Genomic DNA, 142,966 nt, shown 5'->3' with positions numbered 1-142,966 from the left:
CCACAAACTTATGACTGTCTCTTGAATTGTGTTGGTCAAAAGGTTTCTTAACACGAATGCAAGTATTCAGACAATCTTTTGGGCGAATAGGTACCATTTGGTAGGTAATTCACTGCCAGAAAAGCGACGATTTGAACCATTCTAACTGTTACAGAATCCACGGGTCGAACACGTAAGGGAAGATAAATTTCCTGCTCTCTGGAAAATTACAAGCTTGCTGACGAATGCGTAATAGAGCATACGTGTTTTACTTGTGCTTAGACTATTTACTTTCTGTGACGAGATTAATGATTTCTTGCATGACCAGTACAGGTGGTTGTTCTGACAGTAATATTTCATATAGAAAAAATTATTCTTATTTGTTATCAGTTCTTTGCTGACAATTACCCTTAATCATCAACACCACGATTTTGTATCAAGTTATTTTCAATTCCGCTATAAAAGATGGAAACGGACAAGTGATTGTGATAGGGTATAATTTATTAGTATTTTTATTATTAATTTTCCCTTCTATCCCTGACAAATATTGTGTTAATTGCTGATATTTACTCATATTTGGTATTTGGAATCAATTTCAGGAATGAAGCAGAAAACTACCAAAAAGGAGGGACTTTGTGAAAAATATGGAGACTTCTAAGGGCTTCAATCCTTGGACCCTTGAATTGGTGGGGGACCACAAGCTAGTGAAAGGCATTTGGTCATTTGGGCTTCAAAGAAAGCAACGTAGAGAGACTTGGAACAAGAAGTACTTGGGAGGCTTTGTCCACATGTGTGGGGACCGCCTAGATAGCTTTTAGTCATCTTTCTTTTGTTGCTTTAAAAGGGGACAACGTACAGAAGCAAAAGACATCTAGGGCTTTAGTTTTAGTTTTTTAGTTTAGTTCTAGTTTTCTTTCTTTGGACTGGCCTCTAACACACGCCAGGTATTAGACAATATTCCCCAACGGGGAGATTTTCTCATGAGGCGTGGTTAAGCTTTTCTAGTCAAGGGGACAATTGATGATTTGGTTCGACAATTACTGTGAAATCGAATCTGTTTTAATTATTTTCTTCATTTATTAGTATTTATATGTTCCTTGATTTTAATTGCTATGGCCTTGTGTATGATTGATTAGTGCGCAATATTTAATTATTCATATAGGATATTTTTGCTAAATTGAGGTAATTGAATCCGTAATTGGTTGTTATCTCTATCTTAGTAGCAACTGGCGTAATTGGGTTTATGTCAGGGGAGCATATGATCTAGTTTAAACAAACCCTCGTAGCGTGTTTGTTGGTTAGAATTGGGCCTTTCTAATTATTAATGCAATCTAGAAATTAAATCCTACGGTCGTACCTAGGGTTATTTTTGGGTTAGAGAAATAGCTAACGGTCGTACCTTAACTATCGAGAAATTAAGGAAGGGTTGGTTGTGTATCGCGTGCATGACAACTATAACTAATCTATTACTAAATGTGGAATTATCTGTGAATCAATGATCAGTGCCTGAACCATTTCTGAAGTGTACCCTTGGCTAGAGTTTTCCCTTAATTATTTCTTTGAATTAATTATTTTCTGCAGTTAATTTATTTAGTTAGCATTCAATCCAAAACCCCCCATACATTGGATTCTAGAGGAAACGAATTATCCCCAGTCCCTGTGGATTCGACCCTACTCACCGCTATATACAAAATCTGTATTTTTCTTGAGTAAGTATTTATTATTGCACAGGTTCGGCACCTGTCAGATTGAAACAAGAACCTATTATAATAATTATATTCCCCATCAATATATGATTCTGATTTCAGACCTTTCCACCCGGGCATGGGGCACAAACGATTGCATTTTCCAACCGTTTGTGCCGATTTATGTATTTTCCAACAGCGCGTAACATTTTTTGCACATCGTGTAACTTTCTTTACACATGAAATAACTTTAGAACAATTTTTTGTTCTAAAATTTTTCCACCCATCCTCTTCCACAAAAATCCATGGCTAATTGGCTATTGGTTGTTTGGCAGGGAAGTGCAACAAACCTACCATTGTTAGCAAAGTATGGCCTTTCTGCGGCAACAACTGCAGCCACTATAGGATAAAAGGAATTTTCTTCCCTCAATACAGAAGCAGGGGCCAGGGCACGGCATGGACAAAGAAAACCATGTGGAGTTTGTCTGAAGAATGCTCTGAAAAGTTTAATTCTATCATTGCACTTTTGTCAACACTTCAGCTTCCAGTGCAGTTGAAATTAGAAGCCATTTGCATTCTCAATCTCAAATCATTTCCATCAAGAATTTAAGACACAAGTATATTTCCCTTAGTTGTCAAATACAGGATATTTTGTTTGTTTATCAATATAGTGATTAGAAGTGAGTTTTGAGGATAATTATGCACGTGTTATCGTCCGAATTCATGTAAGGGGTTTGGTGTTAACGTTGGGGTTAACATTAATTATCACTTCATGAATTTCCTTTTTTGCCCTTATAAAAACTACTTTTTTTTTAATTACTTATAATTACTCATGACTATTTTTACTTTTAACTGTTTAAGTATATGTTTTTAACATAATTACCCTTAAATATTATAATTACCAATATAAAATTATTTTATAAAAAATATTTAAAAGATTAAAGTTGTTTCAGTAATAAAAATTTTATTTAAAATATCTGACCGTAAATATTGTGTATTTTTTTTGATTGCACACACATTGAGTGTGCATTGAGCACTAGTTCCAATAATTGAGATGGGATAAACATTTGAGAAAATTTAAATGCATGTTTTTTGTGCAATTTCATGCATAAATCAATGGTACACACTCAAAAACAAATTCTGGTGTTGGGGTTTATATAATTCAGCTTGTACCTGATATGTTTCAAGTACAGTTAGAAGAGTCCACCGTCCGAATGAACAAAAGGAAATTTCGTAAAGGATTTCTGTGAAAAAAAAATTAATAAACAAAAGGAAATTTTGTAAAGGATTTCTTTAACATCTGTGCCACTCAAAATTGTTGCTATAGCATTTTGATTGTACTAAGAAAATCAAAATTGATCCCCAAAAAGAGATAAATGTGGTCCTTTTTTATAGGATTAATTTTAATCACAATCCTTCTTTTCCAAACTCAAAAAAATCGACAAAAAATAACTAGTACAATAATATTCCGATTATGCACGATCAGTAGGGTCCTCAACTGCTATTGTATAATAGTTTCCAGTAACGTAAGATATTGGACTACATTTCAACTTAGGCCCTCCTCCCTCTCCCCTTCTCTTTCTACATATACATATATATATATATATATATATATATATATATATATATATATATATTCAAAAACTCATAAGGCTTACAAATTTATTACGCTACTATAATAAGTAATCTTTTGTATCATTAAATAATCTAAGATTTTATGGGTTCCCTCTGAAGAAGTCTTGGGCTACATATCAAATGAGTGTCATGTAATGGTTACTACTGCAGTTTTAAATAAGAAATTTTTTTAGTAATACATTAGGAAGAAGACGAATCAAGGTATCAAAGAAGGATAAGCTAAGCTAATTGCAAACTGACAAATGAAAGATTTTAAACATGCATTAGCAGATTTCATCGTAAACAAAAGCAAAAGAGGTCCAAGAGGTCTTGATTTAGTGGTCCAGCGAGATTTTTTTTTTCTCTCACAAATGATCAAGAACATATACACAGTTAGATTAAACACTCAGAGAGACAGCAAAGAATGATCCAAACCACTACTTCGTAGATCTTAGGTTCAAACACACAGTGGTCGAGATTGAGTCCCCAAAAATTATAGATCTTAGGTTCAAATATCCAGTCTACTTCTTGAATGCAACCCTCGAAGTTGAAACACCTGACAACACTTCTTTTACAGCCCAGGTGTCATTTTAAATTAAGATGGAAGTGGATGAAGTAATCTGCAACGCACTATTGAAAATTACGAAGTTCTCCTTGCAGGACCATAACCAAAAGTGCAAAACATGGAACGATGATAAATATCACCCGTTAAACAGAACAAGCAGTTCTTTTCAAAACTCAATAATAATAATAATAAACATAGAAGGAAAAAAAAAAGTAACTGAAAAGAAGAAATTCAATACCAATTGGTTGGATGGTGTTGGTTTGTGAGCTCCACCTTAGATTGTACTTAGCACCTTGACGTCGATTACCTTCGAGTGTTAATCTAACTTTGTTGGGGGTTTTCAATTATCTCGACAGTTGAAAAAAAAAGAAGAAGAAGAAATTCAATGCAGAGGCTGATTTTCATTGGTTTTTGCATTAATCTACTGACTGATTAAGTATAAAAACTTGCATTATTCTAAATCTAATGTTTAGGAAATTAATCTTGAATATTCTTTTTACAAATTTATCTTTAATTAGAATGGCCTTGATCAATCGGCTTGTAAAAGGTTGAGAACCACATTTGGTTGGCACGTTTTATTTTTGAATACATTCTACGCATATTTATTTCCATCAAGAAAGATACACCCACTTAGGAACTCACTTGACATTTTAGCCATCCAAAAAGAGTAAGAGGAAGAGTTCAGAAAGCTCCTCGAATGTTTCCAACTTTTGCTTAACGCTGAAGTAGATTTAAAGAATGAGTGGTGGGAGTTTTGTATCATTTTAGAGGAAAGCCACAAGAGGACTAGCTCAATTTTTCATCCTCAAATGCCAGCGGAAACCAATCAAACAACATATAAATGGCCGAACAGACAACAGCTTTATCATACCATGTTTGACGACTTTGGATGACAGTTTGTCAACAAAGATGGTCAGGGACATCAACAAATGTGGCAAACGTTGTGATCTCCTGTACAAGTATCTTGCGGAGTCTTGTCTTTCTTGCTTGATGTCTAATTCCGAAAAGCAAATTGTTCGGGAACCCACTAAACTTTTTCAACACTTCACTTTTAAGAGCATCTATTTATTTACTAAATTATCAGAAATATAAATTTTGAGCCAGTATATCTACTTTCACGATTAGGTCTGTTAAATCTAAGGACTTGTATGATTCACGAGACATAACTAAGGGGCAATTTAGAAAGTATAGAATGTATTTACCTACTAAACTATTGCACAAGTATGTATTTATGCACTAAACTATCGTGTCATTAATTATTTACCCACTACACTATCGTGTAAGTCCTTAAATCTGGTGCAGTCAAGGATGAAAACAAATGGAGTGGTTCAAAATTTATAATTTTTGATAGTTTAGTAAATAAATACATACTCTTGACAGTTGAGTGGCCAAACCTCTACTATTCAAAAAGTTTAGTAGGCAGCGGGGTAATTTGCTCAATTTCCGAATCTATGGATCCACGGTGTATTATTGTTCGCTTGATTAATCAAATAAAAAAACAAATTATCAGGGAGAATATTAATTTTTTTGTCTGAATGTATTCATTTTTTGTAACTCACATTTTAGCACGCTATTTCTTTGTCTCACAAATTATGTGCCATTCAAGTTAATAAATTTGCATGTCTAAGACAAGAGAAAAATATAGTTTTGATATCTAAATTTTGACACATGAGCAGTTTTAATCCCCAAACTTTGGATAAAAACAAATCTGGTATCCAAACTTTCAATAATTGAACACATTTAGTAACCCTAGTGATTTTTTTTTTCCAAATTACTACTTGAAAGAGCCGTGTGATAGTCATATTTTTAGCAAATATTGTATAAAAAATACCACAAAAACGTAAAATACCTTTCTGACACTAAGGTGAAGATGAAATGCAGCAAAAGAAGGAGAAAAGGAATAAGATGAGTAGAGTTGGGCAAGTGATTAAAGCTTTTAAAATATCTTTCTTGGTACTTAGTATCAGAAGGATATTTTACATTTTTTCGGCATTTTTTTTATGCAATAGTTGTCGGACATGCGACTATCACATGACTCTTGCCGATAGCATTTTGGAAAAAAATCGTCAAAGGTACTAAATTTGCTCAAATATTGAAAGTTTGGGTATCGGATTTGTTTTTGTCCAAAATTTGGGAATTAAAACTGCTCATGTGTCAAAATTTGGATATCAAAACTATATTTTTCTCTCTAAGACAATTTGATAAAATAGCTAGCTCAGAAATATGTCTTCTGGACAACCATGTAATTTTGCAAGTTGATCACCTGGAATTTAATTCATGAATTGCTCAATCTTACAAAATTTCCTGGTATTTTTTTGAATTATAATAAATTAGCGGACAAGATTCTGTGATCGCTAGATGCCGACGATGGCATCACCAACCGCCTGTGGCCTACGATGCAGAGGATAGGACTTCTTTTTAGTTTTTACCGCTTGAACTTGACTTCTTTTTGCTGCTAGAGACCAATAATTGATGACACCTCAGATAAATGCGAGATAATTAATGTCATTTTCATCACAGAGTGCACATGCCATTCATCCTCAGATTTGCCGGTATTCCATATTTATACTATACTATATAAGCCAAGCCTCATCCCCTCTCCCAGAAGTTCTCACTTTTCAACAACGTGAAATTTATAAATAAAACCATATCCACGACACAAAGATGAAAATATCGGTTTGATTGCAGCACAATTATTTTTCTATTCTTGCGCAACAACCCATTCAGGCCTCCATCTTTTATACTACTGTATAAATTCATATCCTTAGGGAGTAGCAGGACTCGAGGCAAAGGAAAGGAATCTAAACAAGTTTAGGTGGAAGAAATGGACGCTCAAGTCAACAGCGCTCTGAGCAAAGCTCTGCTAGTTGTCAACTGTTTGATTCTCGCCATAGGCAACTGCGGTGGCCCGATAATCATGCGTCTCTACTTCGTCAAAGGAGGCAAAAGAATCTGGCTTTCAAGCTGGTTACAAACCGTAGGATTTCCTATTATTGCCATCCCACTACTCATCTCCTATTTCCACCGCCGCAAAACTGAAGGGCCAAACACCAAGCTAGTGTTGATGAAATATCCTCTATTCATTGCCGCCGCCGCCGTCGGCCTCGTGACCGGCATAGACGACTACTTGTACGCCTACGGAATGGCTCGGCTCCCCGTTTCGACCTCTTCCATCATCATTGCTTCACAGCTTGCTTTCACTGCTGTCTTTGCTTTCCTTCTTGTCAAGCAGAAGTTTACTGCATATTCAGTAAACGCTGTCGTTTTGCTGACCGTGGGAGCCGGGGTTCTGGCTATGCACTCCAGCAGTGACCGGCCCAAGGGTGAGTCCACCAAGATGTATGTTTTGGGGTTCCTCATGACGGTTGCAGCTGCGGTTTTGTACGGCTTCATTTTGCCAGTGGTGGAGCTGATGTATCTCAAGGCAAAGCAGGCGATTACTTACACTTTGGTGCTGGAAATTCAGCTGGTTATGTGTCTTTTTGCCACTGTTTTCTGCACCGTTGGAATGATCGCAAAAAAGGATTTTCAGGTACGCTCTTCTTTCTTTTTTTTTTTTTTTTTGCCACACTATCAGATACTACTATATGATTAAATAAACAAAACTTAAAGTGAATAAACACACACACACACACACACTCACAATTAATAATGCAGAATCGCTGACGGCTGGCTTCTTGAGTTGATAATTGCTTGTCTGCCGGCCTGGCCTTGGACTGGCTGGTGTCATGAATTCAATCAAAACAGTTGGGTAGTAAAAACTAGAGGCGTCGGACCGGGTGACGGGCACAGATTTGAAGGGATCATAATAATTGGATAATGACTAGAATTTGATTTTTGTAGTTAGAAAATAATATCTCTAAAAAAAAATGATAAAAAAATGCCTAGACACGTTTTAGGTATGACTTTTATGGATTCATCGTATAAATTATACAAATATGTCTAGATGCAGTCAAGCAACACGTACGTGTAAGAAGAGGTCGTCAAATCATAGTAACTTGTACCATGTTGCAAGAATATTAGGGACTCACGTAAAGCTTTTTTCAGTGATAATGCATGAATTCATATATAATTGAAAAACATATGTGGCTATTTATTTCCCATCATATTCGACTTCTCTGGTTCAGTTACTTTACATGCAAACAGCTGGCTCTCGTGGAAAGTTAAAATTTTTGAGCATTTTCTTGTGATAAGCATGAAATTAATTAAGGGAGTAATTGAATTTTCTAACCTATATGGAAAGAAAACTCTCAAAAAAGGTAGGCCGCATTCTATCAATGGAAAGATAGAAAACCCTAAAGAAAGTAGGCCGCATTTTGTCATGCCACGTGCAACTTGTAGAATGAGTACTTTTTAAAAGGTTGAACTTTCAAAGGTTGAACGCCACTCATAAAATAAGTGGTCAAGTTGAGGTTGACAACATATTAGTGCCACCCTCTCATTTGGATCACTAATATCTTTCCAAAGCCTCATTATGGATCCTAATATCTTTCTAAAGCCTCGTTGCCAACATGTTGTTAACCAAGAAAGCTGCATCTTCCAATCGGAAATTTCTTTATAATCTTGCCTGTTACTTGGTATAGAATAAAACGAATAAATAAATAAAAGGCCGACAATAATACTTCACCGAAAGTTTTGTAGTAAGTAAAATATGACTCAAGTGATAGAATCCACCTCCTTGATTTTATATGATTTCTATATTTATATCTATTATTTAGTAACGTCGTTATTTCTTTTATAAGTGGACGCATGCTAAGTTAGCCGTGTTTGAAATGTGAGTTTTTTGGGAGTTTGTCTAAAATTTTACTGTAGTTTACTGTAGAAGTTTTTAAAAAAATTTTTGAACTGTGTAGAGTTTTGAATATTTTGAAGTGTACAGTTTATAAACTTTGAAAAAATTTTTGAGGTTGCAGTAGCTAAAATTTTTAAAAAACTTGCAGCAGATAAACTGGACAAAAAACTTGGGTTCCAAACAAGTCCTTCGAGTTTTCAACGGATCAATGGGAACATACATTAAATATTTCGCTGTCACTAGATCAAGCCTACTTCGAGTTTTTTACTTTTCTAGACGTGCCTACCCATGCACGTATTGCCAGTTTGCCACTACCAAACATGGCAAGCTATCAATCAGGGGACAACAAATCATTGACTTATCCGTTGCTCCATATACATTTAAAAAAAAAAAAAAAAAGAGAGTCTGTTTCATACGAATATGATCAGGCTTCTCTAAATGATTATCAAAATACAACTTAGTCCTATCCAATTAATCGCCCATTGGACTACATGCCACCACGTTCATCTATTTTCAAGGGGGAAAGTATGAATCATTGGCTCCATACGCAATCATAGAATTCGACCTTTTCTGTGCAGTTATCATGCCATGTTTGCCTTGCGAAAAGAATTCGTGGGTTTGACCCTGTTTCTATATATATATATATATATATTAGAGATCCTTAGATTAAAAGTTTCGGGTTCTGTGAATTTTCCAAAAATATATAGCTTCTTTTCTTCTTTTTGTTTTCTTGCCAATTGACCAATTGACTTTGACGAATGTCATCACAATTGGTGACTGATGTCGTTGCTACATAAATCATTGTGCAGGCAATGGCAAGGGAGGCAAGGGCATATGCACTAGGAGAAGCTGAGTACTACCTTGTCGTAACTTGGAGTGCCGTAATTTGGCAGTTCTTCTTCTTGGGAGTAATTGGAGTCATCTTCTGTGCTTCATCTTTGCTATCCGCCATTATGATAGCCGTTTTGCTCCCGGTCACCGAAGTTATAGCAGTAATCGTCTTTCAAGAGAAATTTCAAGCAGAAAAGGGAGTTGCTCTTTTCCTCTCTCTTTGGGGATTTGTTTCATACTTTTATGGCGAAATTAAGAATAAAAAGTCCAAGGAGGAGATAGAGGGTCAGAAAAATGATTCTCAATCGACAGAGATGACTCCAATTCAGTGACGGAGATACTAATCCCCCATCAAAATATATGATTTACATATAGAAATACATAGCTTTGCCCCCATAATTACATAATATTGCCCTCACTACTCTTTAATAAGATATTTAGTTTATTTTCCTTAGAACTATCTAGTTAATATTATTTTTTGTTTATCACTCTGTCTGTACCAAATGGATTGATAAAAAATAATAGACAATCCATGTCACTTCTCGTAGTTAAATGGAAACTAACCAATAAAGACTCAACTTTTTCATTCTTTTTCAATTTGCTCTCTCTGCACAAACCCGTTCGAAAAGTTGCCATAATTTTTATTTCTCTGCATATCGAACTCGAACTCGAGTTAAACTTCTAAGAGCTCACCGAGCTTGAGTTCAGACTCATTTACCTTGAGTTGAACTCAGAATAATGTATTACTTGAGTTCAACTCGAATTGAATACCTCTGCCTCCTTCTCTCTAGAGCCATTTATCCAAAATATAGGCATGCAAGTTAAGGTATGGGAGCAATAAATTTCAATGTTGCCATTTTATCATCACACAATTTGCTATGTCAAGAGTCTATAAAGTGGAGCTTAGCCGAATGAAATGGTGGTTCAGACGCTTTTATACGAAACTTGGATAGGTTTAGCTTACTCGCAAATTTAGTTCTCATTAAGGATGGGCCGAGTTTTGGCTACCCAGCAAAATTTAGAAAATATAGTCCCCCTCGAGTATGGCTTTACTTTAATCATTGGTTATACTTCTTCCACAGCTAATTTAGAGTCTATTTGAGAATGCGGTACTTTTTGAAGTACTCCTAATATTTTTGGGTAATAAAAGTACCTTTTTTCTAAAAGTAGTATTTTTGGGTAATAAAATACTTTTGAGATGTTTGATCATCATTTTATAAATTTAGGAGTAAAGTTTATGGTATCAAAAGTACTTTTAACAAAATTTTCAAAATTAGTGCTTTTACAGTAACTTTTATATTTTAAAAATAAAACATATATTTTGACCATTTTATCATAAATTATAAACTAAATAAGGAGATAAATGCATTTGAAGGATTCAAAATCACACATTATCTAATAGAATAAGAATTCGATTGTGGTTGCAGTAGTTTATTGAAAAGTACTTCTCTAGTAGAGAATTTTATAAAAGTACTTATTAAATGCTTAAGTTCTTTTAAATATAGTGTTTGGAAGTATAGTTCAATAAGTGCTTATTGTATTTGATAACGTGTAACTTAAAAATTTTCAAATGTATTTATCTCTTTATTTAGTTTATAATATTGAATAAAATGATTAAATTTAATGTTTTAGTTTTTTAAATCACAAAAGTTACTCTAAAAGCACCAAATTTGAGTTTTTGCTAAAAGTGCTTTTCACGCTGAAATCTCTACTTCTAATTTTATGAAATGATGTTCACCAGATGTATTAAAAGTACTTTAATGTGCTTTTTCATTAAAAGCACTGCAACCCAAATAGGGCCTAAGCACTTATCATAGTAAATTGCATATGAAAAGGAGTCCTGCAGCCTCCTAACAGGAGAAGGTAGGTTTTTACTGTTAAACTAGCCTTGTTTGGAAGCCAAGTTTTTTGTCAAATTTGTCTGCTACAAGTTTTTTAAAAACTTTAGTTACAACAATCTCAAAAAACTTTTCAAAATTTTTAAACTATACACTTCAAAATATTAAAAAAAAACACACTTCAAAAAATTTTTTAAAAACTTTTACAGTAAACTACAGTAAAATTTTAGGCGAACACCCAAAAAACTTATCTTTCAAATGGGGTATTTGGCTTCCGCAACAGTTTACACTTCGTCAAATGAATAGAATTATGCATTTTTTTATGAACTACTGGTCACGAATTAGGACTACATTTTTTTTTTTTTTATCATTTGTCATCCCTACTCCTACTCCTACTCTAATTAGAGGGGGACTGATGGGGATAGAATCACCACCGGACCAGAGTGAATTTTTCTGGATTTGATGCAGAGCCACAAGAGTGGCATTTTGGTGGGAGGCAACGTTTGAACCCTTGCCTCCGTCCCCACCAAAGTCTTAAGGGCTTGGTGGTGGGCACCAGCCCAAGAGCTGGTGGTTACAAATTAGGACTACATGATAAGACCAGATTTGCAGCATCACAAATATAGCTTATAAAACTCAAAGAATTAAAAAACTTACCAAATATTACCACATTCTCTTCTTCCACCCACTACCACCACTATCGCCTCATCCCTTCTCCCTCATTCTCTTCCACCTCCACTGTCACCACTACCACCAGCCCTACTACCATCATCGCTTCTCCCTTCTCTCCCTCTTCTCTTACCTTCCTTCTCTCTTTTCCTTTCCCTCCCCCTCATTTCCCCTCTCTCTCTTCCCTACAACCCCTTCCCTTTTCCTTTCCCTTGAGTCTGGTTGTGAGCCAAATTGCAGCCCGTGGCTAGACTAGATCTATTGTAGACCAAATTGCAACCCGCAACTAAATCAGACTAGATCTGGTAGGAGAGGGGAAGAAAAAAGAGGAAGAGGAGGAGAAAAAGAGAGGGAAAGGGTGAGAAAAGAGGAGGGGGGCGAAGAGGCGGTGACGATGGTGGTAGTGTTTTAATTTTCAAAAAAATACACCAAAACAATTTTTTAATTCTAAAAATATCTTAAAATACAACCTTAACAAATATCCCTAAAACACCTAATAATATATAGTAAAAATTTTTCACATATATTGTTACATAGCAAAATTTTTAAAAATACCCCCAAAAATATCTAATTCATAAAGATATCAAAATAAAATAAAAACATAAGTTTAGGAAAATTACAAAAGTAGCGAGGTTGGGCTGAATCTGACTTCACGCCCAAAGAGCTGCTCTAGACATAAAAAGCCCCGTCAAGAAAAGCCAGACGTAAGTTACCATCCCTTCAGCCCAGGCGACCCACATACATGATAAATCACAGTATTGAGTTTTCTCTTAACCAGAGCCCTTAATCTAATCGGCATGTGTTAATTAGCTTTCTTAGAAATGAATTAAATTGGAAAAATTTATGTCAGTTTAAGAGGGTATAAATTAATTACGGGTGTGTTAATTAGCATTTTTTTCCCCATTAACAAGAATTCCCATGAGGGTTATAGTGGTAGAAGTTTTGTAATGATTAAAGAGGGCAATCAATAATTCTTGAAAGGCTTTTTGTTTGGTAAACACAAAATCATTTTATTAATAACTGGACTGAAAAATCAGCTAGTGATAGATGATTCACATAATCATGTGGATTCTCCTTCATGTTTTGCTACAAAATTTGCTTTCTAAGCAAACTCAAGAGCTATTTTGTACACACTTTTTGTGGAATTTGAAACCTCTGCTTTCTTAATATAGGATTTTTGTCTTTATGTTTTTTGAAGGAACTACGCGATACGATATATACAATATCATTAAATTTCTAAAAAATATTTTCTTAGCTAATTTTGGTTTATCAAATAAATAAAAAAAGGTATAAATAAACAATTGTGTTGTAAGATATTTAGCTTGATCACAATATTCTTTTTTTTTTTTTAAAGTATAAGATTACAAGCAACTCACTATGGTGAAAGTAATACAAAGCAATTACAACTCAACAAAATAATCTACAAATACCCTGAATTTCAATAATGTTACAAATTAAACTTAAATAGTAAAATGTAACCAAAAAAATCTTAGGACTATTGCCTCTAGTCATAATCCACTTATCCTTCTAACTCCCCATTCATTCTTGGTTCCAATTGGATTGTATTTTTTGGGAGTTTTTGTAAAAAAAAAATTATTGTAACAATTTTTTTTTTGAAAAAAATGATGTATATGGGATAAAAAGATATCTCTAAAAATCTTTAAAAAATATTTTCCACAAATACAATACAAACAAGGTTGTACCCAAAAAATTAAAAATTAAAAAATAAAAGAAAAGTTATTAGGCTATAGTTAACTAGTAACACTACTTCTTTCACTCCACCAAAAAATGATAATTCACGTATATTCAATTATATTCGTTACGTATAGGAATTTTAACTATTAGTAAATTAAGTCAAAATTCGGTCAGTAACAAGAATTGGTTTAGACTAGGGATAGTTGCAGAAACCTCCCCTGAGGTTTCTGACATTTGCACTGACCTCCCCTGTAGTTTAAAAAATTACACTGACCTCCCTTGAGGTTACTAATTCTTTGCAAATTTAGTCCAAATGATTAAAATATTATTTTAGGGAGTGAAATTAGATATTTGTACCAGATTTGCTCTTTGTGGTACATATCCAATGAATGACAAGTATTATAAATCAATTAATAATTAATAAATTTTAAGGAGTAAAATTTATGGACAAACACATATTACTCATTTAAAGTACCAACTCTTTACGAGTATTTTACTTTCAAATATTTAATTTATGATAAATATATCAATATTTGCAAGTAAAATTCAAAAATTGTTATAGTAATATTATTGCAAAAAGGAAATCGATAGGTTATTTATTTAATATAAATTAAATATTTTTTTAAAAAATAAATGGCCCATAAAGTATTAATTTTTTATGGCTTTCATCCATTACACGAGTAAAGTATTTGCTCTTTATGTGCATTTTATTTTGAATCATTTAATTTATATTAAATACATAAATATTTGTAACTAAAATTGAAAAAGTGTTATATTAATATTTTTATGGAAGAGAGATTGGTAGGTTTTGTATTTAAAAAAAATTAAATATTTGAAAGTAAATAAAAATCTGTATTTGAGCGTAAATATTTGTATTAAATTAAATGTTTGAAAGTAAAATACCCTTAAAAAACCGGTATTTTAAATAGTTATCGGCTCTTTATAGGTAAACACGCATTACTCATTTAAAATACCGGTCTTTTACGGATATTTTACTTTCAAATATTTAATTTATGATAAATATATCAATGTTTGTTAATAAAATTTAAAAAGTGTTACAGTAATATTCTTGCAAAAAGACAATCGGTAGGTTATTTATTTAATATAAATTGCTTATTTTTTAAAAAAATGACCCATAAAGTATTAATTCTTTATGACTTTCATCCATTACATGAGTAAAGTATTGGCTCTTTATGAATATTTTATTCTGAATCATTTAATTTATGTTAAATACATAAATATTTGTAACTAAAATTGAAAAAGTGTTATATTAATATTTTTATAGAAGAGAGATTGGTAGTTTTTTATATTTAACAAAAATTAAATATTTGAAAGTAAATACAAATATGTGTTTGAGTCTAAATATTTGTATTAAATTAAATGTTTGAAAGTAAAATACCCATAAAGAGCCGTTACTTTAAATAGATAATGCATATTTGTCTATAAACTATACTCCTTAAAGTTTATTAATTGTTAATTGATTTATAGTATTTTGTCATTCATTAGATGTGTAGTACAAAGGACAAATTTAGTAAAAAATTCTAATTTCACTCACTAAAATAATATTTTAATCATTTGGACTGAATTTGCAAAGGCTTAGTAACCTCAGGGGAGGTCATTGTAATTTTTCAAACTACAGAGAAGGTCAGTGCAAATGTTAGAAACCCTAGGGGAGGTTTCTGCAATTATCCCTTTAGAGTTTAGACTATGTAGCATTGTCTTGTTTGCTAGCCTCCACAGTCCACATTTTGGACCCCAAATTCCGTTAACCGCCGCTAAAGAATAAAAGGAAGCGGCAAAGCGGCTGTAACTGCGTCAGAAGTAGATGAGGATAAGCAGACATGCCGCCACTCCTTCACTGCTGTGAGTATTGCTCTTTGGCTAATCCATCTTTACCTCTAAGATGTGCAGTTATTTTTAACTCTGCCACTCAAACCAGAGCTTTCTTCAGATCCTCTAAAACCCCAGATAAATTCAACTCAAAATCTTTCAGGAACCTGTCATTTCGTGCGACAGATTCAATTTTGGGAACAACCCGTGTTTTATTTTGCTCTAAAAATGAAGTCTTTGAGGATTTCAAGAGTGCCCATGTGAGGCCTGAAATTGAGAATTTTGATGAGCTTGAATTGCTTGATAAGCCTTTTCCAAAGCAAATGGATGATGGTTCTGTAACAGAAATTGAAGAGGAAGAATTGAAGAAGGATGATAAAGACGATGTCTTGGAGGAATTTTATAAGTTTTTTAAGCCCAGAGATGAGTTACGGCAAGAAATTGACGTAGAAGAGGGTGGAAAGGGGAGTCAAACTGGAGAAGGTTATCAGAATGAGAAAGTAAGTATTGAGTATTATGAGCCTAAACCAGGTGATTTGGTTGTTGGAGTTGTGGTTTCAGGCAATGAGAATAGGCTTGATGTGAATGTTGGTGCTGATATACTAGGGACAATGTTGACAAAAGAAGTGCTGCCACTGTATGATAAAGAGATTAATTATTTGTTATGTAATTTAGAGAACGATGCAGAGGAGTTCATGGTTAATGGGAAGGCGGGGATTGTGAAAAATGATGAGGCTGTGAGTCGGGAAGCAATGCCAGGTAGGCCAGTAGTAGCGCCTGGAACACTTCTTTATGCTGAGGTTCTGGGAAGAACACTCAGTGGCCGGCCATTATTGTCAACAAGACGACTCTTCAGACGTATTGCTTGGCATCGTGTGAGGCAGGTTCTTTTCTCACCTTCTCAAGCCTTTATTTGGCAGTTCTACAGCACTTCTGCTCATATTTGCAATATGATATGTGTGCCCCTGAATTGGTTCCATATTAGAGAAAAAGGAGATTTTGCAATCCTAAAAGCCAATTTTTAGATTTGGTTAATGTTCCTAGTATGGAAAGGGAGAAAGTAGAGAGGTTTGGAGGGAGAAAGGACAAATATTTGAGCAATTTTTGTCAAGCACTTTTTGGAGTATACTCAACACATAGACTCTGTGGTTAACACAATATAACTATTTTGTGGATGAGAAGCATATACATAAACACGAGTGGATAACTCCTGCTCGGTGCCCTTTTCTTTTTAACTTTTTTTTTTCCCTTTGTTTTGTATTGAAAATGGAGTTATCTAGGAAAGGAATTTAGAGCTAACTAAGATTAGTTGAGATCATCTCTATGGTAATAATGCTTACTTAGACAAGAATTTAAAAGGCATATCATTTGAAAATGCATTTGTAATTTGCAGAAAACTAGAGAAGTCGGGTTGAAGCATAATTCTTCATTCATGGGTATAATGCGCATTAGACTTGGCCAATGTCATTTTCCTTTGTTCTTGTACCTTTTTGTATTCCTTAACCTAGCAAACAGAGTCATAGTATGCCATTCTCTGGCATCAAACTCCTTTTCATGGCAAAACCGACAGTCATATGTCCTCCATTTTTTTATTTTTTATTTTTTTGTGTAAAGTTCTGGTATTGTTTTTGACATGTCCAAGATTTAAAGAGTGCAGGATGTTGGTTTGAATGGACATATAAATACCTGGAGTTGGAGAAAGAAGCACCTTTGATGGTCCATATGAGCAGCCCCCAAAAAAAAAAAAAGAACTAACTACTGTCTACTTCCCAGACAATTATGAATTGTTGACCAAACATCTAGCTAGGCTATCTTTGGCCATTAGAGTCATTGAGATTGAATAACATGTAAATTCCAGATTTAACAAGAGAGCCGTTAAATGTCTGCTAATGCTGCTTGGGATAGCTGTTTACATGTCCCGTTCTGTTTTGTTGCAAGTACCTAAAGCTAAAGGAGAATATAAAACATTTTTTAGCCCTTTTTCTTAAGTTGAAACCTAGAATTGATGTTTATTTTGAATTGTTTAATATTACTAGCTTCAATTGTAACTCCGGTAAAGCTAATTCTTTTAATTTCAATAATGTTTGGAGTTATGCTATACCTCATGCAGATAAAGCAACTCAATGAACCTATTCTCATCACAATAACAGAGTGGAATACTGGTGGTCTTCTTACTAGAATAGAGGTGGTCTCTCTCTCTCTCTCTTTCTCGTAAACAGAAGTGCTATCTGAATTTTGACAACTATATACCTTAGTTATTGATTGTTTAAATGTGATTCTGCAGGGTTTACGTGCCTTTCTTCCAAAGATTGAGTTGATGAATAAGATCAGCAATTACACTGAGCTGAAAGAGAATGTGAGTTGCAAGCCTTCTTAAAATTCTTACAACTGGTTTATATTGGTTTTTCTTTTGGTTTTGGTTTGTACTTAATGGATGCATGTATCCACCTTAAAGATTATTTAGACCTCTTCCTGGACGATCTATAATGTGCCTGACAGATATTCATTTGGAATCTGGACTAAAAAGAGCCAGAAATGAGAAGAAGTTCTAGTCAGTAGTTTTAGCTAAAACCCAAACAAAATGAGTTTTATTGACTGAGGAGCCTTTCTGATTGGGTTTGCTGACACCAACCTTTTAATTGGCATCTATGGTGATGGAAGGACAGAAATGCCTGTGATGGCTTCTTTTCTTTGTTGCTCTTGGTTGATAAAAATGCTTATGACTAATTCATTTATAGTTGGGATTAACTACATATTCTACATTCATTGTGCCTTTTTAGCTATTCGCAGGTTGGTTGCTGGCTCTATGTGCTTATTAAGAGAATAAATGAAGATACAAATGATCTGATACTCAGTGAGAAGGATGCTTGGGTCAGTTTTTTGATTGACATTTTCTTTTCCACTTCATGTTATACCTTATGATCTTTGAGTCTTATATTACTTTTGTCTTTCTCCAGTTTTGTGTTTATTCATTGCTTCTTAGGTGTCTTTCCTCTCACCTTCTGAAGGTTCCTGCTTATTTTGTGTGACAGGAAGTCCTTAATCTTCGAGAGGGGACACTTCTTGAGGGAACGGTCAGGAAAATTTTTCCATACGGTGCTCAGATCAGGATTGGTGAGACTAACAGGAGGTGAGTTTAAGGTTCAATAATATCAGTCAAAATCAAATGCTTCAAGCTTTCTCGCTTTCTTTTTTCCTTTTTCCTCCTCTTTCCTGGAGACTAGATAACTAAGTTACCTACTATATACTGAACAGGTTAAAAGAAATTATAGGTGGACCAAAGCAAAATCCAGCTTGTCTGAGAAACCCAGAAACCAAATAAAGTATTTAAATCTCAGAGCTTATTTTAATTACCATCAAGACTGCTGTCTGTGTTCTTTACCTTATGTTGATAAATGACTCAGCCTTGTATGCGTCAAGCTGGTCCATTTGATATATTGTCTGCACTGAAGTCCCTTTCTTTATTTTTCCTGGGTAAAGTCCTTTCAGTTAGTTTTTTGGCATCAAAATGCTTTTCATTTGAAGTGACTTATAAGTTTTTTGCACTCTGCTCATATTTTCTGGTCTGAATATGACTAGGATATTGTGGACTAATATTGCTACATCTAATGTTGATGTTCCTTGTAATGGAATTAACTTTACAGCTGACATCTATATACCATCCTAGTTTTCAAAGGTTGAGAGAGGAGAGAGGTGAAGCTTTCCTCTGTGTTGTGACTCTCCCAGCTCAGCTCAGCACCTACCAACACCCCCCCCCCCCCCCCCCAAACAAGAGAGAGAGAGAGAGAGAGAGAATAAGAAGAAGAACAAGACGGGAAAAAAAAGAAAAGAAAAGAATGAGAAGAGGAGAAGGAGTCCCATCATGTTGAAGTTCATGTGACGCCAAGGAAGCATTCATTTACTTTGGAGTTTAAGTTTAAAAAATTACTCATATACCAAGTGAAGAGGCAATGAGTTCTCTTGTAGGACAGGAATTTGGAGGAAATACAGATATATTCATGGTAAGGAGAGGAATGTATCTTGAATATGACAGGGTAGAATGGTGGTCAATTCATGGAACCAGAGTTTCTGTTTCTTCCTTGGAAGAGAGTAATGGGAATGAATGGACTTCATCTCTTTCACCCTTTCCTTTCATCTAATCAGCGGAGAAGTTCCCTAAATATAACCTTTATCTCCAACTAGTTACAGACAATGAAACTCTTTCATCGTGTTTAATTTCCTTCCAATGAAATTAGTAGTCATTTCTGTGTCCACCTTGCTTGACCAATCAGATGTCCCTTCTGTTTTACAATGCTGGTTTTTGTGCTTGTTTTATGGGAGACTTAGGTGGAAATTTTAAAATGCACAAGGCAGTGCTGTTTATGGCAAACTCAAAAAGGAAATTTAAAAAAAAACATATTTCTTCCTATTGGGCAAAAATTGGCAGAGACAGGATTGGGTATTGATGACTTCATAGGGCAGCCTGCTATCTGCTGTCTATATTACACAATGCAGTCTTCATATCTGAAAACCTTGTGAAGCTTTCCTCTTGTGACGTTTAGAGGGCTTATTATACTTATGGGAGTTCTATATTGATTCATGTGTAAGACTTTTCTAAATAACTAGTATTTACATATGTAAATGTAATGTAATATTTTTGAACATGTGCCTATATGTATACATGTGTTTGTGCATCTTTTACATACTTCCAGATAGAAACTGAAGGAGCCAGATGTATATAGCCTCACCAGGGTGGTGGTTGTTTGAAGTTAATCCTCAATTAATCCTTTCAAACTGTGGACTGATTTTCATTTTGTTCTGTTTCAGTGGATTATTGCATATCTCAAACATCACTCGGGGACGAATTGCTTCTGTCAGCAATTTGTTGGAAATTGATGAGAAGGTTAAAGTTCTAGTTGTTAAGTCGATGTTTCCTGACAAAATATCTCTGAGGTAGGTCATTTGGTTAACTGGTTCTTTGGTCTCATCATCGTATGTCTATTTGTTCTTGGGACAAATGTCAATATTTTACTTCATAAAGACAGTGCTGATGACTACCCAGATTGCTACATTCATATTAGCTATATAAATTTATTGAGAAGGGAGAAGGGAACTTCTGATCTGGATAGATGAACTATTGAACATCTTTGGCATCTAGCTTAATCGTTCACATAGGAACAAATGTTTTATTTCTGTTGGCCTATACTTGTGAATTCGTGAAATATTAAAACTTGGACAGCTCAGAAGCCTATGCAAGCTGAAGTTTCCTTCTGTAGTTTGCATATTCAATTACATATCAACTAACTTGAAATGAGTCACCTGTTATTGCCAGGCCAAGTACCCCTGTTTTGTTTTTTTTTTTCCTAAGCATTCTAGACCTTTAATGTCTTTTCCCAGCCCATAGCTTTGGACAGAATGTGTGAGGAGGACGTACTAATCAAGAGAAATTCATACTAAATTCTGCCATCTTCAACTTCAAAAGCATACCATTTGTTTATTAGCTGACCACAGATCGTGATTTATGCCTGCTTAGAGCAAGAATAAGTTGCAAGATAGTTTCTATCTTCTGGTGAATTAATTGTATCTTATAGCATGGATAGCCTTTGCTTGGGTTTATTCTGTGCCGAAGTTATATCACTTGAAAAAAAAAAAAATGCTGCCTGTCTGGGTTAGTTTTTGAAGCCTTGATGTTTCACTTCGCGGATTTGCCCGATGCTTAGGTCATGATTCTTTTGGCCACCAGATGCAATTTCCAGACAACTGTTATACTCGAAATAAGGCTATTTCCTCTTGGCTGGTCTATGAATTCTTTCAAAGATACATATTGAAGTTCTTTCGATGGGCTAATTTGCAATACAGCTTGCAAGAAATATATGATTGATCTCATATAATCATATTAAAGTTTTATGCATGCAGTGTGGTGAAGCAAATAGTTAAGTCTTTTTTAAATGTTGGCTAGCGGTCTAGCTCACTTTTTCTTAATCTTATCTCATGCAGTATAGCTGAACTTGAAAGTGAGCCAGGGTTGTTTCTGTCAAACAAGGAGGTACGACTATTTTGAAAGTGCATTTCAATTGTGTACTGTGCGTCCAAATGTATGGCAGACTGCATCTGTATTTAATGTTTCCGCTATTAGGTTGATGTTGGATTTTATTTTGTACCAGAAAGTATTTGCTGAAGCTGAAGAGATGGCAAAGAAGTACAGACAGAAGATGCCAGCCGTTTCAGCAGCCCAAAAATCAGATCCTCTTCCGGCCAACTCAATACCTTTTGAAGATGAAGAAAATATTCTAGCAAATTGGAAATGGTTTATATTTGATAAAGATGGCGTACCAAACCCATAGTTTCACAGTTGGAAAGCAGAAGGAACCCAATCGGGAAAGGCCAACAGAAGCCTCCACAGATTGTACCACTTCCTCCCCTCAACCATGATGCGCTTGAAAGCAAATTTCAACTTGGGCAGCTTCATTTATGGTCATGATCAAGGTAAATCATAAAGTTTATAACGGGGCACTACAAGATCTAAATCACCAGCCATCTGAAATTAGAGGAGCTAAGCAATTTAATTGTCAGGATATCCAGAGGACAGGCCCTAGTAAATTCTGCTTGATTATTTACATAATCAATTAGGTGTTTTGTATTCGTACTACCATCCGTTTCTCTTGCTTATAGCCTCTTCTTCATGGCTATTTATTTGTCCACAGACTGACTTCTTGATGTGCTTTTACCTCAGGCTATCTTCTGTAAAGATTATTCCTGCATCTTAGGATGCCAAAATTTTTGTAGTCTGCACTAAGGCATGTGCTTCCAACTATGAGTCTTGTAGTTGCAAGGCATCATTGACATAGCCCCAGAAGGGTGGAAGTGGAAGAGAAAATAATGCATTAAATTCTTGTACCATACGATTTTACCATCTGGCACAATTTTGCACTGGCCTCGCTGTATGCATCTCCATTCAAATGGCATGTTCAGCAGATAAATAACTTATTATCCCGACTCTTTGAATAAGAGCTAATAAGTCGTATTCTCTTCATACGGAGTGATGACAGTATCAAATGGACACTTAATGATACCTGAAAATAGGCATCCCTTTTTATTTGAACGCTTGAAGAATCTTGTAGTAATTAAGATGGAGTACAAGGAAAGCAGATTATTCGTTGGATACTTCAACTAGCTCAGCAGAAACTTCTTGCTGTCTTCTCTTTGTTTAATCTCTACGCTTACGTCTGACTCAGGAGGATTGAATTCGCATGTTTTTGTTTATCAGTATCCATTGCTTGTATCGAACGAGAGCAATATTGACAATTTTGTTTGCTTCTACAAGTCATCTAACTTCTCTTGGCTCAAAGCAGGATTCCAGAAAGATGCCCCAAAGTCAGAAATGTTTGGCCACATTTTCTTTTAAATAACGCTACTAAGCATGGAAATATTGAGCATTGTTTAGTCTTTCCTGGTCCTCCTCGGAAGCTCTATTTCATTTTTGTCTTCTTCATGCTTGTTTTTGAATGGCTTACTTTTGCATTATTCTTCAGTTAATCAAAGCGAGATAGATTCTCAATGAGCTAATTTGAGTGACTACTGCCTATGCTAAGTATAGGTTTGGGGCTCCATAAAACAGAAACAAAACAAAGTTGATAAAAGAATAGTGAGCAAAGTCAGACCAAATGGAACATCATTAGCTGCACAAGGGGATGCCATGAGGCATAAGCTTTTTTTCTTTGCCCGCCAAAAGGGGTGCCAACTTATCACTTACTTGCATGTATTTTGGCTTAAAAAAATGACTTTTTGCTTAAGAAATCAAAGAAATCAGTCATAAATTGACAGAATAGCAACTGCACATAATATAGATAAAATACTTACATGCACGAGACAAAAATATTATGGTTTCAATTTAATGAAAAACAAAATTTTATTTTCAAAATTTTTGGCTCTCAAGGTTGTAATCTCAAAAAAAAAAAAAAAAAAGAGGACTAAACTGTAGTTCAAAGCCAAAAATTCAAGAACATTCCTAAATTTCATAGAACCTACCGATAATCTTGTGAGTTTACATCCGTTTGAAGCTTGATTTTATCAATTGTGAAGCGAGTTTGTCTCACAAATTTTAGCTAGTAGCTCTACCTTGGTCTACAATGCAATGATTTTACATAGAGCACTAGATGTTTCACACTTCCACTCTGCAAGAGACAGCAAGAGAGTTTTCTGCTTACAACATAGCCGAAAACATGTTTAAATTGGTTCTTAGCGTAGGCATTCGGCTTCATGCTGGCATTTTAGTGGACTCGCTGATGCCACCAGCATTTGAAGAATCTCTTTGCGTGGTCTTTAAAAAGTCATGAAAGTGCAAGTCTTCAATGTACTACATGTCTATGATTAGGCTAAAAGTTGGGGTTTCTGCCAATTCAGATAAGCTGAACCACATGAATAATTGTTGGTCAAACCTCAGAACTGAAAGATTTTTCGATTGAACTTTGGAATATAGTATTAGAGTATGATCGGATAAAATCAGTTGATGCACATTTATAGCCCATTTCGGTGTATCTTGGAACCCTTTAGATCTGGTCTTGTGCCTTTGACAGGGGACTGACTGGACCACACTCGACAACATAATAATGGTTCAGTTGTTCTAATCTTTATTTACTTATTTTTCTCTCCAAAAGAAGATATTCACTTCTTCTTGCTTGCCAGTTAAACCCCAGAGGAGAATAATACTTATGATCTTATGCGAGGCAACACAAGATGAAAGACCAAGAACCCTTAAACGAGAATTGGCAAAAAGTACAAGCAGTCTCAAAAAGTAAAAACCATAATTGCTGCAGTCTTCAATGCCCTACGCAAGAAATGGAAGAGAAAGCAAATTATCGTGGAAAACTAGAATGTAATCCCTCCGTTAAAGCTCTTATGGTAATCCCTCCATTAAAGCTCTTAACAATCCCTTAAAAATTTTCCTTTTCTCTTTAAAGTTTTAAACATGGTTTGGTTTGCTGCATGTTCTTTCAAACATTAATTAATGCATTTTGGCTGTAAGTCTCTAATTCTGCATACATGCACTCAGAATTGTAGAGACTAATAAAGAGCGGCTTAGAACAAGTAAACAGTAAACAGTAATCCCAGAATTGGGTGGTAGTATCCCACTTAGCAGCAGGTCCCCCCTATAGGTACATTTGTCCCACATCGGGGTTGGGGTTGGGTTTGGGTTGGGATATAAGTCCCTGGGATTGCCTCAAGAGTTGCCGGCTTTTGAGGTTAATTCTGGGATTAGGTTTATAAAACAACAAAAGTCTGATTCAGGCTGTTGAAAAAAAAAGAACAAGTAAACAGTGAAATCTTTAAAACCCTAACAACACACTAATCGTAAATTGTGCCCTACTGTAATCTACTACACATGGCCTCTCTCTCTCTCTCATTCTTACTCATGTGACTGTACATTTTTCTTTAGCCCTACTCCCAAAACACACCCACTAATATCTCCTCGGAAATCAAGTCATCACCCTCTTTATAGTATTTCTTAATTTTACCACAACACAGTGATTAAATAACAGTTAAGAAGAAAATTATTTACAGCTGCTTTTCTAACTTTTAACCCCAAAGAAAAAGATGCTCCATTAATTAAATTTCCTCTACATGCACGCCCTGCCTTTATTATCCTAGTCCTGTGGTGTATATACTGTAACCTGTAAAGGAAGAATAGACTTTGTTTATGTGCTTATTATATAGCCCAGCAAAAGGACATTTATTGTAGTTTGTTTAATCCAGTTCTATTTTAATCCTCTTTTAACTTTCACAATACCCCATAAGCTGCCTCTCTGCTGTATCATCAAAACTAATCTCCTCTTCCCTAGGCATTCTGCCAAGTACTCTCCTGTATATGCACATATAGATATATATATATATATGTACGTATATATCTCTCCTCCCAGTGGCAACGGACTCTGAAATCTTTGGTACTAATACCATCTTAGAATCTTTGCACAGTACAACCTAAAATTAACAAGGATAGATGGGTTTAAAATGATTAATTTGCATGCTAAAAGCTCTTGGAACTTGACCCTTCACAGCATATTTATTCTATCCTTACTAAACCAAAAGCAATACTTTGTTAGAGAAAAAGACAACTTGTTTGGATAAGAATTTATTTGAATGATTTATTTAATCCAGTTACTGTAGCACTTTTTGTGATGTGATGTATGTAAGATAAAAAGATGATTGGGAATTATGTGTATATGCAAGCAAAACAAAATCTGAAATTTTTATTCCAAATTCTTGTTGTCCAAACAAACTCGTTTCTTTGAGAACATTTTCGTAAATTGCTAATGCATTGGATGGTTGAAGAAGGGTACTTTTAGGAAACAAAAAGTTATATTTGCATTCTATATTTGGAATTCTTGTTAACTCTAATTTATAAGAAACAAAAACTTAGCTTAAGATTAGCGCTTTGACAAAATAAACTTAGGTCGTTTTCTGCACGCTCAACTCATATTTGTAGAATCTAAAGAACTTTAATTAGTATCAGGGGAAAAAAAAAAACAAAATGGCCCTTTAAAGGAAAAATGTATGATTTGCAAGATGTTGTGCAAAATGAAAAGGAAAAATAGCTTGACAATAGTGTCTCTCTCTCACTTTTTTTTTGGGGGGTTGGAATGACAATAGTCTCCTTACAGAACTTAATTAACTTAGGTACATCCATGCAACTTCGAAAGGGTAATTTTGGCTATCCGATGCATCTCAAGTTTTAATATAAACAACTAATCACTGGCGCCCTAATTAACTATCTTCATTTAAACCCAACGTTTGGTCTTCACTCATCTTGAAAGTTGAAACTCTCAATCAATTGTTACGCCGAGAAAGAAAGAAGAGAAGGATAAGCTTAGAACTCTGGCAGTCGCCTCCTTCCACCACCACTTCCAACCAGCCATCACGCAAAAGCTAGCCTAAATACTGCAGGAAAGCTAGCCTGGATACCGCCGGAAAAAGATAGAAGAAAACCCCAAATGGCCAACTTTAAAGCTACACCAGTACTACAATCTTCAGGAGCTGAGACATAAGTTTTTACTGTGCACCACCACCAGCGCTAGCACCTTCACCGGCTGCACCGCCAGAAACGGCGGACGTGGGAGGAGAGACTTATCTCCGGTAAGCATGCTACCTTCTGCATGAATAATCAAACAGTTGAAATAGTGCTGCTTCTTTATTAAGGACTACTTTTTGTTCACATGCATGGTTTTTGATCAGCACCACCTAGTGTGTGTTTGAAGCATACCTCATCACCCCATTCTACAGCAATAGAGGCTTTCACATGCATGCTGTTCCCTTGAGGAGTGGACTTTCACCACCATTTTTTGTCTGTTAGTCCCATTCTTGATTAATATTCTTGACTACTATCACTGCTAAACCAGTTTTTTCAGGGGCTCAAATGGAGAGAAGAGTTCATTTTTTGACCTCAAAAGCTTCGTTTTTCTTCGCCTTTTGCTTCTGTTATGGTTTCATTGTCAGTCCTAGAACACTAGTGACTTCTCTTTCACCTGATGGCCAGGCTCTAGTTTCTCTTCTCTCAGCTTCTGACCCTTTTACCAAGTCTAGATCATCTGTGCTTTCTTCTTGGAACCCCTCAAGCCCAACTCCATGTTCATGGGAAGGAATAACTTGTTCTCCTCAAGGAAGAGTCATTTCAGTCTCTCTTCCAAACACATTTCTCAACCTTTCTTCTTTGCCTACAGGGCTCTCTTCTTTGTCCTCGTTGCAGCTTTTGAATCTCTCCTCTACTAACATCTCAGGACTAATCCCTGCTTCCTATGGTGCATTTTCCCATCTTCGCCTTTTAGACCTCTCTTCCAACTCTCTTTCTGGGCCTATTCCTCCTGGACTAGGCAGCCTTACTTCACTTCAATTCCTTTTCTTGAACTCAAACAGATTAACAGGCAGAATCCCACCACACCTTGCTAATCTTTCTTCATTGCAAGTCCTCTGTCTCCAAGATAATCTCCTTAATGGGTCCATTCCGGCTCAATTAGGCTCCTTGTCATCCCTCCAACAGTTCAGAGTTGGGGGAAATCTGCATTTAACAGGGGAAATTCCTCCACAGTTAGGCCTACTTACTAATCTCACAACGTTTGGGGCTGCGGCTACTGGACTTTCGGGTGTTATACCGCCTACATTTGGGAACCTGATCAATCTTCAGACTTTAGCCCTTTATGATACTGAAGTGTTTGGTCCAGTGCCCCCTGAGCTCGGGTCATGCTCGGAGCTTAGAAACTTGTATTTACATATGAATAAGCTAACTGGTACAATCCCACCTCAATTGGGAAAGTTGCAGAAGGTTACTAGCTTGCTTCTTTGGGGTAATTCTTTGACAGGAACTATACCGGCCGAGCTTTCAAATTGTTCATCACTCGTTATACTTGATGTTTCTACAAATGAATTGTCTGGTGAAATTCCAGCTGATCTGGGGAAGTTGATGGTTCTTGAACAGCTTCACTTGTCTGATAATGCACTAACCGGTTCAATTCCATGGCAGTTGAGTAACTGCTCTAGTTTAACAGCTCTTCAGCTTGATAAGAACCAATTATCAGGTCCAATTCCCTGGCAAGTTGGTGAATTGAAATATTTGCAGAGCTTTTTCTTGTGGGGTAATTCAGTTTCAGGAACCATACCGGCTTCCTTTGGGAACTGTACTGAGCTATATGCTCTTGACCTCTCGAGGAATAAGCTCACTGGAATAATACCAGAGGAGATTTTTGGGTTGAAGAAGCTGAGCAAAGTTTTGTTGCTAGGAAACTCATTAATCGGAGGAGTGCCTCGAAGTGTTGCAAGATGCCAGTCTCTAGTGCGGTTAAGGCTCGGAGAAAATCAGCTTTCTGGTCAGATTCCTAAAGAGATTGGACAGCTGCAAAATCTTGTGTTTCTTGACTTATATATGAACCATTTCTCTGGTGGTTTACCTCCTGAAATTGCTAACGTTACGGTTCTTGAGCTGTTGGATGTGCATAACAATTACCTCACTGGTGAAATACCATCTCAACTGGGTGAGCTTGTCAATTTGGAGCAGCTTGACCTCAGTAGAAACAGCTTCACTGGGCAGGTTCCTTCAAGTTTTGGTAACCTCAGTTATCTGAACAAACTTATACTGAATAACAATCTGCTTAGTGGACCAATCCCAAAGTCCGTTAGGAATCTGCAGAAATTAACACTTCTTGACTTGAGCTACAACAGCCTCTCTGGTTTAATCCCACCAGAAGTTGGTTATGTAACAAGCTTAACAATTAGTTTGGACTTGAGCTCGAATCATTTTTGTGGTGAACTCCCAGAAACAATGTCTGGTTTGAGACAGCTGCAATCACTTGATCTTTCTCGTAACATGCTTTATGGAAAGATTACAATTTTGGGTTCCCTGACCAGTCTCACTTCATTGAATGTGTCATATAACAATTTCTCAGGTCCTATACCAGTCTCACCATTCTTCAGAACTCTGACTTCAAACTCTTTTCTTGAGAACCCAAACCTTTGTGAATCTGATGATGGCTTCACTTGTTCTTCACGGCTAAGTGGACGAAACAGGTTGAAGTCTGCTAAAACCATAGCTTTAGTTGCGGTAGTTCTGACTACTGTAATGATGGCACTTGTAGTTACTTGGATTCTTGTCATGAGGAATCAAAAATACATGTCGAGAAAGCACTCAGGCATGTTGACTCCATCAAGGGAAGAGGATTTTTCTTATCCATGGAATTTTATCCCATTTCAGAAGCTCAACTTTACCATCGACAGCATCTTGGAGTGTCTGAGAGATGAAAATATTATTGGTAAAGGTTGTTCAGGAGTTGTTTACAAGGCAGAAATGCCAAATGGTGAGTTGATTGCAGTGAAGAAGCTTTGGAAGACGAAGAAGGAAGAAGAACCACTAGATTCATTTGCTGCAGAGATTCAAATCCTGGGACACATTAGGCACAGAAATATAGTGAAGCTTCTTGGTTACTGTTCTAATAAGAGCGTTAAGCTGCTCTTATACAACTATATTTCGAATGGAAATTTACAACAGCTCTTGCAGACAAATAGGAATTTAGATTGGGAGACCAGATACAAAATTGCAGTCGGAGCAGCCCAAGGTCTGGCTTACCTTCATCATGATTGTGTTCCAGCAATTCTTCATAGGGATGTTAAATGCAATAACATTCTCCTGGATTCCAAGTATGATGCATATTTGGCAGACTTTGGACTCGCAAGGCTAATGAGCTCTCCAAATTACCAGCAAGCTATGTCCAGAATAGCAGGATCTTATGGATATATTGCACCAGGCAAGTCTCAGTGAGCTTTAGTTTATTCCTGTACTTAATAGCTTTCTGCTTAATTACCTGTCGCAATTGCTGAATTTAGATGTTTATGAATGTGTTCTATTTTGAGCATTTTATGAAGTTACATCAAAGTTTAGTGTTTTTCATCATTTGGTAAACTGGGTTCTACCAAATAACCATTCATCTTGTGCTATTGAACAAGATAATAGGCTCTGAATTGCTCTTTTAGTATCATCAATAAATATCAACAAAAGTTTGTTCCATTATTGCAGAATATGGGTACACTGCCAACATAACAGAGAAGAGTGACGTGTATAGCTTTGGAGTTGTTCTGCTTGAAATTTTAAGTGGTCGGAGTGCCATTGAGCCTCAAGTTGGAGATGGAATGCACATTGTTGAGTGGGTAAAGAAGAAGATGGGAAGCTTTGAACCAGCTGCAACAATACTCGATTCAAAGCTCCAGGGATTACCGGACCAAATGGTGCAAGAAATGCTTCAGACATTGGGGATTGCAATGTTCTGTGTAAATTCATCGCCAGCTGAAAGGCCAACCATGAAGGAAGTTGTTGCACTTCTAATGGAAGTCAAGAGTACCCCTGAGGAGTGGGGAAAAACGTCACAACCTCTAATAAAGCAGTCCTCAACCCAAAGCTGATGCTTTTTGGCTTTCCTGACTTGCCTCTTCTAGGTGTCCGTGACTGATCTTCTTTGGTTCCCCAGCTTAGCTAGAATGACATCTCCAAGCATTGAATGATATTTGGGGAACTTTTGTACAGATTTAGGCAACATTATATGGTTCAATTGCTTCTACTCTTTGCAATCCTCATTCTGGTTGAACCGTCCATCTCATGAATCAGAGTCATTGTGAGGCCTCAGATTTGTAGTATCTGACAGCTCAGGATGAATGAATTCTCATGTATCTTAGTTGTTGAAACTTGTACTGGCGAAGAAGTGCGGAGCAAGAAAAAGTTAAATTGACCAAGGAAATTAACAATTGGAACAAAGTGTAATATCAGATCCATCATAATTAGAAAAGATTGCTTCACGTTCTCTGAGAAAACATTTGCCTGCTTCGTCGCGCTCAATGGCCTGAGCAAATCTCCATTGGTTCCGGAAAAGGGTAAACAGGAAACGTTTTGGAGAGGTCATTTCTTCGCTACTCACTCCTTTTGTCTCTCAAGATTTTGCCTTCTGTGTTTCTCTCTAACGGAAGTGTTACCTTTTGCAAAGGAAGCCCCTTGCTTCTGCTCGAAGAAAAACCAAAGAATGGATTGGTTTCTTGATTCTTTAATCATTCGCGATGAAGTTGAAAGACATTACGTTTTGAAGTTTCAGGAACCAAATTCAATCTTCCCACATCCCAATCCAGAACCATTCGCAAGCGAAATCTACTGATATAAAACAGCAGCAATTGTGGCCTCAATGATCTTGGATTGTACTTAACTGTCGGACAGTAACACTAGCCACACAAATTTACCCATTTACACCATTTAACTAGGCACCTAGATCTTTAATTGATCCAAGGCACAAGTTAGAGAGTGGAGCGTATATCTTACAATTACTTCGCCCATTTTCTGACACATCCATAACAATGGCTGAATACTGTTCCAAGATGTGCTTGTTCACCGAACCGTGCAGGGAAATGTGATTGACAGAAGACAGATCCATAAAGTCACATGCAACAAGAACACTTCGTCTTCCAGCAGGTGCACGAACTCGAGTTCTCGCCAAAACATTGAAGTGGAAACTCCAAGCGGTAGAAGGCAGGGTGTGGAGACTAGAGGCCCTAGACAGCCGAATAAAGATAGCAACTCTTCAACACACTCGTACATCCGTAGGCCCACTATTTCAGTGAAGCAGGGAACACATGGAAGCAAGCCATCCCTTCTTCCCATTCCTCACTAATGTCCAGCGAAACTTTTTTTTTTTTGGGTTTGACCAAAAATTTATGAAAGTGGAAGTCGAACACAATTATTTAGATCATGAATGATCAATCTACACAAAGACAGTTGTCTGCATTCTCCCATGTCATATATCATATAGTATCTTCTTTGTTACATACCTATCTGACGAAACTGTCTACATGCAACATGTTCTGTTTCCATTGAGAATAAATTCGAAGCATGCTCCTAATAATTGAACAGAAGAATGAGAAACAAATATCAGACAGCAAATTCTAGAGAACTTTATGGTTTAACATTTGGAGCTTCTAAGCACAGTTATTGCCTATTGCGTAAGTTCATAACAGCTTTCAGCATTCCTTCACTTAAGTGGTATCATTGACAGAACAAAATCCTAACCTCAATGTATTTCCTAGATGTTGTCGAGCATATTGTTGTTCTGCAGGTAGGAGATTAGGGTTTTAAGGGAAGTCAAGTCAACAAACTGAATATCGGCTCCAACAGTACAGGAATTCATATTTAAACTATAGAAATTTACCAGGCTCGGGAATGCCTCAAGCCAAGTATTACAAGCTCAATTAACTCAAAATACTACTCAAATAGCTAAACTCAAGCTCGAGTTCAGGGGGAAAAAGGAAAGAGAAAAAAATTAAGTCATTGAGCATGGTTGACACTCCTTGAAGATGTTATGGCCATAATTATATGTGGAATCTGGCACTATAAATTGACTTAGTCCAGAATCTGTTGCATGGGATGATCCAGGAAGGCAGACTTAGTCCGGTAATTCCAGATTGTCAGAAAATGAAATACATCAACTTCACGGATTTCAGCGCCGAATAGCTACTAATACACGGAATTCTAAATACCGTACGTAAAAAGTAGCAATAAACATCCAGCGAAATCTACATTACGATCTCTAGATGATGTAAGCTCAATAGCCGAATAAATTCAGAGTTATGTACTCGTTAGCCATTTTTTTCGTTTCACATTCTTATAGGGCTCTATTGCTTTTCTTCCTATGTTCAACGTTGCAATAGGAGCTGTGTTGTAGACTAATTTACTCTTTTGAGTTAAAACTAAAACTAGGAAGTCAATAAATATTTAGAACCAGACATCTTGGAGACACAGATAAAAGATGCCTTCCAAGGCTCAAACTCGGCAGAAGGAAAGCATGAACAATCTCTTCTCGCCAGTTTTATCATTAATAATAAAGACAGAAAATAATGTTCCATTCTCCACACGAAAGCCATTGTCGCAAGGCCCATGGCACATATTTGTATTAAGCATAAAAAATGTAAAATATAAGTTTTTCTCCTCGGTAGGACATGAATGAGTAACATTTCACCAGGAAAACATTTTTCCAGCTTGGAGGTTGAGCGCAACCACAAATTTCAATTTTAAATCCCCATTTTAATGGAACAAACAACACAAGTTACCACAACATGTAAGAAAAGGGATAACTAAGCTTGTATGTCTCACAGCATGCAGTTCCATTTAGAGCGTTCACAACATATCCAAGATAACCATAAATCCTCAATATCACAACAAGCATTAAAACAGCAACACCAAATTATTGATCACTCTGCTTGATTAAATTGCCATTGCTGGAAAAATTCGTCTAATTATTTCTTTTCAGCCATAACAGACTAGAATTAATTTCATTTCATCCATAACAGAATACAAAATTGAATTAATGATTCAAACAACAATCAGCACAAATTTCCAATTAAATCTACCTCACTACTCATTCAATTGTTCAAGTTCAGCTTTCAACTGCTCAATCTTGAGCCCCATGGACCTCTGAATTGCTGCCTTCTCATTCTCAGGCAACTTTCTCAGCAGCCCTTCATACAAGTCTAAGACTTCCTTAACAGCAGCACGTGCGCACTCAGCTTCGTCATCAAAATACACAGTTTCTTTAGATTCCATAGCAGATTCTATCTCCTCCCTGGCCTCTGCAAACTTGATATTAATTGTATCAACTTCTTTGTCGGTTTCAGCACTGTAAAGTCTTAGACTTTGGAATTTCTTGAGCTGGGTCGATGAGCTTGAGCTCAATGACTGAAGAAAAAAGGGGTTTATCTTAGGGTTTAAGAGCGAAAATGAGTGTAAAGAGCATTGGTTTGCCAGAGACGTGAAGGGATTCTTGGAGAATGTAGACATGGGTTTTGAAGATGGCCGAAAAGGGTGTCTGAAAATCAATTTGCAGAGACGGATTGATGAACGCTGATGCATTTTCCGGGATGTACAAAGAAGAAATCAGTGAGGAGTGCCCGAAATCTGGGAAACCCCTGTGAGGCTACTGATGATCAATCTGGCAAGGGCTCGTCAAATGGCCTGTACGTCCATGTAGTGTTGGACTCCTATGGGCCTTTAGGTAAAGTAAGCCCAACTCCAAAAAAACCACCTTCCTTTTCTGGTCTATTCAATTAATGTCAAGTCTATTCAATTAATCAAGCGAGGTAGAAAGTAAAAACTCTAGAAAGTGCAAATATTTACGTGTATCTTTTTTTTTTTTTTTTTTTTACATGTTGATAATTAGGGTTTCTAACATATTATAATTTCAAAAGTTTGAATGTTTGTGGTGATTCCATTATATCAAATAGGTTTATCATTTAATTTATTTGTTTCGTCTGATTGTAAAATTGAATGTATGAATGAAATAACAACGTGATTATAAGTTCAAAAGTTAATCATATAACCATAACATTTTAACCACTAACTCATTAATTTTTCTTTTTTCCTGTCATTTCTTGCTGTGCTATAGATAACTAGGTAAGTTTAGATGAGTCGACTGCTCTAACTAATACAATTGCCATGTAACTTGCTTTGCCTTAACCTTATGCTTGACACACCAAACCAAAACCACCAAAACCACGAGATTCTGTTGTACCAGTGCCATTATTCAACTGCGAAAGTCAGAAATTTAAACCAAATTGTCCAACAAATCCTCAAAACTTGACCCTCAACTGGCTTGCCTAAAACTATATAAACATATTTATATTTGCAGCAGTAGCACCATCAGATTTCTCATGGCTAGACATACACCCTTACACCATCATCTGAGTAGCAGCACCTCCCAGGTGGGCCTTGCCATTGGGTCTCTATTTTTGTGTGCTTTTGCATTATTCATGTGCGCTTCTCACTCCAGGAAATTGCGGAAATGGCGCAAATGGAGAGGTTGTTATGGTTTTGGTGATCCAGACCCTCTTATACAACTCAACCCTGAAAGGATTCAAGCATACCACTTTGGAGATGTTGATGGAAGCACTTATAGTGGTGAAGCATCACTCTGGAGGAAGAATGTGATGATGGGAGGAAAGTGCCAACTCCCAGATTTCTCTGGAGTCATTATATATGACACAGCAGGAAATTTGGTTTCACCTGCCAAGGCTCCTCCTGCTCTTCCATTGAAATGATGAAATCTAAGGCAAATTTCCAAAAGCAATAGGAGGAAATGGAATGCTGATAGCGTTTATAATTGTTTGATGAACTTCAATGGAATTGGATAATATGTCATTTAATTTTCTTGATGGAACAACATCGCGTTCAAATATCACTAGCCAATGCATAATCATTCATATGCTACACAGACCAGGTAGCCTGCAAAAATCTGTTTAGCAAGCTTTACTCTAATTCAAGTAATTTGTTAGCGCAATAGCTTTCGACCCTGTCCTGAAAATATGGCCTCTATCATCTCAATTAAGATCAAATGGTCATCCCAACAGAACTAATAGCTGTTGGCGGGGAGTGAAATCTCCACTCGCGCATCTCAAGCCCTCTGTCGCAATCTTTCAAAAAACACAAGGACCTAGAGATCACGAAGAAGGAATCGAAACTCACTATGCATATAAACTACAATTGAGGAATGGCTCAATGAACTCTAATATACTGATTACAAATCAACTGAGCTTCAAACCTTCAGGCTGACTTGAAGAGGAACTTCTGCCCCTGAATCCCACTACATTTAGTTTTGATCTAGAACTTGATACATCAGGTTTGCGGCCCTGAAATTCTTTATGGCTAACCTTGGCTTTTGAGCTGTTTGCCCCAGAAAAATTTTTAGAAACTTTAGCAGTTGCCGTCACAGATTTGCTACCAGGACTTGTTCTGAATGTCCTTTTTGTAAGATCTACCTTGCCCCCAGCACCATTTTTGGACAACCCTTTTTTGGGTTTTGCTTTGCTATCAGCACCGGATGATTTAGCTGAAGCAGCTGTAGCAGTCTTCTTATGTTTTGAAGCTTTTAACAACTTTACACTCTTTCCCTTCTGCTCATTTATGCGTGCCCTGGCAATGTCTCTTTGAACACTACCTACAGAAAGAGACTCCAAGCTCTCATTTTTTAATATGGCCTCTTCAATACGAGTGGCCAAAATCTGGTCTTTCTTTGCAACCAAACTTGTTACTTTCCCTGTTAGAGTGAGACCAGTGAACAGGTTTTAGTGCTTATACAGAAAAATTACATTTGGTGTATGCATAACTGCATAAGTAGACATAGGATAATTCTGATTTTTGCTCAAAACTTCTAGTTAGTTGAGTCCCCATGCCATGTACATTGAACAATAAACAGTATTCATAATTGATGCCATCCGGGATCTCAATTCAACTTTTGACAGTGAAAAAAAACTGAAGCCTACATACCTTTTGCACCCATACGAGCAGTTCTTCCAGTGCGATGGAGGTAATCAATCTGAAATTTTAAGGGAAAGGAAGCACCACTTTCAGGTGGAGGGAAGGAAATGCACAAGGGCAAGTGCAAATGACAAACACACCACAAATTCTTACAGAGGTCAGTGGAAAATCAAACATGATAACATGATCAACATCCAAGTCCAGTCCCCTAGCAGCCAAGTCAGTGCAGACCAATGTGGGGCAATCACCATCTTCGCTCTTGAACTTTTCCAGGTTTTCAACCCTATATAGAGAAAATACCAGTAAAGAAAGGAGTATGGAGAGCTATTACAGGCCATATTTTACGAGATTCTTAGATATAAAAATCTTCACAGAGGCTGATCAGAAACATGACCGCCATAACTTCCCAAAATGAAATACAGATTTATAGAAATCTATATTCATCAAAGAAATCTCAATTTTGTACCACTACTTAAAAAAGCTTTTTCTCAGAAATTTGTTTGATAACTAATTATAACCTAGAGAGTTAGTTATCGACATAACAGAACATTTAAGATCTGTCAATGATCTCAACATGCTGAACCACCCTTTCAGTGCATAGGAACAAAAATTCTCCATTTTTACCACTATTTCTTTCAGGAAGAAAATCAGATATGTTTCGAGTGAAAGCAAGGGTTTCAAATTAATTCTGACTCCAACTGTAATTGCTTGAACAGATGCTAACAGTTTGTAGTTCTTTATCTTCTTCCTACTGTTGAAAACAGTGCAGAAATTGACAGATGATAGAACCTTCTTCCATCTCACCTTTCCTCTGCTGGCACCTCTCCATGGTAATTGACAGTAGAGATTCCATTTTCATGCAGAAAGTGATCCACAGCACGGCTAGAGTTCAAAGTATTGCAGAATACCATCACTCGATTTCCCTTAGATAAACTTGGCTCAAGAACCTGTATTAAGCAACATTTTATCAGACTCAAGCTGATTTGGGAGCTTCGAGAGGAAAGTGGTATGGCAACATTTAACATATGCTTCAGTGCAGAAATTATTACTTTTATAAGAAAAACACACCTCATACCTGCAACAAGAGATATTTCTTTATCAGATATACCTTTGTAAACATGATTACTTTATGTCATTTTTATCCATGACAAAGAATGTCATTCTTTATCCGTTACTTAGGCATATTACCAAACGACAGGAACATCTTTCCATTGCATTTCACCTACCCTTGGAATAAAAGTCATTGCATTTTTAAATGCAATAAAAGAAGTGCTTTTTTTAATATTCTGAACATGTTGACTTCAATATATGCAAAGATACCCGTCAGCATTGTTCCTACTTCTGAAAGGTATCCTGTCCCTAATTCTACAGTACCTTTGTTAGCCCCATCTAAAATACATTAGTCCCATTCATCTCAAAATGAAACATCCTTATGCATTCTCTTCTCTTGTTTCTCCTAGCCATAATTGACCAACAGGAGTTCCAATCTTAAGTCAATCTCCTTACGGCAATAGTTCGGGGTTTGTGCTCTCCGTCAAAAACAGCAAAGAAAAATTTAAGAAAAATCAACACCAATAGAACACATAACTAACTCAACCTTATTGCAATTCAATCTGTAAGGGGTAGCTGATGAGAACAACATATGATCAGTCAGTGCCACTACTGTAAGGTTTTTCATTCATATTCATGAAGTTCTACTCAGGTCAATTATCACACAACGGTCAAGTTACAATAAAACATGAAGAAAGTATACCTGTAGCAGTGCCTCCAGCTTATTTTCTGAACCAGAGAGTTTGATGAAATCATGACGAGCAGAAGCAATCTTCTTATGCAGTGTTGAAGTACGCAGATGTACAATCCCCTGAAACTCCTCATCAACCAGTTTTTGCACTGCCTGCAGAACCATACCCATATTATTTCCAAAAAAAAAAAAAAAACCTTGGTAAGAAATGTGATTGAACTGACAAAATCATCATGGAGAACTGTTTGACCAAGGCACTTTCTGCTCAAGACACAATCATTTTTTTAACAGAAACATTTTTCTCTGGGGAAAAAAAAGAAACAAGGGTAACATGACTCTCCATGTTCAATGAACAGCCAATTTCTAGGAAACAAGAAGTTACTAAAATATCTATCACCTCATCTAAAAAATTACCGCTGATAAGTATCTACAGCAAGCATCTTTAACCCAGCACTCCTCAGGATATAAGATATGTTGTTAATGTGTACCAATATCATCCATCTATCAATTAAATTTTCCAAGATGCCTTTTCCCCCCCTTTCAGTCACACTTAATTCAGTAAAGACAGTTTGAACTGTACCTTTGTCATTGTTGCAGAGACCAAAACAGTTTGAAATCCTAGACCATCATGTTTTGATGCACGATTCTTAAGTGGCCCAAGAAACTTGCGTATATCAGGACCAAAGCCTCGATCAAACATAGTATCTGCTTCATCCAACACCTAACAAGAACTAGCTTGTTAACAACTACTTATGATTAGAAAACAAGTACTTATGAAATCATTAAAAGATTTATCACAGAAAAAAATTACCAGGTATCTGATATCACCATAAACCATGTTACCCTCCTCAATATGCTGAAGAACCCTGCCAGGGGTTCCCACTACCAAGTCAATTGGGGTGTTCAAGGAATCTTCTTGGGGTCTTAAACGTCCACCCCCACTTACCATGGTAGACCTGAACCTGGCATGGTGACTAATGGACTTCGCAACCCGATATACCTGCATCACCCATCTTGCTTTAATCAACTAGAAACATGTTCTCTCGTCAAGGTTAGCCAAATAATTAAACTGCATATAAGTCATACAAACCTGCTCGCAAAGCTCCCTAGTGGGGCAAAGCACCACGGCACGGGGACGCCTGGGCCTCATAAGAATACCATTTAATGCCTCATCTCGTCTCAACAACTGGGAGAAAGACAAAAAAAAATTCATAAGTTTCTTATTTTTGTGATGCAAAATACCATTACAGAATCCAAAAGGAACAATGGCCCATTCTGCGTACTAAGGAGTGCAAGCACATCAGCACTCAGATTTTGGTACCAAAATTTCCTGATATTCCAACAAGGAGCTGGAAGCATCTAAGAGCATGATATTAAGCCTTAGGAATGTAATTCAGCCCAATATCTCTCCTTAGCCAAAAACAAACAAAGAAATAAAAGAAAGTACCTTTCTAACATGAAAATGCATTCTTTGACTCTTAACCTGAGGTGAATTGAACCATTCACAGCTAATCCAAAAGAGATTGAAGAAATTAAGGGGGATGGATGGAGGAACACAGATATCTGGCCAGTTCTTTGTACCCTTCTAATTATGCAGTTTTTTCCACAGTCCAGTATAAAATCACCCGTCCCCCCAAACAAGCACCCTTCACCAAAACATCCGCTTGCAAGTTACAAATGGCAATAATTCCCAAGTAACATATATTCAGTTCAGTCTTTTCTGAAATTCCTAACACACAAGTTAATAATATACAATGATTTTTTCGATGTGTTAAAAGTAAAGAACTAAGTTTCAATGTGTTAAGGATTAGGAGAGCTCCTCAGTTTCCACATCAAGCTGAAGCGCATTAGCGAGAAAAAAAAGCCATAGTAACCTTTGATTTTACTTAAATTAGGAAGAAAGTTACTTGATTAATTATATTACCGTACAAGTATCAAATCTTCTGCATTTACACATGTTGGTAGAAAATGATTAGGTAGCCAGAACTGAAAAAGCTTGGACCATCAAATTAAAGACATTTTTTCTTCATTCCTCCTTTTATAATTATGTCATCAAGTGTTGATTTTTTTTTCTTCTTCTTCATTATCTGCTTATAGCTGCGACATTCTATGAGATTCCTAAGTTAAATTTCATCTGTAAAGTCCTGAATGTTGTTTCTTTGGCTTGAACTACGTGTTCGGCATGCTTTCGTCCCCTTCTTTTCTTTCTGTTCCTTCTAAGATTTCGTACTGGAAGACAAATACCGTATAGTGAAATTTTCCATAAACAAAAAACAGAAAAAATACACCATATAAGAGTCGCAATTTATCAATGCATAAACTAGTAAGCAGGCTATGAAGTCATTTCATCAAGTAATCAAAATCAAAGAATGGAACAACATGAATTCTAATTACCAAGACGATAAAAATCAAAACTTCCAACCTGAACAAGAGGCAACATATAAGCAAGAGTCTTCCCAGAGCCAGTATGAGAACCCAAAACCACACTTTTCCCTGCAAGAACGGCAGGTATCCCAATACACTGAATCTCAGTGGGAACTGAAATACTCAACTCTTCCAAGGCCCCCATAACCTCTTCACTCAATCCCAACTCCTCAAAATTAGAAGCCAATGCCTCGTTCTTCCTCTTATTCTTCTTTGATATCCCTTCATTTACACCACTTCCAGTTTTAGCCCCCAAAGACTCTGCCTTTAATTTCTTGGATTGAACTTCTGGGCTGGCTAGTTTTGCAGAATCTTTGAGGTGTCTGACTCTTAACCTTTCTAACAGAATCGAATGCTTAATGGGTTGCAGAGAATCTTCTGATTTAGGCGCTGTAATGGTGGTGGCGGAGCAAAGGGGTCTAAACCCCACAAAAACCCCGTTAGCTGATGATTGTAGAAGGGGGAAAAGGGGCTTATAAAGAGAAAATCGTTTGGTTGAAGAAAGAAGAGAGAAAGAGAAGCGGGTTGTTGAAGGAGAAGCCAGGGAGAGGCTTAAGAGTACTTTTCCAGTTCCACTCATATCTTTGCAGTAGTCTGGTACGGGATTTTGGCTTCTGGAGGTGGCCTTCAGTTCTACTGTCTATGGATTTTGTAAAATATTTGTAGATGATGACCACTTGGTCCATTTCTTTGCTTTGGGCCAGAGTTTTTTCACATATTTGCTCTCGTAGGCCTCTTTTTTTTTTTTTTTTTTTATGTTTCGATTTCCCGTGGACCCGTTATACCTTGACAAAATTTTGAGAATAATTTGAATCTAGTATTTAAACTTAGCTCAAAAAATTAGTATTTAAGTTGTCATTAAACGAAAAAGGAGCAGAATAATTCATTTAATTTGGTTTAATAATTAGTTATGTGTGATTTAATGTTAGTTTTTCAAATCACATCTTGGGAAAAGGAAAATGGTGAATTTTATTAAACTTTTATAAAATCTCATACAATTGCTTGTTTTAATAATAATTTTCGCAACATGCTACGAGTTTGCTTGATCATTTTTCTTCTACCTAAAAACTAATGTTGAGGAATTAATATGATGATGTGCTTGTATATTTTTATCAATGATAAAGCTCAAACAAATCATTCAAGGATACAAAAAAGAGAAAAAGGTTTGGTAAAGGAAAGACTGATTATCTCCTTTATGAGTTTGTATTTGGTATGGAAAAAAAATCATACAACTTCGTAACTTTACTAGTGTAAGGAAATTTTTTTTATTATATCTGTAATTGGTTTAATGAAATTCTTAAATCTAATGAAAAGTTACTACTTGTAATATAAAAATATTTACATAATTTTGAGAATCAAGTGAATATGAAGGTTTTTAATATAAAAATATTTACATAATTTTGAGAATCAAGTGAATATAAAGGTTCTTAAAAGGTTTAGGAGCAAATAACACAATTTGCATTTGCTTTTAGAAATGCTTATGAGATTTGTGGCAATTGTCAACACTTTTTTTTCTTTGTGTTTAGTATATCACAAAAAATATATATAATTTCCATTGTCAATTAGTACACCTTTCTCGTACCTTTTTTTTTTATCCCTATATTTGTATACAGTGATGCAGTAACTTATGTACTCATATACCGTGATGTGAAACTTTGGAGGAGATTTTCAGAATAATGATAAATTTTGGGGGGTGGCTGCAATTTGCAAGTGTACTTAAAGTCTGTAGCCCAACAAGCAAATTACTTGATCCATTTCCAATTTTGAACCGGAAACCTCAGAAGCTTCGATATCTTTGACATATCTGTGACTCCTGCTTCTTGGCGGCACGAAACTAAACCATCTCATGCCCTTAAACCCCACGAACAAAATCCTCGTCTTCTCCAAACTCAAACCTCATAATGTCAGCAATGGACTTGAATTCTCACATTGAGAAAATCTTGTGGACTGACCAAGAAATTTCTCAAAGAGTTTCTGAACTTGCTTCTCAAATAACGCAAGATTTTAGTACCAACTCTGACAGTTCGTCATCTTCCTCTGCTCCCATTATAGTTGGAGTTGCCACCGGCGCGTTTCTTTTCTTAGCCGATCTTGTTCGGAAGATTCAACTGCCAATCAGCGTTGACTTTGTTCGGATTGAATCCTATGGTTCTGGGACTGTCTCCTGTGGTAAACCGAAAATTACATGCGATTTAAAGATTGATGTCCGAGATAAGCACGTAATTGTGGTGAGTGGATTGGATTAACGCTTATTTTTGCTTTTAATTTTTTGTTTATTTTAGTTTGCTCGTTTTTAATGCTAGCACTAAACAGGTTGTAGCGTGCTATGATTGGGGAATTACTACTCCTTTTGGCTGTTTATGATGGATGCTTTTTCTGGGGTTTGTGATTAATGGGATGTCGAGCGAAAGCTTTTCAGATACAGGATTACACGTGGAGAGAAAGCTTATGTTTGCTAATAATATTCTAATATGTTGAAGCTATTTGCAGACTGATAAAGGCTCTTGTTTTTATTTATTACTGATAAAAGGTTCTTGGTATTGATCTGGTACTGATGAAGTTGCCCATCAATAGACCTGCAATCGTTATTATGTTACACATGATTTCATTGGATTCCTTGTAGTTTGTTTATACGAGTTAGTACTTGGGGAGAATTCAGGGCAGCAATGGCCTTAGCGACCTGAAATCTCATTGCTTGATAATCTACAACTCTTTGACTGATGAAATTAGAGTACAAGAACAGGTTAGATGAATTAGATAACTTAGAGTATTCAATGATGTTGGTAGTCAATAGCGCAAGTATGATATCCCTAAACTGTTCACGAGTCCTTCTTATAGAGTTTCTTAAGGTATCAGTTTGCTAAAACTTTAAAAGCTAACAATTAAAGGTGTCTTGTGAACAAAATTCAAGGCAAAGTGGGTTACCATTAAGTTTGACAAGCATTTGGACCAAAGTACCTTTAATTTTGTGCTGCAACAGCTATGCTACACATTTGTGCCTAGTATGCTGATATTTTTGAGGCATCCTACGGATTTACTTAGATGGCTCATACTTTTCTTTGTTATGTTGGATGTCACTGACTTCTTAAACGTATATTTGGTTTCTTGCCATGGTTTTAGGTGGAAGACATTGTAGATACAGGAAGCACTTTGTCGTTTCTCATTGAATACTTGAAATCAAAAGGATCATTGTCCGTATCCGTGTGTACTCTTCTTGACAAACCAGCTAGGCGCAAAGTCAATTTTGAACTTGTGGGAAGCGGAAAGTTTTACTGTGGCTTTGAGGTTCTCTCTCTCCCTCTCTGTCTCTCTCTGTCTCTCTTTCCACGTATGTACGTCTGAATACTGGTTCCTCAGGCCCTCCCCCTCTTTTCCCAGAACAAAGGAAAAAAGGGGCATAAATTATTTTTCAGTTTCATGGCTACCTGCAGATTCAATAGGCTGTTGTTGATCTTATATTAATGTTTGCTGCTTACCCCTATGAAGTTATTATCTTTTTTGTAGTCTCCTGATTTAAATAGTAGCCATGCTACATATGCTTGAGACTTGAGAGGCTTCCATGATTGACTGAGTCAAACTACAACAGGCATTTCATTGACTTAGAAGCAAAAAATGGAATGGACAAGTCATGCCACCCAATCATTATGTACATAGAACTAGTGTTTTTGAAGGAATTGGAACCTGTAAAAATTTTCATCGCTTTGTTACTCCAATCTTGATGATCTTTTGGCAAAATTAGAAGCATACTTCTGCTTAATAGTTTAAAAAGCTTAAGTATACGGTAGTGGGTGGGTTCAAGTTCATACTAGTACTGGGCATCATCTACTATCATGGGGACACTTTAGATCACTTGGTTTTTATTTTCTCTTATGAAAAGGCTCGTCCATTTGGTAAGAAAACTAACTCTCAGAATCAGTTGGCAATTAGCTCCTGAAGAGCACATATGACTGTGAAGGATCAAATAGCATGAGTCACAATTTTATGCTGAATTTGAAGCTAGTAATCTTGTCTACGAACTGTTATTTGTTTATCATTTTCACACTGTCACAGTTTGATGCTTCCATTCTTTTGTTCTGTACCTTGCAAAATGGCTTCTGCCTTTGTTGACCATTCTACAATTTCATTTTGACAGTGCCCAGATTATTTCGTGGTCGGTTATGGACTGGACTTTGCAGAGCTGTACAGGAACTTGCCCTATGTTGGGGTGTTGAAGCCTGAATTGTACCAATGACTACGGTCTCACTGATGCGTAAAACTATCCATTGATTTTTGGCTTAATAGACTAAATAAACGGGGATAATGTTCTCTACCTCAGCAACTGTACAAACTTCAGTAGAGCGGCGTTTTCTTACTTCCCCTAAGTTTCCTGCAGTGAAATTGATATCCGGAGAGCATGCATGCTTTGGACATATATTATTTGGCCATTTCTTAGTCTGCATTTGACTGTTGCTGGCTGGTATGCAATATATTGCTCTTTACATTATTGGATCCTCTTTTCCTTGTTCATTAAAGGCTCAAAGCTTCGAAAGATAGACTCCCAAAATGGAGATCAAAAGAGCAAGCTGTGCTCAAATAGCATGATATTTCCTTTTTGGTTCAAAGGGGAGAGAAAGAAAAGGGAGGAATTAAGAGTCGAACCGGGCATTTCGTGGTTGTCTAGTCAATGTCTACTACTTGAATAGAAGTTTTGTAATAGCATGATGTTCAAAAACTTTTTGTTCTCATTTAATTAAAATCAGCAAATGCTACTATTTGATTAGTAGATTATGCTAGCTTTTTTGCTATTAAAAAATTTGTAATTTAAATACAAAAATAAATAAGAATATCAAAATTATTAATTATTCAAAATGAGAACCTGTAATCAGTTGGAGTACAATTAATGGAACAACCTCTACTTTTGTTTTAACCTCTAGTACAATAGAGGCAAGAAACACCAATCCTACTTTCTCTCTCCTATGAGAGCTCTTTCTCTCTCTACGAGAGCCCCCAATAGTGGGAGCCAAAAACCTTTCAACTCTGCAAACTTTTTCAAACTTTCAAAAACCCAAAAGCAGAGTCTCAGACAAAGAGCAAACAATTAGATACTTTGCAACCAATCAAGGTGAATCTCTCCGCATTTCCAAACAAGAACAATAGTAAGTGCTGATTGCTGTCGGAACAGGAGTTTGCCCAGGTTCCAGGAGTTTCGGACATCTTAAAAACAAGCTGGTCGGAGCTAAGAAGATGGAATGTCACAGTACGGAAATTTGCAGCCATAAATGCATGCTTACTTAAAGCCAGGGTTTCACTTAGGTTTTCTTTCTTAACCTATTTCTCTGCATTAATTACATTTATTGCTCTCCTTTATTTCTTCCTTTTTCTTTGTCTACTTGATTTCTGGTCTCCAAGAAAGGCATTTACCCAGTGGAAGTACGTAGATTTGAGTGCTCATCTGTATAAATTTGGTTAGATCCTGTTCATACCTACAGAGAAGTGGGATTCCACCTAAATATCATATTACTACTATGGCGGGAGAGTTGACTGAAATTATGCAAAAGTTTGCCTTAAACAGCCATGTGACTGACCTAGATGCAGGAGATGTTTGCATAGGCAGGCAGGAATGCCAGACCAGTCTGTTGGGGAGAATCAGGGGAGATAAGATAGCTAATTTTACTGGGATTAAAAATTTTGTGGCAAATGCTTGGGGTTATCCGAAAGATCTCAAGGTGACTGAGCTAGGGCCAAACTTCTTCCAGTTTGGAATTAAGGGGGAGGAAACTAGAGAAAGGATAGTCAATGGAGGGCCTTGGATTTTAGATAACCTGATACTTGTACTGAGTAAGTGGTACGAGGGGATTGAGGATGATCCTAATGCCTTCAGAATAGCACCACTATGGGTTCAAATGTGGAACCTTCATTTACATTGCATCTCTAAGGAGGTGGGGAAGAAAGTAGGTGCAGTGTTTAAGGAAGCCGGGGAATTAGTTATTCCATAAAATAGAGGTAAAGAAGGAAAGCATCTAAAGGCACAGGTTATGGCTGACATTTTCATCCATTGCTTCATGGAACAACAATCAAAATGAATGGACTAATGAGATGGATTAAATTCAAATATGAAAGGTGTCCTGACTTTTGCTACACATGTGGGATTATAGGCCATAATGTAAAGGCTTGTAAGTCAAAGATATCATTAGAAAATGGTCAGCAAGAGAACCAGTGTGGTCTATGGTTGAGAGTAAATTTTAGGAAATCTTCACCCCAAAAGGAGAATAACAACTACATATCTTCTTCCAAAAGGTAATACTGGGGGGTGGAAAATGAGGAATTGGTGAGGAATGACTCAAAGAGGCAGGAAGAGGAACATGAATCCACAACTCTAAGGGGAAAGGAAAATCTAAAAGGAAGCGATAAGGAAATAAATAAACCAAAGGAGAAAGTGGACTATATACCAAGGAAGTTGAATAAGGAACTACAGGTACAGATTCTGGTCAGCAAGGAAGAGAGAGGAGGAAGTCATACAAGTATTGGAAGTGTGGAGGAAATAATACATAAGGAAGTCCAGGTAGGAGCTCAACCATCCAGCAATAGCAAGATGATGGAGCTTTTGCAAGAAATGGAAAGATGCAAAAAACCAGAATTTCTAGGAAGTAATGGAGATGATGAAGTAATGGTAGACAGGAAGCTGCAAGAACCAAAGCAAAAATTTGGTCTAACTATCTAAGAGGACAGCAGTAACATGATCATGCCAAGTGAGATACAAGATAAACCTATGAGTCAAAGCAGCAAAAGTACTCAAGTAGAACATCCTCAGAGATAGAAAAGGAAAATAAGGAAAACAGCAAGTATATCATTGGGAAGGGAGAGGAAGGTTTTGCAACAGATTGATGACAATTGTCTGAGCCCAGTGGGAACGACCAAAAGGAAATTGGCATTGGAGGATGAAATATGACAGACACTGAGACCATTGAACACATTTAGAAAAAAAGCAAAGGGGGAGACCAAGAAATGGAAATAGAACGATCAAGGGAAGGGGTGGGTGCCAGCCTTCACTGGACCCCAAGTGATCAATGAAGGTTATGGTGTGGAACTGCCAAGGTGCAGGGAGCCCCTTGACAGTTCCCCACTTGAAGGAGTACAAGAGACTTCTCTCCCCAGAATTGATGTTTCTATGTGAAACTAAGAATAGGAAACAATATATGGAAAAGATTCAAAGGATCTTAAACTATGAACATAACTATATAGTGGAATCAATGGAAAAAACAGGTGGTATGGTACTATACTGGAGTGCACACACCAAAGTACTGCAGGTGCAACACACGGCCTTCACTTTAGAGGCTCATATAGAGGACCAAAGCAGCAGCAGTGACTGGTAGATGGTTGGGATCTATGCTAGCTGTGATGACTCAATAAGAAGACAACAGTGGTCAGTCATACAAAGGAGGAAGCATCTATGGGGTAATAGATGGATAATAGTAGGGGATTTCAATGACATTTGTTCCAATAAGGAGAAATGGAGAGGAAGGATAAGAGAAGAGTGGACTTTCAATGACTTCAGGAACTTTATCAATGAGAATCAGTTGGTTGGCATTGGTTACGAAGGACAGCCTTGGACCTAGAGCAATAACTGGGAAGGGGATGGTGAGATTAAACAAAGGCTTGATAGGACACTGAGCAATGTACAATGGAATCTGAACTTTGAAAAGGCAAAATGCACTCACATTAAGTCCCACGCGTCTGATCACAGTGCTCTACTATTGAATACTAACCCCTTGGAAAGGAACAGGAAAAAAAGATTCTTTGTTGACAAAAAGATAACTTCAAAGGGAAGGGATATCTGAGGTAATCAACGAAGCTTGGGACAAGAATGTAGAAGGGTCCAGAATGTTTTAGATTAAGACAAAAGTGAGGAATTGCAGAATAGCTCTACTTAAATGGAGCAACAAAAGCAACAAGAACTCTAGAAAAAGGATTGAGAGTAAAAAGGAGAAGTTGGATTAGATCCAAGGAACATCATTGGCAAGTATCAGGAAGGAAAAGGCTTCTCTCAAAATGCAGTTGAAGGAAGCTTACAGGGATGAGGAAATGTTTTAGAGCCAAAAAGCGAGACTCAGATGGCTACAAGAAGGAGACAGGAATACTCAGTTCTTTCATGCACAGGTTAACGGTAGAAGGAAAATGAATAGAATGCAGAAATTACAAAAGGAAGATGGGACATGGACAGAAAATGAGGCTGAACTGGGAGATGAAATTGGTAACTACTACAGGCAACTCTTCACCAAATCAACCGAGAGTAGTAATCATGAGATTCTAGCTGGAATCCCAAAATCCACATCTGAGGCTATGAACCAGGATCTAACTAAAGTTGTAACAGAAGAGAAAATCAAATCTGCAATCTTCTCTATGGATAGCAACAAGGCTCCTGGTATAGATGGGATGTCCCACCCTTTTTTTTCAAAAATTCTGGGAAATAATCAAAGGAGACCTGGTAAATGCCATAAAAAGCTTTTTTCATTCTAGTAATATGCTAAAAGCTATCAACCATACCATCATTTCCTTGATCCCAAAGGTCCCTTGCCCTACTAACATCAAGCAATACAGACCCATTAGCCTTTATAGTGTGATTTACAAAGTTATTGCCAAAATTCTAGTCAATAGGCTCAAACCAATTTTGCATCATTGCATCAGCGTTAATCAGTCTGCTTTCATCCCTGGGAGACACATTCTTGATAACATCTTTATCTCTCATGAGTACTTGCATCATCTTAAAAACAAAATACACAGTAAGGATGGATTTATAGCTGTGAAGTTTGACATGTCTAAAGCCTATGATAGACTAGAATGGCATTTTTGTAAGCTATGATGGAAAAAATGGGGTTCTGTGACAAATGGATAACATGGATTATGAAGTGCATAAGTACAGTCTCCTTCTTCTTTAACATCAATAGAGAGTGTAAGGAATACATTGTACCAGAAAGAGGGATAAGACAAGGTGACCCACTGTCACCTTATCTATTCCTCATATGTTCAGAAAGCTTCTCTAGCTTGCTGAAGAGAGCAACACAAACAAGGAATATGGCTGGCATGAAGGTAAGCAGACATGGTCCCTCAATAACCCATCTTTTTCTCGCTAATGACTCCTTGATCTTTTGCAAAACTAACTCTCAAGAAGCAAAGGAGCTGAAGAGGATTCTAGAGATGTATGAACAAGAATTTGGTCAAATGGTTAACTTAGACAAATCTAGTGTGTTTTTTAGCAAAAATGTGAATTTGGCAACAAAGGAGGAAGTGTGTGCGGAACTAAGAGGTATTCAACCAGTATTGCAAGAGAAATACCTAGGACTACCCATGGTGATATCAAGGTCTAAAGGACAGCTGTTTAACTACATAAAGGATAACATTAAAAGAAGGATGCTAAGCTGGAAAAATAAGCTTCTAAGTTCAGCTGGGAAAGAAATTCTGATCAAATCTATGTCTATGGCAATGCCTACTTACACAATGTCTTGTTTCAAATTACCTTGCAGGTTATGTAAAGAGATAAGCTCAATGCTTTCTAATTTCTGGTAGGAAGAAAAAAACAACAAGAATAAGGCGTACTGGGTAGCTTGGAAGCAGTTGACAAGGGAGAAAAAATGAGATGGCATGAGATTCCAGGAGATTCAAAGCTTCAATAGAGCTTTGTTGGCTAAACAGATTTGAAGAATCATCAAAAATCCAAATCTGTTATCCAGCAAAATTCTGAAAAGCAAGTACTTCCCAAATTGTAGTGTGTTGGATTGCAAAACTCCCTACAATGCCTCATGGTTTTGGCAAAGCATCATGAGTGCAAGAGAAGAGCTTGAATGGGAGATACGGAAAAGGATAGGGAATGGACTTTCAACAAGAATTTGGGAAGATCAATGGATTCCAAACCAACATTTAGGGAGGCCTGTCACAACCAAGCCAAAAGAATGCCAAGTTTAGAAAGTTGCTAACTTGATAGAAGGGTACAGGTGGAATAGAAATCTCATCTTCAAAAATTTCAAATAGAGAGATGCTGAAAACATTTCAAGATCCCCATAAGCATCACAAGAAGAGAGGACAGCATCTTCTGGACAGAAAACCAAAAAGGGCAGTACACGGTGCAATCTGGCTACAAGATAATCTAGCCTAAAAAAGAACAAGAGGGCAGAGGGAGAAGAGAAGGGATTGAGTCTAGCAATATACCAAGAAAGAATGACATGTGGAGAGTGCGTGGAGCCTAAGAATCAGTCACAAAGTTAAGATCTTCACATGGAAAGGCCTGAAAGAAGCAATTCCAGTCAAAGAATTAATCTGGAGAAGAATGTCAAAAGAAGACCCTATATGCTCAGGGTGTGGGAAGGAGCTAGAAACCTTGGAACATCTACTGCTGAAATGCAAGAAAGCAAATGAGATCTGGAAAGCTGCACCAGTACAATGGGATGGGATCCAGGAGCTGACTGGGAATTTCAACAATTGGTGGGCTGCATTATTCGAAGCAATTCAGAGAGATCAGGGGCTGGACCATATATCTCTTACAGCATATATTCTTTGGCAAATTTGGAAAAACAGGAACGAGAAAGAGTTCAACAACAAAACACATGATCCAGCACAAGTGATCAACAAAGCCTGGAATGCATGGATGGAGTTCAATGATGGGATCAAAAAGGCTAAGAGTTGTAGCATTGGAAAAACAACAACGCCACTTCAAATGGAGGAACAAGAAGATAGCCAAATCCCAGACAATAGAACAGCAGGAATGCAGATAAGAATAGCAACCAAGTGGAGCAAGACATCAAAGTCCATTGGGTATGGTATTGTAGCAGCTGACTGTAGAGGGCAGGATGTGATGGGATGGAAAATGAGGGAAAGCGAAAGCTCAAACCAACATCAACATGAAGCTGAAAGTGTAAAGTGGGCTTTGATCAAAGCAGCAGAACAAGGTTGGAGGCTGGTATGTATTGGAGTTCCTGGTACAGACCTTTTGTAGCAAATTCAAGGAAAAAAAAAACAATAGACGTGTGGCTAGCTACCCTGATAGAGGACATCCACGAGCTAAGTAATATGTTTTACAAATGCTCCTTTTGCATAGAAAAATATAAAATGAATAATATAAGCTGTTTGTTTAGCGCTCAAACTTTGAGCAATTATTTTGATATAGAGTGGGTCAACCCCAATCTATTGTGCTAAATGCACATTGTAAAGCATCGAGCAAGTCTCGCCTGTATATAATCCTATTTCAATCAATATAATCTTATCATTTCGACCAAAAAAAAAATACAATAGAGGCAAGAAGGCCCATTACTCAGAGATAGAGCTGTTAATCGAGCCGAGTATTTGGCTGCCGAGCTCGTTAGGAAAACGAGCTTTAAAATGTGTTCGAACTCGGCTCGTTAAATATACATGTGACTCGAGCTCGAGCTCGACTCGTTTATCACAAACGAGCTCGAGCTCGAGTTCGTGCAAATTAACCTTAATAAAAATCTATAATTTTTAATTTTTATAATTTTGATTTCTAAAATGACAAATATGCCCTTCATTAACGAACTCTAACGAACTACTCGAATATCAACTCGGCTCGTTAATTAAACGAGCATGTTTCGAGTTCGAGCTCGACTCGTTAACCAAAATTAACGAGCCGAGCTCTAACGAGTTTTCGAGCTACTCGATTGACTTAACAGCTTTACTCAGAGACCAACAGAGGGAATGAAACCCAACTTCTTGGCCTAAAGCATTTTACTCAATCAACCTTCACGACCAGGCCAGAGACCAGACGACTCTAATTGGCCAATTTCCTAAAAGTCAAATTCCCCATTATCCCGCCAGAATTACTAGGGAGTTTAAAAATATCCCCAAACTTCATTTCCTTTCCACCCAAAAACAATCGCCGGCGGTGTTACCATCTAATCCGCCATGCCGCCGTCGACGGTGTTTTTCGCCCTCCAATGCTGCCAATGCTCCACCATGCAGGTAAATCAAACTCCTATCACTTATTCAAGTTTTACAGGCACGCAGCACAATGTGTTAGTGCGTGTTGAATACTTAGAATTTGCGATTTGCTATCGAAATTGAAAAATATGCAGGTGAAGCAACGGAAGAAGAGTAGCAACAAGTGGACTTGTGTGGTCTGCAACCAGAAGCAATCGGTCTGCAAGGTGTTTGCTCAGGGATATATGGCCAAGGACGTTCGGAAATTCGTCCAGAGTTTCAACATGTCTCGCCAATTCGCCGAACAAAATGTGATTCCGGCGGATGACGACAAAGCAACCCTAGAAATTGAAGACAAAATTCCCCCCAATGGCAAGCTGAAAAGGACCGATTGGACCGAATACATTGATCCAGAGGAGGACGATTCAGAAATACCAAACATCGGCGAAAATCCTGGTTTGGTTTTTCTATCTCATGCTCAAGCCATTTACATGTTGATTTTACAATTAGGTGCAAGTGAGATTAATTATCTGTAACGACTACATTTGTTATCGAATCTGTTAAATGATTGATTAAATTTGTTCAGTGGATTTGAATTTGTAAATCTGATGAGTTTTGAGTTTATATATGAGCCAATTATTTATGTTTTCAGTTTTGTTGTGTAATTTGATTTTCAGGGGACGAATTTGAGCTCAAAATAGTGACTGAAATGCCTAAACCAGTTTTTAAAAAGCCTAAATTGAAGAGTTATCATGTCGCAAAAGATTGTGAATATGGCGATGAGAAGAATATTCTAGTGGATGTTGGTGAGAGCCTTGTCAGAACAAAAGGCTGTTCTCAAGGTAAATAGATCAAATGCCGAATGGTATGTTTGTTTTATATCCAAATCCTTGCTGTTATGCGTGTCTAGGACTGAAAGTGTAGAATAAATTACTGATTTACAGGATTCATTGAAATGTCCACAAATTTGGTTGAACCCAAAGAGCTTTACTGTTTCAGGCCATGTTTGTGGTTTAGTTGATGAATTTGTGTGGAAATTGTCTTGGCAGCTGGCGCGTCAAGTAGATATAGGGGAGCAAGGGTTAGAGGGACACAACAAGAGAGGACTAATTATGCAGCAGAAATTAAAGGAAAGTCTGCTGATAGGCAGGAAGAAGTGAAGCTCGAGGAGCCAATGCATGGAATGTTCGAATGGAGAGGCTGTTTAGTTCAGGGTGGTAATGTCAAACTTTCTGATGAGGTGCCAGGGAGAAATCGGTCAGCAACAATAAAGGGATGGAGATCTTCAAAATGGAGTTGTTACATAACAGAAGAAGATGATAATCTATTGCCTGCAAGTGGGAAAGCTAACAAAAATCAATCCAATCAAGGGTGTGATCCGAATGCATTTGAGACTGAATTTGTTGATCAAAGGGTAGATGAAGACATTCATCCTGATTTTCTGTGAAAGTTTTTACATATATGGCACCAGATTGACCATTGTAACGTAACGTTCACAAAATATTACTAACTTGATACTTGCTGCATAAATATTTGTAAGTGAAATGCATGGTTTTGTATCATAGTGAAATTGCGATCCTTTTATGTGCCTAGGACCGAAAGCACTGTGGAATTCTTTTTATATGAAAGTGCAAAATCCACTACCAGTTGGCTGAAAGCAATGAGCCATAATCTTTAGGCCATTTTTGCGGATATAATTGATGAATGTGTGTTCGCAGCTGCAGAATCCAGTAGATGTTGAGGAGCAATGGTTGATGGGACAAAGCAAAAAGGAGTAATCATGCAGCAGAAATCACATGCTGGTTACATAAAAGAACGAAACTTCAGCAGCTGTCAAGGTCAGCCAAATTGCAACTGCTCGGATAACTAGCCCCTGCCACTGATAAATTTTCAAGATTGATTCTGCTTATTTTGTCATTTCTCGGATAGACCTTTTGTTTGTTTTTGTCCATATTATTTTGCCAGTCATTCTTGCATCACCGGGCTTCAAATTTGAAGAATAATCAAACTCAATCTACCAAGGTGTACATCACTAATACTGCTTGAAAACAAACCTTGTCAAAACTGCATAGTTTCTCGGAATGTTGTGTGCTGATGAAATGAGTTATCCATTTGTCATACAGATTATCCATTTCTCCCCCTCTAGTTGCCATTTCAGGATAAACATCACATAGCAGACCACTATTTAAATTCCCTTGGGAGCCAACCATGTAAAAGTTGTCAAGCAGCATCCAAAATTTTCCGAACAATTAATTCGAGTACAATGTCCAGTTTTGAAATTCTCATGCGTGGACACGATACAATTAATATTTATTGAAAATCTAATGTACTTCTCATACTAAACAGACGAGGGACAGATTGGATCTTCTCAGATCCGCATTAAATCAACAGTGGAATTGTAGAAACATATTTTCAGTAATCGGAATAGAAGAAATATTTTCCTCACGACCAGTCGTGTAAGGTGTTGATAATGTAATAAATATATTGCATAAATGAGCCAATGCCGTTGATTATTGATTAAGTCATTCTAACACTGCCGAGAGAATGAAGAACTCAAAACTGTCTAATACATCATCAGTGAATAAAGATTTAGCATAAGATTTTATTAGACCTTATTGCACAAGCGATGCGACGAAAAACCAAACAAATTGTGTAAATAATTGTTCAGAGAGATGAGATGTGAATGATTAACCTTATTTACATGATGGCCAAGAAAGCATCCTGCGTAAAATTGACTAGTAATGCGTTTGGAGCGAGACATTAGTAAAATTCACAACCAGGTCCAATAATCAATTGTGTTAGTTGAATAATCCTGGTGACGTTGTTTATTTGAAGGTTGAAATTCAACTCCTGTATAACAAGTTTGAACGAATTAAATTTGGAATGAAGTTACCTTAAATGTAATTTTAAAAAAGAAAAAAAAAACTAGGACAGGAACCAAATAATAGGTATACAGTTGACAAAGAGAACAATAACAATTTAATCTAGACTCTAGGGTTGCGATTAATAAAACTGAAGTTTAAATATTGAAATATGAAATATGAAATCTGAATACATTAACTTATTGAATTGTTAAGTATTAAATCTAATACATTTTAATGCATATCATATTCAGTAATAAGTGAATCGTTTATCACTTAATTTTAGGAGCAAATTTTAGTTAGAAAATTCAGTGCCACTTAATTAATTAAAATGTTCAATTTTTTTGTTATCAAACGGTTTGAATATGTTAAGATCTCATTACATTAAATTTAAGTGATGAATTGAATTATCAAATAGGGTCTAAGCCAAAAACAAATTTCTTCGTGAAAACAAGAAAGTTGAACATTATGTTGACCTTGGTCCCTAACTTTTGATGTTTACAAAACAATGGATAATACTAATATCTCTTCAAGAAATATTTTCAGTTGTGAAGCAAATCAGATTCAAAGATCAAGTGCAATTGAAAGGGACAAAGGCTGTTGAAAGCTGTCGGACGCTTGGATCGGACATCCGATAATCATTGCGCAACTTCGGATGCATGAAAAACTCCACCACCGGATGTCCGAAGGAAATAAGACATTCCCCCTGACTCACTGACCTCGATCGGACGTAAGCATCGGACGTCCGATAGGATCGTTTAAACTCGACGAAACCTGCCGGACGCTCACAAAGACAATACCGGTCGTCCGATAGAATTGAAAAATATTTTACAAACTCACTGCTTGCTGTCAGACGCATGCTTGGGTAGTACCGGACGTCCGATACTCTAACGGCTAGTTGACTGTTCAGTTACTTTTTATCCGTTGGAAGCATTAATGAAACACTTTCTTGATCTCCTATAAATAGAGCATGGTCAGAATCTTCAAACAACTTTTGCACACTGAAGATACAAAAGATCTAGAGTAATTTTAGTGAGAAAATACTCTCCAAGGAAGATTTGTAGTCTTAGTAGTGTGAGATTCATTATAAGTTTTTTATTTGTGAGTGAATACTTCATGAGTGTAGCTCTGCGAGAGTTGTCCTGAGGGATAGTAAAACTTTCTAACTTGACCGAGTGGAGTTCGGGGCAAGGAGGAGGTGAACTTTCCTTTGTACACAAGAGTGATTGTAATTCATCAACTTGAAGAAACTTGTTTGAATTAATTTACAAGTTCAAGAGGAGTTGGGGTAGTTAATTGGTTTGCAATTCTTTCCTTTTTATTTACTTATTGTTACGTTTGTGATCTTTACATTGCTTATCTCTTCTACTTCTCTCAAGTGATCTTGTTCATTCATTAATTGATTCATTATGTGATCACTTAGAAAAAAGGGTAAATTTCATATTGAGCAAAAAGTGCCCATAAGTTAATTAGGTTTTTAATCAACTTAATTCACCCTCTCTTAGGTTGTCTTCGATCCTTACACATTATCGAGACACGAATAAAAATTAATGGTTTCGATAAGGTTCAATGCATTATGCATCATCTACTACGAACCACCTTTTGCTATTTGTTTTATGGGATAATTTTAGAAACCTCTCTTGAGATTTTTTATAAATGGGGCCACTTCTTTCAAGGTTTGAATTACGCTTACCTTGGCTATGAAAAAGGCTATGATTTTATTCACAAACATTACAAATTTTAAGTGAAAATAAGTTTAAGAGAGAAAAATAATTTTTTTTGGCAATATTGGATATTTATTGAATTTTTTGTTTGCTTACATCATCAATTGTTTCCAAAACATATTTTTAGGGGAGGTTTCATTAATTTTTTAAACCTCAGAAAAAAATGGCTGCAATTGTTTCTGAAATTATCTCTTGTTTTATTCCCGTCCAATGGAGTTACGCCCCAAGTCGCTAATAGAGTACTGAAATATATCACGGGGAGTAGGGAGCGGACCACAATCTATCGAACAGTTTTAATTAGAAAAGAAGGATTTATTATTAACCAAAATTGTTCTATACATTACCCGAATAAGAGCAAATAATTGAAGTAAATGTCTATGATTTGAAGGGCCAAACAATTGAGAACATATACTATCCAATCGTATTGCTCTATTTAGGAGAAGTATGAAAATTGAACCATTTATACAATTTGTTGTTGCATTTTGGAAAAGAAAAGAAAGTAATGATATGGACTAAAATGACCTGTCAGTTCATTTCCTTGCCCTTATACTATATAAGAATGATTTGTGGTCAAAGGGGTTTGAATTTCAACTGCATTAATCGGAATTTTTTGGAAATATGGAATGTTGTGTAGTTTTTTTTTTTTAATTTTTGGTACAACTAAGGGCAGCATGTGTTTAGATATATTTATCAAAATGCCTTCATTTTTGGTAAATTTAAAGTTTTGATTTATGGAGATATCTGGGTATTTTTAGAATATGAAATTATTTTGCAATCATTTTTGCATCGAGTACAACTCATATAAGCTTATGTGTTGGTATAATTACTGAAATGGTGTTATAGACACGTTTAATTGAAGTGTGTCTTTTGTTATACAATTAATATAAAAACATATTAACACGTTGTACAATTAACATGTTGCTATAACTAACCGTTGGAGGATGTTTCTTTGCCTTAAACAACTTATGTCTGTTTTTTGGCGATTTTTAACTGACATCTATAGGGGTCTTTGGAAAATGGTAAAATTGTAAAAGCATTAATAAAATAAAGTGTATAAGTGTGTGTTGTAATTAGAATGTATTATTATTAGTTTTGTCATATTTGATGACTATTTCTTTCTAAAATGTACGATTATTATTTGTTCAATGAAAAATCCTCTCTAATCACAGATACTAAACACTCGCGCGATGTACGAGTACTCCCCCCAAGTCTAGAAGATAAAAGAGAAGTCTAATAGTTTGAAAATGCTCTCTGTCTCTATATATATATATATTGATTATTTAATTTGGTCTCACACGTCTTCTTGAATGTAGTTTATAGAGTTCAAATTTATTAAGTCTTTGGAGATTAATAGGTGCAATTTTTTTCCTTTAGAATTGTGGTGCCTACATACATAATTTTTAACAAGATTGTTATTTGACCTTCTTGGTATCTTTCTTCTGTTATTTGGTCTTCTCGCTTCAAGAAATTTTTTGTACTTTAACACCGAAGGCTTTCATTAAAACTTTGAACTTGCATACGATAATGTTTTGTGTGAATTGACCAATATATGTAATCTAAACCTTGAAACTCTCAATTGTGCGATTGAGCCAGGCTTTTAGTAGTCTTTGGACAGTTAACAGTTCTAAATTTATGAAGAAAAATTTATGCACTATCATTGAGAAAAAAAAAAAAAAAAAGAGATAAGACAGGTTAGCCTAATGTTCCTACATTTAAGGCCCTTTTTCTTTATTTATTTTATTAAAAACTCATTAAGAATAAAAAACTAATTTTCAAATAAAAATTAATCGAAAACTCATTTTTTCCTTAAACCTAAATTAATCAAAAATATATTTTTTTTACACCAATATTCTCTAGAACTCATTTTAAACAAATAAATTTTATTTTTTTTCAAATATGGGGTGCGACAGAGGAAAAAAGAAGTAATGAAAGGATAAATTTATCATCAATTTATTAGTTGATTTTGAATTTTTGCTATTGACTGCTAGTTTTAATAGAAAAAATTAACAGTGACACATTTTCTCAAAATATAAGAGGGTTATATATAAATTTTTAAATCATATAGAGTTATGTATTAAAACACCAAATTATAGGGGATAAAAGGTAATTTACCTTTTTTCAATGACAAGTTCGAAGCTTGATGAACAATAGCTGGAGTTTTGTCTCTTCTTCTAAACTATTTGAAAAGTTTGATGTCTGTTTGATTTTGCTAATTAAGAGCAAAAATCCAATTCGTAGTGCAGCATTAGTTTGCTGGTGTGCCAAATGCAATGATAACGATGAAGCGTTTAGAATAAAAAAAAAACGTGGTGAAAAATGTCAAATTCCCGAGTAAAGCAACACGAGTTACACCATCTCAAAACCACGGGTCGTCGGTACGTACCTATCCAGTCGAGACGTATCATGGATTTATGGTTGCAAAGAGTTCTCTAATCATTATATGATTCCTATTTGTTCTGGTCGTTTGACAACTTCTTTGTTTTTAACGAATTAGTCGTTATCAGCATCTGCCTAATACTTTTAATACCAACCTTAAAAAGAAAAGAAAAAAAAACTTCTTGTTTAGGTAATGAAGACACCGAAAGCTTGTAGCCATATTCATTCGGGCTGTGACAGGTGTTGAGCCTGTACAATAATAATTATCTACTTAAGAAAAATACAAATTTTGTATATAGCGGTGAGTAAGATCGAATCCACAAGGACTGAGGATAAATTATTTCTTCCAGAATCCGAAGTATGGGGGATTTTGGAGAATATAAAATAACTAATTAACTAAAAAAATGAAACAACTAATAAAAATAAATAAGAATTAATCAATAACCAATACGACTCTAGGCAAAAGTGCAACTTTTCAGATACGGTTCATTCAACTGATCATCGATGCAAAAATAATTCAATTACTCATTAATAGATTGGTTATAGTTGTCAAACACGCGATAAACAATCAGTCTTTCCTTACTTTTTCGATAGTCAAGATATGACCATTAACTATTTTCCTAATCAAAAAATAACCCTAAATACGATCGTAGGATTTAATTTCTCGATTGCATTATTAATTAGAAAAATCCAACATTAACCAACAAACACGCTACGAGGGTTTGTTTAAATTAGATCATACGTTTTTCTAATATGAAACCAATTACGCCAGTCGCCACTAGTATTAATCAATTGAACAATTACGGATTCAATCAATTAATTTGGCATTAGATCATTAGGTTAATTTGAATATCGAGCTCTTGACATTCAAATAATATAACAAGCATAAGCAATTAAATCAGGAAACGTATAAATATCAATGAATAAATTAGGAAACGTATAAAAGAAATAAATAAAATTAATTCGATTTCACAGATATTTGGAACCGCGCCTTCAAATTAACCTTCTACTAGAAAAAGGGAATTTAGCTCCCCATCATGGAGAAGAACAGAATGTTTCTCATTGTCTCTTGTGCCCGAAAAGAAGGAAAAGAATCCAACTACTAGTCTGCCGGCTCACTCTTTTATTCCCCAAAAAAAGTAGTAATCAAACGGGAGCCGGACTTTGATGAATTAATCTCCCCTCCGTAAATGTTGCAAGCCCACTCTTCCTCAAACGGTCTGTCCTTTGCTTTTTCTTTTTGTTTCCTATTCGGACTCTATTACCAATAACACCGCATGTTTCTTAAATAGAAAAAGGTAACTACTAAGATAATATTCTAAGTTCCCTAATCCAACACTAAAACTAATAATGAAGATTAAAATCTTCAAAATCTTCCTCCAATACTGCCTTGAATTTGATTCGGACTTGGAATTCGGTTCTAAACGTGCCACCATCAAATTAATTGAAAAATTGCCTGCCCCTTTTTGTCACGTTTTGCTGCTTTTTCTACAATTAGCACCAAATATCAAATATAAGTAGAATCGATCAATTAACACAATATTTGGCTAAAATAAAAGAGGAAATAATTATGAATTAAATGACAATTTCACACCCTATCAATTTCCCCCACACCTGAATCATGCTTATCCTCAAGTATGAGAACAACAAATCAAGTAATCGGATTCAACAATGGCTATTATTCAAATCTTCTATTGCCAAGATACAATTAAATATTTGTCAAGTATTAGTGGCAATTTTCAAGAAATATCTCTTCAGTTAGCTTTCAGATCAAGGACTCTTTCAATTTATGACTAACTAATCTAAGAATATAAAATATTCAACCAGCATCCATAAGCAAATGGTTCGACTATTAAGCAAAATCTCAACATTAAAATTCATCAATCAGTGGGCTAACAATTCATTCAAAACACTTCCACATTTTTCACTATTAGCACATTTTTTTTCTAAGATATCCTCACACTTGATTGATTTTTTTTTTCAGGAGGAATGCTTAGTCTTCAGCCATTTAAGCGTTTTGACGCGAACTCCGACATTGGCCAAATAAAGGAGTCCGGTTACTCAGTCATCATCGCTTAAAAATCACATACTCATAGTTATCGTCGCTTTTTGACGTAAAAGTCGACACTTTTGGTGAAGATCTCCGGCTACTAGGCAACGATACTAGTTGAGTATAGCCAAATACTATTCATAAATAAGCATTAACAATTACACAGACCCGTTTCATTTCTAAAACATGGAGAACTAAGATTAGGAGTTGAACCAATTTGCATAAAAAAAATGCTAGACAAATATTTATAATACTTAAAAAAGTTAACCACAAAGCATAAAAGTCACAAAATCTCAAATATTCACCAAAAAGATACTCCTAAACTTAATCATGTCATACTTAACACCTTAGAGTGTAAAATCTTAATAATAGAAAATTTTGAGACGTCTAACCATCGTTTATAAGAAATAACCACAAGTATGCATAAAGATAGGCAAAAATTGGACAAAATTCGACAGAGTCAAACAAAAAAATTTCAACAAAAATGCCTACACTTGCACTTTCTCAATATATTATCAATATACTACTCCCCCCCCACACCTAAATCTTACATTATCTCCAATGTAAGCAATAAAAAATAAAATACAAAGCAAAAGGGACAACGAAACTTCCCTGATCATCTAATGAGAGTTGTGGCATAGCTGTAGGTGAGAGACAAAAGACATGTAGAGCTCGATGGCATAACTGATAAAGATGAAGGCTTTGATCGACAGCTAAGAATGTCGGGTTGCTCACGATGGATGAGGAAGAATTACACTTGATGAGCAGCGATAATCAAGAACCGACGATCCATGTTGAACAGCGCAACGGTGGCAGTGAAATTTGAGATCTTTTGGTTGGAAAAGAAAAGAAAGGAATAAAAAGGAAAGGGAGAGAAGAAGAAAAGAGAGAAAGAAAGAAGAACGAAAAAGAAGAAAGAAAGAAAGAAAGAAAAAGAAAAGGAAAAAGAAAAAGAAAAGAAAGGAAAAAAAATTTTTTTGGAACCACTGCGTTAAACGTGGGCATGCTTAACTGCCCTTGAGTTTTCTGACCAACTCACGGAAATTAAGATCCTCAAGAGTAACCATATGGCGTAGGCACGCCTAACTACTAGAGAGTTTTCTGACCAATTTTCGAAAATTGAGTTCCTTAAGCGTGACCACCTGGCATGAGCATGCTTAACTAATGGAGAGTCTTCTGCCCGCAGACACAAATTACCTTTCTTAGGCGTGACCACTTGGCGTAGGCACATCTAACTACTAAGTAGTTTTCTGTCCGCCAAATTAAAACCTCCTTCCTTAGGATCCCGTACAACTAGCACTTGGGATCCTCGATTACATTTTTTTAGTACCCACCCAATGCCACCACTAGAATTGCACCAAGTGTTTTGTTGTCATTAGCAAGTTAGTTTTTTATTAACTCAAATTGGTTCAAAGTTCACACAAGTTTTCTTATTCTCTAAAACTCTGAACCAAAAGGCACCCGGCCGGTCTAACTCCTACATCAATAATTTTGTATGACTGCTGCTTTGGGGAATCTGCTGCTTTGGGGAAAAAGAATAAGAAAACCCTCTGTTTTCGATTATTGCCTTCAAACTCTTCCGTGCTAACAGAGCGTCGGCTGATCAGTTAGCACTTGTTCAGTCCATCCTCGGTTTTCGTCAGCAGGAGTTCCCCTTTGTTTATTTAGGGGCTCCAATTGACAGGGGAAGGACAAGAGTTGTTTTATTTGATGGTATTCTGGAAAAGTTACGCAATAGGCTGTTTCATTGGAGTTCAAAGTTATTGTCTGCTGGTGGGAAGATCATCCTATTGCGGCTTGTTCTCTTAACGATTCCGTTGTATATATTGCAAGTTATATATCCTCCTAAAGCTGTGTTTGTTCTTCTAGGGAGGGTGTGTAACTCTTTTATATGGGATCATAGTTTGGAGTCACAAAGGATTCACTGGAGCTCTTGGGAAAAGCTTTGTTACCCTACAAATGAAGGGGGTATTGGTGTGCGGTCCTTTGAAGACATGGCGAAGGCTTTTTCTTGTAACTTGTGGTGGCGTCTTTGAAAGAATGAGGGCATCATTCATGCATGCTAAATATATACAAGGGATGCATCCTTCATTAGTTACCTTCTTTAGACCTTCGCCAATTTGGCGGAGATTAGAGAGTGTCCGGGATTTTGCGGGGAGTAAGATCTCTTGGTGTTTAGGGAAAGGTAATATTCATTTGTGGCTTGATCGATGGTGCTCCAGTAAACCATTAGCCCAAGAGCTTTGTGTCGTGGATCCGCCGCATCAGTTGGTTTTGGATTTCTTTGGTCCATCTGATTGGAATATTCCATTGCTTCGGCAATGCATGCCGGATCGTTGGGTTAATGTGATCTCCCAGATGAAGTTTTTTCCGGACAAGGATGATAACATGATTTGGTTGCCTTCTTCGTCTGGTCAGTTCACAGTTTCATCGGCTTGGGATGAACTTCGTTAGAAGCGGAATGTCTTATTTGTTGATTCGTTGACATGGAGTACTCTTATACCCTTGAAACTCTTTTGGCTTTTTTAAAAGCAATCAAGCACGGAAGAGTTTGAAGGCAATCATAGGAAACAGAGGGTTTCTTAATCTTTTTCTCCAAAGCAGCAGATTCCCCGAAGCAGCAGCCGTACAAAATTATTGATGCAGGAGTTAGACCGGCCGGGTGCCTTTTGGTTCAGAGTTTTGGAGAATAAGAAAATTTGTGTTAACTTTGAACCAATTTGAGTTAATAAAAAACTAAAGTGCTAATGACAACAAGACACTTGGCACAATTCTAGTGGTGGCATTGAGTTGGCACTAAAAAAATGTAATCGAGGATCCCAAGTGCTAATTGTAACGTTTAACTAGTCTTCAAGAGGATAAAGTGTATGCTTTTGAAGTTCAAAGCGACAAAGCGTGACAGTTCCCCCAAAGCATAAGGGGGTAAAATGTGATCAACCCTTATTTTGACAAAAGTTAACTTGCAAGCTGTATTTTCTCAATAATTTGCAGATACATTTGGTTTAATTCTCTATTTTCCCAATAATTTGCAGATACATCCAAGCTTAAGGTTGAATATGGCAAGACTTATTTGCTTCGTGTGATAAACGCTGCCGTGAACGACAATCTTTTCTTTTCCATTGCAAAGCACCAAGTCACTGTGGTAGGATCAGATGCAAGCTACACAAAGCCATTGAAGAGTGATTATATCACTACATCCCCTGGACAAAACATCGATCTCTTATTAGAAGCTAATCAAGCACCAGATCGCTATTACATGGCTGCAAAGGCTTATAGTAGCGCTCCAGCTGTGCCTTACGACCCCACAACCACAACCGGAATTGTAGAGTACTAGGGAAACTACACTCCGTCTTCACCACCATCTTTCCCAAATCTTCCACTTTTCAATGATACCAAAGCATCCACTTCTTTCGTAGGAAGCCTAAGAAACTTAGCAAATAAAGTTGATGTTCCACTAGAAGTGGACGCCAAGCTTTTCTTTACAATCTCCCTGAATTTACTTCCTTGTGAAGCAAATAATACTTGTACTGGACCTAAAGGCACCCGGGTTGCAGCCAACGTGAACAACATAACCTACTATAATTCCCACATTGACATTCTTGAGACTTACTATCGCAACCTTACAGCAGTCTATGGAGATCAGTCTCCAAGTTTTCCCCCTTTACAATTCAACTATACTGCGGATAATCTTCCAGCGGAACTTCTAAGGCCTAGGAGAGACAGGCAAGTTGAAGTTCTTGAATACAACTCCAATGTGGAGCTTGTTTTCCAGGGCACAAATGTGCTTATGGGAATAGATCACCCCATGCATTTACATGGACATAGTTTCTACGTAGTTGGTTGGGGTATGGGAAACTTTGACGAGAAGAGATACCCTTTGAATTATAATCTTGTTGACCCTCCTCTCATGAACACCATTTCAGTTCCATTAAAGGGCTGGACAACCGTCAGATTCAAGGCCAATAACCCTGGTATGTACATTTATTTTGTTTCTTTAAATTACTTCATATACCTTGCATGATTTATAGGTCCTTTGGGAAATCATTTTACAATTTTTGAATGACCAATATTGTAAAATTTTCTAAAAAGAATTATAGCTAATTAACTTAAGATCTTGGGGGATCGCTACCCGTAATACCATATACATATGGGCCACAACTTTTGGTTGTTTTACCCCAAAATAACCCTCTATCATTCCACTTTCTCTTACTAGAAAAAATGTTAGAGCGGAGTGTCAGAAACTAGTTTTGAATAATGCACTGTCATTTTGAGCGTCATGTAACTTGGGGAATGGAGATGGTTTTTATCGTCAAAGATGGAAAGGGTCCAGGACGACAATTGCTTCCTCCACCCCAGACATGCCTAAATGCTAATGCTGGAAGTCTATTTTGTTTGAAAGTCATCACTGAAACTATTTTCTAAGCCCACCAATGGGCCATAGACATTTACGAAGTCAACCACAGGTATGTTGACAACTGAGAATTGGAAATGGACACATTATCTAAATGTTGACGGAGGATCACGCTTGTTTCCTAAGATTTGCTTGTGAACTCCACTGGATTTTCAGGCAATTAGACAACTAATTAGACTAGCAAACAGGGTGACGGATTTTTTTCTTCTTCTTTTTTTTTTTGGTTGGCGGATGTTTGTTTGGATAGAAGATTATTTAAATAAAATTTTTCATAATAATACAAATTTTTATATGATGTATGTAACATACATCAAATGCAGTCTGAAGAATAAAAGATGTTTCAAATATGTTCTTATAATGCAATAAATTTTCCTTTGTGTTTTTTTTTCTCTAGAAGTCAGTATTCAAACAACCCCATATTTACTAGTACTAGAGTATGACTAGGTGATCGTATTTAGATGTTTATGTCCCTCAGCTTAAGCTTCCTACTAATGACAGCTTTGGGGCTTTTGGTGGCCAAATTTCGAACTTCATGGGGGGATAGGTGCTGTCTTGGAGATGGAGTCGAATCTGGGAGCCCATTCATTCTCTTCAGTGTTAAGAAACTATAGTACTCTGAATACATTAACTATGAATTAAAGAAAAAGGCTCCATGGTGCGATCTGAATCTTCAGACGATTATTTTCTAGGGGCTAATTCTAGTCATATCCACTCGTAAAACAAGGCTTTGAGTATATGTTTTTTAGACATATAAGTAAAAAAAGAAAAAGTCGAAAACTCGGACTATAACCCTAGAGGATTATTCATAAAATTATTAACTGACTAGGAAAAAGGGTGACTTAATCTTGAAGGAAAAGTAATTGGCCTATTAGAAAAATCTACGTACGAAATAAAACATGGGCCTTTTAGGGAATAAGGTCATCAGCGATCAGGAAAAGAATTAACTGCCTAACTCGATACTAAAATTTTGAGCCAGCAATTCCAACAATTAGTTCCATGGAAGTATCACTAGGATGATTTTACTTGGGATACATATTTTTGCTCTGCATTAAAAAGTTTGTGGAGAACCTCCAGATAACAGCCGAGTAGCTAGGTACAGAATAAGGTGGCCAGCATATTAATCGAGATGAGCAAAGATTTTTGGTGCTGTGAGCTCTTCTTTTCTAATTTTGGATTAAAAAAAAAAACACTTATTCCTTCTTTGTGATTCTATGGATTGGTGCTTTACTATTTAATGCGTATAGAGTTTCCAAATATGTCTTGAATATGTTGGACTATTCAAATCTTCCAATTGATTTATATGGCAAAGTATTAAAAGCCTACATCGCGGATCAACTTCCCATCGCAGTATCTTTTCCTCAAGATTGCTTGTGGCGACTTTGCGGACATAATTGATGAATTTGTCTTGGCAGTTGGCAGCTGGCTGCCAGTGATCCGAGTAAAAAAAAGTATATTTGCACGCATAAGTAATCCGTTTCAAATTAAGGAACCAGTAACATAACGCGTTGACAGTATGAGAAAACTATAACACGTTTCGAAAAAAAAGAAAAAGCTATTGGTCCGATTAACTCAAGGGTGCTGGTTGGAAAAAATTTGCCAATGTAAAATTTATATAGACAAAGCAGGATTAAATGTTTAAGACATAAACATATGATTTTGTTAACGTTATTGCCCGTTTGATAGAAACCAAAACAAATTTTATATATAATTCTTTGCACAAATGGGTTAGAAAAGATTTTAGCACTATTTAGTTTGAGGCTAAAGAATGTAACTTGCATAAGAGGGACCAGTAATGCGTTCTTGACCAAGAAATTAATACATTACACGGCATCCAATAATCGCTTGTGTTACTTAGAGAGCATTAGCGTCCCTTGTTCTGAAAGTTCAACATCCTTTATGACAATTTTCAGCCTTTTTGTTTAGATGAAATTACCTTTCGTCCCGTTGTGGAGGTTTAGTATTTCACTACGTAACCTCCATATGATTTAGAACTCGCTCCTAGTTCAAGTTAATGTGTCACTGCTAGTTTTTCTATTAAAACTAACGGTCAATAGTAAAAAGTCGAAATCAAACTAATAAATTAACAAACTCACCTTTTACTATATTTTTTTCTTTTTTCCTTTTCTTTCTCTCAGTTTTTTTTATTCTTGGAAAGAGAAGAGATGATTTTAAAAACATATACTTTGGTCTACAAAATCTTATTTTTCTCCAAATACAAAAGAGATGTTGGGGAAATAAAAAAATAAATAAATAAGAAACAAAAAATAGCAATCTTTTTTTTATTATAAATATCATTATAAGTTTTTAAACCAAATCTTTAATTGTATTTTCTATTTCTTATTTATCTATTTTTTTTTATTTCAATCTCCTCTTTTTCATGTTTGGAGGAAAAAAGAAGTAATGAAAGGGTAAGTTTATCATCAATTTATCAGTTTGACTTTGAATTTTTGCTATTGACCTCTAGTTTTAAAAGAAAAACTAAGGGTGACACATTATCTCAAAACATGAGAAAATTATATATAAATTTTTAAATTATATGGAGTTATGTATTAAAACACCGAATGACAGGAGATAAAAGGTAATTTACCTTTCTTTAATGACAAGTTTGAAGCTTGACGAGCAATAGCTGGAGTTTTGTCTCTTCTTCTAAACTATTTGAAAAGTTTGGTGTCTGTTTGATTGTGCTAATTAAGAGCAAAAATCCAATTCGTATTGCACCATTAATTTGCTGGCCTGCCGAATTCAGTGATAACGAAGAGGCGTTTAGGAAGGAAAAAAAAAAAAGCATAGCGTGTTGAAAAATGTCAAATTCCCGAGTAATGCAACACGAGTTACACCATCTCAAAACAACGGGCCGCTGGATTTCTGAACAGCACCAAAAGCAGTATTGACATTTCTCTAACCATTATATGATTCCTATTTGTTCTGGTCGTTTGACAATCTCTTAATTTTTAACGAATTAGTCGTTATCAAGCCTAATACTTTTAATATCAACTTTAAGAAGAAAAGTAAAAAAGAACTTCTTGTTTAGGTAATGAAGACACCGAAAGCTTGTAGCCATATTCATTTGGGCTGCTTGACTTTTATTTTTTATTTTTTTAAACCTCCCACCTGTCTCCACATTTTTCCCACCTCCGATTTTCTTCTAATTCCGATGAAATATTTGTTTATAACTGCCAGACATATAACATTTTAAGTTCATTTGTGCATGTAAATTTTTAATCCGAATATCTACGTTGTCACTGTCTCTGGCAGTTTAAAATCATCTAAACTCTTTTTTTTTTTTTTTCCATCAGGCTACACAGATTTATTAATTGTCTTAATTGTTTGTTAAAACCAATTTATTTTCTGCTATTTTATTTTGGTATAGTAAAAAGTTGTCAGTGACATACGATGTGTTCTTCATTATCCATTTAATTCTGCTTATTATATATTTTTTTCAGATATTTTCATTTTTGTTAAACCTTCTTATTAGTGCCATATGGAAGGACGTAGCGTCACTAAATATTGAAATCTATCAGCATTGCCACCCCTATTCTAGTTCTAGCCTCCTATGGGGCTTTGTACCTGCACTAATTTTGTTTGGAGTTTTACAGCTTGAATCCCTACTTGTGATATAAATCCTTCATTTTTGTGTGGGAAAAGTATAGCCACCCTACTTGTGATATAAATCCTTCTTTTCCCCCCTAGATATCCTAAGTATAGTCAAGCTTGCATTTTCCTGGGGAATTAGGCCTAATCTTGGTTGGTTGGTGCTTGAAGGGTTCGCCTTAACAAAATGTTGATAAGTATGGCTGTTTACTTTTCAGAAGGCAGTAAACATTTCCTTAAACATTCTATTAAAACCATTTCACTCGATGCTTCACAAAAACGTGGATGATGAAGGTGCAAACAAGAGAATAATCATTGTGAACACACACAAAAGCTTTTTTTTTTTTTAAATAGAAGATTACAACTGAGACTCACAATAGTGGGATGAATACAATGAATCGGAAGTAACCCGTACAAATGATGAAAAGAATAATTTAGACATAGCAACAGAAGTATTTAACTTACTTATCAAGTAAAATGTGAAAACATCTTAAGATCGAGTGACTTTTTAGCCAGTTGATCTTAAAGGTGACTGTTTAATTAGTTAGCCTAACTCGCTCGTTATAGCACCGAAAGGTTTTAATTCATAAGAAATGTAGACTATTTTGAATGTATGTTCTTTGTGCATCTGGCAACACATTCTGCAATTTATTGTCCTTCTGCTAAAATGAAAGCATATTTTGTGCTTCTTTTAATTACTAATCAAAACCTGCATATAAGCTGGAGATGAAATGAACAACAAAAGTAGAGAGGAAGATTCCAAGGTACTCAGTAAGGTTTGGTGAGTTCTTTTCAAAGGTTTGAAAATTTTATTTGAACCGGTGAAAAACCTACTGCAAACAGTTTACAAAGTCTGCTGCGTTTGGGAATGGAAGGTATTGAAGAAGAATACGCAGTCAACTACACCGATCCCATCCACAATGACGAAAAAAACAACCTTTCTATCCCCTCGACAATGTATAAATATGTATAAAGGCTTATGCAAACATTTTCATTACAAACGAGAAGTATACTGCATCAAGATATATCTCTTCTTTGCCTGAGTAATTCTAGTTCTTCATAATGAAGGGTTTCATCTTACAATTTGTCGGGTTTCTATGTTTGGCTAGTGTTCTTCTACCTAGCGAAGCTTTGACGCATCGCTTTAAATTTGTGGTGAGTATTATGCTTCTTCAATATCAATTAAGAAGATCCATTAAGCAATTTCATTTAATTTTTTGTCATAGCTAAAAGTCGTTATTACATTGTTGCCAAGCATTTTATATGATACTTGTTGCATATCGAGTTGTGTACCTATCTCATTGTCTGAGTTCTTGTTAAGCAAGTAGACCTAAGAAAAAAAAGTGGGAAGCTATTTTAAGTTGTCTCGAAACTATTGGCAATTTTATTATTTTTCGGAATCAAACTGTCCACTAGAATCTTTTATCCATGCATATTAATTCGTCCATGCATAACTTGCTAAACACCATGAATGGTCAATTTAATTCACAACAATGATGTTGAAGAGACGACGCATAATTTATCTTTGTCCGGTTTGAATTTGATTTTATGGGCCTAATGTTTACAACTCACCTCATGTATGCAGATAGAAGAAGCTTCATATACAAGACTTTGCAGCACTAAGAATATATTGACAGTAAATGGCCAATTTCCAGGACCAACTCTGCGCATTCGTCAAGGCGATACGGCCATTGTTCATGTCCACAACACGGGAAAAGAAAACATCACCATTCACTGGTATTTATTTACACAACTTTTCTTCTTTTTAATTGCAAGGATGCAATCCTAAATAATGAACTCATCAGCTAGAAAAATAATGAGTTTTGTTCCTTTTTAGGCATGGAGTGAAACAGCCGAGGTATACATGGTCAGATGGCCCAGAATACATAACTCAGTGCCCTATCATGCCTGGAGAATCATTTACTCAAGTGATTGGGATTTCTGATGAGATTGGAACCTTGTGGTGGCATGCTCATAGCGATTGGTCTCGAGCAACAGTTTATGGTGCTCTTATTATCTACCCTAAGAAAGGAGATAGTTATCCATTTCCCAAGCCTCATGCAGAAGTGCCCATCATCTTAGGTATATAATAAAATTTACTAGTATTTACTTTTTGACTTGTGTTGGCAGATAAAATATTATTAATTGACTTTGGTTTTCAAAAGAATTTTGGAAAACAAATAATGTGCATGATTGGTGAAATTCTGTGGCAAATGCAGGAGAATGGTGGAAGAGTGACATACAAGCTGTTCTTAGCCAGTTTTTACGTGGTGGAGGAGACCCGAATGTCTCTGATGCTTATCTCATAAATGGTCAGCCCGGTGATCTCTGTGAATGTTCAAAGCCAGGTACAGACACATAAATAAATTCTAGTTGAAAAAAGAATCATTCACTTCCAATGGAAAATTTTCCTTGTATGCATATCTATTTGTAGGACTTGGACTTTTTCAACTTCTTTAAACATTAGAATTTGTAGAATGCGTCTTAATTTGGTCGTTTTCGAAAAGGGTTATGGAAAAACAAAAGAATTTTGTGAATATTTTGGGTGACAAATTTTTGTCTCAAGAACAAAACACATGATAATCTTTGCAGATACATACGTTTAATTCCGATTCACAACATGATTATTTTTCCAACAATTTGCAGATACATTCAGGCTGACGGTGGATTATGGCAAGACTTATTTGCTTCGGATGATAAACAATGCCATGAACAACATCCTTTTCTTTTCCATTGCAAAGCATCAAATTACTGTGGTAGGATCAGATGGGAGCTACACAAAGCCATTCAAGAGTGATTATGTTGCTATATCCCCAGGACAAACCATTGACTTCTTGTTAGAAGCCAATCAAGCACCTGATCACTATTACATGGCTGCTAAAGCTTATAACAGTGCCCGTCCTGTTAGATTCAGCAATTCCACCACAACTGGAATCATACAATATCGTGGAAATTATACTCCATCTTCACCACCATCTTTCCCAAATCTTCCACTGTTCAATGATACTAAAGCATCCACTTCTTTCACAGGAAGCCTAAGAATTTTAGCAAGTAAAGTTGATGTTCCGCTCAAAGTGGACACCAAGCTTTTTTTCACACTTTCTATAAATACACTCCCTTGTGAAGGAAATAATACTTGTGCTGGACCAGGAGGCAACCGGCTTGTAGCCAGCGTAAACAACATAACCTTTGAGAGCCCCCATATTGACATTCTTGAAGCTTACTATCGCCACCTCAAAGGAGTCTACGGAGATCAATTTCCAAGTTTTCCACCTTTGAAATTCAACTATACAGCAAATAATCTTCCAGCGGAACTTCAAAGGCCTACTAGGGATAGGCAAGTTAGAGTTCTTGAGTACAACTCGAATGTGGAGATTGTTTTCCAGGGAACAAATTTGGTTGCTGGGATTGATCACCCGATGCATTTACATGGATATAGTTTCTATGTAGTTGGCTGGGGTATTGGGAACTTTGACGAGAAGAAGGACCCTTTGAATTATAATCTTGTTGACCCTCCTCTCATGAACACTATTGCTGTTCCAAGAAATGGCTGGACAACCATCAGGTTCAAGGCAAACAACCCTGGTATGTATTGTTCAATTGTTTTCCCTTGTGTTATATCATATAGCTTGCTTGATCAATAGCTCTTTCAGATATGATTTCAATTTTCCTGAAGGAGAAGTACAGTGAATTAATTAATTCAAAATGTTGGGGGATGATTAACACTTAGAACCATATAGATATCCGCCGTATATACTTTTGGATATTTTTACTTAATTAGATTATATTGAATTACCCCAATTTTGTCTTCTTTAACAAATTAAAGGAGTCTATTGATGAAAAAGGGCTTACATGATTTGTTGCAGGTGTGTGGCTCATGCATTGTCATCTAGAGCGTCATATAAGTTGGGGAATGGAAATGGCATTCATAGTTAAGGATGGCAAGGGTCCAGGAGAGCAAATTCTCCCTCCACCTCCAGACATGCCTAAATGTTAATGCTGGAATTCTAGTTAGCTGGCAAGGCCTCTTCATGCAGCCGCCTCTAGTCTTTCCTTAAAGAGTATCATTGATATGGAAAAAAATTTGCCATTAGTTTATTTCATTTATTTGTTGGCAATAAAACAAGGAAAAAAAAAAGCTTGTATTCTTCTCAATATCTTTCTGCCTAATCGATTGTCCTGTAACCTCTTTTTTTTTTTTTTTATTTGTAGTCAACGAATTATAAGTTGACGAGAGTAATACTCGTTATTATTATAGAATCATTCTGTTGTTTGTTTTTCTTTTGCATCCATCTAATAATGGTACTTATGTCCGTGATGTTGATGTTTAATGCCATAGATCTGTATCAATACATCTTTAAGTCAACATGAAGTCAACGAGATACTCAGATTCTCATTTTGATTTGTGACAATTCTTCAACAAGCCTTTAGTACCTAAAGATTTAAAAGTAGCTAGTTGGACTCACAAACTTTGTGAACATACAAATTACAGTTTAAAGAGGTCAACCAAATATCAAGAGTCAGTTCGTGGGAAAGCCTTTGGATTCATATGATAAAAACTTGTGCATTAATTTTGCGAAGTACCTCCTGAAGGCTAAACTAAGTCGACAACTTTGGACGGCAAAATAAAATGGCTGCCAGATTAATCTAAATGGTCAAAGACTTGCTGTGCTCTTTCTGCGTCTCTTCTTTCATAGTAATACTGTGAGTTGGTGCTGCCATGAGTTGGTGTTGTAGAATTCAATCCATCCATTTGAGTTTTGTTCTAATCTTGTCTCCTTTTTTTTTCTTTGACAAGAAAATCTGCAACCGCTATTTGAGAGTGCGTATTGGGTAAATCTCATTCCGTGCAATAACCTGTCAATAATACGGAGGGTATGATGCACCAGATAATCTCTGTGCGACGAATAGTTGTTCTAATCTTGTATTGTTTTTGTAGAGGTGTCGTAAGCCTACGTCATGGATCAAATTTCCACCGCATCATTATTGTTTCCCCAAGATTGATTGGGTGGATCTTGCAATTGGATTCCTAGGGGCTTAGAGTGCAATAGCATATTTCCACCACTGGATCACTCAAACTACTACTAATCATAAAAAAGGCAAGAAACAAGGCGAATTAGTACGCATGCAGGCAATGGCATCATGGATACATGCAAGGATTTTCCCATTTTGAAAGCTTGGACCTAAGATTGCTGCTGCTTTCTCAGCAGATCAAGTCATGGATTTACTGAGTTTTACTAGCTAAATCAGTTTTTGCTGCTAAACAAGTCATGTATGGAAAAGTATGAAGTTTAGCAGCTGTTCTCACTGACATTTTACTGTTCTTTACGAAATAACTTTCTGTAATACTAATTCACCAATGAAGTTTTACCAGGCCTTAAAATATATGCATCTCAAGATTAAAAAATAATAATAATAAGTATCATGTTTGTCTATTTCAATCTCAAAGAGGAACAACCCGATCTTCATACTGTGTTTGTGTGTCTACGTGAGATGATTTAATTCACCGTTGAGGATAAGCTAATTTTACCCATCAACACAGAGTTGGTGATTAGTATATGTTGGGGTTCAAGTCTTGCTAATGAAGAATGAGTAATCCTTCTTAATTAAAAGAAAGACTCTAAAATTAGTAAGACACTAAAATTTAGACAATAAGACAAGTACCCAATGGGGGATCATATCGAGATGTGTTAAGTCATTCAGAAAAAGAAACATGGGAAGGTTTCTTCACGCGGCTATCCCACTGTAATTGCCTCTTTGCAGTACTCTTTCATAGCCATTTTCTGCCCTATCAATTTAGCAAGGAGATTCTTTAGCACCTGGAAAAAGCGGAAAGGATGAAAAGGAAAAAAGGGTATGAAGGAATTGAGGTCAGATATCAACATCCCACTTAATCAGGATCAGCAGTAAATCAAAAAATTTTTCCATCAAATCATGTGTCCATTCCTCAGGATCATCTGTAAAAACAATGTGCCAGCAAACACAATGGATCCTAGAAAAATAGAACCGAGCCAAAAAAGTTTAAAAAAAAAAATTAAAGCCTTTAAAGTGCCTGCAGACGTTATAACCAATCTACTCAAAAGGTCAAATGCCAATCCTGGAGACTCGAACTCAGAAGAGTTCAAAATCCAGTAATTTGGATTCTTATACTCAAAAAAATCATCTAAATTCATCGTCGTAACAGAGGAAAAGTTGAACAAGGGTACGCCTGGTAAGTGTTTCTTGCTTTTACACAAAAGAACTATTTCTTATACATTCACTTATTTTCTGATTAAAAGAACACATGGTTATCCTCCAAAAAATATCAGCGCACAATAAACTCTACATTTATAAAGTTCAGAATTTAGACTTGCCTGTTGCTGCTATTGAAAAGAATAAGGTATACAAGATCCTCAGACGAGAGCTGGTAAAGCTGGAGGAGTATGTAGGCACATGTGCTGATACTGAAAATCAATAAAAGAAAGGATACAGTAAAGGCCAGCAAAGTAGTATGTAAATAAGTGCCTAACACGATAACAATGGGCATAACTTTTGGAATATGAATCAGTCACAAAGGTTTCATGTCTGATCGCTCAACTTTCATCTAAGCTCAACTAAGCAATAAGTGTGAAGCATCAAACAGCTTTTAGCAGCTATTATCAGCTGATCGTGAGACAAGAATGAGATACCTGATAATATAGAGAGGAAGTATATAAAATATGCAAACAAAAAACAACACCTGGAGCCTAGCCATAGGCTCTTGTACATCTAAACAAAGAGGCATTACTATCAAAATGCTCTTTCAATGTATAAGCTATGTAACTTTGTGATCCAAGCATAACAAAATGCAGATTTCACTCCAACAAAGATTCTATATCCAACTTAGCATAACAAAGATCAAAAAGAATTGGAAAGTGTTCTAGACCCAATAAACTTTGGAACGAATGACATGAATAAGGTACATCACAAAGGATGGTTCCACTTTCTTAGAAGCATAACTTGGTAATAGATAACATGTATGTGTATAAAGTAGCATATATATTTCATTTATTAATTCACCATAAAGAAAATTTGAAGAGCATATGCATATATTTATGTACGTAAAACTCTGCATAAGCATTTACTCTTCATCTGCTAACACACTCTCACATAGAGCCCATGCACCACAAAACATGAACACTGAACCTAGTAATATATTAACCCAACAACCGTGCGGTTAAGACAAAGATTACCTGCCAAAACATATCAAAAGAATTATCCAAAAAGAAGCACCTATCCAACTTGATTCCTTGTATGCAATCCAAACCTACAAATTGAGACACACAATGGAATAGAAATTGAGCAATCAAACTACTGAAATTTGGTTGCTGCTGTCTGCACATACAAATATTACATGGGCAAGTACTTAATGTAATGACAATAATGAAGCATTGACTGCTAAGACATACCGATAGTGCAACAACATTGATGTAAAAGTCAACTAGTGTTGCTGACAACCACCTGCAAATAATGTATGACTTAAGATCAATCAAACAGATATGCATTCATCTACTGAAGGAGATTTACTAAATATATACGCTCAAGAAACCACAGGCTGAACATTTACTTGAAAATATTGCTCGATAGCCATTAAATGGAAAAAGAGCCTGAAGAGCACATAGAAGAAAAGAGTTAAGAGAACATGAACTGCAGTAACCCAGAAAATAGAAGAAATACCTTTGTAAGTGGCGCATCAATCCAATGAACTAAATAGTGGTGGCAGAAGGTTTTTTAAGAACAGATTCTGGTTTAAAATCAACTAAACGAATGAAAAGCACTATGTATGCTCAAAATGCTGAGTAAATAAAGATAAAACCTCTTAAACAAAATTCTCTGATCAAGTCAATGTTTTTCATAATGTAAGATAAATTTAACTGGAATAATTCTCATGCCTCGCAGGTGGGTATGAAAAAGGAAAGATCTGCATATTCAAGTTTATAGTCCTTCACATCATTATCCAGATTCTTAACTCTTCTCTCCACAAAGATCCAATATTCTGAGATGTTGAACTGGACACCAAAGATAAGCTTTTCATGGTCAGGTGGCAGAGCTAGAATTCCAAATTCTTAGCCAATTCCATAATTCTTTGTGATTTATCTCACATTTCCCAAGAGCCATCTGACTATTATAGAGAATGAGATAGTCAAAACAAAAACGGATTTTCTATTCCAATGGAACTCTGATGGTAGAACTGAAGCAAATTTGTAAAATTCTTCCAACAACTAGTGATAGAGAACATATCATAATTTGCTTCAATTATAAATTATAACCCTTTATATGAGCTAGCTGATACCAGCCATTTATATCAACCACCATTCCAGTCCTTTAGATCAGCCAGTGTATGGTAGACAATATATCAACTGTGCCTATTGCAGAAAGTGAGGCAAGAATTCTTCAATTGATTTTTTCGGAATGAGCTCTGCCTAACCAGCTATTTTTAAATCATTCAAGACTTCTCCAAAAGGAGATCACCAATACCAAAGAAAAATACAAAGCAAAAGAATGGAAAACAACTTACGGAGTCAACACATCTCTGCGAAATGGAGAACCATCAGTGGCAATAGTGTATATCAGCGTTCCCAGCATCAGAAAACCCAAAGCCCCAAACATAAATCTTGCAATCACAACAGAGAATAAACTCTTTTTTTCTGGTCCATCCCTGCGAGAATAAGTTCTATAAGCACATAAGAATCAGATTGAACATATAAGGAAACAGTGTTTTAGTAATTAACAACAATGAAAACAGCTATGACAGCAGCGACAATAAGACAGCTGTACATCGTAACTCTCTCATCCAAATAGAAGTACCAATACATTCTGCATCGAACCCTAAGGATCTTTTGGAATTGTTAGACCGATAAATCTAAACTAGGCCTTATAAACGAAGACACATTTAATACTAAGGAACAACCAACAATAGAAGTGATAATGGATAAACAACAGTGTAAAGGTTAACATAACCATATAACTGTCAGAACTCCACCAGAGATGAGAAGACAGGATAGGATGGGTGAGGGTAACACTGTATCTAACTTAGCACGCACAAACATTCTGCATGTACAGAGGCCTTGTCTTCTGCCCCAAGATAACAACTAGTAAGATAAACTGCATACAGAGATATCGCCGATTCAGGTGGAGGAATCATTAAAATGCAGCAAATAACATTTCAGGTGTAGATCAACATTCAGCAAAGGAAAAATTTTTATCCCTGTCTTTAAGAGAAGCAAATATAATTGGAAAAAATATCTGTCACCACATTGCATTACCAACAAAAATGAACTTTCAACTGATGGCAGTAATTTTGCATACTTACTTCTTCTTATGTCGCAACAAAACATAATACACAGGATCTTGTGAAGATTCTTGAGGTGACAGCTTGAACAATTGCAAAACTATGTAGGCACATGCAGTAATGCTGCAAAGAAGTAGATAAGTTATACATAATTGCTCATTACAAACAAATAAACCACCAAAATTAAACAAATGTAGATTGGGAGATATAATATGGGAATACGTGAGAAGGTAGCCTTGACGTGAAATCACAAAATGACTTAAATCATTGTCAAATTGCTCTATTGCAACCTACTAAGGGAGAAGGTCATTCAGAATAAATGATTTTCCATTTTCCTTTTACTTCATGCTTTTTTTTCCCTGGAAGATGCAGCCAGAGGGGACTAAAGAAACAAGACACCCTAATCTAAACGTGTTCAGCACTTAGATTGACATTAACCATTTCAAAGCTACAATTTCATTTCTATCCATATTTTCCGCAAAAATAATCCAGGCCAATTATGGCATCAGTTATCAATTGTGTACCATAATCAAGACTGCTAAAAGTTAATTATAAAAAAGAATGCAGAAGAACTTACAAGAGTATTGCCATACCTTCCCAAACATACCAATAAAATTATCCAAAGTATTGCACTGATCCAATTTGATTCCTTGTAAATAACCCAAGCCTGATGTCCATAAGACAGGTAATGCACTTTTAAAGGCAAATATTGAGGATTAAAGAATGTAAGTCTCATTTGTAAATAAACTTACTTTGGCTATTTTATTTTGCTTTCCAAGTATGAGAAGTTAACAGAAAAGAATTAAAAAATAATGCTGCAACTTAAGTGGACAACAGTTCAAGCTTACGATCTCTCCCATTCATGGCCTAAGTAAGAAGCACTTATATTGTAGCTGAAGTCAAGAATTCCAAAGTCCTACTACATCACAAGATCAGCTAATTTCATCTCCTCGACAGAGACTTAATGTTTTCTTGTAAGATGCTAGCAAAATATTTCTTCAGTCGCCTAAGGGAGTAGAGTTTGAACACTCTCAAACCAGAAATATCATTGCCTACTGAGAGAATGTCTAATTTAGGATAGACGGAAAATTCATAAACAATGTAAACAAAATTCATCTAGTGAATGCATAACTACAAGTGTCATACCCCAATAGCTGCAGAGAAAATGTCTGACTTAAGAGATACTCCTATCAAGCATCCACGTGCAAATGCCCAAAAAAAAAAATGGTAGAGAGAGTAACCACACAAAGTAAAAGTATCATACCCCTAAGGCTAGGATATTGATATAGAAATCAATCAAAGTTGCAGTCATCCACCTGCAAGGAATTCCACGGAAAATCAATTATACCGTAAATGTTTCTTTGCCAGATCACTCACAATTATTAGTCAAATTATGAATGCCAAAAGCTTGTAACTTAAAAAAAAAATTAGAACAGAGCGAAGAACAGAAATTTTTCATCCATTGGAACTGTCCAAGGTGACAATCAAAGTGATCCTTTTACTGAATCATTAAGATGATACATACAGCAAAATGCATGCAGGCTAAAACCCACGTAAGGCCTATCAAGAAATACCAAGTTATGATTGTGAACACAGAGAAATATAAGAAGAACATACGGGGTAAGGAGTTCTTTACGAAAAGGAAGGCCATCAGTGGCGATGGTGTAGATAAGGGTGGCTGTCATCAAACATCCCAGCAGAATGAACAGACTTTTCAACCCTGTTGCCACTGACACTGCCATTAGTTCCCAAGTCTTCTTGCTCCTCCGGAATTCAATCACTGATGGAGTTTGTCTCAGGCTAAGGCGAGAGTCACAGTACAGATTCAGAGAAGGAGACGGGAAGAAAATAAGGAGTGCGTTTGAGTACTAGATTATTTGAGATAATACGTTTTTTGAATATGATATATGGGAGATAAATTGGTGATTAGAAAATATATTGATAATACAAATAAATAAAATTTTTAAAATAATCCACAATCCAAACTAGATGAAAATCCAAAATGAAATCCATAATGGAATTTTCCTTTCTTTTCTTGGAAGCAAATAATTGCACTAATGATTAAGGAGAAAGTAAGAATTTTGAAGGAAGATAGATACTGAAGGCCGCCATTAATCCACGTCTTATGCATTTGGGCCATTGCTGTGAAGTGGTCCCAGAGAACTAGACTTGGATGACTGGAATTTTCCTCTTTGATTCCATACTCCTTAGTTTACTTTCTTTCTTTTTCTTTTTCTTTTTTTTTTTTTGGGTCCTACTTATTTTTCTATTTTATTTCTCTAATAAAAACTGATATCCCTATTTTATTGAGAAAAATTACGAAAACTTCACTCCAGCTGTTTAATAATGTTGACATTGAAAATATTCTGTATGTGCAAAATATGAAAGTAAAAAAAAAAAAAAAATCCTCCATATATGTAGAACGCATACTATGTAGAAAGCCCCCAAAATATAACTATAGTGAAATGCTATAGTGTAGTATTTGAAAAATACCTTCAAAAAGATTTAATTCATGCAAACCTTTTATTATTTGGAAGAAAATAACCCGTATTCACTAATAAGGCTTTGACTCCTCCGGATATTAGTTAAGTTGGCCGTAAGTGGAAAAAGTAAAATTGTTAATGCATCTAAATACAAGAGGACAATGAATGTGAATTTGTTGGCGTGGTAACAATTAGAAAAATTTGTTGGCTAATTACCATATATGAATTCTAGTTAACTATTAAAATGTCTCAAGTAAATCAATAGTGATCTTGGTTACTTTTAGATTTTGCAAAATCTGATCACAGAAAGTGATTACAAAAAATAATCAGAATCAACAAAAACTACTCTTTCGTTAATTATGATTTTAACTTTTTTGGTTATTAAAAAATTTATAATCCAAACGCAATTTAAAAGCAGGATGCATAATCAATTAAAATAATCAACCGAGAACACGCCTTTAGTTTTTACCAAATCGTTGAGTACTAGACTATGTCCATAGCATTTCTACTCGTTAAGGTAGTTAATTTTTATTTAAGGATCAATTAGACTGAAACAACACTGGATATCCATTCTCGACTTAATTTGGGGTATTACTGTAGTAATTCAATTGTAATCACGCCTGAAATAACAACAGTGATACATATAAAACAGTCTAAATTGAAACTGAAAACAGGAGTCGATGATTGAAACTGAAAACAGGAGTCGATGACATACTACAATTCTTCAGATCCCTCAAAAATACAAAACAAAACAAGACAAAAGGGGGGGAATCAGGGCTAAACAAATTTGATGTCTACATGTGGAGGTCAGCACAGAGCATAGCTTAGTGATACAAAAGAATAATCAGGATTATCAAAGTAAAATTCGGCCCTCAGACTAAAAATGATGTGTTAACAAGCACAACCACCTCTTTGCTCAGCTTCCGAAACAGCCTCAGGAATATTTTGGAAGTATCTGCAAATCGAAATTACCACAATTAGAAGCACAACTTCTTAGATGGTTGAAAGGTGGCAACCTCCCCTCCCCCCCCCCCCCCCCCCCCCCCAACACCCAAATGGCATGCATATAGATATCAATGGGTGTAGTTGATTCCTAGACCGGGTGTATCAGACTCTGATGATGAAATTTTCCACTTCCAGTTGAGCTAATGAGGGTGCAAATAAACCATAGAAAGGCATCATCCAGTCTAGTCTCAGCTTGCGAGCACAAGCAGCAAAAAGATTCCACCATTTCGCTAAGAAGTCAATACCCTAGTATTGCGATCTAATGTTCAAGAATAGTTCTATTCCTACAATATAAGGAATCTATAGAGCATAACTTTCAAATTCTGCATTATGTAAATCACTTGTACATTGTCATAGTCAAATCAACAATTGGTATTTCTTCGCGCTTAGCCACCTCCACATTCAAACCAAAGATTTGCACTACAGTGAGCAAGAGGCCCTCAATCGGCATAAAGAATATTTAACAGTTCTGAATGGCCAATAAGCACATAACAATAACGATAGAGTGCTTATAACCAAAGGACATAACAATCAAGTTTGCACCAATTAACCTATGAAGAAGCTGATTCGTGATATTAGACTACATTGGCAGCAAGTACTTTTCAATATCAAGAGAAAGTCACCAATCTGCCAAGGAGGTAAATAAAAAGCCAAAAAAGGGAAAACTGCTGCCTCAACTTTTTTAGCAATCATAGAAAAGGTAAAGAGACGGAAAAAATGCTTAAGAATACAGATTATGAGGTTAGACATACAAAAGAATGGTAAAAACTGTGCCTACACTAATCTTAGTGGATTAAACTGTAATCAAGATCAACATGTTATACATCATACGTTCACGTCAACCTAAGATAAGTTGCCTTTAGGTGTACATAACTAACTGGTTAAAATTGCTACAGGAGGAGAAAAAAAGAACTGAAAAAGAAAAAGTAGAACCAGCATGGTTAAACTCATTTGTACAGTGAATTTCTTGAAATAATGAGAATCTAACAGTCTTCTTAAAGCGTGTAGAAGTATAAATTGGAAGAACCCATTCAACCCCTTCAACAGATAAAGTATTGAAGCATTGCCCAGTTGACAATTTGGTGCAGATTAAACACTCCTCAGTCAATAATAAATATGTAAAGCAGACACTCTTCATTCTTTGCCAGATAGAAAAGTGAGATGTAGACACATGCAGATGCATTTCAGCACAAAACTTTAATGATATAGACATGCTTGACTGTATAAATATAAGAGAGAATTATTAACTATGTGTTTTTCTGCTAACTTTTTCAGCATGGCAAAGAAATATGCACGCAAGCAATAATCATAACACTCCTGAATCTCAAACAGGAAACTCACATATCCTGCTCATGCTCATTGGCTAAAGCAGTTTTTGCAATGCAGAAGAATGAAGCATCAACATTGTAATCCTCCTTGGCAGATGTCTCAAAGTATGGGATGTTCCCTTTTGAAGCACACCATTCCTTCGCTTTTTTCTCAGAAACCTATGGGCAGATAATCAGAACCAAACCTAACGAAACACAAAAAACAATAACAAGTTTGTTGAAAAATATCTTACCACTCTGCTATTCCCACCATCTATATCAATTTTGTTACCAAGTAATATAAATGGAAAAGTCTTTGGATCTGGAGGGTTTGCCTGTGTAACAACAAAATTAGATTAATTCACAGAGAACAGATTAGTGTTCAATTTATTACCATGGATCTGCATCAGATAAAACTATTCTAGACTTGATGAAATGCCAAGCAAACTTTAGAAGAGAACCTATCAATAGGTGATACTATGGGTCTTAAATCATTCAATAGTGACATTAACTACTTGATTTTCCAAAAAAAAATCTATTTGAAATCTCTCTGAATTTTTGAATAGGGTGTAGCAATTTTACTACACCAATTTTACTATAGGGTGTAGCAATTTTACTAAGTAAAATTGACACACCAAGTTCCAGTACAAAAATTTGCTTTTCAGAATTTTCAAACAATCAGTTTTCTATCATATCCTGCAGACTACAACCTCAGAGTATATAAACCAATGCCTTGCAATTTTTAACCATGAGACATGCTGTTTTTGTGGGGCTTTTTATGCTCTTTCATGCCAACAGATGGAGATAATTGAGCCATGTGACATCTATCAATGTTTCTCAAAATCATCTATTACCAAAACTAACATTATTCTCTAGCAATACAAATTGCAATCATTATGGAGAAACTCCTTGAGATCCATGTCATTCATTCCAAGGATTTTTAAAAGCAACAATTTTCAGGACGATACTACATTATCACAAAGATTAGCATTATATCATTGGATTTATTTTGTTGAGCTTATGATGCAGATACTAGTGTGCCAATATCATCTGCAAAGACATGACTCATCTAGCCTAAATCCCTTGTGCTCCTAAAAGGTATAATATACTTAATACATTCAGGAATGATAATAAACATATGACTGAACTGAAATGCCGCCAGAAATTGCCTCATGCATCCATAAATAGTCCTGGAACTTCATACCAAATTCACAGCTTTTATTTCCACAAATAGAAGTAATCCCAAATTCACAGTGGTCTTTGATACAAAAATGGAATCACTCAAGAACTAATGCGAAACAAGACTACATGAAAACATGACTTGCTTTACAATATCTCCAGAGGCTGCAATTATTGACGTCACCTTTCAGAATTCTCAGAGCTAAGCTAAAAGAATGAGTGAGGTCTTCTAGAGAATTATGAAGAATGACATAGAAATGCAAATCTAATAATGGTAGCTGACTAGATAGTAATTGACTAAAACAGTGAGAAAGGAGACGGATGCATATGCATGTAATATATACAAGTCGCTGAATGCACAAGGCATGGTCTTTGTTTACTACCTAAATGAGTTACAAATGCTCTTAATATTCACCATACCAAGAAAAAGCTAATGCAATAAAAAATTCCTCTTTTTCTTTCTTTTTTTTTTTTTTTTTTTTTTTTTGGGGCAAGTAATTTTTTGTCCTTTTGCAAACAGGAGAAGACAAACTCTTATGCAAGCAAGCTTTAGCAATGAACAGTAAAGTTTTCCTGTATTAATTCCATTAATTGCTAAAACAGAATAACTAGCAACAAGCAGGTTGAGCATCTATGGTGTGCTTCTTACCATATCTGGATACAACTAAATTTCTAAGAAACTATGCACTACTAGTAGGAAGCAATAACTAGCAACAAACCAGAAGTAAGGAACTTGAGCAACAATTCACCAACCTGTCTGAGAAATTCTTCATGCCAATTGTCAAGGGTATCAAAAGATCTCATAACATTAACATCATAAACTAAAACACAGCAATCTGCCCCTCTATAAAACGCAACCCCAAGGCTTTGAAATCTCTCCTGCCCTGCAGTGTCCCAAATCTACCAACAAGAAATTGCTCAGTTACTCTAGGTTAAAAAACATGAATCTGACAACAAAACCAAAAGCTACAATTTTTCTTGAACTCAAAACACCTACTTGTAGAGTAACAAGTCGGTCATCAATTTGGAGTTCTTTTGTCACAAAATCAGCTCCAATTGTAGCTTTGTACTGCTGACTAAACTTTTTGTGTACATATCTATTAACCAATTAAGACCAAAACATGCTAATTCCCAGCAAAAAAAAAAAAAAAACACTATCAATTACGGAATCCCGTTACCCAAATAGGAGAAATAATTAACTGCAGCTAGTAGCCGAATCTGCATAGCGCAGCATAAGGGAAAAAGGAAATGATTTTTCTCAACAAACTGCAGTTTATAAACAGGCCAAATTGTTCAGATTCAAATTTTGCCAAGAATTCAATGCAAAAAATAAAAATAAAAATAAAAAGTCCAATCCAATGTTGCTTTAAGGTTTGCCTCCTCAATAGAACCCAAGATAGAAAAATAGCAAATTGGTCCCCAAGAAATTCGGAACAAAGCAAATGCAGCTAAAATAGCTCAGATCAAGGATACTGATTCATCAATGAAGTTTTGCCAACCCTGAAAACAAAGCATGTTAATTTAACAAATTAAGATCGGCCAGATAAATAACTACTTGACATATATCTCAAGGGGAAACAAAAATGTAAATCATGGGTTTTTTTCCTTTTCTGGAAACAAACAACCCCAGACAAACAAACGTGTAGAACGTTAAAATATTCAGGGCAAAAAAAAAAAGAAAAAGATAAAGAAATGAAAAGGGGTTTAGGAAAAAGAAATGAAACATAATTACCCGCTGTCACCAAGAACGATAACCTTGAGCAAGGTTCGTCTACGCAAAGACATAGCTTCTTTAGCTATGAAAGGATGAACTTCCTTTTCTTTTGCTGATTTCTTTCTTTCTTTTTTTTTTTTTGGGTCTGAAGAGAGAGACAGAGACAGAGACAGAGAGAAGAGTGTGTGTCTGTATGTGAGAGAGAGAGAGAGAAAAAGACAGGGAAAAGGGGCGCCAATTTCGATCTCAAAGAGAAACAACGCGAAACAGTTTGTGTGTGTAGTGCGTGTCTGTGAGAAATTTAATTTAATTCACCCTAATGACATTATAATTTTTATATTTTTATATAAATATACATGTATGCATTTATAATACATTTATAAATAAATATATTTATATATTTATATAAAAATATATAAATGCATTATATTATATATAATACATAATATAAATATATTTATAAATGTATAAGTGTATATTATTATAAATGTATAAATTATAAATGAATATTATATAAATGTATAAATTAATATTATTATAAATATATATTAATATTATGTATAAATGTATTAATATAATTAATATAAATGTATAAATATAAAATTAATATTATGTATATTAATATAAATGTATAAATGTATTATAAATCTATTATATTATATATAATACATAATATAAATGTATATTATAAATATGCATTAATATATATGTTACGTATAAATGTATAATATATATAATATATAATATATATTATATTATATACAATTTATATAATATATAATATATATTATATTACATACAATTTATATAATATATAATATTTGCATAAATATATAAAAATATTTTAAAAATAAAATAAAATATTTATAATATGTATAAATAAATATATAAATATATAATATAAAAATATTTAATATATATAATATACATTAATATTAATTACAAATATTATAATATTATAAATATGGTGTTTATATAATATTTCAATTTGTAATATTTATTGTGTATTTCATTATATAAATATTTATAGAATATATAATTTATATATATATTATATATAATTTTCAAATTGTATAATATACATTATATTGGATATATATAATATAATATACATTTATACATTATTACATATTATGTATATTATATATTATACATAATATTATTATACATTATTATACACAATAATGTACATAATAAAATTATACATTAATAATGTATATATTATAATATAATGAACATAATATATTATGTATAAATATTTATACATTTATGTATACAATATTACATATTATGTATATTATATTATATTATGTATAATATTAATGTATATAAATATTTATATAATATGTAAATATATAATTTTCAATTTGTATATTTCAATTTATATTAATAAAATATATATATATATATATAATATACATAATTGAAATATACATATGGAGTTGTTTTTGATATAATGTTTGGATATGGTGTTTTTGGAGTTGTTTTGGAAATACACATTTACTGTAACATTTAGAATGTGAAAAACAGTTTTTCAAAAACAGAGGCAAAAACAAGGAATCCAAACGGACCCCTTATCTCCCAATCAACAGAGGGTTGGTGACTCGTAATATATACGTTTGGCAAATGAATTTTTTGGATGTTTATTTAAAATTTTGCTATAATTTATGGTAAAAGTTTTTTAAAAAAATTGACATATATAAATTTTTGAATATTTTGAAATATATAATTTAAAATTTTTGAAAATTTTTTTAAAATTACTATAGTTAAAGTTTTTTAAAACTTGCAATAGACAAACTTGACAAAAAACTTATCTGCCAAACAAGGCCATGATGTGTCAAGAGTTGACCCAAAGCACATCTTCGAGTTCAAACTCTATGTTTGGTTTGAGTTATCTTTTAAATGATATAATAAAATGAACTCAATTGAAAAAAAGTAAAAAAAAAAAAAAAAGATTTTAAAGTATTTTTGTTACAAATAATGTCTTAAAAATGTATATCGATGTTATTTTAGTTTTGTGGAAGGCTCTAAAACTTAAAAGTTTCAACGAGTATCCTTTCTTGCTTAAGTTATGAGCAAAGCATGAATATTCTTTTTCTAGTAATATAAGGAAGAGTACAAAATTTTAGAAAAGGCAACAAGGAAAAGAAAAGAGTTAAAAGTTAGGTCGGTCGAAACAAGTACATTAAAATGTAGTTTAAGTGCTAAATTTAAAAATAATTAATGAATTAAAGAAAGTGTATAAAGGTAAGGCTATGTAATAATTGTTAATATGTCCATTCACATGATAGATTGAGTGTGATTTAAATGTGTTAATAAGTATTCATTGAATATGTATTAAAAATGCTTTTGGAGTTAAATTAGGTCAGTCTAAACAAGTACATTAAAATGTAGTTTAAGTGCTAAATTTTAAAATAATTAGTCAATTAAAGAAATTGTTTAAAGGTAAGGGTAAGTAATAATTGTTAATGTGTCTATTTACATGATAGATTGAGTGTGATTTAAATGTGTTAATAAGTATCCATTGAATATGTATTAAAAATGCTCTTAGAGTTAAATTATGATCCCGTGATTATTTTATTAGTATTTGAGTTGAATCTCTACTCAATAGTATTAGTTTTGGCATATATATACACCTTTTATTCACTTTTTTTCTTTTCTTTTTGTCCAAACTGTGATACTATACAAACTGTTCCCAATCACTTAGAACTCAAACTTATTTTCGACATCTCATTGACTAAAGTAATTAGTGATTTCTCCATAATCAAACTATGGAGTTTTATGGAATGATGCATAAGGTGGTTAGAGCTGTTAAATAGAACGAGTAGCTTGAAAGTTCGATTGAGTTCGACTCGATAAGGCTTGAGTTCGACTCGTTCATTATGGTAAACGAGTCGAACTCGAGCTCGAGATATACTTGTTTGATTAACAAGCCGAGTAACCTCGACTTGTTTGTTGTTCGAGTAGCTCGATTAGACTCGATGAGCAAGGGTATATATGTCATTTCACAATTTAAAAATATAAAAATTAAAAATTATAGGTTTTAATTATGGTTAATTCGAACAAGCTCGGCTCGTTTGTGATAAACGAGTCGAGATCGAGCCACATGTCCTATTTGACGAGTCGAGTCTAAACACATTGTAAAGCTCGTCCGCCTAGTCGAGCAAGCTCAAACTTGGTTCGAATTAAGTTCGAATCGAGCTCGGCAGCCAAATACTCGACTCGATTAACAGCTCTAAAGGTGGTGTAAAAGTATTGTAAAGTAATCAGTTACTTCTCCATAATAAAAAGCTATAGGGTTTATGGAACGAGGTATAGGGTGGTGAAAAAGCATTGTAAATAACATTTGACTAATATTAGTGAAAAATCCACATTTTGTTAACAATGCTCTATTTCTGCACGTGTTTTTTACAAATATGAAAAACGAGTTGAATATATAACAATGCTGTTGTAGTAGAATCCAATCAATCACTGCACCACACCATTCCTCCAATTATAATACTCCAAACTAAAAACAGGGAAAAGAAAAAGAAAAAAAAACTGGTATCTGCTCGTGCATATTGGGATCTGGGCAACCCAATTTTATGTAAAAAATTGGGTATCTAAAAGTGCTCATTACCCGTTTGGTTGGTGGAATCATCTCTACAGAATGGGTTTTGAGGGCTTAGAACCCTTACATGATGTTTGATTGGTCGCTGTGGGTATGAATCTATCACTATGGAAGATTCAAAATCGGCCAATTGTCATTGCGAATCAAATTGGGCACTTTTGCATCCATTCCAAATTTTGAGCGTGGAAAACTTAAAATAGCAAAGTAAAAAAAAAAAGGTACAAGGAAAGAAATTCATCTTTCCTGCTCTTTCTTGATCTCCGTTTTCTTTTTTAGGGTTTGCTTTTGGTAGTTATATTTGTATTTACTCTCTATCACATAATGCCACTTTCTCTTCTCTTACAATTTAACATCCTGATCATAGAAGTTGGGGTTGTTACCATTGATGGGTTTCTTTTTTTTCTCTAATTCATACTCAAAAATTTGATAGACTTAAAACATTTGACAACAAACTAATATTTAGATCTTTATAAGAAATTAATCTTAGATTTTTATCTCCATTTGATTGGAATAGTTGTGGATCCACTATGATTTGAAGGAAATTTTGGCCCTCTTTTATTGGGTTTTTGTTGAATTTGTTGTAAAGAATGAAATCATAGGAGGAGCTTTGAAATGAAGAAATGGAAGCTATTGATATGTTAAGATTAGTCCAGGAGACATTCAGCAAGGGACCCACAACAATTAGGTTTCCGCCGACAGAGCTAAAGCCATGAAGACGATATGGTAAAAAAAATTAAAATTATGATTTTGTTTATTCTTTTTGTCGCGACAATAGCATTTGTATAATCTATTCTAACATAATCTAGAGGAGAGATAGTCTAATCGACGAGATTCGATTCTCGTCGGAGGAAGCTATTTGAAAGTAACAACCACGATGAAGTGATTAAGTGAGAAGCTCCACCCACATAACCAAGACTTTAAAGTTTTGGTGATGACAGGTGTTGGATCCCCTTCCCAAGTGGCAAAAAAATAAAATTATGTTGATTCTTGTACCAAGTGGCCAATACGACCAAAGTCGAAACACCAGTTTTTGTCAAACGGAATCCCTCGTACATCCCTTACCAATAAGGAGTCATGGTCGTTGTCAGTCTTTAGTGTGAACCAAACGGGTCGTTTTTTCTCACGGGTGGGATGGTGCCGACAAGCCTATGTGATTGCCGGCCCATTCCTTATCTTCCTTGGCAACTTGTCCAAGTCCAACAAGTTGTGGAATATCCAGAATACCTTTTGTAAAGCTCTCATCTGATCTAAGTTTGTTTATTTTCCGTTTGCTATACCCTTTTAAAAGTTCATTTGTCCAGATTTTTAGATTAGCAAGCTTCTGAATTTTTCTTGTCAACTTACTCCCAAAACCTCATTCGTGTCCCTGTATCTCACTCAAGGACTAGTTCAAGTTAATTTTTTTAATAGTAGAAGTTACAAGGTATGATAAATTGAAAACAAACATCAAAACTTGTTTGAAACAACAACATAAAATGAGATTCTCAATCTAGAAATAGAGATGGCAATGGAGGCGGGGTGGCCGAGGTGCCCACCCCGCGGGGGGGAGTAATGAGGCGGGGGTAGGGAAGGGGGGAATTTTTCTACTCCCGTCTTAAATGGGGCGAGGGGCGGGGGACGATACCCCTACTCTATCCCCCACCCCATCGTCCATTTCAATTTATTAATATAAATAAATGTAATATATTATATAATCTAATAATAATAAATTTAGAATATTTGGAAACTAAACATAATATTTATTGCATTTCTATCCAAATTTCTAGTTGATTTTTGGTACAAATATCAAACGTGTTTTATGAGTATTTCCAGATATTATCTATAAATCAATTGAATTTCTTAATTTTCTTGGTGTTTTATTTCAACACTTTTCTTGTTTCATTTTTCATTTTTCACTTTTTTCAAATTCGTATTTTTATTTTATTCTTTGAATTTAGCTTTGATATATTGAATAAAGGCTTCTAGAAAAAATCTAAATTATCACCTACGGATACCTGTGGAGGGAAGCTAGGTGGGGCAGGATGGTGATGGGGGGAACGGAGGCAGGGGATGGGATAGGGACGGGGGCGGGGAGAGTTTTTTGGCAATAGAGCTAGGGACGGGAGAGGGATTTCCTGCCCCAAACCTGTCCCGTTGCCATCCCTACCTAGGAAAGATGTTGAAGGAATAAATGTTAGTGCCCCCAGCTCTAGCCTCAAGAAAGTTTAAATAACTGTTAAAATTGTGTATGCATGTATGTTTTGTAAACCTGTACCGTACTAATGGTTACTAATTGAGGATGAAACTAAGGGGTGGGCAGTTAATAGGTGAGTGACTTGTAATTTTGACAACAATGAGAGTACTCGAAATCCATCTCAATGATAAGTGGCTAAGTGCATTGTGGTATTCCTAGTTCGACTATTTCCTTTTTTTCTAATAAGCTTTGGAGTTTTTTTTTTTTTGCATGAAAAAACTAAGAAAATTTTTTGACAGTATATTGTTGATAGGTTTGCTTTTGATAGAAATAAAAATGAACTGTTCTCAAGATCTAATTTACCTGGTGGAGACATTAGCTCAATGAACATGAGGTTTGGATTCGACTCTCAGACACTCCCCTTGCTCCCTCTTGTAAGGCTTGGAATTTTTCTTTCAACTCAAAAGAAAAAAAAAAAACTACATTTAACAGCTTCTTTCAAACTTCAATGTCTCACATCGCAAGCCTTTCGTTATGGAGGAATACAGATAAGATGCTTTAGCTTTCGTTAATCCACTTGGAAACTCGTTCCAATGGGCTGTCCAATTTTAACTCTCGCAAATTTTGTATTACTTGTTTGACCCCATAACTGTTGTCTTGGCCCACTTTGGTAAAGCCCATACATCCATTTCTGTAAATAATTTCGGGATAATTTAAATCTCTTCTGAAATTTCCAACTATTTCACTTAGCTCCCTCAAAGTCTTAAAAATTATGATTACCTCCTTTGATTTGACACCTTGGTAACAAAATCTTAAATAGGGTCAAAATTTTACTGACTATCCTAAAATGCCCTTATCTTATAAAGTTTAATTTATTCTTCTAAACAATTATAAAGTAATTTGGCACAATTATAAAAGGAATGAGTGTCAAGTTGCATACGACCTTACCAATAAGTTGATTGGTTTTAGTCCGATCTCTCTCACATGAGAGCTCTTTCTCTCTCTGCGAGAGCTTTTCCCCCCAATAGTGGGAGCCAAAATTTTCCAACTTTGCAAACTTTTCAATCTTTCAAAAATCCAAAAACAGAGATTCAAACCAGGAACTAATAATCAAATTCTTATAACCAATCAACGTGGATCTGTCCGCAAATCCAAACAAGATCAGGTGCTAATGTTGGTGGGTGTCGGAACAAAAGGTGCCAGGGTCCAGGAGCTTCGGACATACTATTTATAGCTGGTCGGAGCTAAGAAATTGGACCGGCGCAGAACAGGTTTTACAGCCATAAATGCATGTTTTAATGTCTGAGGTTCTCTTAGGTTTTATCCCTTAACTTTTTTCTCTGCATTAGTTACTTTTATCGTTTCCTTTCTTCTTCTTTGTTGTCATCCGTGTATGTGTTTCTCCCAGAAAGGCATTTACCTAGTGGAAGTTTGCAGATTTGAGTGCGCATCTGTATAAGCTTGGTTAGATCCTTTCCATATTTCAGAGAGTGTGGGTTTCCATCTAAATATCATATTACTATAATGGCTGAAGAGTTGACTGAAATCATGCAAAAGTTTGCTTTAAATAGCCATGAATACAGTGTGATTGATCTGGATGCAGGGGATGCCCGCACATGTAGGCAAGAATGTCAGACCAGTTTGTTGGGAAGAATCAGGGGTGATAAGATTGCTAACTACACTGGGGTTAAAAATTTTGTGGCAAGTGCTTGGGGTTATCCGAAAGAGCTCAAAGTAACTGAACTAGGGCCAAATTTCTTCCAATTCGGAATTCAAGGGGAAGATATTAGAGAAAGGATAATCAATGGAGGGCCTTGGATTTTAGATAACCAGATACTTGTGTTGAGTAGGTGGTATGAGGGGATTGAGGACGATCCTAATGCCTTCAGTATAGCACCACTTTGGGTTCAAATGTGGAATCTTCCTTTACATTGCATCTCCAAGGAGGTAGGAAAGAAAGTAGGTGCAGTGTTTAAGGAAATCAGGGAAGTAGTTATCCCACAGAATGGAGGCAAAGAAGGAAAGCATCTGAAGGCCTTGGTCATGGCTGACATATTCTATCCACTGCTTCGTGGAACAACAATCAAAATGAATGGTCAAAAAAGATGGATTAAGTTCAAATATGAAAGGTGTCTTGATTTTTGCTACACATGTGGAATTATAGGCCACAGTGAAAAGGGATGTCAAGCTAAGATACTAGTAGGGAATGATCAGCAAGAGAATCAGTATGGACCATGGATGAGAGTACAATTTGGAAAATCATCACCCCAAAAGGAGAAGAACTATTACAAATCTCCATCTAAGAGGCAATACTGGGGGGTGGAAAACGGGGAACTGGTGAGGAAAGAATCAAAGAGGCAGGAAGAGGAATATGAGTCCACAACTCCAATGGGAAAGGAAATTCTGGAAGCAAGGGACAAAGGAACAAATAAACTAAAGGAGAGAGTGGAACATATTCCAAGTAAGTTGAATGTGGAACTACAGGTCCAGGCTTTGGTTAGCAAGGAAAAGAGAGTAGAAAACCAGGCAGACAGGGACAATGTGGAGGAAATAACTCTGGAGAAAGTCCAGGCAGGTGCTCAACAATCCAGCAGTAACAAGATGATGGAGCTTCTAAAAGAGATGGAAAGATGCAAAAAACCAGAACTCCAAGAAATAAATGGAGAGGATGAGGTTATGATGGATAGGGAGCTGCTAGAACCAGTGCAAAAAGCTGATCTGAATATCCAAGAAAATGGCAGTTACAGTACTATGCCTAGTGAGGTACAAGGTAAACAAGAGGGTCAAAACAGCAAAGGCCCTCAAGTAGAACATCCTCAGAGACAAGAAAGAAAAACAAGGAAAACAGCAAGGTTATCAGTGGGAAGGGGAAGGAAGGCTTTGCAGCAGATTGACAGCAATTGTCTGAGCCAAGTAGGAACGGCCAAAAGGAAATTGGCTGTGGAAGATGAAGATATGACAGAATCTGGAGCAAGCGAACACATCCTGAAAAAAAGCAAAGGGGGAGACCAAGTAATGGAAACAGAAGTTTTAAAGGAAGGGGTGGGTGCCAGCCTTCACTGGACCCCAAGTGATCCATGAAGGTTATGGTGTGGAACTGCCAAGGTGCTAGGAGCCCCTTGACAGTTCCCCACTTGAAGGAGTACAAGCGACTCCTCTCCCCAGAAGTGATGTTTCTTTGTGAAACTAAGAATAGGAAACGATATATGGAAAAGGTCCAGAGGATCCTAAATTATGAGCACAGCTATATAGTGGAATCGATGGACAAAGCAGGAGGTATGGTCCTATACTGGAGTGCACACACCAAACTACTGCAGGTACAACACACGGCCTTCACTCTAGAGGCTCATGTAGAGGACCAAAGCAGCAATAGTGACTGGTGGATAGTTGGGATCTATGCCAGTTGTGATGACTCAATAAGGAAACAACAGTGGTCGGTCATTCAAAGAAGGAAACATTTATGGGGTAACAAATGGATAATTGTAGGGGATTTCAATGACATCTGCTCCAATGAGGAAAAGTGGGGAGGAAGAATAAGAGAAGAATGGTCCTTCACTGACTTCAGAAACTTTATCCATGAAAATCAGCTGATAGACATTGGCTATGAAGGACAGCCTTGGACCTGGAGTAACAATTGGGAAGGGGATGGTGAGATTAAACAGAGGCTTGATAGAACACTAAGCAGTGTAGAATGGAATCTGAACTTTGGAAAGGCAAAATGCACTCACCTGAAGTCCCATGCGTCTGATCACAGTGCTTTAATTCTGGATACTAACCCCATGGAAAGAAACAGGAAAAAAAGATTCATTTTTGACAAAAGGTGGCTTCAAAGAGAAGGTATACTTCAAGTTATCAAGGAAGCTTGAGATAAGAAGGTAGAGGGGTCCAGGATGTTTCAGGTTAAGACAAAAGTGAGAAATTGTAGAATTGCCTTACTTAGATGGAGCAACAATAATAATAGGAACTCTAGGGAAAGGTTAGCGAGGATAAAGGAAAAGTTGGATCAGATTCAAGGATCTTCACTGGTAAGTATCAGAAAGGAAAGGGTTTCGCTCAAGATGCAACTGAAGAAAGCTTACAGGGATGAGGAAATGTTTTGGAGCCAGAAAGCCAGACTCAAATGGCTACAAGAAGGAGACAAGAATACTCATTTTTTCCATGCACAGGTAAACAGCAGAAGAAGGGTAAACAGAATGCAGAAACTACAAAAGGAAGATGGGACATGGACAGAAAATGAGGATGAACTGGGAACTGAAATTGGTAGCTACTACAGGCAACTCTTCACCAAATCTACTGAGAGTAGTAATCATGAGATTATAGATGGAATCCCAAAATCCATTTCTGAGGCTATGAACCAGGATCTAACTAAGGTAGTAACAGAAGAGGAAATCAAATCTGCAATCTTCTCTATGGATAGCAAAAAGGCTCCTGGCATAGATGGGATGTCCCCTCTTTTTTTCCAAAAATTCTGGGATATAATCAAAGGAGACCTGGTAAATGCTATTAAAAGCTTTTTTCATTCTGGCAATATGCTAAAGGCTATTAACCATACCATCATTTCCTTGATCCCAAAGGTCTCATGTCCCATTAATATCAAGCAATACAGACCCATTAGCCTCTGTAGTGTGATTTATAAAGTTATTGTCAAGATTCTAGTCAATAGGCTCAAACCTATTCTGCATCATTGCATTAGCATTAATCAATCTGCTTTCATCCCTGGGAGACACATTCTAGATAACATCATTACCTCTCATGAGTACTTGCATCATCTCAAAAATAAAAGATATGGTAAGGATGCATTTATGGCTGTGAAGCTTGATATGTCTAAGGCTTATGACAGAGTTGAATGGCAATTTTTGCAAGATATTATGGGAAAAATGGGATTCTGTGAGAAATGGATAACTTGGATTATGAAGTGCATAAATACAGTCTCCTTCTCTTTTAACATCAATGGAGAGTGTAAGGAATACATTGTACCTGAAAGAGGATTAAGGCAAGGTGATCCTCTGTCACCTTATTTATTCCTTATATGCTCAGAAGGCTTCTCCAGTCTACTGAAGAAAGCAACGCAGACAAGAAGCATGGCAGGTATGAAGATAAGCAGACATGGCCCCTCTATAACCCACCTTTTCTTCGCTGATGACTCCCTGATCTTTTGCAAAGCCAACTCTCAAGAAGCAAAGGAGCTGAAGAGGATACTAGAGGTATATGAACAAGAATCTGGGTAGATGGTTAACTTAGACAAGTCCAGTGTGTTTTTTAGCAAAAATGTGGATGTGGCAACTAAGGAGGAAGTGTGTATGGAATTAGGAGGGATTCAACCAGTATCGCAAGGGAAATACTTAGGGCTGCCTATGGTGATTTCAAGGTCTAAGGGACAGCTGTTTGGTTACATAAAGGATAACATCAAAAGAAGAATGTTAAGCTGGAAAAACAAGCTTCTAAGCTCAGCTGGGAAAGAAATTCTGATCAAAGCTGTAGCTATGGCAATGCCTAATTACATAATGTCTAGCTTCAAACTACCTTGCAGGTTGTGCAAGGAGATAAGCTCTATGCTTTCCAATTTCTGGTGGGGAGAAAAAGACAACAAGAATAAGGTGCATTGGGTAGCTTGGAAGCAGCTGACAAGGGAGAAGAAACGAGGTGGTATGGGATTCCAGGACATTCAAAGTTTCAATAGAGCTCTGCTGGCTAAACAGATTTGGAGAATCATCAGAAATCCAAATCTGTTATCCAGCAGAATTCTGAAAAGCAAGTATTTCTCAAATTGTAGTGTCTTGGATTCCAGAACTCCCAACAATGCATCATGGTTCTGGCAAAGCATTATGAGTGCAAGAGAAGAGCTTCAATGGGGAATTCGAAAGAGGATAGGGAATGGCCTTTCTACTAGAATCTGGGATGATCAATGGATCCCAAACCAACATTTAGGGAGGCCAATCACAACTAAGCCAGGAGACTGCCAAGTTCAGAAAGTTGCTGATTTGATAGAAGGCTACAGGTGGAACAGAAACCTCATTTTCAAAAACTTCAAAAAGGAGGATGCTGAAAACATTGTCAAGATTCCCATAAGCATCACAGGAAGAGAGGACAATATCTTCTGGATAGAAAATCAGAAAGGGGAATATACGGTGCAATTAGGCTACAAGGCAATCCAAGCTAAGAATGAACAGGAGGGTAGAGGGGAAAAAGAAGGAATTGAGACGAGCTATAGACCAAGGAGGACTGACATGTGGAGAGTGCTGTGGAAACTAAAAATCAATCACAAAGTTAAGATTTTCATATGGAAAGGCCTGAAAGAAGCAATTCCAGTCAAGGAATTAATCTGGAGGAGAATGTCTAAAGGAGACCCTATATGCTCAGGGTGTGGGGAGGAGCTAGAAACGTTGGAACATCTTCTTCTGAAATGCAAGAAAGCTAAGGAGGTTTGGAAAGTTGCACCAGTATAATGGGATGGGATCCAGGAGCTGACTGGGAATTTCAACAGATGGTGGAATGCATTATCTGAAGCAATCCAAAGAGATCAAGGGATAGACCATATATCTCTCACAGCTTACATTCTGTGGCATATCTGGAAAAGTAGGAATGATAAAGAGTTTAACAACAAAACACATGAGCCAGGACAAGTAATCACCAAAGCCTGGAATGCATGGATGGAGTTCAATGATGGGACCAAAAAGACAAGGAGCTGTAGTACTGAATCAACATCAGCTTCACTTCACAGGAATAAACAAGAACCGACCCAAACTCCTGACAACAGAATAGCAGGAATGCAGTTAAGAATAGCAACCAAGTGGAACAAGGCATCAAAGTCCATTGGATATGGTATTGTAGCAGCTGATTGTAGAGGGCAGGATGTGATGGGATGGAAAATGAGAGAAAGAGAAAGCTCAAACCAAGTTCAACATGAAGCTGAAGGTGTTAAATAGGCCCTGATCAAGGCAGCAGAACAAGGATGGAGGCTGGTATGTATTAGAGTTCCTAATATGGACCTGCTGCAGCAAATACAGGGAACAAAAACAGTTGGCCTGTGGTTAGCTACCCTAATAGAGGACATCCGCGAGCTAAGTAAAATGTTTTACAAATGCTCCTTTTGCATAGGAAAATATAGAAGGAATGATCTAAGTTGTTTGTTTAGTGCTCAAGCCTTGAGCAATTATTTTGATGTAGAATGGGTTAACCCCAATCTATAGTGCAAAATGCACTTTGTATAGCATCGAGCTAGTCTCGCCTGTGTATAATCCTTTTCCAATCAATATATTCCTATCGTTTCGACAAAAAAAAAAAAAAGTGTGTCAAGTTGCATGCCAATGTTTGTCGTTTGATAATCAACAATAAATTTTTGCAATAATAGGCTACTATTTAGAGTGCTTTATTGATGATATAGATTCTTTTTAAGATAGAAAAGAAAGTGCTATCTTTTTTTAAAAAAGTTTATGGACTAGTTTTTTTATTTATTTTTAATTATTGTTGGTTTATTCTTGATTTTGATACAAAAAATTGGATGATATTAAAAGTTATCAAAAAAAATATTACTAGTTTAGCATTTGATCAAGATAAAGGTTATAAACAACATTGATAGTTCTTGTATATTTCTAATGAAATACAAGAAAAATGAATAAGAAAAAAAAGAAAAAAAATTATAAAATCCATCCTTTTGTATAAATATGCAAGAGTTTAATTAAAATATTAACATTAGTACTGTCATTTGAAATGGGTAAAGGGAGTAGGTTTAATTTTTAAAATTTAAAGAGAGTTAAGTGAAATGATTAGAAACCTCAAGGGAGGTTTCTAAAATTATCCATAATTTTCATTACTACGTAGTTTTCATAAAGTCCACAAATTCGTGCAAGTTTTTTTTATTAATGGCGCTCATAATTCTTTGGATTAAATAAGCGAATTTAGATGCATGCTACACGTACAGAATTTAGAGTTCAAATTCAAATTAATGATGGCTATCACGCATCCGTTCTGCTAGTCTATGCATTATTAAAAAGATTAATTCTTGTTCTTGTAGTCATGATTACAATTTTCATGGTGCCCTACCATGCAAATTGGTGCTGACTTCCAATGAATTTACACCACCATACTGACAATCAACTTCGTGGAAATCAATGAATAGGAGGTTAAATAGAGTTGTGGGACTCTTTTGAACCGTTTACGTCATGTAGAAGTTGCAAAAAAATTTCTTTCCCACTCGCATGTTAAATTCATCCATCGTTTCTTCCAGCCGTCTAGAAAGAATTAATGTCACTTTTCAAGGAGGTGTAAAAGGGAAAAGCACAAGTAGTGATGTATCAATAATTGCATGTATTGACATTTGAGGACAGTGTTATATTAATTTCAGGCATGTGAATTTCAGATTCAGCAACATAAATTTTGAAGAACCACCAAAGAATGTAAATTTCTCATTGAGCAACATATATTTTCTGCTAATGCGGTGGCTATCTTAAACTACCAAATGACATTTGAGCCATGCACATAATAACAATAAAAAAAAAGGCATGAATTATTAGATAATTAATCCAGGATTATACCTTCGACAGTCCCCTGGCAAAGTAGGGAAAAAAAAAGGGGCGCCGGCACTTCCATTTATAAGCAAAGAAAGATGGATGATTGGAAACATTTAGATATCCTTAACCTGAACTGCATTACCATTAAACTGAAGTTTTGGCAGTTGGTTTTAAAGTACAAGATGGCTTTTTTCATGAGATGGCCACTCTGTTTTACTAAATTCAGTTTACAATTTCTTTTCTTCTTTCCTTTCTTTTTTCCATTTCTTACCTCAGTTTGTAAGTTGAGGCTGTTGACTCAAATTAAAGTTACGAGGCGGCAAATGAGTGAAACTGAACTATAAGTCTTCTTCTCGGTGAGTTTGATAATTATGCTTAAACATCGTCAGGGTGCAATATAATCAAGCCTAGTTGGGTTATGTTTTTATGCACCACTACATACATCAAAGCCTTGTAGCAATCAAAGCTTCTTGGTTGAGCTCGATCTGGGCCCAAGTTGATGTTGATTTGAGAACTATATACAATGTCTGTTGGAATAGAAGAGTGAGAAAATTAATGATTAACTTTACAAAGAGAATGAGCTGGCTTTTGATTTCTGTTCGAATCACCACTCGTGTCGCAATTATCCTTTTTGTTGAGGGACATATGGACCTAATCACTACTAGAGAATTGCATTCAAAGTTGCCCACCAGGTATTTGTTGTTCATCAATGACATCTTCAACTCTCCTTTTCATGGTTGCGGTCTTTTGTTTCCAAGTAATTCTCTTGCTGCTTACTGGAGGGGAAGGAAAAAGGGTGAGCACAAATGCTACTTATTCTGTCCCTATCGGATCTTCTTTTTCCCCTAATTTGAAACTAATTCTATTTGAATCTGTCAAATCTTCACCGCTATACCACTAGCATTTGCTCAAAAATGGAGTAGCATATTTGCTTACCATGTTGTAGGAATAACAGCAGTTGGAAGAGACACGAGGGCCCCCCACCTCCCCACTAAATTTTAAAATTTTCTCTAAATCGGCATGAAATTTTAGAATCTTTGTATGAAGTCCTTCTCTTGCCCTCCCTAAAACATTGATCTAATACGATATATTGCCCCCTTTCCTTCACTATTGCCTTGTAAAAACATTCAATGTCTACTACTCCTTTTAAGACTTGCAAAGTATTTGTATTCAACATTCATGAGTCACCCTCTTCATATATTTCTGGCTCCGCCGCTGGGTACATGAAACTTGTTTAGGTATTAATTACACCTTTGGAGTCAAACCCTAACTTTGATCTTAGAGTAGAGCATCCTTTGTAGGTGATGAAAACACAGTGGAGTTATTTGATGTACTTGTAGTCCTTCTGAGAAGACCGCATAATTGCGAGAAAGAGATTATTTTCTTCCTAACTACTCGAGACAAATATAAGTTAAGTTGTAACTGGTAAGAAGTGCTTTTATCATGTACAAAAAATGTTTAAGATCCTTTTTAAATAGTCTTTTCCCTAATTCATTTACAGGAACCGTATCGACCTAACAAGAGGCAACACGTTTAACAGAAACAAGGATTATTCTGTAAGAAAGTGGTGAGATATTGTTTACTAATTACCACATTTATATTCAAAACTAATTGAAGTACTTCGATTTCATTTTCCATGTCTTTCGTTTACTTTCTCTTACTGCACACTTTTCGTAAGCTCTACGAACTGGAATTGACTTGATGAAGTCACGTTATAAGTAACATAGTGTATCTAGAAAAGGGTTGCAAATGAATTAAGATGCTTGCTAACTCTTGAAGTTGACTCAATCAAAAATGATGTTGTCATCTCCAACGCCATCACCAACTTAGATCTCCATAAAAAATTCAGTCGCAGTATAAATGACATAAAACACCAACTTGCAATGAATCTCTAATTTCATCTTCACATGCGGTAGTGGAAGAAACTTGTACTTCTCGAATAAATTCTTTGATTGATCACTCTTGTCAAAAAATTCAAACATATTCACCCGTACTCCATCCAATGCTCCATAATTCAATTCATTCATGTCACTAATAAAATCTTCCAAAACTAGAAAATCATAAGTACGACCATCGAGGTTTTCAACATCACCATGTTTTTCCTTTAATTTTTCAACACTATCAGCTGCATCAACTTTAGTAGTACTACAACCTTCCATTCATTTGTCCACCTCGCAATTGATTTCAACCAAGTCCATCGCTTGATTTTTCTCTTCAAAAAATTCATCAATCTTGACAAAATTAACAATTTCTATGTTGCCATGATTTTCAGGCACATCTTTAAGTTCATCAGTGGCTTCACTTTTTTCCTCAACCACACGTGAGATTTCTTCTTGAATCACAAATTCTTCATCTTCATGTGCACTCACAACTTCTACAATTTTTTCTTTCTTTGACTCATCAAAATATTCATTTTCTTTTTCTTCATCACAAATTTCTTCTTCTCCAGCACGACTATAGGAATTTATCAAAAATTTTCAAGTCTCCTTTGCTGTCTTTACATGTATGAATTTTTTCATTACATGTAACTGGACTTGGGTATCGAGTTAGTAGAATACCTTGTAATTCAACTGTCTATTCCTCTGTAATTGTTTAAGTGCATCATTTGATAATTCTATACTTGCTATAGGTTCCGTGAACCCTTTTTGGATAATATTCAAACTCCAATATCTTTAAAAAAATTCTTCATCATCGACCTCCAAATCTCAAAATTTTTTTTACCATCAAAGATAAAAACATGACAATGTTGTAAATAATGCGGATCCATATTTTAATTATGCAATCTCCACTCAATTAGGACCAATTCTGTGTCCAAATTATCAAAAACAAATCTTTTGATCTTGTGCTCCAATTTTACAAACAAGTCCCAGGATTAAAATCTAGAGTTCTGATACCACTTGTTGGCATGAAAAAAACATGCGCACATACAGTAGAAGCAATTTAACACATATAAAAATATGTAAAAAAGGGAGGAGAACAAATACTCAACAAATCCTCAATAATTTTATTTAACTCAAACTCAATAATAATAATATCAAGTCGTAACCTTTCGCTCAGGACAACTTACAAATCTCAATTATGAGATTTTCTCTCAAGCCTATTTTTCAAGATTCAACTCAACTCTTCAAATAATAACCTACTAGACTAGTAGTATTTATATACTCCAAAATTTCCTAAAACAAATACAATTGTAAATCGAAACTTACTTGGAAACCAATTTGGGATTTTCTAATCTAATATGGAAACTAAACAAAAGACACCAAAAAGAATTAGGAAACTAAATCCTAAAATAGCTTGATTTAATTTCTTACAAGATATAATAAATGGAAGATTATGTTCTTCCAAGTCGAAAAATTTACAAAAAAAAAAAAAAGTAATATCTTCGAGTGCTAAATCTTCATTCTTCTTTTAATCTTAACAACCCCAACATTCTGTGCATGCCTTTAACAAGTAGATCAAAAGAAGACGAGATGGAACAAAAAAGATTAAAAACTATCATTAGGGAACCTTATCATAGGACTGAAAAACCCGACTAAGAAATTCTAGAAGAGAGAAAACTTGTGTAGTATTTAAACCTTCCATTTGCATGGGAGTTACTAAACAACCAGTAAATTTTTGTGTTAATAATTTTGTCGTCCATCGAAGGAAAGGGGCAAGCATACATAATTCTATATGTACATCTCCTTATCCAACTTCCTGTCCCACCTTCCTTATATTACTACACAAATATTCTATTTTAATTGTATTTGTTTCCTTTTGGAACTGCAAGAATTCCTTGGGAAAGGAATTGGAAGTAGTGAAGTTTTAAAAAGTGAAAATTATTGTTGCGACTGTACTAGTACTATGTTCCTTTTTTTCCCCTCTCCCCACTCTAATAGGAGCATATATGTGTTTTAAGTAATTGCAATATATTATCGATTAACGTATTTTGTTGAGAACAAAATTAAATTCTACTACAAAATATCTTCGAACTGTAGTTTACAATAACTTCCAAAATTGGGAGAAATAGAGTGGCTATTTTCATGCAAAAAAATTAATCCAAACCAACATAAAATGAGTATGAAGCTAAAACAGTTAGACTTGCTATTTCAAGTTAAAAACAGAAGCATTCTAGTTATAGAAAAAGAAAGGAAACAGAGAAAGGTCAATCCCACGACACACGTGCGCAGAAGGAAGTTGAATATACACTCGACGATTGAATATTGGGGTCTTAAGTTCATACACCTTCATGTAGCTTTGCCAAGTCAAGTGGTCATTGGCCTAACACGAATACATTATTGTCAATACAGATGCTCTACCTTTCACCATTTAACCTAATACTTTAAATGCAGTGACATTTTCATGCTATAAAACTCGTATGGTTCATTGTTATAAAAGAGGGCAAAAAATTAACTATAGGTTCATTGTTCTCCAGGGGAAGATGAAGAAAACGAAATATATTAATGTTGGTAAGAGGAGTTATTTGTTAAGCGGACATTCTGACCATTTGAAGAACATGGGATTTGCACTTATGATTCTGCCGGACCATGTCAGAATTTGGAACCAATTCTTCGTGTTCCGACTGAAAGATCTGTTGAACTGTATCCAATAATGAGCTGAAGAGAAGTAGAATTTTATAGGTACAAAAAGTCCAAGGAAAAATACCCTGAACCAAAATCTTAAAATTTTATTGATTTGTCAACCCCAGTATGGAACCCGGGATGTTGGTATTTATTGTGTTTCATATATTTGAGCAAAAACCACAACCCTTAAAAAACGTCAATTTTGTTGTCATCAATTGGCATGCGTGAGTGGTTGGCTGGAATGGGTGCCCAGAAATATGAGTAATAATGAGAAACTCCAAACCACTCATTAAATGCAAAATGGGAGAGAAAGAACCTGTGGCTGTATATTACGACCCAACTTTCAAACCTGTGGCTGTATATTACGACCCAACTTTCAAACCTGAGTTCACAGCCCAACTCGCCCGTGGCTAATTAACTGATTTGTCCTCTCAAACCAATATCGTGCTTAATTTTTTTTTTTTTAATTTGATAAGATTACAAGGACTCTAACAGTAGAAGTAAGACAGACAGGTCTCAATTCAAACTATTTCGATTGATTATAGATTTTGATTTTGAAAAATCAGTTTTTCTAATGTTTTTGGTTGCTTTTATATTTTGATTATAGATTTTTTAATGACAAAAAAAGACTAAAATCTATAATCAGCCAAAAAGTAACTTTTGTTGATTTTGATATTCCTCCATAATCAGTTTGGATTAATTTTCTATATACTGACAGTGTATACACTGTTACCTTTAGATGAATGATAATTATGCAAATTTTCAATTTGATATTCAATTTTTGCATATATGTCATCAATCTGATGGTAATACAACTCTCTATGTGTGTTAGTTTGTAATAGTATTGTATTTAATTAATTAAAATTTGAAATCTCTCACCTAGTTAGGGTAACTTTAGTTCCAATTCAACCAGAGCCTTCCGATTCTTATCCATTTTGAAATCTCTCATCTAGTTAAGGCAACTTTGGTTGCAATTCAACCTGGCCAACCAATTCTTAGCCATGTTTTTTTTTTTTTTAAATTCTTATTGTTGTTACAATTGCAAACACCAGATTTTCTATAGACTTTTTAACCTTTTGACATTTGGAAAATCAAAGACTTGATAAAGTCACTGTAGGCCAATCAAATTTCAGTTCTCAAACACCATTTCTAGAATTAATTTACTCCTAAGTGCGTCAAACAATATATAGAATTTGTGATAAGTTACTTTCTTGGGGAAGGACCACAGGGGAATTTATATGTAATGTAGTTATTTTGAGGACATTCAAACATTATATTCCAATATGGACTTTCAAACATAATGTTCCAATATTTTTGGATTGGACAACTACTTTAGGAGTGTGTCAAGACTGGTTATAAGCTGACTTTTATCCCTTTTTTGGGTTTGGGGGGGGGGGGGGGGAGGGGGGTTTGGTATTTTTTCCCATTCAAAATTTAGTTAAATTTGAAAAAAAAAAAAAGTGTTGTAGTGCGTAAAGAGATCATCTGAACCTGATAAATATACTCAGTTCTTAACATAATTTTTGGTTACATTAAACAAAGGCAACTAAGTTTAGGATGAACCAGTTGCTTGTATGATCAAAACCACATCAATTTAGTATAAGATAGCAAATTAAGATTTTGAGTATATTTTTTTTCAAAGACTTAATTATTTTCAGATGATCATTGTCTGTTATATATCTTTTTCTTTTCTTAATTAATTTTGAGATCTAGCAATATAGTGGTGAAAGTTAGATCTTTCCTATGTAACGTTGTTGTTTATTTGGCTTCATCTGCTTGAATTGCCCTGTTCACCAGACAATTAGTTTTAGAACCCCAAAACGTTCGCCATTTATCTCATACATATCCACTTTAACTGCTACGATTTACAAACAAAATATCCAAAATTCTCTTCTATTGTATCCTGCAAGAAGATTGCTTTGTCAAATAGAAGATTCAACTCCAATCACCACTTTGGTCGGGGGCGTGACAATCCACAGTAACTAATCCACCCTTCAGTCCATACAAGGATTGTTAGAAATTCTACATGTCCAGCAGAATAAAGGCAAAGAGCCGTCCACCATAAATTCCCCACTTTCTACTTACTTCCCGCTGGTTGGTACAGACTACAGACTCTCGTCTGTTTGCTAGTCAAGTCTCCTAGATCCCATTTTTTTCCTTAATCTGAATTATGAATTAAAAATGCCCCACTCTGAAAACATTTGAAATTGTCAGTTTTGCAATACGGTCACTCACAAGTTACAGCGAAGAAGAAAGCAACATAACCACACACGATGCATTGATATAGGATTCCAATTGTTAGACCTTAATCCTTTGATTTTTGTTTTCCAATGAGTTGACAAAGGTGGTGCCCAAGACCAATTTGCGCCTGTGGAATTAAACGTCTGTTGAAAATTATTTTTACATGATCTTCGAGTATACCACGCCACAAAAAAAAAAAAAAAAAAAAGAAAAGAAAGAAAGAAAGAATCTTCTCATACTTTTCTCTTTGGGTAAAAAATAACCATCTCAAAAGGATGGGAAGCATTTCAATCTCTATTCATTACATTTCATACGAAGAATATAAGATTCTAACTTGGGGGTGTTTGGTATATGGCTATGAGGTGTGTATGAATGGGAATTAAAATGAGTTATGCCTATGATACCTATTATTTGGTAGATAAGTAAACATGTGAATCATTCAATAAAAATGAAAGTGTTAGCTATTTTTCTTTGCCATTATTCACTTATAATTTGGGATTCAAATTAAGTAACACCATATAGAATGAAGCCCATTACACTTTCAAATGAAACATGCAAGGGAAAATGACTATAACTGAGACACATGATGAGGTTTATGATTGTGATTCTAAAATAAGAACCAAACACCTCCTTAATTCCTGTGGTGAAGGATGTAAGACTTGATCATCAAAATTCTCCAGCACCACTTTCAATGTATTAATTATACATTGACTCTATGACTTGTGGGAATATCGAACAGACCTTTTTGTTTCAGGGTTGAAAGAATGAATGTCTAAATTGATGAGCTCGAATGGCACACGGTCCATACACACCTTTTTCCCGCCCTTATCTATGACCATAAGTTGATAATAACTTTGATGCCAATCATATCACCCTTTTTGTACAACTGAGACGAGATTGAAGATTTGGGATTAAACATTTGAAGATGTCTTTTGCAAAAGAAAAAAATATTGACCAAAATAATGACTTGCAAAAAGTAAAAGAAGCAGGAAAAGGTCTCTCCGGTTGTCTACAATTTCCAAAAGGACAAAAGAAACAAAAAAAAAAAAAAAATTCTTTTGAATTTGTTTCTCTTTGGTAACCTTACTATATCTGTTTGGTATGTTCTTTATGAAAATTCTTCTTACAACACGTTTTTCGTTCACTTTGATAGGTTTTTTGAAACTCTCAAGCTTTGCTTATTAGAAGGCTTGTAAAAAACCTTCAAGCCATAAAACTACCAAAAATCAGTATTGAGGATCAAATTACAACAAAAAGGTGCCATAGGACCGATTTAAGTAAAATAATACTATCAACTTCTCTTAAACTCTCGTTCTTGATAATAGTTTGGAATGCATGCATTTTATAACACATAGAACAGGTACAAATGCTAATTGCTACTTATCTATTAGTGCTTCAAAACAGTCAGATATGCGAATGTACGTATCGCTGTAATGCAGTCATTGATGATAAATATCTTTTTCTCTTGTTTTACAAATGTGCTGAAAAGAAAGAAATGATGATGCATAAGAGCACTTATGATGCAGTAAGACTTCTTTCTTAATGCAGAAAGTTTATTGTTTTACGAGATTTATAAAAAAAAAAAAAGCCATAAGAAAATAACTAAAGAAGAGAGATAAAATAGAAAATAAGAAAACGCAAAACCAAGAAGAATATAAAAATGTGAAGAGCAATGAAAATTATGAATAAGTAGATCAAGTTACCAGTCTACCCCTTATCCGATAAGGCCATACGATACTTTATTGCAAAAAGGTCAAAATACAAAGTCAATTTGGACAATCAGGTGGCCACTTCCGTGGACAAAACTCGTAAGAAGGAACCATTTGACACATAGGACAAGTTGAGGGTCCCTTTGGAAAAAATTTGAGTCTACAAAGGGACCCTCAAATTAGAGCCAACCAGTAAAATTTGTGATTCTTTTGTTATTGCAATAGTGGCTTGCTCTCTGGCATAACATAGACTGCTAAAGAAGCCCACAGTATCTTGCTAGGAAGTAGCTTAGGAAACCGCTTAAAGAAAATGACAACTTCACTGTTCTACTATATATATAGATGATGATCCCACTTTCTCATACCAAAAGCCAATTAATTAAACGACTCAATACATTCCAAGTCTTTGCCTTTCTACCACACCATGTTCAACTCCACTTCCCTCCCACCACCAGAGCAAGGCATTGGCGCTCATCATGGCAATGTTGTTCCAAGCTCTTATGCTTCTTCTGATTACTTGCTTGAAAAGTACTCCAATGATCATCTAGGGAGTCATGAACTTCTTCATTATCTTGACTTACCAGATCATGAAGAGCCTTTAATCAACAATGTTCATACTGATTCCAATTCAACCCTCACAGCATGTGTTTATCCAACTCCATTCACTCGAGAAATGACGAATATTACTGGAAGCTCGGCCAACTACATCGATGGCATGCCAATCAATTGCAACATGCATGAGTGAGTCAACAAGTTATGTATAATTTCTTTTAAATCCACAAAATAAGAAGGAAAAATGATTCATGTTGTAGCTTCCAAGACATCTATTGGTAGTTTATGTTTTTTTTTTTTCAGTTTAATTATGATTTAATTGGTTCTTTTGATATTTGTATAGATCAAGATGCATGAGGGCAACGAAGATGGCTAAGGTGGACCAAGGAAATATTATTGCTATTCGAACGAAGACTCAGCTTGAGATCTTGGATGATGGATTTAAGTGGAGGAAGTATGGGAAGAAAACGGTGAAGAGTAATCCTAATCCTAGGTAAACAATAGTATTTACCAAAGCTCATGAAAATCTGCATGCATGTTCCAACCATACAAGATCATCGAGGCTACTAATCAGGAATAATAATCACACATGTTAAGCTTATCAACCTGATTACATATTATGGCCGACCCCTTCTATCCTCCTCCTGTTTTGTTTTCATTTCTTTTTTTGTTGTTTTATGTGTATAATTGTTTTTATTTTTATTTTTATTTTGGGTAAGGGACTTAGTGGCTGGGGGGGATCGGATGAGGGAGGAGGGGTGGTGTTTGAATGCATAGCTACATCCATCTTTGGATTGAGTAAGGACGTTCTTACAACTTCACTCTCCTCTTGAAGTTAGTTTAGAATTCGATGAATTTTCTTAGTACTGTTTTCAGAATTTTCTAGTCAATTAAGCATGTGGAGCTCCTTAGCTGCTTTACTTTCCTGGAAAGCTACATGTCTAGTCTCCCAAGTATACATGTGGACAGCACAACAACAAATAATGAAAAGACTTGCTTTTTATGGTAATCACAAAACCAGAGTGATTGTCATCAAAGCGTTTCACTGATCAACGTACACATATGATATAATTGATTTCTTGATGAAGAAGATTTTTGGCCTGAATTAGAATTTCAACCACCTTGCATGCATGCATGCACATCAAGAATGGTTTATACACTTTTTAAGATTGTCATTCATGCATTTCTCCATCAGTCACACACACACACTCAAAAGAAAGTAATTCCCCAATAGATCTAACATTCTTGGGATCAAATAACTCATCAGTACTGGATATGATGCATGTGGTAAATTAATTATTTGGTCTTTTGATCTACAAATTATCTAACAGCGGATTAATAAATGGTTACACAGGAATTACTACAAGTGCTCCACTGAAGGGTGCAAAGTAAAGAAAAGAGTAGAAAGAGATGGCGAAGATCCAAGCTATTTGATTACAACCTATGAAGGCAGGCATAACCATGAAAGCCCCTGTTTTATCTACTGTGATGAATTGCCTTTGGCCATTTCCTATGGCTGGACCTTGCGACCATCGCAATATTCATGATCAACAAGACTAGTCCTTTCCTCTACTACTACCTACCAAATTATTTGCACAAGTATCCAGCTGCAAATATAGTAGTTTAAATTAATAATAAAGGCAAAAAGGATAACCACTAAGATGATTAGAAATCTGAAACATAAGCCCCACAGATTTCTCTTGTAGAAAACTACACAGCCTGCCGGCTACTTAGCCATCACTTGGGGGCCGAGGCAAACCTTCCTCGAAATTACTCTTTCATTGAGTATGGTCCAGTGCAATTTTTCTTTTTCTTTTTTGATATTTTCATCGTTCTAGTAAATCAAGTTCCAGTTTCATTAATAAGATCTTTTAAGGTTGTCTTCAAATAATCTCAACAAGAAATTATCTTACTTAATATGGGACTTGATCAAACCTTTCTGTAACTTTTTGGAATGCAAGAAAAACAAGTTGGTTAAGTTAGAATAAGAGATCTTTTGGAAGAGTAATATAAACTACAATAGCAGTAGTAAGGCATTAATTCAATGGTTAAGGGAGAGTTTTTAGAGTTTTTTTCAATGTCAAGTTCAGGATTCCAATCCTGTATCTGACAAATTGAGGATGAAAAAGAAAATAACTACGATGCAACAGTAGATAAGATGAAAGAATGAACTCACTTCTCTTTTTTTTTTTTTTTTTTTTTTCACTACTTCCTCTGTCTTATAAATTCCACGGCCCTAATTTGTCGTATAAAGATCTCCACTCATGTTATTTAGCAATACTACAAATACACAAGCTTTTTTTTTATTTTTTTTTCTTTATACCAAATATGAGAAACTTGAAGGATCCAATAGCATTCAATTAGTTTCTACCTCATCAAACTTAAACCACTTTTTGAGAATAAAATCGTTGACAAAGCACAGCGTTATGAAATGATCCTTTTCTTTCGCATAAGAAAAAAGCTCTTCTACCTCCATCCCTAACCGTCATAACCACATGAAAGAAATTGCAATTAAGCAAAGAAACTTTCTAAGATGTTTTTCAATATTTGCTTGAAAAGTTAAATAATATGGCACTGTATGTGTTGGTTGGAGGTACCAAAATAGTCAAATTCAAATACCTTTAGTGACAGTAATCAGAATCTGTACATTGCTGGAAGTAAAATCTTGAATGATTACAATGATAGTAATACATAATCTCATTCTGTCACGTTAATTTCTTCAAACTTTAATGGCTACTTATGACGGGTCTTATTGACCCTACTGCAATTTCGCCAAAACTACGCTCTGGCTTTTTCATGCTTACTATTCTTCATTCGATCCTCTCATTCGATTTCACTCTATTGGTTAAACCAATAGTTATCCGGTTGAACCAGTGATTTGTACCCAAGACCTTCTCCTAGTTTGACTTAACATTATCTTTTTTTTTTTTTTTTTTTTGCACAGATAAGGACATGCACCAACTAAATTATCTTCCTGTTGAGAGGGAGAGAGTTGGGTTAGATATTAAGGTGAAAAGAATTATAAATATAAGGTTTCGGATTTAACATTCGTTACTTACTAAAAAAAGAAAAAAAAAACTCCAGCTAAAATTATCTGTGTACATATTCCACATTCAAGTCCTCCAAATCCATCAAAATCCCTATTGGGGAAGATATAATTGGCCCACTAATATTTTTTTCTGCTCTAGTCCTGCTGAGACTTTTCCAAGTTCAACTAACCAAAAAAAATAGAAGTAAGAAAAAGTTGCAGTTACTCCACCGTATTCTGGCCTCTTAGAGAGTTGACATTCCAACCACCTCACTCCTCTTCGACGAAGGTAGGAATTGCTGCGGCGGCGCTTTGTGGCTGCAATCAGCAAACTACAAGTAATCATAGAGAGTATGACAATCAAATAAACAATATATATATATATATATATATATATATATATATATATATATATATATATATATATATGTCACAATCGCGAGGCGCACTAATTATTGCTGAAGGAAAAAAAAGAGTAAAAATTATGCGAGATTTCAATCGAGAGAATTGCAGGCTATGAATTATTAATCTTATGAACCTACCCAGAAAAAGTAATAAACAAAAAAGTATTTATCTTATGAACATATTTATATTACTACAAATTAGACTTACTTACAGCCATTAAACAGTTATCAGTCTATGTTACTAGGTACGCGTACTGTGTTATATGGAGCGCATATGCATTTCATTAAGGGTCTGTTTGGTTGGAAGGAAAATATTTTCCTTTCCGTGGAAGTAATTTTCTATGAAAATCATTTTCCTTTCATCATTTTCAGGTGTTTGGTTAGCTTATTGAAAATATTTTCTTATTTCATTTTTCTAGTGTTTGTTTAACTTCTGAAATATTTTCACTTTTATCTCTATCTTTACTTTCTACACATTATAACTACATACTTCTTCCCATGCAAAATAAGAAAATTTATCTCATTGTTTAACTTTAAAAAATCTTGGAGAAATGTATATATGAATAAAAAATATCTCCTTAAGCAATAAACAAATTGCTGGCCATTTAGTGTCAAATATCAATCACATGCAATGCTTATTGTGACATATATCTTGCACTCTCACTACTGAAAGTTTCTCTAGAAAAGAATGCCCCTATTATACATAATTAATTACTAGTATAGGATGAGTAGGATGATGTTTTTTTTTTATTTTGAATATATTAGGGGAGGGTTGGGTGGTACGAGGGAGGGAGTGTAAGGAAGAGGTCTTGGGTTCGAGTCCTCCTGTTTACACTAAAAAAAAAAAAGAACATACTATAAGATGTTTTCAGTAAGTTTAGAACATACTACAGGCGGGATGCATGCATTTCGGAAAATAACTTCAATAAGTTTGGAAGGGAAGTTATTTTCCATAAGATGAGTGAAAATATTTTACATAAGAAAATATTTTCAGTAACTTTTGTGCAACCAAACACGGAAAATTAGGAAAATATTTTCACCCGAAACAAACGGACCCTAAGGGAAATGTTATTTACTCTCTATTTTTTGTTTTTTTCGCTTTCATAATTTGTTTTATCATGCAGTCTAATAAATAAAAACTATCTGATTAAAATGATGGTAAAAGTGTGAATTAAAAAAAAAAAGGAGTGCAACTAATATTTCCCTTTGATTAATAGTAGAAATTTAGTCTAATCTTTTACGTTTTCAATCTTTGATTTGCATTCTAAACTCTTGCGTTTTAAGCATGAAGTTTTAGCAAGACCATTAATGGTGTTCTTTTTCTTCTTCTTCTTTTTTTTTTTTTTTGGTCTGGGGTTGGGGATGTATAGGTTCTACATTTAGGAAGGTGCATATGGGTGATTTTAGACGAACTTGTTTCAACCGGAACCAGGCGGATTGACATGTACTTATTTCATTAACTTTGTGACACAGAAACGAATCATACTTAGTGTAGCAAAAATAATCACAAAACTAATAAAACTCAAACCCACACAATATGTGTTTAGGAATATAAGCTTTGTAATTAAATACATCTTCTGTTCCACTTTTCATTATATTGTACTTTTTTTCTTTACAAATTTAATCCTTTTTGGTTTCCTTAAGCATCAATAACTAAAAATAGGATACAATTAAAGACATTAGAGTAATAAAAAATCAAAGAAAAATGAAAATTTTTATGAATTTTCTGTTGGATTTTTTTTTGTATTATATAGTGTTGTTTTACTATGCTTTTTTTTTTTTTTACCTTGATATTAGTCATTGGAACTTGAGGAAACAAAAAAAAATTAAAATAGAATATTTGTGTAGTAATATAAGGAAAGATGGGACAGGAAATTGGATAAGAAGATGTATATATTGAATTATGTATGCTTGCCCCTTTCCTTCCATGGACGACAAAATTACTAACACAAAAATTTACTGGTTATTTAGTAACTCCCATGCAAATGGGAGGTTTACATACTGATTCAACTGATTAGGAAAACGAGACTCAACCTCAATCAAAGCTGAGCTTGTGGACCTTCTCAAACTTCGTTCCCTGCATATTAACCGGCAACGTCTAGTAACAAAAATATGCATCTAGGAAACAAGGAAAAGACAACATATATTTTGGGGGTGTTTTTAAAAAATTTTCCTGTAGCGGAATTTTTAGAGTATATTTTTAAAAAATATTTTGGGATATTTAAGAGTAGAAGAGTTTCTAGAATATATTTTGAGATATTTTTTAAAATTTTTAAAAAATTTAAACTAATTTTTAGATTATCTTTTAGAGTACTTTTTAAAAATTTTTATTGTATTTGAAAACTAGTTTTTGAAAAACACTCCCATCCAAACAAAAATAGTGTTTACACTTCAGAAAAGGGTTGTAGAATTGTACACCATTCGAGCAGAGGCCCTTTGTTGTTTAATTCTAATTAATCAGTTGCCTTTTTCTCCCTTTCAGATGGATGGACGTTGGAAAACATCACAATCTTCTTATGCTACTATATATATGAAGTAGTATAGTAGCATAAAAAACCACCAATGCTCATATGAGTGGCTTATACTAATCAATCAATTTGCCAAAAAGAACAAATTCTGGGTTAATAAAATGTCAATCAATCTAAGATGTAGTTCAAGTGTTAATATTTTTAAAATATAAAATTAAATAAAAAAACTTATAAATATCTGATGAAATATTAATTGTTATAATAAATTTAATATGATTCAGACGTCTTATCAAGTGTCCATTAATCAACCTCTAGAAAACCCACAGCCATCATCTGTGAATATGGTCATAGTGCGTTACACATCTAATGTTTCTTTCTTAGCTTTTTTGCTTTATAATAAGTCAAGTCGCAACTCGACGGCCATGCATGGTCCTTCCTGTATGATCAGATGAAAAATTGTCTTCCAGAAACTTGAAGAGATTTGGGCTCGAAAGTGACGAATCGAGCCAGGGTGTGCGTGCGGGAACGGATATTTTTGTGTCATTCTCTACTTCATTTTTAATTATGTTACTATTTCTCTTTTGCAAACATTATATTTTAATTTTTTTTAAAGTTTCAATAACTATTAATAAAGTAATACGTGAAATTCAACAAAAAAAAATTAGAAAATTAAAATTCATAGAAAAAAGAAATTTTTGTGAATTTTCTACTATAATTTTTATTTCTCTATTATATATCATTTTTTAAATTGTAATATTTTATTTTTTTACTTTATTAGGAGTTTTTTAAGCTTAAGTAAATAAAAAAGAATTAAAATATAGTGTGTTTATGAAGGAAAAATGACGGCATAATAATTAAAAAGTAAGACTCGATGAGACAGACAGAAGATCTGTTATGCAACGCAGGCATTTAATTTGCCAAAAAACCTAAGTCAAAGTCATTATAGTATAAATTTGATAATTGAGAAAATTCAGGATTGGTTCTTATCGTTCTCGTGTGCACCCACCCCCGATTTGGGGCAGTACAGTTAAGCTTTCGTTGACTGTTGACTAAGAAGTAAGAACCCCTTCTTTTACTTTTCCTTTTTCTCTCTATATTTTGTTTTCGAAAACTGCCAGTTTTGTTGTAGCTATGCATTGCTGGCAGCAGGCAACCTAAACTAAGAGTGACATCCACCAAATCTCGACGCCTTTTTGTTTTCTTCATGTAATTTGTAATTGGATTGTGCACGTCAATTATTTGAACATTGACAGTGGAAAAAAAAAAAATCAAACTAGTTGTATATAAGAGTGTAGCAGGGGGAAGATTCTCTGTTTTTGCCGAGGAAATCTAAGCAACAGAACCATAGAATTGTTAGCACCAGCCGAGAGATGAACATGTTCAATACTCGCAAATAAATTCTGCCCTGAATCGTGAAAGCTTCAATTCATCCGCACGTTTTTCCAGAAAACTGCGGTTCCCTTCCTCATGCGGGTGAACACAATAGCCACAGAGGCAAGGATCCAGACCACCAGAAAGTTCACCGTCCTTGCCCATTCTAGCGGGGCGTCCTTGATAGCAAATACTATCAAAATGGTTGTCAATGCAACCCCAGAGAAAGTCTTGGTAACTGGTTAATCTGATTTGACCAAAGATTCCCGAAATAATAAAGCATGAATCATGTCAGTTAATCATTAGATTTGTTTCATGCCTGTTGCTTGCAGCAATATATCAGATTTTGAAGATGAATAGCACTCCAAACGCAAGCAATTGCAAATGCATGGATCCATGTTTTGAAACTCAAGACCAAGTAGCGACTTAGTCGAGTTAAGGATCAATGGATTCCACCAGTTAGATTGAGTGTCAAAGTGGATATTGATAACATCATAAATACATCGTAATTACGTATTAATGATATGTAATTACAATAATATATACAAGTTATTCTTAAATTGATGGTTTATAACTTCACTTACATGTTTGATAAGTCTAGATTTAGTCCACCAAAAGGACTCAACTCTCGCATAAAAATTATAACTCCAAAACGGTGGTTGACATATAGACGGTTATACACATAGGTACCAATCACGATGAGGATGGATTGAGGATAAAATCAATATGATGTCATTAGTAAAACTTCTTTTAAAACTAAATTGCTATGTAAAATAACTAAAAGCATGTTAATACCAATAACGGTATATTCATACATGTTTGATGTTTCAAAACTATTTAATAAGAAAATAAAAAGAAATTAGAACAATCAGGTAGCAATTTATATAATTCAATGCATATTTACAAGTTTAATGTTAAATTCATGGACTTATTCGAAAAATAATACCAAACTTTAGAACAACATTTATAGACTATGAAACATTTCTAGGTAGATTAATATTTTTTTTAACACCCTAGGAGTCAGAACACAATATTAAAAAAGTTTCGAACCCCACATTAATATTCCCCGAATTTCACTTGCCATCTCAATTTATCACAGGGCCCCATTGATTTCTCCCTAATCTCTTCCACAAAGAAAGAGGTTGTTGCCCACTCACCTTCTTAAATCATACAGTATAAAATAAGTGAAGAAACAAAATTTGCCAGAAAACGTGTAAAAAGGTGAGAGAGACAACATTGTATTTTATTTGTTGGTGGTATAAGTCAATTTGTAATAGCATTAGTTGATATATATATATATATATATATATATATATTTTTTTTTTTTTTTTTTTTTTGGGTAAGATCTGCAATTTTTCAGGTTTGGTTTGTTAGTGGCTATAATTGAGGTCTCAAGGTTTAGAGATCCTAAATTTAAAAAAAATTACAAAAAAAAAAAGAGATTTAAACTTGATAATTAGCCTTGTAATTTTTTATATACTGAGTCGGATTATTGACTACGTACATGCATAGATCCTTTTGGAACTGCAAGAATTCCTTGGGAAAGGAATTGGAATTAGTGAAGTTTTAAAAAGTGAAAATTATTGTTTATGAAAACAAAAAAGAAGAAAAAGAATCAACTCCTAATTTTCTGTTGGATTTTTTGAACTTTGACTTCCTTTTTTTGTCAAAATTTTAACTTTGACTTCTCGAAAATCAAACACTTGACAAAGTTGCACCGACCAAATATAAGTGGACAAACATGGATTTCTAGAATTGAATTTACTTCAAAGTGCATGTGAGATAATTATTCTAATTTACTTCAAAGATAGAGTGGAATAATTACTGTAACACTTTTTGTGATGTGATGAATGTGAGATAAAATAGTGATTAAAAATATAAAAATGTAAATTAAAAAATATATTTATGATGCAAACGAAAAAAATTTTTGAAAAAATTTGCCATCCAAACATAGCAATATTATTATAGAGTTTGTGATTAGGTAATTCAAATCCTCAGCCGTACTTTCTTGCGGAAGGGTCCACAGCGGACCATTTCTCAATATCTGTGTCATCCTCACGCAGGGCCATGCAAAGCAAAAATTTCCTGTTATCAATCCAATTTTATTATTTTTATTTTGCGGAAATTCAAATATTGTACTACTGTGTATTTCCAATATGGAATATCAAACCTAATGTTCCAATATGTTTGGATTGGACAACCCTTTTGGAGTGTGTCGAGGCTCGTTATTTTAAGCACAAAGATGACTCTGCAAATCTAACAGTTCCAACAAAAAAAATTCTTTCCCTTTTTTTGTTGGTGGGGGGAACTAATGAAGAACACAGATACAAATAGTGGAATCATAAAATTGGTTTTGGTTTGAGTTTGGTACTTTTATCCCATTGGAAATTTATTTAAATTGGAAAACAGAAAGTGGTCTATTTATTGTAGTGCATAAACAGACTGTCTTAACCTGATAAATATACTCAGTTTTTAACGTAATTTTAGATTAGACAACATAAAGGCCATTAAGTTAGGATGAACCACTTGCCTATATGTTCAAAACCACATCAATTTAGTATAAATAAGATAGCAAATTAAGATTTTGGGTATTCTTTTTTTTTTTTTTTTTTTAAAGGACTGTTATCTTTTCAAATGATCATCGTCCGTCATCTTTTTCTTTCTTCTCCTTCTTCTTCTTTGCTTAATTAATTTTGAGAACTAGCAATAATGGTGAAAGTTAGATGTTTGCTATGCAACGTTGCTTATTTGATTATCTCTGTTCGCCAGAAAATTAGCTTTAAAACCCTAAAGACGTTCACCTTTTATCTCACACATATCTACCACTTTGACCGGTGCAATTTAGAAACAGAAAATCTAAGACTTTAATTCTCTTCTAGAGATATTATGAAATAGGAGATTCAACTCCAATTACCACCTTAATTGGTCGGCGTGCCTAAATAATTCAATGCAATAACTACTAACGCATCCCTTCAGTCCATTCAAATAAGGGTAGAAACCGACATGTATCTAGCAGAATAAAGGCATCCGTCCATCAAAAATTCTCCACTTTCTACATACTTCCTGCCGCCTGGCAGACTACGGACCGGTCATTTGTTTGCCAGTCAATCTCCTAGGCCTAAAGATTGTCGCATTGATTCGGATAGCAGGTGAAATTGTGTTTTTATAGTTATAATCACTCACAAGTCATAGCAGCCAAGAAGAAGGCAACATGACCACGTATGATGCATTAATTTAGGATTCCGATTGTTAGACTTTAATCCCTTGATTTTCTGTTTTCTAATGCGTTGATGAAAGTGGTGACTAAGACTGATTTGTGCCTGTGGAAAAATTAATCATTTGGTCAATACTACCATTATTTTGACATGATCTTCGAGAATGCCACGTCAAAAAAAATAATGAAATAATCTTCTCACATAACATCTCAAGATGATGGGAAGCATTTCAACCTCTATTAATTACATTTCATACCGGGAATATAATGCAATTAAGGGTGTTTGGCATATGTGCATGAATGGGTATCAAATTAATTAATGATACCCATAACAATTATTTGATAGATCATTATGCATGTGAATCATTCAATAGGAATGGAAGTGTTAAATATTTCCGTTTGTCGTTGTTCATGGGTTTCAAATTGATTAACATCTTAGTAGAATAAAAAAACTCATTACAATTCCAAACCAAATATGCAAGGAGAATAACCAAAATCGATCCGTGCACATAATGAGGTTTATGGTTCTGCTTCCTGAGTAAGAACCAAACGCCTCCTTAATTAATTTTGTCTCCAGCAAAAACACAATGGTGAAGGATGTAAGACTTGACCATCAACATTCTCTAGCACCACTTTCAAACGCGTTTAATTATACATTGACCCTATAATTTGTGGGAATATTGAATAGACTTCTTTAATTTGTTAAATAAAGTTAAACGAATGTACATTTCAATTGATGAGCTCGAATAGCACAGGGCGCGCCTACACTCCTATTTTTTTTTTTCCTCACATACGACTATAAGTTGATAATAACTTGAAGCCAATCACACCACCCCTCTATGCACAACTGAGACTATAGCTTGAAAATTTAGAATTAAAGATTTGAATATTTCTTTTGCCTATTATTGTTTTCCTGTTTACAATAAGTGTTGACCAAAATATTGACCTGCAAAAAGTAAAGGGAGGCCTCCCCTGTTGTCTAAAATTTCTTAGAAGACAAAAGGGAAAAAAAAAAAAAAAAGGCTATTCAATTTGTTCCTTTGTTAATTATATATTATAGGATCCCTTTGGTAACTTTAATATCTCTGTTCGGTTTCTTCTTTAAGAAAATTCTTCTTATAACACGTTCTTCGTTCATTTTTATAGGTTTTTTGAAATTCTCAAGCTTTATATGTTAGAAGGCTTGTGGAAAACCTTCAAGTCTTCCAAAGCTATAAAACTACCTAAAATCAGTAGTGAGAATCAAATTACAACAAAAGAGTTCCATAAGACCGCATTAAATAAAACAATACTATATATCAACTTCTCTTAAACTCTCGTTCTTGATAATAGTTTGAAATGCATGCATATGTAACACAAAATAGGTACAAATGCTAAAAATCTAGGGAAAATGACATTTTACCTTCCCTATGATTTGATGTTTTATTACATAACCTCCCTATGATTTAAACTGCTATACATAAACCCTTCCTGAACTAGAGTAAAGTTTTATTGTTAGTTTTTTCGTTACAACTAATGATCAACATTAAACAGTCAAGTCAAACTAATAAATTGACAAATTAACCTCACCAAAATAGAATGAAATTCATTACACTTCTAAACCAAATATGTAAAGAAAAATGACCAAAACCCATACACATGATGAGGTTTATGATTCTGATTTTCGAATAAAAGCCAACCACCTGTTTAATTCCTATGGTGATTGGTGAATGATGCAAGACTTGGTCATCAACATTCTCTAGCACCAATTTCAAACATATTATGCATTGAACCTATAACTTGTGATAATATTGAATTAGACTTTTTTCAGATAAAGGAATGGACGTTTCAATTGATAAGCTCAAATAGGACACGTTCCATACACTAGATTTTATTTTTTATTCCTTACATAACCGTAGAGCTGGCAATTTGTCCCAAGTCCCAATGGGCTACCCATGCCCAAAGGAACTTTGGGCGGGATGGGTATTATAATTTGGTATTGGGTTTAAGTTGGGACACATCCCAACTATACCCATTAATGAATGGGAAAGGATGGGAAATACTTGGGTACCCATTGGGCTCAAATGGCAAGGGCTCCGTTTGGATTAGCTGTTTTTGGTAGGTGTTTTTGAAATATTTTATTGTAGCCGTGTATATGAAAAATTTTTACTATAAAATTTTTTTGAAATATTTGATATACTAATATGGATGGGATGTTTCTTGAGTTATTGTATATTACTGTAACATTGTATTTGAAAAACTTATTTTTTGAAAAAATAGTCAATCCAAACGGAGTCTTAGATTCAAAAATTATCTTTAACAATTTTTATAGTCATACCAGCGAATATAATCTAGTAATCTTCTTAGTCATTATCCACAAGAATTTCCAGCATTTCAGTTCGTTTAGACCTGTCATCCTTGGACAATGATGAGGATAAATATTCAACATCCTAAGGACCTTGGCCATCTTGATATATGTTGGAATATGGCTGTATATCTATCTTTTCCTTTATTTGTTAATCCAATTTTTGGTGGGAATCTTGAGTATAAAGCACTTGCATGTTTATTTAATAAAACTAAAAGAAATTTAATAAATCAAAAATATTAAAATTATATAAAAAATAAAAAATGAATTAAAGGAAAAAAAATATGTAGAAAATGAATTTGGGTATTGGGCGGGATGAATCTAAACCCATCCCAAAATGATCCCGCCCAAGTTAGTCCCAAAACACATATGGGTAAGGTTGGACCCAAACCCATATGACTCGGTTCCATCTCAAACCCAAGCAAATCCCGCCCATCCCGCCCATTTTGCCACCTCTACATAACCGTAAGTTGACAACAACTTAGAAGCCAATCACAATACCCCCTCATGCACAACTGAGACTGCTTTGAACATTTAGAATTAAAGAATTGAAGATTGCTTTTGCTGTTCGTGTCTTGTTTACAGTCTTATGCGACCAGAATATTCAAATGCTAAAAGCAAAAGAAGCAGGAAAGGCATCGAATGTCTACAATTTTCTAAAAGACAAAGACCAAAAAAAAAAAAAAAAAAAAAAAAAAAAAACCTCTTCAACTTTTTCTTTTGTTTATGTAGGATCTCTTAGGTTACTTGACTATCTCCGTTTGGTTTCTTCTTTTAGAAATTTCTTCTTATAACATGTTCGTTCAGTTTTATAGGTTTTTTAAAATTCTCAAGCTTTACATATTAGAAAGCTTGCAACAACAAAAAAACAAAAACAAAACTTCAAGTCCTAAAAAGATATAAATCTACCTAAAATCGGTATTGAGAATCAAATTACCAAAAAAAAAAGAAAAAAGGGAAGTTCCATAAGACGGGATTAAATAAAACAATACTTTCAACTTCTATTAAACTCTCGTTCTTTATAATAGTTCGAAATGCATGTATATACGACGCATAGAATACGTACAAATGCTAATTGCTACTCATGTATTAGTGCGTCCAAACGGTCAGATATGTGAATGTATTGCTGTAACGCAGTAATTGATGATGAATAGGTGCCTCAGTTACCATGAAAAGATTTTCTTTCCTTTACAAATGTGCTCAAAAGAAGGATTTCATGATGTATGCAATTGATCATGATGCGCTCATACTTCTTTCTTAATACGGATATTCATATCTCAATAGGAGATTTGCTGGTCAGTTGGGATAATTTCAGAAACCTCCCCTAAGGTTTCTGACTATTTCACTGTCCTCCCTTTAGGTTTTGAAAATTACAGTAACCTCCCTTAAAATTTATTATCTTATAACATTTAATTCAACCAATAATTAAAAAGTGATAGTAGAAGAGAGAGATAATATGATTCCATTATTGCCCCTCATCTATAAAACTGTTTAATTAATCTTATGCCAACCAAAATATTAAAGAAAATACTAGAATTTATTGTTTATTATCAGGAATTAAATCACACATAGCATCAAAAAAGTATATCATTCTCTATATTTCATTTAATGTAAGATCTAAATTGTTCTTTTCAGTTGCAAATCCATTATCAAACAAGATCAACAACAAATAATTAAAAAAAATCTGCAACCAAAATATTACAAAGAGTAAATTTTAATACCATAAAAATCTCAATAACTAATCTTAATATGTTGACAAGAATATTTATCATGTTAAAGTTTGATCTTTGTAATATTTTGGTTGCAAACTTTTTTATTATTTGTTACTGATCATGTTTGACAATGGGTATATAAATGAAAAGAATAATTTGGATCTTATATTAAGTGAAAAATATAAAATAATATACTTTTTTTTTATGCCATATGTGATTTGATCTCTAATGATAAACAGCAAATTTTAGAGTTTTTGTTTAATATGTGGATTGGTATTGAATTAATTAATTAATGCCTTAGAAAATGGCACCAACAGAAAAAAAAAATGTTTGGTTTTCCAATCGCTTCAAAGTATTCCAGATAAAACTTGAGAGGAAATATGACACTTGTTTGCTTCAACATCCGAGCCAACCATTGGTTTACTTAGAATGATCTAAAATCAAGTTCAACCTTTTCTTTTTGTTCAACTGTGATAATTATAAGGAAAACATGATATAGCTGAACATCCCTTATTTTCTATGTCCATATTAAAGCTGAAATCAATCCTGCCAAGAAAACGTACTGTTTCTGTGATGCTTCAATTTTGTCTTAGGAGTCGTTTTACCTTTTAATAACTTATTCACCACATTTTTACTACGTTTTCACATTGCCCATCGATTTCGTTTTGTGGATAGTTTGAAGGACATGGTAGTAACTTATGTTTTGCCTAACTTCTGCAGAGGGAAATTTTCTCAAATAAGAGTTATTTCTTTTTGCTTTCTCGTAATTAACCTTTTCGATTCTTAACCTATTGCCTTTTCTTCTGGTTAATTCTTCTTCTTATTATTTCATCCCTCTGCTGACCTAAATTTCAAATCTTAGTTTTCTCAATCTTCAACAGTTAAAATTCTAGAAATATATCCTTTTTAGATGATACCTCTTCCACTATTCCAATAAATTCATTTATACTAAACTTAATTTTTTTTTGTATAACCCACAGGTATCCGCATCCGTTTTATGGTTTGCAATTAATCCTATTCAAGTCGCGCGGGCCCCTTTACAGAGGAAAGCTCTCCCAACGTTATTTTTTTTTATTTCCATAAATTTCGAATTTAAGATCTCATAGTTAAGGAATACAAGTCCCTTCGCTTACACCAACATCCGTTGGTATTTATACTAAGCTTCATGTAGTTTATACCAAGGCACTCTTCTTAACATTAGGAGTGCAATACGAGATCAAAGGATAACCTCATTAAAAAACATACAAAAGCCAAGACTCGATTTACATACCAAACTAGAATGCCAGAAATCACCCAACCACCATCCTTCCCACGCCGCCAATAGTAGGTGCGTTTTGTAAGTTAATTTGTTGTTTTGCACGACATAGGAAAAAAAAAAGCCATAAAAAATGATTTTGCAGCTAAGACCTGTACATGTGTGCTCAAGTGTGTATGTGTGTGATTATCGTGTTAAGAAGATTGAAAAAAGAGCAAAGAAGAAAACACAAAACCAACAAGAAAACGAAAAAAAGCAATGAGATATATTAACAATTAAAGCAAGTTGCTAGTCTACCCCTTATTCCATAGGACTAGGGCCTTTCTAGTTCAATTCTGTCTGGTTGGCGTAATTTTTACAGTACATTTGGTATAAATTCGTAAAATTTAGTGTAATCATGAAATTTATAAACTCATGCGATTAAGTGGTGTAAAATTCATAATTACGCTAAATCTATGTGAATATATACCAAATGACGTAAGAATTGCACCAGTCACAAGACTCAACTGGAGATGCCCTGTTTCCTATTCCATAAGCAGCCAGAATGATATTTTGTTGCAAAAGCTCAACCTAGCTACAAGTCAATGTGCGCACAGAGTGGCTACTTCCGCGGGCTTAAGGGCGCAAATAGACAGAAGGATTCATTTGAAACGTAGTAAAAGTTGAGGGGCCGTTTGGACAAAATATGAATTTATAGAGCGACAAAATGGGACATTCTGCATAGTTTAGTGACAAACTCTAAAATTTCTGATTCATTTATTATTGTAATAGTGACTTGCTATATTAGTACAATATCTAATGGTGACTCCTAGCCATTCTCATCGAAATTAAACTTCACTCCTTCAAATTCCGACATTTACAAATCCATAATTTGTTGTTGTTTTTTTTTTTTTAAATGGACACATGTAGCCTATGCAGACCATTAAATCTCGAAAATTATTAGCTCAATTTCTTTCGTCATGTAGGGTAAGAAGTCTCAGTACAAAACAATTAATCTGACATAATATAGACTGCTAAAGAAGCCCCCAGTATCTTGCCAGGAAGTAGGTTAGGAAGCCTCTTTCAGAAAATGACATCTTCACTGTTCTACTATATGTATGGATGATGATCCCACTTTTTCATACCAAAAGCCAATTCAACTACTCAATACATTCCAAGTCTTTGCCTTTCTACCACGCCATGTTCAACTCCACTTTCCTCCCACCACCAGAGCCAGGCATTAGTATTCATCATGACACTGTTATTCCAAGCACTTATACTTCTGATTATTTACTTGACAAGTACTTCACTGATCATCTGGGAAGCCAAGAACTTTCTCATTATCTTGACATACCGGATCATGGACAGCTCTTAATCAACAATGTTCATGAAGATTCCAATTCTAGCCTCACAGCATGCGTTCATCCAACTCTGTTCACTCAAGAAATGACTAGTACTACTGGAAGTTCAGCCAGCTGTATGGATGGCATGCCAATCAATAGCTACATGGAAGAAGATCAGTTAGTCCACAAAGTTTTATATAGTTTCTTTCAAATCCACAAAATAAGAAAGAAAAGTGATTCATATTGTCGCTTCTCAAATATCTATTGGTAGTATGTGTTTTTGCAGTTTAATTAAGATTTTTTTTCTCCATAGGTCAAGTTGCAAGAGGGTGATGAAGAGGGCTAAGGTGGATCAAGGAAATGTTATTGCTATTCGAACAAAGACTCAGCTTGAGATCTTGGATGATGGATTTAAGTGGAGGAAGTATGGGAAGAAAAAGGTGAAGAGTAATCCTAATCCAAGGTAAATAATGAAGAGTATTTATCAAAGCTTATGAAAATCTGCATGCATGCTCCAATGCACAAGATCGAGGTGACTGATAATTAATAATTATCACACGTATTAAGCTTGTCGATTTGATTATGTTATTTTTCATTCTGTGTTGTATTTTTTTTTTTTTTCAATTTCCGGTAGGGGAAGAGGTGTGGGGGGGGGGGGGATTGAGGGAGGAAGGGTGCAGTTTGAAACCAGAGCTGCATCCCTCTTTAGATTTGGTAAGAAGGTTCTTATGAAGGTTCTTATCAACTTCACACTGCTCTTGACTAGACAGGTGTTGCTTAAGTTGCTTGAGTATCCTGTTATCTTGAAGGCTTTTAGTTCTTGAATTTGATGAACTTCTAAATACTTTCATATGCTCTTCGTTGAGTTCCAGTCAATTAAACATGTGGAGCTCCTCAGTTTCTTTACTTTCTTGGAAACCTACATGTCCAGTTTCACGAGTATATTTGTGGACAATCACAAATGATGAAAAGAGTTGCCTTTCATCGTAATCACAAAATCAGAGTGATTCCTATCAAAGAATTGCACTGATCAACATGCATATATGATATGATTGATTTCTTGAGGAAGAAGATTTTTGGGCTCAATCAGAATTTCAATCACCTTCCTCGCATGCACGCACATAGTAAATGGATAATTCATAAATTTTTTAAGCAGGCATTTCTCTATATCAGACACATACACACAAACTCATGACAAAGTAAGTCCTTTATAGATATAAGATATTTGTGATTAAATAACTCATCAGCAGATGCAAGAGGTTAATTAATTATTAGATCTTATTTACGTGTATCTATTACTTGATCTAAAAATAATTATCTAATAGCGGATTAATGAATGGTTGCACAGGAATTACTACAAGTGCTCCACTGAAGGGTGCAAAGTAAAGAAAAGAGTGGAAAGAGATGCCGAAGATCCAAGCTATTTGGTTACAACTTATGAGGGGAGGCATAACCATGAAGGCCCCTGTTTTATCTATTGTGATGCATTGCCATTGGCCATTTCCTATGGATGGACCTTGCAACCATCACAATCTTCGTGATCAAAAAGGCCAGTCCTGGTTCTGTAATACTACCTTCCAAATTACAGCTGTAAATATAGCAGTTTACATGAATAATAAAGGAAAAGGAATAAACAGTACGACTATTGGATATTGGAATATGAGCCCCACGGATTTTTCATGTAGGGAAAACTCCACAACCTGCCAGCCAGTTGGCCATCATTTGGGGACTGAGGTAAACCTTCTTCGAAATTACTCGTTTACCGAGAAAAGGTCGCGTTGAATAATAAGGCGGAAAGAATCGTAAGCAAGTAAGAGGTCCTGAATACAGACTTTCCACTTGCAAAAAGAGAAAAAAAGAAAGTGTACTCTTTCATTGAGTGTAATTTTTCTTTATCTTTCTTTTTGCAGTTTTATAATAAATCATGTTCTACTTGACTAGTAAACTCTTTCAATTTGTCATTAATTAATCTCGATAGCAAATTATCTTACGTGACTTGGGACTTTATCAAACATTGAAAAGTCATCTTGTTCAAAAAAATATTAAAAATAAAACTCCTAAAGGAATGTTATCGTACGTTCTGTAAATTTTTGTAATGCAAGACTAAGGAATTAGATAAGTCAGAAGAAGTGAGCTTTGGAATTGGAACAGTTTTATAAACTAGTAGAATGGTAGTTAGGCAATACGCATTTGGTAGATGACGCGACTTATTCTAGAAATGATTTTAGACACATATGCTGCACGCTCAAAAATTCGAGAAATGCGTATGTGAGATAAAAAAGTGATTAAAAAATATAAAAATTTTTGGATAAAAAATTGTAATCCAAGCAAGGCCTCAATATTTCCATGTCGAAATTTAATTGGCAGCAGCCACACAGCATGTTGCTTTAATAGAAATTTGTCTAAACTTCATAATTAGTTAGGTAATTGCAACTAGCCAATTGACGAGTTCATTTGTGGAATAATGATTGGCTCATCCTCAAAACTCAGTCCAAGTGCATATTTTGCTACATGAGATTGATGATTCAATGTTTTATTGCCAAGAAATACATTAGTGAGGGTATTCTTTTGGATGGATATTTGAAAAACGAGGAATCTTTTAATCATCCAATACACATCTCCAATTGTGCAGAATGCCACAACTAAACCAAAAACGATCAATTATGCGTGCATCAACCACTATGCGATCGACTAATGTGTAGGTAGTACAAAAAAAGAAAAAAAAAAAGAGAGAGAGAGAGAAAACTTACTCATTTTTATTTATTTTTCTCCATTCCATACTATTTCATAAAAGCGCATTCCTAGTTTATCGTTAAAAAAGAAAAATAATCACGATTTCCACTTAGTTTATCTTTTTTCTTTTCCCAAATATGAGAAATTTGAAAGATCCAGTAGTATTCAATTGGTTTCTACCTCGTCAAACTTAAGCCATTTTTTTTCAGAATAAAATCGCTAACAAAGCAAAATGTTTTGAAATGATCCTTTTCTTTCATATCTATACGATATAGGTAGAGTGAGGAAAGGGTTGGTATAAATATTTTATTGTCGCTTTATATATCCTCATTTTTGCCCTTATAAAAAAAAACTAATTTTACTTTAATTATCCAAATATATATTGTCAAGATAACTTCCCATAAGCATTCTTAATTTACTATTTAAACATATATTGTCAGGACGATTGTCCTGTCGTGATAATTAAGTGCTTTTCTGTAGATATCCATGACCATGAGCAATAGTTTTCTATTTGTGCTTTTTTCGTATTACTTTTTCTATTGTTCTGTCTATGTCCTTATTTTTATGAGATGTTATTAGTAATTAAATCTAAATATTTGATTCGTTATTAAAGTATAAAAATTGGATGAGTATAGTTTCATGGAGGAATTTATTATTGGAGCTAACGAAAATTAATATCCAAGTCTAAAGGAGTTCTATATATATTCAAAGGAAAGAGAAACACCAATCTCACAACCATGCATATAATCAACCCCCCACAAAATAATCATATTTTCCCAAACTTGTCAACCAAAACAGTGAATTTGTATTACTAGTCATCTGATCAAATTTGTATTACTACAGATTAAACTTCCGTCTGCAATTTTGTAGCCCTTAAATAGCTATCGTCTCTGTTATTGTGCTAATTATGCATCCTGTGTTATATGTAGCGCATATTTAGTTGATTAATGACAGAAATTCAAAAAAAAAAATCTTTGATTAACATTCTAAAGTTCTTGACTTTTAGACATAATTTTTTTTTTCTTTTTTCTTGGAGGGGAGGGTGGTGGGTGGGATTAGGCTCTTCTCCATTGCATTGGAGAGATTTTCTGTCTATGATGCCATAATAAAATTAATTTAAAAATTATTTTCAAAGATCGACTCCATTCATAATATATTTCATTACTTGTATTGGTTATACATAAAATTTCATATGAAATTGACCAAATTTTGCCATTTGAATGACCATTGCAAATTTTGTCACAATTTTGAATTGTTTTTCTCCGTTACAAATATTTTGTGCAAATTAAGTGTCAAAATATTCTCAAAAAAATATCATTTTTCAATAAATTGATCTAGAGATCAAAAGAAAAGTAAGGACACAATTGCTTAATTTTATAACATTATATAAAGTTAGATATGAATAAATGGAGAAATCAATGGAGAGAATTCAAATGGAAAGGATCCTAATCCATGGTGGATGGGGGTATATAGGGTCTACAATTAAGGAAGTGAATATGGGTGATTCTACGTGAACTTGTTTCACCGAAACCAGATGGATTGACGAGTAATTATTTCATTAACTTTGTGACGCAAAAAAGAATTGATAGGTTGCATTTTTGTTATTAATTTTATGATTGTTTTTCCCTTGAATTTTATTAAATATTGCGTTAATCGAAAGATTCTACTTATTTTTTGTAATTGATGTTAGTTATAGGAATTCGAAACAAAAAGAGAATTAAGGTGGTGTTTGGTTCCCACATCGGAATTGGATTCGGATTTGGAATCGGATATCCTGGGTTTGGAATGAGATTATTCATTCCAATACATTTATTTGGTTCAAGTACCTGGAATGTGTATCATTACTATAGTTGATGTTTGGTTCGTTGACTTTTTTGGCATGGAATATAATAAATATATTATAAACCAGATCATAAATAATAGTTATTGGCTCTATGTAAATGAAATATAAGAAATTTTAACTAATTAATAATATTAGTACAAATGTATTAGTAAATTTAGTCTAACTAATTAATAATTTCTATAGTAAACATGTATAATTATTAGTATAATTGATAATATTAATTATATTACATAAATTAATATACATTATATAATACATATAACTAATAATATTATTATTATAAGTTTGTAACTAATTAAATTAAATATTATATATAATTAAATATAAATATACAAATGTTATAATATAAATATATAATTATAATTCTATAATATATACAAATATTAATTATAAAAATATTTTATATAAATATAATATATATTACATATTAAATATAGTTATTATTATATATTATTATATTTAAAATAATACTTATAATTATAATTATATAACTTATTAATATTAAATACATGTATATATTATAATTATATGCACATATAATATACATTTATAAATATACATATATATTATAAATATATTATTATATACTATTAATAAAATTATAATATATATTATATAGGTATAATTATATTTAACTAAATATTTATAATATATAATTATATAATATAATAATATCATTATTATAAGTTTGTAACTAATTAAATTAAATATTATATATAATTAATTATAATTATACAAATGTTATAATATAAATATATAATTATAATTATACAATATATAAATATTCATTGTACTAATATTTTATATAAATATAATGCATATTAATATTAGATATAGTTATTATTATATATTATTATATTTAAAATAATAAATATAATTATAATTATATAATTTATTAATATTATATACATGTATATATTATAATTATATGCACATATAATATACATTTATAAATATACATATATATTATAAATATATTATTATATAATATTAATAAATTTATAATATATATTATATAAATATAATTATATTTCACTAAATAATTATAATATACATTTATATAATATACTAATATTATAATAAAATATTATAATTATAATATATTATATATGTATATATTATAATATAAATATAAATATAAAGATATAATATATATAAATATTAATTATACTAAATATTATGTAATTATAAGATTTTGGAATCACACTTGGGTTTTGGACAAAACCCACCCTTTTACTAGGGAATGGAGAGATGCCAAATTTTTAGAAATCATTCCAAAATTTCAATTTCTATACCAGTGAATCAAACACAAATTATGAAGTTTATTCCATTACTTTATTCCGATACCCTTTTACCCAACGCCCCTAAAAGCATGATTTCTCACTAGATGTGCTGTTCAGCATAAACACGTCAAGCTCAATATTTGACACGTAGGAACATGTCCAACTCTGAATCAAAGCCGTGATTGGATTTGACAGAATGGATGGTCTTTCGTTTGTACTAGGACACTAGTCCATTCTTTCTATTTTAACTTCTTAAAGGAATCAAGGCCGCTTTGGAATTGGATTTCACCAAGCAGAAGTAGTCTAGTAGTATTAGGAAACGGAACAGCAGGAGGATGTTTGCTTTCTTTATCTTTTCTTTCTCCAAGCAAAACAAGTGTAGTAGGTATCTTTTCTTTTCGGAAAGAAGGAAGAGTCAACGTTCTTTCTTCTTTTCTTTCTTGCGATGCTTTATCTCATATTTGGAGGATAGTCATGTTAATTAGTTCGACTAATTTGCGTGGGATTCTTCAACGAAGATGAATTAATTTTCTCATTCTAGTTAAGAAACAACAGAGAATTTGGTTCAACTTAAATTGTGAGATCAAACTGTTTATATTTATTTCTTTTATTTACTAGCATTCGTATGTTTTCTGATTTACTTTCTTATGGTTATTGTTTTATTTAAATATCAAGGGCGCCCATATTTAGTTCAATCTAATAAAATCAATTGGAGCAGTTAAATTCGTAATTGTTTAATTACTTTAAAATAGTGGTAACTTGTATGATTGGGTTTGTGTAAGGGGACGTATAAGCTAATTTAAAATAACCCTCGTAGCGTGTATTTGGATTAGAACAAGGTTTCTCTAATTCTTAAGCCAATTAAAAAATTAAACTTTAATGTCGTATCTAGGATTATTTCTTGATTAAGGTTGTGGTTAACGGTCGTACCTTAATCACTAATACAGTAAGAAAAAATTGACTGTCATCGCTTGTTTAATAATTATAACTTGTTTATCAATGAGTAAATAAAATTATCATTGCATCGATGATCAAATGAGTGAATTATCTCCAAAGTTATTTCTTGGCTAGAGTTTATCTATTATTACTTCAATTTTAATAAAGTGTCACTTAGTCTTTTCTATTTGAGTTATTTATTTATTCTCATCTTTATAAAAATTTCCCTTACTCTGTGGTTTAGAAGAAACGAATTTTCCCCTATCCTTATGGATTCGACCCTACTTACTGCTATATACAAAATTTGTATTTTATTTTAGTAGGTATTTATTATTACACACACTCGATACCTGTCAAGATTCATATTACTGTAACAAATAATCACAGTACCAATAAACCTTAAAACTATATCATGATTTGGTGCCATAATAGGCCTACAAGCTCGGTAATTAGATACATGATCAACTCTTGCTATTCCTGCCCCTTCCCTTCCAAGGACGACAAAATTACTTGCATAAAACTTTACTGGTTATGGGCGGCTCAAATACTGATTCCACCGATTATGAAAACGAGACTCAGCCTCAAATCTTTGTATATATAGTTACTGAATTGTGAAGCTTCTCAAATTTCTCCCTGCATATGAACAAGCAAGTCTAGTAACCCAAAAAAAAAAAAAAAAAGAGCATCTGGGCAAAGAGGAAAACACAAAATACATATAGTTTTCCTCTTCCAATGGCTACAATCATAACTTCAATGTGAAAGGATCAAACCTGGACGAAGAAGATTTTAGGGTCTTCATGATTCATCAGTTGGACCATCAACCACCATGAGTGTTTACACTTCAAAAAGGGTTGTAAAATCATACACCTTTTGAGCAAAGGCCTTTTGTTGTTTCATTCTGATCAGTTGCCCTTTCGTCCTTTAAGATGGATGGAATGGTGAACATCACAATCTTCTCCTACTGCTACATGTAAAGTATTTGCATGGAAAACCAGCAACCCTCATATGAGTGGTTTAAATATTTAATCATTCTGCCAAGAAGAACCATTTCTTGGTTAATATAATATTAGCAATTGGAGCATGAATTGCATACAATTTTTTCATGTTAATAAACCTGTGCGCAGCAGCCACTGAGCCATCATTTGGGAACAAAGGTGATACACATTAATTTAATAAGTCGGACTCTGTCTAATGCTTCTTTCATGACTCGTTTGCTTTATAATAATAAAGGAAGTTGCAATTCCACCTACGCATCCTCCTTCCCATCTGTAATGAGAAAGAATGTTCAGATTGAGAATTGTGTTCCAGATACTTGAGAAAAAGTTGAGATGGAAAATGAGCGACTCGAGCCAATATGGGTATTTTAATTTGCATAAAAAAACTTGTATAAAAATAAGTATAGTATAATAAAATCAGGTTTGGTTCTTATCGTTCATGTATACAACATGAGTTGGTTCAATTTCGACACGTACAGTTGCGATTTCATTTTTGTTATACAATCACATGACATTATTTGCCCCTCCGGGTTCGGTCCCGTGGTTGTAGTCCCAGTTGGGGGAGAGCCACGTCCAGGGATCGAATCCCGGTTCTACCGTGGCTGGTGACGCTTGGGGCAGGCCTCTCCCAGCCTGCAGTGGAATTAGTTGGGTCGTACGGTAACCAGTCCACGGACCCAAATACTCACTGTCGATAAAAAATAAAAAATAAAAAATCACATGACATTATTCTATTCGTGAAAATTTTAATATACTTGAATAAAATATTTCATATCATATTCAGTATTATAAGATAATGTGATTGTACATTAGATTAAATACTAGGGCAAATATAACAATCACAAGGAATCATTATCAAAAAAAAAAAAAAAACAATCTCAAGGAATTGAATAAACCCAACTATATATGCCAGCCTGAGGTCCACATCCTCGCTTATAGGCTCGTGATGATCAATTGCCAATTGTTTGTTAGTTTCAAAATTAGTCAATTCCAGGTTTTCTAGAGACTTCATTACTTACAGTGGATAATTATGCATGCCAAACTAATAGTGACATGCACCAAAACTGGATGTCGTTTTGTTTGCTTCATCTAATTTCTATTCGTATTGTCCACATCAAGAATTTTTTTTATCTGACACTTCTAGTTAGGTTGCTAGTTTACCAATCCGAATTGCTTTTGAGACTTTTCCTACTCCTACTCATTTCAGCAGTCCTTTGCCAAAATAACCTTTGCTTTCCTAGAAAATATTCCGACAATGATTCAACTCCAAATTTTACTACTAATCTAATCTTCTGATCTTATCTCTAACAAGTAGAAACCTCCTCCATGTTTTTTCAATCAAATTCTACAAACTCGATCAGATTCTTGTCACCACCATTGGCAACACAGGAGATTCCAGACTCACGAGTGTTCATCCAAAATAAATGCATAAGCTCCTTTCCTCAACCTTACTTGCTATTCCTCCCACATAACCACATGCACAACGAACTTCCGTCCAATGCAGCTAGCACAACAAAATCAAAACTAAAACTCCAAAAAAAGAGTTAATAGAATGAATAAGCGAAGGAGAGTTCCATGTAAATATATTAATAATTCCAATAGGAATGAAAGCATCAGAAAGAGAAAATCACCATAATTGGAGCGGAGATGAATAATCAAAATTTGAGATTTTTCTCTCATGTTTGGTGATAATTCCAATTTCCCTGAATGAGTTTTTGTTTTTTTTTAGTGAGAAGGAGACAAATTTTAGATTTTGTATCATCTGTTTTATGTTAAGTAACCAAGACTTTTTGGGTGAAGAGAGTTACAGAAGAGTGGCAAATAGAAACAAAATAGAGTCTTATAGTCCGAAAAGGGGAAGATGGATTCTCTTGCACTGTGTTAATGGCTAATAAAGGGGTTCACCCCTTTTTCTCATTTTCGTTTGAGCCTGACCGGATGGATAGCAGAAAAGGCTATTATGGAAATAATTAATAAAGTATGAGGGAATCATTTTAGGAATATTTTTTGTGAGGGAACGGAGACACAAAGGACAAAGACCTAAGAGTAAATTAGCTATTTGGGCCGAACTTACGTTTCGGATAATGGTGCGTACAGTCCAACTCTTCTAATACAATTGTTTAATTAGCATTCTGAGCCATGTAATCCAATGATTTATACATTGAGACAGAGTTGTCTGATTGGATCAAATCAGTGTCATTCCCAGTAGGTCCAAAAAAATGCATTCCCAAAAAAACCCAGTTTCGTGAGCAATATTGGGGACCAATGTTAAAGTTAAGAACGATAGGAGACAATGACGTTTTCAGGGCCTTATTAGCTAACGTTCAGGACTCTCAGAGGAAAGTTCTATGTGCAGGCCGCCCTGTTCTCGATTGTTATAAATTTTGCAAAATCTGATTATAGAAATTGATTGCGTAAAAAAATTAGAATCAACAAAAACTAATCTTTAGGTGATTATAAATTTAACTTTTTTATCATTAAAAATTCTATAATTAATTAAGAACATCACAAAAACTAATTATCCACCGTCAGAATCTATAATCAGTTAAAGTGATCAATCAAGAGCAAGCCCGTAGGGAACTTGTAGGAAGCAATTTCATTGTGATCGATACTATTGCTCCTAAACTCTAAGGAACCCACCTCACTCGTGTCATCCTGTGTATTAAAAAGGGCAAATACAATACCAACGAGATGGTTCAGGTTTAAGATCCTTTTGAAAGTGATTATTATGTTTCAATCATGAGAATATCAAAAATTTTTTTTTTTTTTCAAGTGAGAGGTTTCGAACCTAAGATCCCGGTGGCTTCGCGATTTTCTTGCCATTATTAACGCTTGATTGATTGCCTTGGCCATGCTTATGTACCGGTTAAGTGTGGCATAAAAGAATTATCGATCAACTTCATACCTTTAAAATAGCACAAGTAGTTAAACTTTTCTGGTGCTTATTAATCTCGGGAAAAAAAAAATAAATTATCAATCTGCAAGTACCCAAACTAGTTATTTATATTATATGTATATGAGTGCAACAGGGGAAGGTTCTCTGTATTTTCTGAGGAAATCTAAAGCAACAGCACCATGTGATGGTTAGTACTAGCTGGAACATGGAAATGTTTAAGAACTGAAAATTTTCACGCCAATAAAATTTGCCAAAACTCATGGAAGCTTCAATTCATCTGCCACGTTTTTCCAGAAAATCCCTAGTTCTCTTCCTCATGCGGGTGAACACAATAACCGCGCAAGCAAGGATCCATGGGGGAATACGACCACCTGAGAGGTTCAACTTCCTTGCCCAATCTGGCGGGGCCTCCTTGATAGCAAATACTATCAAAACGGTTATAAATGCAACCCCGGACACTATTTTCGTAACTGGTTTGACCAAAGAGTCCTGAAATAAGAAGATGTTATAAAAGCATCATGTCAGTTAATTATTGAGTAAATTTTATACACACTGACAGTGTATATACTATTACAGTTGGATGTACAACACACATGCAAAATTTATATTTCAAATTCAAATTCGGATTATGTGTCATGCATCCAATGGTGAAAGTGTATACATCGTTAGTATATGGAAGATTAATCCTTAATTATTACATCTGTTTCATGCTAGATGCTTGCAGCATCTTATCAGATGTTCAAGATGAATAGCACTCAAAAAACAATTGCAAACGCATGGATTCCAACAAAAAAACACAAAATTCATATGGGAAGTTTTTCAAAAAGCAAAGCACCAAATATTAATATTCAGTATGATTTGGGGGGGAAGGTAGAAACAGAGCAAAGCTCTCTTCTTAAGTTAAGAAAAGCTTTGCTCCTTGGTGATTATATGGTCAAAATGAACACGTTAGCTACATATGCTATTAATGCTATTTTAGCAGATACCACATTTTGGTATGACAAGAAACGTATCCTGCAAGAGAAAAGAAATCATGAGATTACATCTTAAAGGCTGTATAATTATCCAACCGCACATCAAACTAAAAGCTTTATTACGAGATACCATTGCTACAACTTATGTCCTTCCCAAAATGTCTAAGGATCAAGAAATTGCAAGTCGGTCCTATTGTGTCCTCCTCGTATTTTCCTGCTTCTCTCCCACCAGAAAAGAGGTGCTTGTCCACTTACCATCTCAATTCACCACAGGACCAACCCCCCCCCCCCCCCTTCCTCCTCTTCCACAGAGAAAGAGGTTGTTGCCCACTCCCCTCAATCATGCCCCCTTCTCCAATCTAATGTGGATTTGTCTTTCATGGTTAGAATAAATAACAATCAAAATTTGAACAACCGGAAGTTCAAAAGCTGAACATGAAAATTTAACTCCAAGTTGAACAAGACTAAACAATATTTAGCACTACTCTAGGCATCTTTTTTATTTTTACTTCTCTTCATTTGTTGCTATATTTCGAGTAATGTTTCATTTTACTCCTTGTCCTAGCACAAAGGAGGCTTGTATGACCACCCCTAGCTCCATTTAGAATGAAACAAGTTGATGTAGAACCATTTTTCCAACTTAGCCATAGACACACGCCACCATCTTCAAAGTTAAGTGAAACTTTTTTACATCATTTCAACTCCCTGGCCACGTAACATGTCAATTCTGCATTTGAGAAGTTCCCAAACCATTTGAAAGAAAATTTAAATTTAAGAAACCAGATGATACGCATAAACCAGAAACTTAAGTTGCAGAAACTTTTTGTTCACAAGTGACCTATCCATAAGAGTCTCATAAAAGAGCACACACGAATAATGATTTTCAAAGCTATATCAACTTTTTAGGCATGAATAGGTGAGGTAAGACCATAAGGTTAAAAAGGACTACAATTATGCACCCGCCCCCCCCCCCCCCCAAAAAAAAAAAAAGGGCGGGGGTGTTGAATCTTCTACTTGATTTCTGCTCTTTGAAGGGGAACCGCCCCCCTGTTCTCTCTTTATTTTTTTTATTTTCCAGTCTCTTGATCCACTGATTTTCATAAAAAAAAAATTAATTTTAATATTCTGTGAAACAATATGAAATTAGAATAAATAAAAATTGTATTATGCAATTCTGAGGATACTAACCAAACATATCGATCCAAGATTTTGAAATGTTCATGTATCTACATGTTAATAGAAGGAAGGCCAAAATAATCTTTAGGCAGCCAACAATTCTCCAATTAACCTTCAGTAAATGTGGCATAGCTGCAAAACAGAGGCTTCTTAGTGGAGAGTCAAGTATTACCCAGTAGCTAAAGGGCCTTTCTTCCTCATTGTTCCCCATTCTCCCTCCCAAGTTTATGCTTCCCCTTCAAAAAATTCTTCTCTTTTTTTTTTGCCCTTTAAAACCCAAAAAACAGGTTTCATTGTGGGACCAAGCTCTAACCCATTGAGCTATTTAGACTATTTGAAATTTTGTTTCTAAAGAATCATCAATCAAATTATTCATTAAGATAGCAATTGCATAATTATCTGCCAACCTTCCCCAAATTACATTCGCTATACTCCACTGCAACCTGTCAACACATATTAAGGAGCTAAACACTATCTATTCTAGCATGGTTTTTTTAACACTAAAATTTCGAATTTGATGCTTGATAAGATAGACACCACATCCAGAACAGTAACAAATTCAGTTTAATTTCAAATCCCAATTCATGCCTATACGAAATTTTACTGCCCATCAAGGCATCAATCACAAAATGAAAATAGTAATAATACTAATAACAACAAAAATTTTAAAAATCCCAAAAAGCAATGCACGAGAATTTAGAGTAATACTGGAATTGTAGTTTAAATTACCTTGGGTTGTCCATCGAGGTAAACAACGGAGCCATCTTTGTAAGAAAGCAAAGATCTGCCATTTCTGGGATTAAATCGGATCGGGGCTCCGCGACCTGACCCAGGAGTGAAAGCATAGACGGATTTGAACCCATATTTGTCCAGAATATCGCGGACCTCCAACTGGTCTTGGTCCCACCCACTGAGGCTGGACTTGAAGACGTCGATGGGGCCTTTACCAAGCTTATAGAGGTGGACCTCGACCTCGGGCACCTTCGTTCTAACCGACCGGATCCTATGGGGAGACTTCGGGTCCGATAATAACGGTGATGACTCGTCGGCGTTTGCTGGTGCGGCTTCCTCTTCGATTTCTCCCATCCGAAATTATTTTTCTGCCGGCAAGCCGATGTCGGAGAGGAGGAGTTTTCTGTTTGTCACTACTTTATAAAGCCTTTCGAATTGGTTCGTGCGGGGGCCCACTTAAGCTGAGAGGTGGTAAAACTTACACTGCTACTATTTTTTCTTTTTCTTTTTTTTTTTGGGTGAACAATTACTCGTATTTTACGTCTCTATTTGGGAAAATGCAAATTTTGGTCCCTAAATTTTGGACCACGGGTACATTTCATCCTTGAAATTTCTGGAGCAACACATTTAGTATTTGAATTATCAATTTTTGATCAATTTCATTCTTAAACGGATAATTAATCAATTTGAATGAAAATTTGCCCATTAATTAAAAAGGTTTACACAACTTAAAATCAGCAAAATTGAATGGATATGTTCACTTTCCCAACTCAAATGCCTTTATTCGTAACTCCAAAATTTCTTTAAATTGATTAATTTTCCATTTGATGATAAAATTGATCAAAATTTGATAGTTCAAAAACTAAATATGTTATGCTAAAAAGTGCAATGATAAAATTTGTTCATGACCCAAAGTTTTAAGAGTAAAAACTGGCATTTTCCCATCTCTATTTCATTCTTGGGGGAATTTGACTTGACTCAAAATGTATATTTAGCAAAGAAATTGATAGACGGTTGTAGTGGATTAAGTATAAATTATTTGGAACTAAGCAAACGTGGAACGAGTTTCAATTAGAATTTGTGAAGTGGAACAAAAAGCAATTTATAGCATAAATCAAATCAATAGTAAATGGAAGTAATTAATTAGGATTCAATACTTAAAACTCCAAAATCAAGATTGACACAGTTTGCTTGCAGTTATGGGAAAAAAATGATCTTAAAAAAAAGGGTAAAAAATAAAAAAGTCCCCTGTGATAAGCCTAATACACAGAAAAGCCTCATATGGTTTCAAAATATACAATACGACACCTCATACTTTGAACTAAATTATAAAGATGACGGAATCCGTTAAATTTAACAGAAATGATTTATTGGAACCTAAAAAAATTTTTTATGCCTAATTTTTATCAAATATACCTATTCTACCCCTTAACCCTCAATTCTCTCTACTTAGAAAATAAAACAAATGATTTTTTTGAGCTGTCTTTTGCTTAATTATATCAGTGTATTTTGGTTATTTTGTCCATTTCCGTTAAATTTAACGGATTCCGTCACCTTTACAATTTAATTCAAAGCATGAGGGGTCGTGTTATATATTTTGAAATCATGGGGGCCTTTTCTGTGTATTAGGTTAACCACAGGGGCTTTTTTATTTTTTACCCTAAAAAAAATTTAAACTAGATTGGTTAAAAAGGGTGGAACTGGCTTTTATGGTGACCAAATGACAGAGGAATAATTAATGGCACATTTTGGGAAATGATTGTGATAATAGTAGTAAGGTGAGTTTGCATAAACGGTCGATACGTACGTTTTTGTACGGTGATAGTAGTGATTAAAACCATAAAATCAATTCTATTTTCTAATTACTAGATACTAAGTGAAGAGATATATAACTTGAAAGCATTTCCCTAAGCAGATCTTCCCATTTTGGCTTAGAAACTTTTACCATCAGACGGTGAACTTGGCAAGAACAGCTACAAAAATCTGACAAGGTAAGAAAGAGGCAAGAGCTCCGTGTAAATGAATGGATCTTGTCGAAGTCAAATCCCATATGTTTGCAGCAATGATCCTTCTGCTGATATGTTTGGTTCCACCCCATTATGGTGCAATGGCCATCTCGAATAGAGCTGGATAGTGTTGAGCAGCCAGAAACTACACATGGTTCCCTGACAAAATCCAATGCCTGCGAGGTTGGAGGACTTGTTCCTGGAGGACCAAATCCAGAGAAGTCACCTGGGGGTCGTCGTCGGATCAGGTCGCTGTTGAAATCGAATGTTTTCAGGCCTAAATCCTGAAGAATCGCCAGGTACTCCTCCTAGAGGCACGTCTCTGTCGGATAAGTCCAAGGTTGATCATGAAGTTCTTTCTGCGCCAAATCCTGAACAGTCGCCAGGTACTCCTCCAAGAAACAGGTCTCTGTTGAAAGCGGCTGCTCCTCCTCGAGAGTCAACAGATACTCTTAATCTTGATGCTAAAGAGACTTGTGCCTAGTTCCGGAGGTAATGCAGGTGGAAATGTTAAAAGCCTTATTGAAGACTTAGGAGTATGA

General features: G+C 34.9%; 14 protein-coding genes, 1 long non-coding RNA gene and 1 pseudogene across 18 annotated transcripts; 11 read left to right on the top strand and 5 right to left on the bottom strand.

Annotated features, from left to right (window-relative positions):
• Positions 1-6,497: 6,497 nt before the first annotated feature.
• Positions 6,498-8,483, bottom strand: LOC140015367 (uncharacterized). The gene is made up of 2 exons (XR_011821999.1): positions 7,487-8,483; positions 6,498-7,338 (listed from the first exon to the last, which is right to left on the bottom strand). It is a non-coding gene; the product is annotated as an uncharacterized lncRNA (long non-coding RNA).
• LOC113711848 (purine permease 3-like) lies at positions 6,668-10,063 on the top strand. The gene is made up of 2 exons (XM_027235077.2): positions 6,668-7,375; positions 9,445-10,063. The coding sequence occupies exons 1-2, from the start codon at positions 6,668-6,670 to the stop codon at positions 9,796-9,798; spliced, it is 1,062 nt and encodes a 353-aa protein (XP_027090878.2). The 3' UTR covers positions 9,799-10,063.
• Positions 10,064-15,415: 5,352 nt separating this feature from the next.
• On the top strand, positions 15,416-22,021 carry LOC113712428 (protein PIGMENT DEFECTIVE 338, chloroplastic). Its single transcript, XM_027235849.2, has 8 exons — positions 15,416-16,382; positions 17,609-17,683; positions 17,783-17,854; positions 18,289-18,369; positions 18,531-18,628; positions 20,305-20,430; positions 21,475-21,523; positions 21,642-22,021. Exons 1-8 carry the CDS (start codon positions 15,510-15,512, stop codon positions 21,819-21,821), a joined length of 1,554 nt encoding a protein of 517 aa, XP_027091650.2. The 5' UTR covers positions 15,416-15,509; the 3' UTR covers positions 21,822-22,021.
• A 4,236-nt stretch (positions 22,022-26,257) lies between these two features.
• On the top strand, positions 26,258-30,569 carry LOC113712425 (uncharacterized). The gene is made up of 3 exons (XM_072068193.1): positions 26,258-26,607; positions 26,871-29,762; positions 30,032-30,569. Exons 2-3 carry the CDS (start codon positions 26,888-26,890, stop codon positions 30,412-30,414), a joined length of 3,258 nt encoding a protein of 1,085 aa, XP_071924294.1. The 5' UTR covers positions 26,258-26,607; positions 26,871-26,887; the 3' UTR covers positions 30,415-30,569.
• A 4,762-nt stretch (positions 30,570-35,331) lies between these two features.
• On the bottom strand, positions 35,332-41,118 carry LOC113712747 (DEAD-box ATP-dependent RNA helicase 39-like). Its single transcript, XM_027236299.2, has 9 exons — positions 40,459-41,118; positions 39,127-39,222; positions 38,848-39,036; positions 38,617-38,757; positions 38,049-38,189; positions 37,100-37,242; positions 36,449-36,578; positions 36,305-36,353; positions 35,332-36,074 (listed from the first exon to the last, which is right to left on the bottom strand). Exons 1-9 carry the CDS (start codon positions 41,038-41,040, stop codon positions 35,563-35,565), a joined length of 1,983 nt encoding a protein of 660 aa, XP_027092100.2. The 5' UTR covers positions 41,041-41,118; the 3' UTR covers positions 35,332-35,562.
• Positions 41,119-42,221: 1,103 nt separating this feature from the next.
• Positions 42,222-44,943, top strand: LOC113711900 (uncharacterized). The gene is made up of 3 exons (XM_027235136.2): positions 42,222-42,688; positions 43,581-43,745; positions 44,593-44,943. Exons 1-3 carry the CDS (start codon positions 42,362-42,364, stop codon positions 44,689-44,691), a joined length of 591 nt encoding a protein of 196 aa, XP_027090937.2. The 5' UTR covers positions 42,222-42,361; the 3' UTR covers positions 44,692-44,943.
• A 5,817-nt stretch (positions 44,944-50,760) lies between these two features.
• LOC140015463 (uncharacterized) lies at positions 50,761-51,426 on the top strand. Its single transcript, XM_072068058.1, has one exon. It carries the CDS (start codon positions 50,761-50,763, stop codon positions 51,424-51,426), a length of 666 nt encoding a protein of 221 aa, XP_071924159.1.
• An 828-nt stretch (positions 51,427-52,254) lies between these two features.
• Positions 52,255-54,005, top strand: LOC113711041 (uncharacterized). The gene is made up of 4 exons (XM_072068079.1): positions 52,255-52,406; positions 52,520-52,820; positions 53,042-53,206; positions 53,414-54,005. The coding sequence occupies exons 1-4, from the start codon at positions 52,350-52,352 to the stop codon at positions 53,809-53,811; spliced, it is 921 nt and encodes a 306-aa protein (XP_071924180.1). The 5' UTR covers positions 52,255-52,349; the 3' UTR covers positions 53,812-54,005.
• Positions 54,006-63,334: 9,329 nt separating this feature from the next.
• Positions 63,335-65,748, top strand: LOC140004408 (laccase-14-like; annotated as a pseudogene).
• Positions 65,749-70,387: 4,639 nt separating this feature from the next.
• LOC113712646 (laccase-14-like) lies at positions 70,388-73,619 on the top strand. Its single transcript, XM_072067988.1, has 6 exons — positions 70,388-70,532; positions 70,963-71,114; positions 71,215-71,459; positions 71,597-71,725; positions 72,024-72,962; positions 73,244-73,619. Exons 1-6 carry the CDS (start codon positions 70,440-70,442, stop codon positions 73,372-73,374), a joined length of 1,689 nt encoding a protein of 562 aa, XP_071924089.1. The 5' UTR covers positions 70,388-70,439; the 3' UTR covers positions 73,375-73,619.
• A 1,165-nt stretch (positions 73,620-74,784) lies between these two features.
• On the bottom strand, positions 74,785-80,764 carry LOC113710961 (uncharacterized). Of its 4 annotated transcripts, none has more exons than XM_072068016.1 (9): positions 80,305-80,764; positions 79,952-80,003; positions 79,281-79,354; positions 78,709-78,810; positions 77,914-78,069; positions 76,805-76,856; positions 76,589-76,662; positions 75,731-75,820; positions 74,785-75,165 (listed from the first exon to the last, which is right to left on the bottom strand). In XM_072068016.1, exons 1-9 carry the CDS (start codon positions 80,427-80,429, stop codon positions 75,105-75,107), a joined length of 786 nt encoding a protein of 261 aa, XP_071924117.1. In that variant the 5' UTR covers positions 80,430-80,764; the 3' UTR covers positions 74,785-75,104. The 4 variants fall into 4 exon arrangements, with proteins under 4 accessions (XP_071924117.1, XP_071924119.1, XP_071924120.1 ...); XM_072068018.1 differs by having other exon boundaries at positions 74,785-75,160; XM_072068019.1 differs by having other exon boundaries at positions 74,785-75,196; positions 80,305-80,762.
• Positions 80,765-81,828: 1,064 nt separating this feature from the next.
• On the bottom strand, positions 81,829-86,662 carry LOC113711683 (ras-related protein Rab7-like). Its single transcript, XM_072067939.1, has 7 exons — positions 86,394-86,662; positions 86,135-86,161; positions 85,659-85,758; positions 85,415-85,561; positions 83,737-83,817; positions 83,517-83,662; positions 81,829-82,125 (listed from the first exon to the last, which is right to left on the bottom strand). Exons 1-7 carry the CDS (start codon positions 86,444-86,446, stop codon positions 82,062-82,064), a joined length of 618 nt encoding a protein of 205 aa, XP_071924040.1. The 5' UTR covers positions 86,447-86,662; the 3' UTR covers positions 81,829-82,061.
• An 8,573-nt stretch (positions 86,663-95,235) lies between these two features.
• Positions 95,236-96,024, top strand: LOC140015462 (uncharacterized). The gene has a single exon (XM_072068056.1). The coding sequence runs from the start codon at positions 95,236-95,238 to the stop codon at positions 96,022-96,024; it is 789 nt and encodes a 262-aa protein (XP_071924157.1).
• Positions 96,025-109,604: 13,580 nt separating this feature from the next.
• Positions 109,605-111,561, top strand: LOC113711029 (uncharacterized). Its single transcript, XM_027234165.2, has 3 exons — positions 109,605-109,921; positions 110,076-110,225; positions 111,087-111,561. The coding sequence occupies exons 1-3, from the start codon at positions 109,605-109,607 to the stop codon at positions 111,277-111,279; spliced, it is 660 nt and encodes a 219-aa protein (XP_027089966.1). The 3' UTR covers positions 111,280-111,561.
• Positions 111,562-126,667: 15,106 nt separating this feature from the next.
• LOC140015408 (probable WRKY transcription factor 51) lies at positions 126,668-128,795 on the top strand. Its single transcript, XM_072067962.1, has 3 exons — positions 126,668-127,027; positions 127,164-127,313; positions 128,199-128,795. The coding sequence occupies exons 1-3, from the start codon at positions 126,708-126,710 to the stop codon at positions 128,389-128,391; spliced, it is 663 nt and encodes a 220-aa protein (XP_071924063.1). The 5' UTR covers positions 126,668-126,707; the 3' UTR covers positions 128,392-128,795.
• An 8,830-nt stretch (positions 128,796-137,625) lies between these two features.
• Positions 137,626-140,862, bottom strand: LOC113712734 (uncharacterized). Its single transcript, XM_027236275.2, has 2 exons — positions 140,416-140,862; positions 137,626-138,025 (listed from the first exon to the last, which is right to left on the bottom strand). The coding sequence occupies exons 1-2, from the start codon at positions 140,770-140,772 to the stop codon at positions 137,810-137,812; spliced, it is 573 nt and encodes a 190-aa protein (XP_027092076.1). The 5' UTR covers positions 140,773-140,862; the 3' UTR covers positions 137,626-137,809.
• Positions 140,863-142,966: the final 2,104 nt, after the last annotated feature.

The sequence above is a fragment of the Coffea arabica genome, chromosome 10e (assembly GCF_036785885.1).
Source record: "Coffea arabica cultivar ET-39 chromosome 10e, Coffea Arabica ET-39 HiFi, whole genome shotgun sequence".
NCBI classification, from domain to species: domain Eukaryota; kingdom Viridiplantae; phylum Streptophyta; class Magnoliopsida; order Gentianales; family Rubiaceae; genus Coffea; species Coffea arabica.
This window is presented reverse-complemented; position numbering and strand designations above follow the sequence as displayed.

Bases quoted from the DNA above. Each gene is read 5' to 3' on its own strand.
- LOC113711848 (XM_027235077.2), top strand. From the start codon at position 6,668: ATGGACGCTCAAGTCAACAGCGCTCTGAGCAAAGCTCTGCTAGTTGTC. The intron at 7,376-9,444 runs GTACGCTCTTCT...ATCATTGTGCAG, and splicing joins TCGCAAAAAAGGATTTTCAG to GCAATGGCAAGGGAGGCAAG.
- LOC113712428 (XM_027235849.2), top strand. From the start codon at position 15,510: ATGCCGCCACTCCTTCACTGCTGTGAGTATTGCTCTTTGGCTAATCCA. The intron at 17,684-17,782 runs GTGGTCTCTCTC...GTGATTCTGCAG, and splicing joins GTCTTCTTACTAGAATAGAG to GGTTTACGTGCCTTTCTTCC. The intron at 21,524-21,641 runs GTACGACTATTT...ATTTTGTACCAG, and splicing joins TGTTTCTGTCAAACAAGGAG to AAAGTATTTGCTGAAGCTGA.
- LOC113712425 (XM_072068193.1), top strand. From the start codon at position 26,888: ATGGAGAGAAGAGTTCATTTTTTGACCTCAAAAGCTTCGTTTTTCTTC. The intron at 29,763-30,031 runs GCAAGTCTCAGT...CCATTATTGCAG, and splicing joins TTATGGATATATTGCACCAG to AATATGGGTACACTGCCAAC.
- LOC113712747 (XM_027236299.2), bottom strand. From the start codon at position 41,040: ATGAGTGGAACTGGAAAAGTACTCTTAAGCCTCTCCCTGGCTTCTCCT. The intron at 39,037-39,126 runs GTTTGTATGACT...TGGGTGATGCAG, and splicing joins CTAGGGAGCTTTGCGAGCAG to GTATATCGGGTTGCGAAGTC. The intron at 38,758-38,847 runs GTAATTTTTTTC...AGTTCTTGTTAG, and splicing joins ATGGTGATATCAGATACCTG to GTGTTGGATGAAGCAGATAC.
- LOC113711900 (XM_027235136.2), top strand. From the start codon at position 42,362: ATGTCAGCAATGGACTTGAATTCTCACATTGAGAAAATCTTGTGGACT. The intron at 42,689-43,580 runs GTGAGTGGATTG...CCATGGTTTTAG, and splicing joins GAGATAAGCACGTAATTGTG to GTGGAAGACATTGTAGATAC. The intron at 43,746-44,592 runs GTTCTCTCTCTC...TCATTTTGACAG, and splicing joins AGTTTTACTGTGGCTTTGAG to TGCCCAGATTATTTCGTGGT.
- LOC140015463 (XM_072068058.1), top strand. From the start codon at position 50,761: ATGTCAAAAGAAGACCCTATATGCTCAGGGTGTGGGAAGGAGCTAGAA.
- LOC113711041 (XM_072068079.1), top strand. From the start codon at position 52,350: ATGCCGCCGTCGACGGTGTTTTTCGCCCTCCAATGCTGCCAATGCTCC. The intron at 52,407-52,519 runs GTAAATCAAACT...AAAAATATGCAG, and splicing joins GCCAATGCTCCACCATGCAG to GTGAAGCAACGGAAGAAGAG. The intron at 52,821-53,041 runs GTTTGGTTTTTC...TTTGATTTTCAG, and splicing joins AAACATCGGCGAAAATCCTG to GGGACGAATTTGAGCTCAAA.
- LOC113712646 (XM_072067988.1), top strand. From the start codon at position 70,440: ATGAAGGGTTTCATCTTACAATTTGTCGGGTTTCTATGTTTGGCTAGT. The intron at 71,460-71,596 runs GTATATAATAAA...TGGCAAATGCAG, and splicing joins AGAAGTGCCCATCATCTTAG to GAGAATGGTGGAAGAGTGAC. The intron at 71,726-72,023 runs GTACAGACACAT...AACAATTTGCAG, and splicing joins CTGTGAATGTTCAAAGCCAG to ATACATTCAGGCTGACGGTG.
- LOC113710961 (XM_072068016.1), bottom strand. From the start codon at position 80,429: ATGGCAGTGTCAGTGGCAACAGGGTTGAAAAGTCTGTTCATTCTGCTG. The intron at 78,811-79,280 runs GTATGGCAATAC...ACTTCTTTGCAG, and splicing joins TTATTGGTATGTTTGGGAAG to CATTACTGCATGTGCCTACA. The intron at 78,070-78,708 runs GTAAGTATGCAA...ATGTGCTTATAG, and splicing joins TTGTTGCGACATAAGAAGAA to AACTTATTCTCGCAGGGATG.
- LOC113711683 (XM_072067939.1), bottom strand. From the start codon at position 86,446: ATGTCTTTGCGTAGACGAACCTTGCTCAAGGTTATCGTTCTTGGTGAC. The intron at 83,663-83,736 runs GTAAGATATTTT...ATCTGCCCATAG, and splicing joins ATGGTGGGAATAGCAGAGTG to GTTTCTGAGAAAAAAGCGAA. The intron at 82,126-83,516 runs GTGAGTTTCCTG...TTCGATTTGCAG, and splicing joins AATGAGCATGAGCAGGATAT to ATACTTCCAAAATATTCCTG.
- LOC140015462 (XM_072068056.1), top strand. From the start codon at position 95,236: ATGAAGGTTATGGTGTGGAACTGCCAAGGTGCTAGGAGCCCCTTGACA.
- LOC113711029 (XM_027234165.2), top strand. From the start codon at position 109,605: ATGTTCAACTCCACTTCCCTCCCACCACCAGAGCAAGGCATTGGCGCT. The intron at 109,922-110,075 runs GTGAGTCAACAA...ATATTTGTATAG, and splicing joins ATCAATTGCAACATGCATGA to ATCAAGATGCATGAGGGCAA. The intron at 110,226-111,086 runs GTAAACAATAGT...ATGGTTACACAG, and splicing joins AAGAGTAATCCTAATCCTAG to GAATTACTACAAGTGCTCCA.
- LOC140015408 (XM_072067962.1), top strand. From the start codon at position 126,708: ATGTTCAACTCCACTTTCCTCCCACCACCAGAGCCAGGCATTAGTATT. The intron at 127,028-127,163 runs GTTAGTCCACAA...TTTTCTCCATAG, and splicing joins AGCTACATGGAAGAAGATCA to GTCAAGTTGCAAGAGGGTGA. The intron at 127,314-128,198 runs GTAAATAATGAA...ATGGTTGCACAG, and splicing joins AAGAGTAATCCTAATCCAAG to GAATTACTACAAGTGCTCCA.
- LOC113712734 (XM_027236275.2), bottom strand. From the start codon at position 140,772: ATGGGAGAAATCGAAGAGGAAGCCGCACCAGCAAACGCCGACGAGTCA. The intron at 138,026-140,415 runs GTAATTTAAACT...TTCTTATTTCAG, and splicing joins ACCTCGATGGACAACCCAAG to GACTCTTTGGTCAAACCAGT.